Source organism: Delphinus delphis, chromosome 4 (assembly GCF_949987515.2).
Source record: "Delphinus delphis chromosome 4, mDelDel1.2, whole genome shotgun sequence".
In the NCBI taxonomy this organism is placed as follows: Eukaryota; Metazoa; Chordata; class Mammalia; order Artiodactyla; family Delphinidae; genus Delphinus; species Delphinus delphis.
In genome coordinates this window covers 4,094,160-4,216,055 of record NC_082686.1, presented here as the reverse complement: position 1 = coordinate 4,216,055, position 121,896 = coordinate 4,094,160, and the positions used below count along the sequence as shown (strand labels likewise).

The 121,896-nt window shown below is 50.0% G+C and overlaps 3 protein-coding genes and 1 pseudogene across 4 annotated transcripts in view; 3 read left to right on the top strand and 1 right to left on the bottom strand.

Annotated features, from left to right (window-relative positions):
• The first annotated feature begins 1,124 nt into the window (after nt 1-1,124).
• Nucleotides 1,125-22,164, top strand: LOC132423939 (interferon-induced GTP-binding protein Mx1-like). The gene is given in 13 exon segments (XM_060009785.1): nt 1,125-1,196; nt 4,697-4,774; nt 5,806-5,931; nt 10,277-10,478; nt 11,691-11,764; nt 11,766-11,829; nt 12,577-12,731; nt 13,380-13,516; nt 15,509-15,721; nt 18,497-18,575; nt 18,922-19,044; nt 19,454-19,595; nt 21,943-22,164. Coding segments are annotated over 11 exon segments (1,353 nt in total). The 5' UTR covers nt 1,125-1,196; nt 4,697-4,774; nt 5,806-5,826; the 3' UTR covers nt 22,002-22,164.
• Nucleotides 22,165-28,056: 5,892 nt separating this feature from the next.
• Nucleotides 28,057-60,825, bottom strand: TMPRSS2 (transmembrane serine protease 2). 2 transcript variants are annotated; one of them, XM_060009784.2, is made up of 14 exons: nt 60,802-60,825; nt 51,900-51,970; nt 48,940-49,162; nt 45,361-45,447; nt 44,569-44,682; nt 40,759-40,885; nt 39,482-39,592; nt 35,775-35,818; nt 34,587-34,758; nt 32,879-33,054; nt 32,101-32,196; nt 29,971-30,113; nt 29,398-29,550; nt 28,057-28,117 (listed from the first exon to the last, which is right to left on the bottom strand). In XM_060009784.2, the coding sequence occupies exons 2-14, from the start codon at nt 51,912-51,914 to the stop codon at nt 28,106-28,108; spliced, it is 1,473 nt and encodes a 490-aa protein (XP_059865767.1). In that variant the 5' UTR covers nt 51,915-51,970; nt 60,802-60,825; the 3' UTR covers nt 28,057-28,105. The 2 variants fall into 2 exon arrangements, with proteins under 2 accessions (XP_059865767.1, XP_059865766.1); XM_060009783.1 differs by lacking the exons at nt 28,057-28,117; nt 60,802-60,825 and having other exon boundaries at nt 29,272-29,550; nt 51,900-51,987.
• A 57,357-nt stretch (nt 60,826-118,182) lies between these two features.
• The window catches only part of LOC132424033 (keratin-associated protein 10-3-like), a 17,227-nt gene continuing 13,513 nt past the window's right edge, over nt 118,183-121,896 (top strand). Inside the window, 3 exon segments of the mRNA XM_060009852.1 lie at nt 118,183-118,216; nt 118,261-118,464; nt 118,467-118,694. Of these exon segments, the coding sequence (XP_059865835.1) occupies nt 118,183-118,216; nt 118,261-118,464; nt 118,467-118,694 (466 nt within the window).
• Nucleotides 121,538-121,896, top strand: part of LOC132423937 (non-histone chromosomal protein HMG-14 pseudogene) — a 390-nt pseudogene continuing 31 nt past the window's right edge.

The window sequence follows — 121,896 nt, the reverse complement described above, 5'->3', positions numbered from 1 at the left end:
GACTCTTGCATCTTCCCATACATAGAAAAGTGCTGAAGTCATTCACTTGAGATGTCTGGTTTTTCTTTAATTAACAGTAATCTTTTGACGTTCCAACTACCTGCTTTTTGTTACAGAAACTCCTATACATCCTGCTTCCTCCCTGACCTCTTTGGAGCTGTCCCTCAGAGCCATCTGAGAGGCCATCTTCTGGGGTAAGTCCTCAGTAAGTCCACCAATAAAACATGATTCTCAATTTTTAGGTGTGTGTGTTTTTTTTTTCTTTCAGTCGACACCTGACCACAGCACTTGGAAAGGCAGCAGGTCCTGGGTCTTTGTGTGGCGTGAGGGATGTTCTTCCTAATCATAGGGGTCCTTGTAGGGAGGAGGCTTGTTGTCCGGGCTCGTTAGCTGAGCAAAGGGGAAGGGAGGTGCGGTGCCAGCTCCTTCCAAAGGGAAAGGTTACTGCCCCCCACAGGGCCCTCACTGGAAGGGCCACTTTTTGGTCCGCTTGACCCTGCCACCCCTCCCCTCCATCTTCCACCCACTTCCATCCTGAAGAAAGCAAATGAGCTAAACTCCAGGGAGGGCTTGAAGAAGATAAGGAGAATTGAGAAAGGAGGATGACGTGGGTCTGAGGGGGGAGGAAGAATTGGGGTGGGGAGCTGCCATGAGCTTAGAATGCGTAAGAATCCGTTTTGGTGCAGGAATGTTCCCAGTGAACCTACGGCAGGGTTTTAAGACACCCAGTTATCAAGCATCTGTTCAGAAGACCAGAGGTTTAAGGCACCGGCTAAGTTCAAAGCTACGTTCAGCTTTGGATGACTCGGGACTGTCAGAGCAGCGGTTGTCAAACCGTGCCAGAACCATCAGAAGGGGCGGATAAAGCTCAGGTAGCTGGGTCCTGCGCCCGAGAGTTTCTGATGCAGCAGGTCTGGGTGGGCGCCGAGAATCTGCATTTCCCGCAAGCTCCCAGGCATGCTGCTGGTGCGGGGACACACCTGGGGGGCCTCGAGGAGGCTGGGGGCGCGGGGCGCAGGGGCCGCCGGAGGCGCTGGTGCACTACGCATTACGTTTCGTTTCTAATCCCGCAGCCCTGGGAACGTGAGGGTTTCGTTTGCCCGCGGCCAGGGGCGGGCGGGGAGCGAGGGGCGGCGCGCGCGGTGCTTAAAGCAGAAGAGCGGCGGGCGCCTGGCGCCGGTCACTGCACGCGGACGGTAAGTGTCGCGCTCCTGGGTCTGGGCACCCTCCGCCGGCCAGAGGCCTCGGGGCATTTGGGCGGCTGGCTGGGAGTTGAGCGCTCCGGGCTGCGGGTATTGCGCAAGCTAGTAGTAGTAAAAACGATCATGATTATTAGTGATATTGACATGATAATGAATATGATGATGACGATAGTAATAGTAATGGCGACGTTGGCTGGGCTGAGAGCACCGCTGATTCTACTTTCCTACCGACACGCTGCTGAGGCTCCTGCGTGATGCATCAAAAACAGTCCTCCACCCCCCAAACTGGCGGCTTTTCTGCCTGAGAAGGTGGGCACGTGGAGGGGATGGGGTCAAAGAGGGTCTCCGAGGGAGCCGGTTAAGAGGGGTGCACTGCAAAAATTTCACATCCACTGCTGCGTGACCTCCGAGCGCACCCCAAACGGCTGACCAAGTTTCATATATCAGTTTATATTTCCTGCTAAGGAGTGCAAACCAGACAAGTCAGCTGCCCGGGGGTTTCCTTGGAAGCGCATGGACCAGGGGTCTTCACCAATCCTTCTGAATAGAGGGAGGTTGAAGCGGAGGGTCGCTGGGAGGTTTTGGGTGCCGGAGCCGCCCTATAGGAAGCAAGGGCTGGCCCGAGAGATGGGGCATACGCAGAAGTGCCCTGCGTGGAGGACCCTTAACCCAGGGGATGGAGAGTTGCCCAGGGTCTGCCTTCCTCGTAGCCTGTGCAGCCGGGTGCGACGGCGTGGAGCCGGCACACTTAGTCTTCAGGATGGAGGTAGGTAGGACAGCCCTGGGGGCTGACGGGAAACCCAGGCGTTGATGAGACCTGCGCCGCAGCCCTCCTCGCCCCGACCCCACCGCGGGTGACCGCAGAGCTGCGCGTGTGGGATCCTCGGAATCATTCAGTCCAATTTTAAATCAAGTTTTTGTCGGAAGTAAGGTCAAGTGATGTCAACCCTTCCCCCCACCTCCCCCTCAGCTGTGAAGTCCCCAGAAGACTCCTAAAATGTTCATGTCATCTTTCTACTTTAGAACAGAGCTGCTGGCCAGGAAGTTCCCCACCGGCCTGTGGACGTGCCCTCCCCCCGCCCCCTCCCCAGGTTCTTCACTTCTCTTCCGCCCACCTCCCGATACTCAGCTCATCTTGATTTGATAGAGAGACTTAGGTCTAAAGTACAAGATTTTAACCAAAGATTTTAACCTTTTAACCAAATTACTGAGTCTGCGCGTTTCTGCTCGCCCTGGGAGAGGCCAGTAAATTGGGAGATGAGGTGTTGGGCGTAAGGAATAAGGACTTTATTCGGAAAGCTGGGAGTCCGAGAAGACGGACGACCGATGACCTAGAGAACCCTCTTCCCGGGGTCTGGATGCTAGTTTCTTTCGTACAACAAAGAGCGGGGAGGTGAAGAGGTAAAGCAGAAAGGCCTTAAATTGTTGCAAATATCTCTGGATTTCAGCCTGACTGGAGGAGGGGGTGTGCTAATTTCTTCTTTCCTGCAGCCATACATAGGTGGGCTGGGTCAGAGTGTTTCCTGTGAGCTGAAAAGGTATTTTCATTTTACATTCAGGCTTGGGGGCCATGACGTTTACTTTAAGCTACAGGCGACATCTCTTTAATGATTAACTTGTAGCAAAAGGAATAGAATATAAAGGTTAAAAGTAAAAGAAACAGATCTAATATGGAGTCAGATTTGTTCTTCCCTATTACAATCATAAACAATATAAATATCAGTGAGTTTCTGGAAGGCAAAACACTTTGATGAGAAAAAGCAAATCTAAGTCCTGAGAGGGTTAACTGGACTGAATTATTTGGGCAGTTTGCAGACACTGAATCCGGTGTTTTCTTGAATTTGCTTGGTAGGTGGCCCTTATTTAGGGCTTAGGGGAGCCAATCCTCCCTCACATCCCTGCTCCTCTCTGCAGACTGGGCTGAGGAAGCTTTCCCACAAGGACAGAGCTCCCCTGGGCAACCCTTTGATCCCCTCCCCGCCCTCCACTGCAGGGATTCTCCAGTGACACTGGGGAATGGCATCTGGGTCTGGGAGCCATAGGCAAACGCACTCTGGGAGATCTTAAGGGGGAGGGGGTGGTACCGCCAGCCAGCCACCCCCATGGACAGGGGGAACCTGAGTGGACAGACAGAATGGAAAGAACCCACAGCACCTGGGCAGTTTCTCCCCATCCCTCCCCTCCCCAACCTTTGGAGTGAGAGAAGAGCCTGGTGCAGTAACCCCACTACTGACCAGTGTGGGTGTGCAGGACTGGGGAGCTGGGAGCTGGAAAGGAGGGAGATTTCCAGTGCTGTGCCCGTCTCGAAGCTCCCTGCCATCTTGTCTGCAGACACAGGGTAGGGGTTAGATGTTTCATGAGCAGTTCGGGGCTGAGGGCTAAGGGTCACACGGCTTGACTCCAGCATGGCCAGAATGGGTGAATGCGTTCAGCTCAGTTTGACAAGTGCAGCTGGATGCTGAATGTGATGAATAAGTAAAACTGGTTTTTATTACTGAGATGGCTTTGCTCCTGAGATCCAAACTGATTTTCAAAGATGATCCAAGATAGGTACAAATAATTAAGATATACAGACAAAAGTCACAAGATTTTGCTTTCAGGGAATGTCTTTTTTTTTTTTTGCGGTACGCGGGCCTCTCACTGTTGTGGCCTCTCCCGTTGCGGAGCACAGGCTCCGGACGCGCAGGCTCAGCGGCCACGGCTCACGGGCCGAGCCGCTCCGCGGCATGTGGGATCTTCCCGGACCGGGGCACGAACCCGTGTCCCCTGCATCGGCAGGCGGACTCTCAACCACTGCGCCACCAGGGAAGCCCTCAGGGAATGCCATTTGATGAAACAAACAGAGGAAGGGAATTTGTTCACAAAGAACCCACGGTCGTGGGGTGGTAGCCCTGGGGACTAATGATGCCACCTGACTGGGTGCAGTAAGGTCAACTGAAGTTGTAGTCTCTAACATGGGGCCCCAGCTCCAGCCCAGGACCCCCTGGGCACACGAAGTCTTTCCAAAGGCATGGGGGTGGGTGGTGGTTAGGGAATAAATTTCCAGATTGCCAGATTCCATAAGGACTCTTTAAAATTGATCACCTTTCAAAATTGCTTTTCTCTCACTATACAATGAACAGAATGCATCCCTCTCCCCCCAGTACACTTTTTTTTTAGCAAACTTGCCCTTTCAACTGCACCAGTATGGACCCAAAATCATATAGGCCTTGGGGTAGGGTCCCTTGAGAAGAAGCAAGAGCATCACAAAAAAAAAAAAAAAGTGTTGATTCAGGCCGTACATCGACAGCAAGGCTCTGTGCCTTATCCATCTACCTTAGAGTTTAAATATTTAAGGTTTACAAAAAGGACGTAGGGAACTGTGAATCTCTTTCAAAGCACATCCCTCCCCCCTTCATTTGCACCATTCTCAGCAATGGGGAAGAAACTTGGTGAGCGCTATCATTTATTCGCCCGGGTTTTGGTCTAATTTGTATGTTTTGCCTGATTTCAAGGAGGTGTCGGAGAACAGCTCCGAATTTCTGCCGACGGGTCAACGTTACATTGTCAAGTAAAAGGAAGGTATATTGGAGGTAAGTAAGTGCTTTATATTTTTTATAACATTTATTTCAAGTCATAGGAGAAATATTTTCATTTACTTTTATCTAAGATTATTAGATGTGTAAATTTTAATATTTAGAGACTTATGGTCCCAGAAAAAGATTTTAATGAATTTCAGATATATGCATATGTATTTTCTGGGTGCAGATATGATGATAGTATGATAAGGTGGCCAATTAAATGCTTTCAAAAATAAAATGAATGACTTTAAGATCCATTTAGGTGGAGGAAATGGAACAAAAATCTGAAGTCGGGGATCAAAAGGAACAGAGTAAAAGACTTGTAGTTCATTTTTTTTTTTTTTTTTTTTTTTTGCTGCGTTGAGTCTTCGTTTCTGTGCGAGGGCTTTCTCTGGTTGCAGCGAGCAGGGGCCACTCTTCATCGCGGTGCGCGGGCCTCTCACCGTCACGGCCTCTCCTATTGCGGAGCACAGGCTCCAGATGCGCAGGCTCAGTAGTTGTGGCTCATGGGCCCAGTTGCTCCGCGGCATGTGGGATCTTCCCAGACCAGGGCTCGAACCCGTGTCTGCTGCATTGGCAGGCAGATTCTCAACCATTGCGCCACCCGGGAAACCCTGGAGTTCATATTTTATAAAACACAGGTTTGGTGTTAAATTATCATAATATTTAGAATCCCTCATCTACACTGGAAAGAATTTTATAATAATTTTACTTTTAAATGTAAACTTAAAGATACATCAGAAATTTCATCCTTTGCCACTATTTAAATGTATGGTGAAAAAAAATTTTGATGTTCAACCTACAATCATTATGGGAAATACAGAGTTTTAAAAAAATCTTTGGAGATCCGGAAGCATATCCTTGAAGACCACTAAGCTGGTTGGGAACATCTGTCCTCATTTGACACTTGGTTCCTTGGAATTGTCCTGTCATTTCTTTCTGAGCTCCCACTGTGTCCCAGTGTGTCTTATGGTGGGTTTGGTTCCATGATCGAATGTACTCAGCTTCTGAATTGTGTTAATCCTGACCTACTTGGTTTTAAGCTGACCTGATAAAGGAAGAAGATGGTTCATTCTGACTTGAAAATCAAAGAACCCGATTCACCTTCTGCATCCAGTCATCTGTTACTAAATGGAAATGATGATCTGGTGGAGAAAAATGAGGAAACGGTAAGTTGATACCTGAAAACCACTCTCCGTGTGGACCTGAGCTGTGTCCACTTGCGGGCTGCCCACTGATACAGTGATGCCGTTGCTGCCCGGAGGTGCCCGCTTCCACATCTCTCTGAGGGCAGGACGTGGATACAAAGACTCTACTCATTCTGTTTGGGCCCTTCTTGCAGCCAAATGCAGACAGTGTTTTGCCTTAGCTGATGCTGGTTGGGGTGCAATTTTGGTCTGAAAAACCAGGCAAGATGCTGATGGGCTAGTGTAGGAATTGGCCCCAGGCACTGGGCCCGAGGAGCCCTGTGTTATCACATGCACACATCATGGTTCAGTCTCGAGTTCAAACCTCTGAGGTGTCACTGTGACACCACCTCACGGTGAAGCCATGTGGTGTCTTTTCTCCTAGAATCGAGACATATTTTTGGTGGGAACCAGACTTGGCTTCTGGAATCAGCTCAACCTGAATTTGATTCCGGTGCTGACACTGGCAGCTGTGTGATCTTGGGTGGTTATTCTTCCCTCTAGAAGCCCGATTTTCCATCTGTAAAGTCGGAATAATGATAGTATTTACCTTGTGTGACTGTTGAGAAGAGGTAGAGGCCGGGCACTTAGGAAGAGCTCTGTTTATTGCTGTCACATGTTTCAGCACAATGGATCTTCCGCGTCTTCCCAGTTGGCTCCATTTTCATAATCAATGTTTAACAATGTTTTAAACAATATTACAAACTACATTGGAGGACATAGAAAAATAAGAAGGTCCACCCATCTTTCCACCACCCTAATATAACTGTCGTCTCTCTCCTGGCTGTAACTGGCAGGGTAGAGGGCAGGAGGGACTCCTAGTGCTCAGACCCATGTGTTCGGATGTAGCGTCGCCTTTTTTGGCCAGGTTGAATAGGAGGTGTCTTATGACCCAGCAATTCCACTTCTAGGTGTAGACCTTGGTTCTTAGAGTGTGGTCCCCAGAGAAGCAGCATCAACATCCCCTGGGAAGTTTGACGTGGAAGTGATCACACTCACATATCCTTCCCCCAGACCTAGTGAACTAGAAATTTCAGGGACAGTGCCTACCATCTGTGTTCTAACAGACCCTCCAAGGGATGCTTCTTTGTGCTGAAGTTTGAGAAGCATTTTTCCACGTTCATATAGCATTCTTTCTAAGCAAAACCAGAAACAGCACAAGTGCCCACGAGTAGTGGAGTGCATACATAGATTGTGGTGTGCTCGTGCAGTAGGATTCCATATAGCAGTGAAAAGGAACGAGCTAGAGTTCCAGGTATCAAGATGGCTGAGTCTAGAAAACAATGGTGCGGGAGTCCCCTGGTGGTCCAGTGGTTAGGGCTTGGCACTTACACTGCCGTGGCCCGGGTTCAACCCTGGTGTGGAACTGAGATCCTGCAAGCCGAACGGCGTGGCCAAAAAAAACAAAACTAAAAATAGATAAACAATGGTGAACCCTAGAATCAAGTCACAGAAGAAATATACTGTATGATCCCATTTATATAAACATCCACAACAGGCAACCATAAGCCACGTATTGTTTAGGGAAAGATGCACGGGCGGTAAGACTGTAATGAAGAGGCAAGGACATCGTTATCACCAACCTGAGAACGGAAGAACTTTCTGGGGCTGAAGTGGTTTTAGGAGGAAGGTGCCTGGGGAGGGGTAGATTGAGTGTCTTAAGTACAGGGACTATGTGTTTTCTTAACCCAGGTGGTTGGTACATGCATTTTGACTAATTAGTATTCATGTTTTATAAACTCTCATGAATGGGTGGTATAAAGAAACGAAAACAGAAAGAACCCATAAGGAGGGCTAAGACTGAGGTCACTGATGGGTGTAAAGGTACAGCCAGGTGTGTGCACAGCCACCACGAGTCTTTCTGTGGGGAATTGTGCTCCGAACCTTTCTGAAGTGTTGTTATAGAGAAAAATTGCTCAGGACGCTTGTTTAAAAAGGGCAAGGAAGATTTTATTCAAGACTATTGCAATAGGGGAGAGAGATTGCGCTCAATGTGGATACAAGGACAAGTGGGGATTTATAGCCAGCGGGCAGGGTGGAGGACAGGAGGAAGAATTACCTAGAGGAACTAGGTTAGGATCAAGGGAGGTGAGGAAGGAACTGACTGGCTGTCAAAGCTGAGGAGATTCTGGATGAACTGGCTTAGCACGATTCTTTGATAAGTCTGGACTCAGTAGGTGAAGGAGAGGCCGAGAGGAGAAGGGGGCTCAAAGGAGCCCCGTTAAAGTTTGGCCAAGGGCATCCCCGTCAGTGTGTGTACCCCCTTCTCTGCTGAATTTTGTCAGCATTTCCCATGTATGAAATGTTGTGCTCAGGCATTCTGTAAGGCAGTGGTTCTCATCTGGGGGCAGTTTTACCCTTTGGAACACCTGGCAATCTCTGAAGACATTTTGGTTGTCACAACTCAAAGTGACGAGTGAATAGAGGCCAGGGATGCTGCTACACCTCCTACAAGGCACAGGACAGCCCGACCACAAAGGCTCATCGGGTCCAAACTATGAACACCTTCTCACGATGCTATAAAACAACTATTCCAGTAAAATTTAATTATATTATAAAGCATGCACAAAAATAGGAATTAGAAAAAGGTAAAAGGTAAAGTGATTTTTTCTTATTTTCTTCGCCACTGGGGTTGTTGGTTTTCTTGTTGTTGAGGTTTGGGCGTTCTTTATATATATATTCTGGGTACAAGTCCTTTGTCAGATATAAGCTTTGCAAACATTGTGCCTTGTCTTTCCATTCTCTTAACAGTCTCTTTTAAAGATTAGATGTTTTAAATTTTGATGACGTCCAATCTATGTGTTGGTTCTTTTATGGATTTTGTACTCTTGGGGCCATATCTAAGAAATCCTTGCCTAATCCATAGTCACAAAGATTTTCTCCTGTGTTTTCTTCTAGAAGTTCTATAGTTTTAGAGTTTGCATTTGGGTCTGTGTTCCACTGTGAGTTAATTTTTGTACATGGTGTTAAACATAGATTCAAGGTCATTTTTTTTGCATATAGATGTTTAGTTATCCCAGTACCATTTGTTGAAGGAAAAGGCTACCTTTTTTCCACTGCATTCCCCTTGTACTTTGGTCAAAAAACAGTTGTTCACAAATGTATTGGTTTATTTCTAGACTATGCATTCTGTTCCATTCTCTTTCTCCATTTTTGCATCAGCATCCCATTGTTTTGGTTACTACAGCTTTATAGTAATTATGGAAATCAGGGAATGTTAGCCCTCCAACCCTGCTCTTCTTTTTCAAAGTCATTTGACTGTTTTAGGAGTATTTAGACTATTTAGATTTTCTGTGATTGTTAATGTAATCGGGCTTGGAAAGATCATTTTGCTATTTGTTTTCTATTTGCCTTGTTTTTCATCTCCTCTTTCCTCTTTTCCTGCCTTCTTTTGAATTAATCAAGTTTTTTTATGATTCTGTTTTATCTCCTCCGTTGGCTTATTAAATGAAACTGTTTTAGGGAATATATTATGTGTCCTTAACTTATCAAGTTTACCTTCAAGTGCTAATATACTACTTCATGTATAAGAACCTTACGATAGAATGTGTCCATTTCTCCCCTCCCAGCCTTCATGCTATTTTATCATTATTTTTAATTTTATCAATATTTTAAACCCCACAATACATTGTTATTTCTGTTCAAATAGTCAAATGTCTTTTAAAGATAATTAAGTAATAAAAAAGCATAGTGGTCACCATTTCTGGTGTAAATTCCTGGGTGTAGATTAAGAAGTCCATTCAATATAATCTTCCTTTGGCTTGAAGGACATCCTAAACATTTCCTGTAGTGCAGGTTTGCTGGTGATGAATTCATTCACTTTTGTACATCCGAAAAAGTCCTTATTCACTTTCATTATTTTAAAAGATATGTTTGCTGGGTAGAGAATTCTGGGTTGATGGTTTTTCTCAGCACTTTAAAAAGGTTGCTCCACTGTCTACTCACTTGTATAGCTTCTAGTGAGAAATGTGCTGTAAATCTCAACTTTGTTCTTCTGTACTTATCACATGTTATTTTCCGGCTGCTTTAAACATTTTGTCATTATCACTGGTTTTGAGCAATTTGACTATCATGTGCCTTGATGTAGTTTACTTTATGTTTCCTTTGCTCAGGATTCATCGAGCTTTTTGGATCTTTGGGCTAATAGTTTTCACCAAGCTTGGGAAAAATTTAGCTATTATTTCTTCAAGTATTTATTTCTGTTTTGCCCCCACTCTCTTTTGAGAACTCCAATCACCTGTATATATTAGGTTGATTGAAGTTGTCCATCTTTGATGGCATGTGACCTGCAGGCTATGATAGAGGTCTCCCACTCTACCTCTTCCAGGGGTCTGAGAACAACCTGTACAACCAGTATGAGGAGAAGGTGCGGCCCTGCATTGACCTCATCGACTCCCTGCAGGCCCTGGGCGTGGAGCAGGGCCTGGCCCTGCCCACCATCGCTGTCACTGGGGACCAGAGCTCAGGCAAGAGCTCTGTGCTGGAGGCTCTGTCGGGGTTCGCTCTTCCCAGAGGCAGCAATAAGCTCTGCCGGGCCAGCCTCCTGCAAGCCACAAGGCATCCCGGGGACCAGTGGTTTAAGGGGAGGTCTCTGGGAAGGCCCCCGGGAGGGCAGCTCCCACAGGCCCTGGACAGCTGCCTAAGCACTTGCCCTGTATGTTAATCAGCTCAGGCTGAAGTAACAGAGGACCTCAGACTAGGGGCTTAAACAATAGAAATTTACTTCTCGCAGTTCTGGAGTCTGGAAGCCCGAGATCAAGGTGTCAGCAGGGTTGGTTTCTCCTGAGGCCTGTGTCCTCGGCTAACACATGACCCTCTTCTCCTTGTGTTCTCACGTGGCCTTTTCTCTATGTGCACCCACGTCTAGGATCTCTTCCTCTTTTTAGAAGGATGCCAGACATGTTGTTTAGGGCCCCACTCTTATGACCTCATTTAATGTTCATTACCTCTTTAAAGATAGACCCTATCTCCAAGTATAGTCACGTTGGGCATTAGGGGCTTCAACATATGAGTCTGACCGGGTGGCGGGGGGAGGAGACCGAATTCATAACATCCTCTCATCACACGTTTAGTGTGGATGGTCCATAACCTGCACTTGCGGAAGGTCTGAGTAAATGCATGTGGGTCCTCAGCCCTGAACACTGGGCACGTGGGTGTCCTTCCTGAGCCCCTTCCCAAGGGGTGACCCTCTATCTGGGAGGTGAAGATTGGTGCTCTGCCAAGTGGTGCTTTTTGAGCCACCAGGCCGAGGATCAGTGAGGGCTCCAGGGAAGAAGGCACACCTGAGCTGGGTCTTGAAATACGGGTCAGATGTGAAGGCGGGTGGGATTTGGAAGAAGTTTACAGTAAGGGGACTGTGGTGAGGGGGCCTGGCGGGGGCAGTCCCCCTTCCTGATAGGAGTGGGGTGTGTGCACTTGGGGGACGATGGAAGACATTTGCAGAAGTTTGGGGCTCCCCACTGTAGTTTGCCACCTGGGCTGATGGAAAACACTGGAGTGAAGCAGGGGGTCTAAAGAAGTGGCTTTCAAGCCAAACACCTCCTGAGACACACAGTCAAGATGCACATTCGTGAGTCACCCCAGATAGAATGTGTCGGAGTGTCAGAGGGTGAGACCAGAAAGTCTGCAGTTTTAACAGTCTCCCCAGATGATTGTATAGAAATTTGAGAACCACTGGTCTAAGACCACCATATAGGACTGTTAAGAGCAGCGTATAGAACTGATGGATAATGACCTCCTAGATATTGTTACAAGATGTCCTCTGGTGCTGAAACTGAAAACACTTGTGAATGAAGACGAGTGGAAAGGCAAAGTCAAGTGTCCGGGACAAAGAGACTGAGATTTCAGATGCTTCGCAGGTGGAAAAGGAAATCAGTGAAGGTAAGTGTCCCGTGTTTGTTTGTCATTGCCTATTTGGCTGTCTGGTCAACCAGGTGAAGTGGGTGGGGTCTGCCTGTCACCATTCCCACTCTCCCCTTTCTGGGCCCGTCCTGGTCCCTTGGGAACCCTCCCTTCCCTACATCCGGCCCCCAGCTTTCTTGTATTTTCTCTTCTTTTACTCTCATTAAGACCAGTGCTTTGGACAGAATCTGACCTCAGTAGTTTATTGTTTAGTATGTAAGTACGTACCTGAGCGTAGTGTGAATTTTGAAGCTTGTCTCCAAATATGGAGTATCGGCCCCTTATTCAAGGGCTTCCCCATCCCACAGATCTGATGGAAGAGGTATACGGGTATGGGACCAGGGAACCCCTTCACCTATTAACCTGGTAAAAAGGCATTCCAAAATGCTGACTGGGGCATCACTGAACCCTATTCAGAAATGGGGGTCCTTTTTCTCCAAGAGTGGGGTGCATGTCCTTGCATAACCCTGGTTTAGGCTAATTTATGGCAGGGCTCGGTAAATGCAGACCACAGAGATTACATCATCGATGTGAGACATCTGAAAAGGGAAACTTAACGCTTGGACTTATGAACGCACTTTCAGAATGGAACTCATTCCTATGTAGGGGACTCACTGCATGCCTCATCCGTGAATCACAGTGGGTAGAAGTTGCTTTCAGAGGATTCGCTGTAATGTGATATTCCATCCTAAGCTCTATTCTGTTTTTTTCCTTCCTCTTCTCTAGCCCAGGTTGCCATTGCTGGGGAAGGCACGGGAATCAGTCATGAGCTGATTAGTCTGGAAGTCACCTCCCCTCATGTCCCGGATCTGACCCTGACAGACCTTCCCGGCATCACCAGGATCGCTGTGGGCAATCAGCCAGCCGACATTGAATATCAGGTGAAACGTCAGGTTCCATCCTGGCCCGGGCCTTGTGGGGGTGGGGCTGCATTAGAGCATCAGTGAGTCCAGGACGGAGCTTGAAGAGTGGGTGTTAGGAGGTGGGGAATTTGGAGAGTGTGATGGTCGAAATCTACTCCACCAAGTTGGGTGGAAGCTTCTGTGGAAAAAGGCAAACAGGCAAAGTTGGAAATGCATTTTATTTGTGTTTTATGTGGCGACTCATTTGGGTCATAGTTACATTTTGTGCCATATCTAAACCAGCACGTATTAGGAAGGGGTTTTATGTGGGGAGCATAAGAGAGCATTAGAAGCAAGTCTAATGATATTCCTAGATCAGTGAATCTCACTCTGTGGATTAAAGATTTAGGGAATAGTCAAGCAATTCTTTTGGCATCTTGTTTTTCATTGTGACTGTCAGATTTGAGGTCTTAGGATATAGTTAAAGAGTTAAGACCTCACAGTTTTCCCTGTTTGAACTACAGAGAACTTAGTTCCTCTGCCTTGGGAAGCGCCCCCAGGCTTGTGTTGTGGGCTCGTTTCTCCATAGTTGCTTCTTTGGAGAAATACCTCTGGGACCTGGAGGGTCTGAAGCAAGTACAAGGTCAGGACCTGTCTCATCTCTCATACCCTCTCATTTTCTTACAGATCAAGTCTCTCATCAGGAAGTACATCCTTAAGCAGGAGACCATCAACTTGGTGGTAGTCCCCGCTAATGTGGACATCGCCACCGTGGAGGCACTGCGCATGGCTCAGGAGGTGGACCTCCAAGGACGGGACCATAGGTAAGAAGATGGAAGAATCTAAAAATAGTAGGTGGCTTGATAGTGGAAAAGCATCCCTTGAATCCAATGGGTGCTTCCTGGCACACACACAAGATGAGAACCTTTTGAGAACACATTGAGGCCAGATGAAATGGGCCACATTTGACTTTTGTTGGCCATGCGTTGGCTTGTAATCCTTGTCTACCTGCTTATAAGAGGCATGGTGGGTTCAGGAGGTGAGGCAAAATCAGAAAGCAGTTATGTCAGTTGACAGTGCATTTGAGGTAGAATAACCCATGCGTCCCAGACAGATGAATGGATACGCAAAATATGTTGTATCAATACAATGGGATAGTATTCAACCTTAAAAAGGAAGGATAGGGCTTCCCTGGTGGCGCAGTGGTTGAGAGTCCGCCTGCCGATGCAGGGGACACGGGTTCGTGCCCCGGTCTGGGAGGATCCCACATGCCACGGAGCGGCTGCGCCCATGAGCCATGGCCGCTGAGCCTGCGTGTCTGGAGCCTGTGCTCCGCAACGGGAGAGGCCACAACAGTGAGAGGCCCGCGTACCGCAAAAAAAAAAAGAAAAAAAAAAAAAAGGAAGGATATTCGGACACCTGCTACAATGTGGATGAATCTTAAAGACATTATGCTTAATGACATAAGCCAGGGCAGAAGGACAAATACTGTGTGATCCCACTTATATGAGGGATCTATAGTGGTCAAGTTCATAGAGACAGGATGTCAAACGGGGGGAAAGGGGGAAAGAAGAGTGGGTGTTCAGTGGTGACAGAGTCTCAGCTTGGGAGGAGTAAAAGGTTTTGGAGCTGGTTAGTGATCAAGGTTGCCCAACAACGTGGGAGTGCAGAGTGCACCTAAAAATGGCTAAAATGGTAAATTTTATGTTTTAAAAATGCGTTTGGCTGTAAATAGCAGAGAACCCGAGTACAGTGGCTGAAACAAATGGCGATTTATTTTCACGCCTAACAAGAACTCTGGGCACAGGCTGCTTCCCTCGGGACCGCTGTTCAGTGACGCTGTCAGGACCCAGTCCCTTCCACCTTCTGCTCCGCCATCCTTAACTGCAGGTGCTCATTCTTTGCTTGTCCTGCTGCCTGTCGTGCCTGGGATGGGAATCTCTGGGCCAGGGCAGCAGCTACCAGTGGACACGGTAAACCTCAGGGTTAGTCCTGGGCTGGCTTCGCTGGACAGTCCCACAGGGCCCCGCACCTGGAAGGGTCCACACCTGGTGTGATGCTCTGATGCTGCCATCTTGCAATACTCAACGTCTGAACAAGAGGCTCTGCGTTTCCATTTTGTAATGGGCCCCGCAAGCGATGTAACTGGTCCTGGCTGGACCAGTGTTCCTCCAAGTGTGAGCCAGGCCCCACCTGCACCAGAAATAATTGCAGAAGTTTTAGAAATGCAAGTCCCTCGATCCCACCAAACCTCCTGAATCAGAATCTCTGGGATGGAGCCTGAGATTCTGCTTTTTTTTTTTTTGCGGTACGCGGGCCTCTCACTGCTGTGGCCTCTCCCATTGCGGAGCAACAGGCTCCAGATGTGCAGGCTCAGTGGCCATGGCTCACGGGCCCAGCCGCTCCACAGCACGCAGGATCCTCCCAGACTGGGGCACGAACCCGTGTCCCCTGCATCGGCAGGCAGACTCTCAACCACTGTGCCACCAGGGAAGCCCTGAGATTCTGCCTTTTAAGACCTACGTTAAGGTGGTTCAGATGCACAGGAAAGTTTGAGAGTGAACTCCTCCACTGGACAGAAAGAACACAAAAGGGCCATTACATTCTACTGACTCTTTGGTGTGAGAGCCGAGATCTGGGTGATGTGAGCTTGGGGAGAACTCAGGGGCTGAGCCTCACACCTTCGCTCTGCAAGCCCTATTGTGTGCCCTCAAGCAGGGTGGGAGGAAACCAGGGGCCAGGGGACCTGCCTTCCCAGGGGCAGGAGCTGTCCTTACTTTTCGCTCTGCGAAGCTGTGAGCATTCTCTAACCAAAGTCTCTGGGTCGCAGGAATCTTGACGAAGCCCGATCTGGTGGACAAAAGCACCGAAGACAAGGTAGTGGACGTGGTGAGAAACCTCGTCTTCCACCTGAAGAAGGGCTACATGATCGTCAAGTGCCGGGGGCAGCAGGACATCCAGCACCAGCTGAGCCTGACCAAGGCCCTGCAGAAGGAGCAGGACTTCTTTGGGAACCACGCCCATTTCAGGTGGGCGGGTGGTGTTTTCCGAGTGTGAACCAAAATTAAGGACCTCCGTCCTCACGGGGGAAAATGGATGCTGTCTGAGATCAGATTTTGAGAGTATCCATGTGTGTTTGTTCCTTGACAATGACCACGGAATTTGCCTGGAAGAAAAAAGGAGGAATTCACAAAGTACTGCAAAGAATAAATTTAAAACGTCAAAAGAAGGCAGAGGTTTTTGCAATAACTGAAATAGTATGGTTCTGGAACCGGAATATAAACGTAAGTGAAACAGGATAGAAACAAAGTAGAAAACCCAGAAATAAGACTCAGATACATATATTTGGTCTATGATGAATGTGGCAATTCAAATCCCTGGGCTATGTCTGTTGGATCATCCATCAGTGGCATTGAGATAATTGTTTAATATTTGGGAAAAAATTAAATTGTGACCTTACTTAACATGGGATACCCAAATATAATATCAGTTGAAGTTTAAAATTAAGTACAAGAAAGGCACCATAAGCGTCCCAGAAGAAAATATAGACGGAGAATTTATAATCCCAGCATAAAAGTCTTTCTAACCCTAATGCCAAAAATGACATTTTTTAAAAAGGAAAAGACTGATAAATTGGTGAGATTTGAAACAATGAGAAGATGTAGAGTTGGTGGGAAAGGAGGGGCGTGGACCTTCACCTCTGCTGCTGGGAATGTGTGCTGAGGTCACATGCGAACCGGTCTGCATAGGTGCGTGTCCGAGGTTGAGTTCCATTTCTAGGAATTCCACCCAGGAAAGTAATCAGAGATGTACCCACTAATGTTGGCTAAAGGCTATTCAGCACAGGTTTGGTTTTTGTTTACATTTTTATTAGAGTATAGTTGCTTTACAATGTTGTGTTAGTTTCAGGTGTACAACAAAGTGAATCAGGTATACATATATCCACTCTTTTTTAGATTCTTTTCCCATATAGGTCATTACAGAGTATTGAGTAGAGTTCCCTGTGCTATACAGTAGGTCTTCATTCATTATCTATTTTATACATAGTAATGTGTATATGTCAATCCCAATCTCCCAGTTCATCCCAACCCCCCCTTCCCCCTTGGTATCCATAAGTTTGTTCTCTACATCTGTGTCTCTATTTCTGCTTTGCAAATAAGTTCATCTGTACCATTTTTCTAGATTCCACATATAAGCAATATTGTACAATATTTTTTTTTACAGATTTGTTTTTTGCGGTACGCGGGCCTCTCACTGCCGTGGCCTCTCCCGTTGCAGAGCACAGGCTCCAGACGCGCAGGCTCAGCGGCCACGGCTCGTGGGCCCAGCCGCTCCGCGGCACGTGGGATCCTCCCGGACCAGGACACGAACCCACGTCCCCTGCATCGGCAGGCAGACTCTCAACCACTGCACCACCAGGGAAGCCCACAGATTTGTTTTTAATGGTGAAAATTTGGAATCTAAATGTTGAAAATCATGGGATTTATATAAATGAACCAGAATAAGAGATCACAGCGTTGGCAACCATTAGACTGCTGTGCAATGAGATGCCAATGAAAAGGAGCTTATAAGATGTGGAGAAAAAAGTGACACAGTCACTGAGATCCCTTGTGTGCACACATGTGTATGTAGGTGGAGACCCATGTCCTTCGTAAACGTTATCACATTTGATGCTCCCGGAAGCCTGCAGAGACATAAAATTCAGAGGAGACACTTGTACACCTGTGTTCATAGCAGCATTATTCACACTAGCTAAAGCATGGAAGCAACCCGAGTGTCCATTGATAGATGAATGGGATAAACAGAATGTGGTCCGTCCATACAGTGGAACAGCATTCGGCCTCAGAAAGGAGGGAAATTCTAGCACATGTTGTAACACGGATGAACCTTGAGGACGTTATGCTCAGTGAAATAAGCCAGTCAGAAAAAGACAAGCACTGTATGATTCCACTTGTACGAGGCCCCTAGAAGAGTCACATTCATAGAGACAGGGCCTGGGGGGAGGGGGAGGGGGAGACGTTTAATGCGGACAGAGTCTCATTTGGGGAAGATGGGATAGTTCTGGAGGTGGATGGTGGTGATGGACGCACAGCAACGTAATTGTACTTAATAACAATGAATGTGGGCTTACAAACGACCGAAATGGTGAATTTTATGTTGTGTATATTTTACAATTTTAAAAATTGACAGGTGTGGACACTGAAACTTAGGTACGAGTGTACTCTTGCAAAGAGGTGTGTGGACTCATGCTTCCTGGCCGCCCTTCATCCTAAAAAGTCCCTTAAAATATAGAATATCATGTAATAACTCACCCTGCAAACACATATTTGGAGAGAGTGAGAGAAGGGCTTGGCTTCCTTCCTCCAACCAGCCCATGGTTTAAGTTCTCCTCTTGGGGAAGGGTGGGTCCCCCAGTTCAGGGTTCATCCGTAAACCTGTGTCAGTATATTTTCACGAGGCTCGATACTGACGTGCATCACGTATATAGAAGGGTATGTGCACGTTATGAAAACGTATCTAGAGGTGACTGTATATTTTTATAAAGACCATTTCTATAGTCAGATGTCATGAGACACAATATATCAGCTGGTAGCGATCATTCTATACCATTTTTGAAATACCTAACGTTACTGAAATTCAGTCAATTCTATGCGATCCAATTCTGAACATTTCTTGGGGACCAGATGCAGGACATCCCAGCCAGTGGGAAGTAACTGGATTTGCCTTGGCTTTCCCTAGCAGCAGAGCCGACTTGCATTTTCTGGCTAGACCCAGATGGACACGTACGTTGTCTTCTCTCACAGGGATCTTCTGGAGGAAGGAAGGGCCACGGTCCTGTGCCTGGCTGAAAGACTGACCACTGAACTCATCACGCACATCTGTGTAAGTACTTGCAAAGCTGTCCAATCTCTGAATAGAATCCTGCAGACACAAAGCTTAACCGTGTCGGCTAACAAACGTCAGCACACGTGGATCTCCTGTGCATCTCGTGAAGATGCCGGCTCAGATTCAGGGGGTCTGGATGTGGCCCGGGATTCTCCCAGGTGGTGTGGATGTTGCCTGTCAGAGGACCACACGTTGAGTGGGATGCTCATAAACTATCCACTTGGCCTGATTACAAAGTGGCATCTTATGAGCACTGGACTAACTCTTCCTTTCCCGTCATCGCCAAACTTGACTCATTCCCTCTTCATATTTATGGCTTTCCATTGTTTTCTATTTTCCTCAGAAATCTCTGCCCCTGTTAGAAAATCAGATAAAGGAGAGTCACCAGAGAATAACAGAGGAGCTACAGAAGTATGGCTCAGATATTCCGGAAGATGCAAGTGGGAAGATGTTCTCTCTGATAGATGTGAGTGTTGCCAGGGGCACCAAGCCGGAGAGTCGCACGTCACTGTCTACAAAGGGATCGTGCGTGGGCCTTGTGCACGTCTCTCTTCACTCCCCTAAAGCTGATCCGGACTCCTTCTGGCCACTTAGCACCAGAAAGGGGCTGGGGTTGGAGGATGGTGGGCAGGGAGTGGCAGGCCATCCCATTCACAGCATCGGCTCTTCCTCAAGCGCGCTCACCCGAGACCCCCGGGCAGTGAGGGGAGTTTGGGGTTGTCTGCTGCCAAAGCCTCTTCTCTCCTGTCCTCGCACCCGGGCCTGTAAGGCAGCAGAGAAGGGCTCGCCCACCCTCTGCACGCATGCGACCGCCAAACTACTTTGCTTGTATTTGGAATATCTCCGCTGATACTCAACGTTTTTCTTCTTGGCAGAAAATTGATGCATTTAATAAAGAGATCACTAATATAATAGAAGGGGAAGAATTCGTGGGAGAGCGTGACTCTCGGCTGTTTAACAAAATGCGAACCGAGTTCTACAGATGGAGTATTGTGGTTGCAAACAGTTTCCGGAAAGGTGAGTCCAAGGCACCATGGGAAACCCTGCAAGTCAAGCTGAGTCCAGGGCCGGGGGGCTGGGTGATGCAGTTGGTGAAGGACGTCCAGAGTAAGGAGTTAGTGGCGTGAAAGCCACATGTGCTGTTTCAGATCCCTGAGCTCTGGCCAGCAGGCATCTAGTACTGATTTCAGAGGACACCTAGAGAGAAAATACAGATTCACTGGCCCATATCAGTCACGACTCTTAGAAGAATCAGCCCTCCCTCAACAGTGAGCAAGTCGACATATCATGTGTGTCACACTCTTTTTGTTCCCAATGGTGCTGCCCCTGAAATAACCCAGTTTGATCTTGGTTAACCCACCAAGGCCTTGAAGCCTGACGTGTCTCGTAATGGATCTTATAGTTGCGGTGATGAAAAGAAAATACAACAGAGAGGTCCAGGGGAGCTGATTTTCACTACTCAGAAATTTCCTCTCAGCTCCCAAGAGATGGTCTCATGCCAACGTGGCCCTTCTGTGTGGCCCACCACCTCAGCTCCCCCACACCCACTTGGTCAGGAAGAACTCTGCACCAGCCCTGCTCACTGGGCTACTGTGCTCACCAGATAGCTCCCCGGCAGGAAAGGCTTTCCCTCTCCTTCCCTGTCTGACCCGTGCTGCTCCCCTCCCGCTATGTGGCTCTGCCTGGCCGCCCCTGCTTCTGTTACACGCGGGTCACAGGCTGAACATTACCCATCTCCTACTTCACCAAAACCAGGGATGATTTGGATGATCTCCAGGACAACGGGAAAATGACTTTTGCAGCCGTGTTCATACCAGACTCTCAAAAGCTGTTTGGGTGTGTGGTTTTGCCGGTCAGACAGACCAGCCCTTCCTTTCAGCTGGTGTCCATTCTCCAACATCAGACGTCGGTTTCTTGGCCCCAGCATCCCCCTGGAATGCCTTCATCTGCCTGTCCCTTCTCTCCCGCCCTGCATTGGTAACACTGGCGGTCCCATCCCTCGCCTGCCCTCATCCTGGGGCACGGAGCATGTGTTCCAGCTCCAGCTCACTGATTCCCTCCACGCACATACCCTGAGTGCTTGCTCCACTCCTGGCACCTTTATAAACCTCTGTTTTTGGCTCATGTAATCTTTTCAGCCCTCCCATGAGGCCAGGTGCTCATACTATAAAGAAGGGAAGTGAAGCACGGAGAGGTTGCAGAACTTGCTACAGTACCAGTATATATCAGCTTGTTGAGAGATCAACTTATCTCAGGAAAGAGAAACTTTGCACTAGCAGGTGGGGTGTGGTGACATTACCCAACTCAGGTTCTGCTTCTCATGGCTCAAGAGTCCAGTACTGAGAGACAAGTATTGGGTAAAATGAGAGACAGCTTTACTCAGGAAGCCGGCAATCCTGGGGAGAAGGTGGACTCATGGCCCAAAGAACCAATTCCCCATTTTCCAGGTTTTGTTTGGAGATTCTGTAGGGAAAAGAGGAAGGGTTAACATGCTAAAGAGGTACGTGATGAGCTCGTGGACATTCCTCTGATTGGTTGGTGGTGAGGTCACCAAGGGTCAACATCCTCAACCCTCTGGTTCCAACTGATCTGGGGGCTACGTGATTGTGGGCAGCATATGATTAACTTCTTTTATGTGGTGGGGGTTTTAGTCTCTGTAAAGCAGCTCAGAGGACATGGCGCAAAATACTGTCTGTAGCCCCTGAGGAGGGACTAAAGGTCCTTGACTTTGTTTAACGGCTAAACTGTTATTATTTTGTTTGGCTTGACTATTTTCCTTTGTTGCTGCCTTTTTTCATTTCTCAGATTAAATTTATTCTTTGGATACATTTTCTTTTTTTAGAGACAAAAGGAAAGCAGAGGACATGGGTGGGGTGAGGAGGGGATATTGTCCCAGGACCCCACTGGGTCCTGCTGAGTTACAGAGAGGGAGAAAGGAAGGTCGAAACGAACTTTCAACGTGCCCAGAACTCAGAGAGCTCCCTTCTGTGGTTTTTGATAGCCCAGCTCCTTTTCTGCTAAATAATTTTAGCTTTGATTTAAAAAAAAAAAAAGGTTATAAAATCTTCGGGGCAGAGTTTTTGTACTTAGTCTGCCCATTAACCTTTTTAGAGCACATTTTACCCTCTTGCATCAGAAGTAAGCATTTAGTGATCAGGAGAGGCTGGTGGGAGCCCAGGCTTGGGGTTGGCCCCCGACGCGGTGCCTCCTGGAGCACAGAGGACGAGGGTGCCTTTGAAACCCAGGTGGGGAGCTTTTGCACCCGCCAGGTCTCGTCCGTGCCGGGGGCTCCTCGGTGACGTCAGGGTCTCCTGGGGGCCGCAGCCCCTCACCCTCCTGTGAACTGCCCCTCCCTTCTTGCCAGGAGGTCAGCACCCGCATCTCCAGCCACACCCCCTCGATCATCCAGTTCTTCATGCTTAAGACGTTCGGCCAGCTGCGGAAGGGGATGCTGCAGCTGCTGCGAACAAGGACAAGTACGACAGGCTGCTGAAGGAGCGCAGCGACACCAGCGACAGGAGGAAGCTCCCGAGGGAGCCGCTGCAGCGGCTGACCCGGGCTCGGCTCGCCAAGTTCCCCGGCTGAACCCGCCCTCCGCCCCGCCCCGGGGTCTCCAGGGAGCCGGCGACCGACATCTTTCCCTGCCAGCCTCGAGTCATTAGCTGATCATTTCACAGTTGCGCCAGTGGTTAGCAGTCAGACTGTAGCCGTCATCCCTGCTGTTAGTGGATGACGACCTAGTAAGAAGCTGTGATGGGCACGCTGGCTTCGGGCATAAAGTGATTTACACAGATGGTCCACGGCTGCCCTGTGCTCTCTGCATCACTTCATCAGTTACCGATGCCCACACAGCATCCTAAGAGGGTCATTCCGGTTTCTGTAGTGGCCTTTCACACCCGACATTTTAGGGGCATTAGTGCCACGTGTGTGAATGCACACAGAAGCCTATTTCTTTGATTTGTAATAAACTCGTTTCGACCAGACATTTCTCTGACACCTTCTTTATCTGGGGGGGAGAAGTCTGACAGTGACAGCAGCCGGGAACGCTTGGAGCAGTCGGTGGGCACTACCGCTTCCCTCGGTGCTGGATCAGGTCACAGCGAACAGTTGAACAGAGGAGTGTGGTCGGTTATTGATGAGAGGCTGAAGGGAAATGGGGAATCCAGTGAAAGAAATGGGACAGAATGTGAAGCAATCGGCATTCGTTGTGTATAACGTGTGCTGATCAAGTGTCCAGTCTGCTTAACCGCTGGCCACCTGGCATGAGGCTGACAGGTAAAAAGCCCACGTCCAGAGAAGTCACTGCCCAGCCAGTGGGGTTTTACAGGCCAATGCAGGTCTGGGGGGCAGAGAAGGTGGACCGTTAACCGTGAATTGGCCAGAAGGAGCACAGCACGGTCCTGAGTGTCCTTGGACTGGGCAGGGCTGGGGGCGCACGCAGACAGCCCGCCAGGAGGGGAGTGGCTATCTCACGAGCTGTCCACTCCAGGCCCAGTGGGACAACCGCTTGTTGTTGGGGGGAGGGGGGTGAACTAGCTACACTGTCCCCTCCCACCCAGCCCCCACCGTACCCGCACCCCCATCCCAGGGCCCTTCTGACACTCAGGACTCCGTGATCCTCATTGCTTTGGGACAATATGCGAATTCATGTACGAGAGGGGATGCTCTGGACACTTGGAGGCTGGCGCCCCCTCGTGGCTGGACTGAGTAACTGCTCCAATACCAACAAGGGACCAGAATCAGAGGTGTTCGTGTTGCCAAGGGTTCTTCTTTGCTGTCGCTACGGTTTTCCTGGCGATTCCTAGACTGAGTAGAGGAAGAAAGCTGATAGTACGTGCTCCAGAGAACGGGAATTTCCCCAGGGAGCAAGCCCGCTGGGGACTCACAAGGTACTCATAATCACTTTCCTGTTACCCCGAAAGAACAGACGTCCAGGAATCCCTCAGGCCTGTTCCGACCAGCCATCGATAGGGGAGAAGTGCACTGTCTCTCCTCTCACCTGCTCAGGACTCAGGGAGAGACAGCCCTGGAGTTCACTCTGTGTGATTCCTTCACTCAGAGGGCGGAGAGGCTCAGGCAAAGGGTTGAACTGCCCCCGCCATTCTCCTTCTCACATCTCCCATCTCCACCCATGAGGGGCGGCACCCGGATCAGAACCTGCAACTCCAGGGTCTGCTGCCTGCTGTACAGCATCGGCCTGAAGGTCCATCAACGTGTGCAGAATGTGCTAGAATAGCAGTGATGCCCACTCGTGGTCCCTCACTCCAGGCAAGCCTGGGCTTCAGCTGATCCCATAGGATGGGGCTGAGTCTGGAGCAGAGCAAGGAGAGGGGCCAGATCACATTGAACTGACCAAAGTAGGAGGCCTCATTTTTCCAGAATGCAGGGTCTGCAGGTGCTTACTAAATGCTGTGAGGGGTGGAGTGGGCATAGGAGATGCTGGGCACTTGTCCAAATGACTTGCCGGATGCCTGACTATTTTCTAAGATGCTATGGAAGACCTCCCTTTATTTCTCTCCTTCTGGAGCAGAAAGCAAAGACGAAAGCAGCCAGCCAGCCAGAAAAGGCCCCGTGGTCAGTTTTTGTTTGGGAGGAAAGGAATCCAGTCCCAGGGACAAATCATCCGCCAGGTAGCCATAAAAGCAGCAAAAGGGGCACTGACCTTGAATCCACTCACCTTCAGTGGATTCAAATGGATCAGTGGATTTTCAGGGGATTATAAGATCAGGTTCTTTAATCACAGCAACGCCCATGTTTATGGGGTTAATTCACTTAAAATGAGGTAGCTGGTACAACAGTGAATCTTTTAAGTGTCACTTTGGAAGTAGCCTAAATTGCAGCCCTTAAGACACTGGGGGCGCTGGGAGAAGAGCTCTGGCCCGTGCCACATAACCTTCTCTGCGTCCAAAGCAGCAAAGGATTTGACTTCAACCAGGGGTGTGTGTGTGTGTCTCTTTAAAAAGTCAGGTTCCAGGGTGAAGCCTTGGCCATAAGGAAAACGTCTCTGAAATCAGAGCCAGGTCAGGGAAACCACAGGAGAACCAGAGAGAAGGAGCTGAGAACAGGCCAGGGACCCGAGTTTAAGGTAGGACTGTACCCCGACCTCCATAACAGCTCAGCAAGAAGCGAATCAAAGTTCATTCATTTTCCACGCTGCGAACTCCCCCTGCCCCAGCTGCAGGAAGCCACAAGACGATCAACACCGATTCCACACTTTCCTTAATACTCGTTTCCACTTTAATTAGTATTTTGGGTTCATTTATATTGAGCAAATCGAACCTATGTCTTTTATAAAGGTTTAAGTACAAACATATCAATGTTTTCAGTGTTCTGGCTGGACTTTTTAGGTGAAATCAGCCTCATCCAGAAGTAAAACCATTCACGTGGGGACTCCAAAATGAAAAGTGTGACTGGAAAGCATGTCAGCTGCCTTGCCCACATGGACGTTTTCAGGTATACAATCTTTATTATTTGCAGATCCCTTATGGGTGGATTCACCAACTTGCTTTTAAAATGTATTGGTTCCCCGCAAAATCAACACTTGCGGACAGGGGCAGAGGGGCAAGACATTTGAGTTGCTGAATGCGTTTCAGCTCAGACTGTAAAGAAGTATCGTTTTCAGTCTATTTAATGCGGTGTTTTTTTAGCATTTTTGTACTTTTGGCTGGTGATTTCACTGTTGAAATGGCCCCAAGCAGAGTGGGAAAGAGCTGTCTAGTGTGCTAAGTGCAGGCAGGCTGGGCTGTGCCCTACGGAGAAGCGGCCTTCAGGAGTGAGTGTTTTAGGGCTGTGGGCCGTAAGTTCAATGTTAACGAACGAACAATATATACCCATAAGGTGTCTTTAAACAAACACATACCGAACAAGGTTATGCAGTGATGGGTTGACAAAGACAGGTGGCTGGCAGGCATCTGCCCCTATTTGTCCCTTAGGAGCCATGATTCAATATTCACTAATTCAAGGTTCGCGATGACTTTGTACAACATAATTGCCACGAGTAACAAGAATCAACTGTATTTTTTTTTTTTTTTTTTTTTTTTGCGGTACGCAGGCCTCTCACTGCTGTGGCCTCTCCCGTTGCGGAGCACAGGCTCCGGACGCGCAGGTTTAGCGGCCATGGCTCACGGGCCCACCCGCTCCGCGGCATGTGGGATCTTCCCGGACCGGGGCACGAACCCATGTCCCCTGCATCGGCAGGCGGACTCTCAACCACTGCGCCACCAGGGAAGCCCTCAACTGTATTTTTGAACGTTATCTATCAAAAACATGTGCTTTCTTTTCTTTTTCAATTACAAGTTTTTCCATAATTTTAACGCAAATTGACATGATGAAGACAACGGCCAGTTGTTTTCTCCAATCACCTGTTACCTGTTGGGACCTGCTGGATTTGGGGAATTTGAAGAATGAGAATGGATTTTTGTTCCAGGCAGGAAAACATTTACCCAAGCTCCGTCTCCCACCTGTGGCCACAACTCCAGGGACGGAGATGCTTGTTAGTTAAGGAAGCAGTTCTGCCACCGTGAGCTCGTGGGGATTTTAGGAAGACAGCTTTAGGGGAAGAGACGCTAGCCTCATGTTTGAGGAGGCAGGTTCTGAAAACTCTTGGGACACTGGGCAGAGAGTTCTAGAAGAGAGTTGGGTCTCGGGGTCTGAATCTGGGAGAAGTGGGAGGTACAAGTGATTCCCACCCCCCCCCCTCCGCCTCAGACCCACCCCACCACGCAGCAGCTGCTCCAACATCCCGGCCCTACAAAGTAACGCCAGATTGGCTCGCGGTGGCCACACAGATCTCCAGAGCCTCAACACGTTTGGAAAAAGAATGTATAATTTATTTGTACAATTTTTCACACTTGAATTTTACAATTTAAAAAAGATACAAAACAGAAGACAAACAGTGATCACATAAATTAAGAGAAGCACTAAAGAAGGAACGCCTTCTCACCATGACAATGCTTTTTAAAATCCGCCTCGGGGAGCAGGCGCGTCCGGATGGTCCCTGCGGTTGCTGCCGGCCAAGCATCCTGCGAGCGGATCGTACAGCCTTCCGTCCCAAGGTTAAGTCCTAGCACAGAATCACTCAATTTGTTCTTGGAAACACCAGCGTGTCTGAGAGGGTGCAGAACCTCACGGCCCTGCGTTTACGCTTCACACTTGGCAACTGAAACGCGACCTTCCCTCCAGGGAAACTTTAGGGGCTGGAAGGGGTCACAGGGAGTCCAACACACACCTCTCTCTTCTTTGTCACAAGCACAGGTGCTGTGCGTGTCACTTACAGAGCATTCAATTCGGAGCCAGCAACTCAAGTCCGCTGCCGTTCACACAGGCAAAGGCAACAGTAGTTTCAGAGTCAGGTGTAGGACTACTTAGAGGATCACGGCCCAGATTCCACGAGCACTGAGGTAGTAACATGTAGAAAGTTTACAGGAAACAGTGTATCTTTAATCAGCATCCCTGATTGCCCTGGGTCACCTCAATTTCCACGTGATTAGCAGACCTTAAGAGGGTCAGCAGACACCCCACCTGGGGTGGGACCACGGTAGGGGGTGGGGCGTAGCACAGTCTCCAAGGAGAGGGCCAGGGAGAAGACATGGAGTAAGGCTGGTCTCCCTGGACAGCGCCCCACCCAACAGGCAGGGGCCCCCTGCCCCGGCAGTGCTCAGCACTGAACACATCTGCTCCGTCTACACCCTCACCACCGCCCAAGAAGGAAAAAAGGTTTCAGTGCCCTGACAAGTGGCTATCAAGTCATCACCCACGAAGGGCTGGTCCCTTTATTTCCAGCCACCTTCCAGGGCTGCTAAGAAGGCACTAAAAAATGATCAGCAAAAATCCCTCGTGGGGAGACAGGCCCCGGGGCTGCCCCAAGTGGCCCGCACTGGTGATGGCCCCAGAGGGTGGCCCCTGCAGTTTCTACCTGGCTCCCTCCCTTCCCATCTCAAGCCGTCCAGCAGCTGAGAAGTCACCAGCCCCATGTGCGTCCAAGAGGGGCCCCTGGAACGGGGCTTGGAAGGGAGGTCCCCGTGGGACAGACCCCAGCCCTCTGCCTGCACTAGCCCTGCATGCCCACACCCAGCTGGGCCTCCCCTGTCGGACGAGGGGTGCGGCAGTGTACACCCGGGGTGGGGGAGGCCGTGTGGCCTGCAGAGAACTGTGGAGCGTGCCAAAGACAGACAGGTTCACTATTTAATAAAAACGAAAGGACCTGGGAATCATTTCTAAAAATACATCATGCACAGGGATTAAAAATCAGCCCCTTCGGGCTTCCCTGGTGGCGCAGTGGTTGAGAGTCCGCCTGCCGATGCAGGGGACACGGGTTCGTGCCCCGGTCCGGGAAGATCCCACATGCCGCAGAGCGGATGGGCCCGTGAGCCATGGCCGCTGAGCCTGCGCGTCCGGAGCCTGTGCTCCGCAACGGGAGAGGCCACAGCAGTGAGAGGCCCGCGTACCGCAAAAAAAAAAAAAAAAAAAAAAAAAATCAGCCCCTTCATTTTCTTGTGAAATGGTGTCAAGGACCCAGGCTGTATGGATTAGCTGTTTGCCTGTTCAAAAAGGAAAAAGAAACGATGTTATTTTCTTGAGACAAACAAAGGTAGAAAATTATTTTTTCCCCTAAATGAACGTGAGGCCCTTATACACCAATGAGTAAGCTTAATAAGACAAAGGGATATTGTTTTTCTACAGCATGAAGGTCAAGGGGTTAGGCTGACAGTGGAGGACAGCATGTGCAAAGGCCCTGAGGCATAAGGGGGAACGGGGTGTGTAGGGATCCAATCATTCAGCACAGCTGGGACACAGGCCTCTGTGGGCAAACCGAGTGTGACCTTAGCCACTGAAAGACGTCAAGTGTCTAATTGTCCTGCTTTCTACCACTTTCTCTGCTGCCACCCAGCCCTCTCACTCCCCGCTCTGGCCGTGCTGAGCCACCGGCGGTACCTTAACACACCTTGCCCGTTTGCTCTCTCATCCTGGACGGACAGTCTCCCCCTGGCCTGGCTCACCTCCCTCAACGTGTCCGGGCTGCCTTCTCCTCCCAGCCCCACCGCAGCCCCCCCAGCTTCCCTCTACCACATAGCCCCCGGCGGGCCAGAGGGAGTCATCTATTTCCAGCACTCGGCCCTTTCTGGGGTGGGGACTAGATGGGCCCCGTGGCCACTTGAAGGTGTTAGGTCCTACGGTTTCAATCTGGGGAGATGCAGGCCGGACCTCATTGGGCAATGCCCTCTGGTTCTGCACCTGGGTACCTTTGGAGACTTGAGAGGGGACAGAATAGAACTTTTTCTTCCACCAGGAGCCAACCCCTAGAAGAAGCCGAAATCTGTGGGCTCTGCCGGTCCCGAGGCCCGTGAGGTGGACCCAGGATCCAGGCAGAGCACAAGGACTGGGCTCCGTTATGCACCACAGGCCAGGTCGGGAGCCCCTGGGATCTTTCCCCACCTTACCACCTCTCCTTGTACCAGAGAACCCCAGCTGCTCCCCGGCCCCAGGGCGTACTCGATAGCCCGGAAAAGGACAGGGCAGAGGCACGGCTGGCTGACCTGCCTCTCCCTGCTCTCTGCCCATCCACCAGAAGTTTGACCCAACGACGTCTGGGTGGGTAAACAGAACCACCTGAGCCAGAACCGAGCGTGGTCAGAGCACAAGGAAGCCCATCACAGTCAGCTCTGGACCCTACAAAGCTGAGCCCCAGACGTTTTCACCCAAACACCAGTGGTGGGCCCTGGACAGTGGGGGAGGGGATGCCACCTGGCACGGGGACCACACCTCCTAGGCTTTGACACAGCAAAGCCAGAGAACCCAACGAGGAGGACGGGAAAGTTACCCTCATTTGTCGATAAATCCAGTCTGTAAACACGGTCACGTTTCCGTACACTCCCGGTCGGTAAGCCTTAGCGCAGCCAGACCCCCAGCTCGTGTCCCCAATCAGCCACCAGACGCTGCTCTTCAGAGTGACCAGAGGGCCTCCGCTGTCACCCTGGGGGACACAGCAGGTTACAGAGCAGAAGTGAAACCCCAGGCCGTACATCACAGAGGGCAAGGAGGTGGGGGTAATGGGAGGGGCTGCAGGTCTCCTCCAACGAGGTGACAGTAATATAGTGCCCCAAAGAGACTGCACCAGCGACGAATTGGCGTCTGCATCAGTTAATAGTTGCCAAATCAATGGCTGTCCATATTTTTAAATAGTCAAAAGACTTATTTCTGTGACACTTCGACCACATAGCGCCTTCCGGAGGAAGCAGCGGCGTGCATCGTTGGGGGTACCAGGGCTTTCGCACCGTCCATGGCCGTCACTTCCCACGGCCGCCCCCGGGCCCCAGGTGGGGGAGGAGGTGCTCCTCACGGGCCCCCTGGGAGCCGGCCAAGGCCCAGAGGCCGAACGCAAGCTGGTCATCACCTGGCAGGAGTCGACGGTTCCCTGCAGGTACCCCGCGCAGATCATGGCCGGCGTGATGAGGTCACTGTACACCTGCTTGCTGTCGCACCGCCAGGGCTCGATGAGCTGCACCATCGCCGCGTTCAGCCTATCCGAGGTTTTCCCTGCAACAGAGGATGGCCTGGCTTTCCCAGGAAGCCTGGACTCCCTCCCGGGGGGTGTGGAGAGACAGCCACGCCCTTCCTCCCATACTGGCTCCTGGGACACCGGGGTATCTTCCAGCTGCTGGGGTCTGTGTGTAAAGCGGCTCCAGATTGGGTTTGGTAGCAGACTGCCTGCCTCTGGGGCTGGGGAGCTCCGCCTGTGTCCTAGACTCATCCTCTCCCATCACCTGTGTCCTAGAATCATCCTCTCCCATCACCTGTGTCCTAGAATCATCCTCTCCCATCACCCAGCCACTTGGTTCCCTGGGGTCAGCTTTCCTCCTTCCTTGCTCCCTCTTCTCTGGACCATTCCCAGGGCCACCGGAGGAGCCCTGTGTTTCCACCTCAAACACCTGACTGTCCTCAACCCCACACGACCCTTCACTCTCTGACCATCTGCCCTCGGCTGCCAGCAGGTGGAAACTTCCTAGACGCTCGCTGGGACTTGCACTCTATGTCTCCCAGTTGCTACCTGGATGTCTTCTGGGCCCTCTCCTAGAGGGTTCCTCCACCCAAAGCCATACCGCACCCCGCCCCCCGTCCTCCGGACTCGGGAAATGGTCCCACCACCCACCGGGGGGCTCGCGTCACAGCTGGAAGCCGCCTTCCTGTGACTCTCTGCTCTTTCTCTGCTGACACTCCATCCATCAGCAGCTCTGAAGGCTCTGTCCCAAACGTGCTCCCACCCCCACCCCACCCCCACCCCCCGTCTGAGCCGCCTTCTTGTCTCGGAGGACACAGCACTGGTCCCCTCACCGTGCTGTTCCGTCTGCCCTCACCCCCAACCCTGCCGTGACTCCCTACACAGCTCTCAGATCAAGTCACTCCAATATCCTCATTATAGCCTACAAGGCCCTATGCGACCTGGCCCCAGGCTGCTCCCTCACCCCGGCTCATTGTGCCCTGGCCACACTGGCCCTTCTGTTCGTAAGACACTCTAGTCATGCAGATCTTAGCTCAAATGTCGCCTTCCCTGACCACCGCTCGCTGTCGCAAACCTCCGCTGTTTGAAAGCACCTAGTTCAGTTATTCCTTTCCTGTCTGAGCACATCCTGCCCCGAGACATCCATAGGAGAATGTGAAGCTCCTGCGGGTAGAGATTTCTGTCCCATTTTGTTCACTGCTGCATTCCCAGCTCTTGGCCGGTGCTCCACAAACTGTGGCTGACTTTCCCTTTTGTCTTGGATGCTGGGAAACCTTGCTCACACCTGGAAGGCTCAATCCAGGAGCTTTCTTTAGACCAGATGCCAGGACACCCAGGGCCACCGACATCTCCCCTACCCCTCCCAACCACCCCGCCCTTGAGCTATTCACCGTGCTTTAAAAGATCCTTGGAGGTGTGCCCTAAACACTTTTGGAAGGATGTAAACAATATATAAATGTACGACTAAGCCCATCCAATGCTCCCTAAGAATGCAACAGCAAGGATCCCTTCATTTGAAAAACGTTATCTGAGATGAAAGCAAATTATAACTGAAGGCAGCTGGGCCAGCCTGCGTCAGGAGGGTCTAGTGCCTCTTCCCACTCTGTGGTGTCAGGGCAGGAGGACAAAGCCTCTGGCGCCTGCAGCTGGCATTGCCGGTCACACAAGCCCATCCTCACCGAGTCCGTTATCACTCAGCCATCAAAGGCAGGCAGACTTCCGGGCGGCCTGTTAGCGACCATGGGGTACAAACATGGGGGCCGTGTGCCCCTCACACGGTGGCCTCCACCCTTCAAAAACCAGTTTCCACACATTGTTCCATTTGGTCTTAATAAGGGCATGGGGTAGGTAGGGCAGCTAGGATTTTCCCATCTAGCACGTGGGGAAACAGGCAAAAAGACTGGGCGAACTGCCCAAAGTCGTCAAATCACTTAGTGGTAGAACCAGGATCAAAACCTAGACCTCCCGCTTCAGAACCCAGTGATCTGCTCCTGAGACCCGCAGATCCCCTGCTGGGAGCCTCACCTTTCTCGTAGGTGGACCCCCACCCGGAAATCCAGCAGGCCTGTGTCGGTTCCAGCATCATGCCCGGGTTGGGCAGACACACTGGTTTCACTCTGTCTGTTCCAAGAAGGGAAAACAGCGTGAGCGGGTCTGGTCTAACTGAAGGCCTCCGGCGACGGTGTCCACCTGGATCTTCCCTGGGCCTGGGACCACCAGCCTCCTGCCCAGGGAGACTTCTGGGTTCCAGTGTGTCCTGGCATGCCCTTTCCTGCCCCTGCCAGGACGCTCCTTCTAACAGGCAAGACGCCCCCCTCTGAAAGTTAGGGTTTCGGAGGATTGAAGATCGACAGTCCTGTGACGCAAAGAGTTGACACTGGACGTGGTAGGGCTGCATCGGACTCAATTGATAAGGATGGAGGTAAGTGATTAGCAATTTATAATTAAACTCACAACAGGTGCAATTGCAAACCAGCACCGAGTGAAGTCTGACCCACCAGATGCTGACTAGGAAACAACTTTTCTAGACGTTCACGTGTGCTGATTAAGTCGTCACCGTGCCGAGGAGGAAAAGTGCCGCAGTGAACGCATCCCTCAGTGGCCAAAGGCACATTTTGGGGTGACTCGGCCTCTGCTGAGCCCTCTTCTAGCAGCCAACCCCTCCCCTGGCTCCACACGCTACAACTCAGTGCAACTTCCTTCCTTCTGGACATCACAGCACATTTTATTTCCAGTCAACCTCTCCTTAAGATGCGGTCAAAACCGTTCACGTACCCCGGGCTGCAGGAACGCCGCTACGCACCGTTAAAAGTCAGAGGCGTCTGCAGCTTCATAAGAGCGATGTCGTTGTTCTTGGTCTTGGAATCGTAATTTGGGTGGGAAATCACTTTTGCTACTCGGTATCCGTTTCCATAGAACATGAAAGATTGTCTCAAAATTCCTGCAAAGGCCGTCCAAATCTTGGGATTGTTAAGAGGTCTGGAAGACAGACGTGAACACCGCTCAGCGTGTCAGAACCACAAACACGAAACGCTCATTCGACGGCCTTCAAAAGCCATCCGCCCGAGCCAAGGTCTCCAAGGTGACGTGATTTGTCAAAAGCCGCGGGACAAGGCTGGCCAGGTGGTCTCAGGCCCCTCCCCCTCCGCACCCCACACAGCCCCCACTCCCCTCCTTTACCTCGTCAGTGAATCCTATTCCTTCCGTGCTTCCCCGCCAGCCGGCAAACCCTCGCGATTCCAAGAACGCTTATTCTTGAGCCTAAGTGCCTTCCTGAGGTTTGAAACCCCATTTCCGGCGTGGCTGGGTCTAACTGACTTTTACATGCTAGAGCATTTCCTGGCACACAGTAGGTGCTTAATAGGTGTGTACTGATGAACAGACTCTGAGTCTAATAGCCGTCCCGGCATTACCTTGATCTGGGTATTTCCCTTCTAAGAAAATCCTACAGCCCATGGAATACGGTGGATGGAAGGAAGGGAACGCTCTTGGATAATAAACACTGCTTTCTTCAACCATACAACAGCCCGTGGAGCAGCACACCTGTCTTACAGGTGCAGATGCTACAGGCAGCCACCTCGAGGGGGCTGTCTGAAGCCACTGAGCCAGAGAACGGGCAAGCCAGGCCCGGCCTCACTCTAAAGAAAAATAACTCTGATGAGCGAGGCTTTTTCAAAATAGCCATGTGACCAAAACAAACACCAAAAAAAACACAAAAAAGCCCTCCACGTTTAAGAAAAAAGGAGGGGGAATAGTATCTTCTACAAAAGCTAACACTGTAAATGATGGCTACCCTTGCCCCTCTCCACCCCCCTGTATGGGCAATGCTGTGGCCCAGGGTGTTTAATGGACCACAGAGGACCTTCCTGCATGGCAGTGTGAGGTCTGAGTGTCTTTGAGTGCATCCTCTCTGGGGATGAGCACCCAGGGGACACCAGGCCTCCCAAGAGGGCAGGGGCCTCAGGAAAAGTGGGACAGAGCTGAGAAGACTATGGGCTAGAAGGAGTTCTTTTTTTTTTTTTTTTATAAATTTATTTATTTTTGGCTGAGTTGGGTCTTTGTTGCTGTGCACGGGCTTTCTCTAGTTGTGGCGCACGGGCTCTAGAGCGCAGGCTCAGTAGTTGTGGCGCACGGGCTTAGCTGCTCCGCGGCATGTGGGATCTTCCCAGACCAGGGCTCGAACCTGTGCCCCCTGCATTGGCAGCCGGATTCTTAGCCACTGCGCCACCAGGGAAGCCCCTAGAAGGAGTTCTGATCACAGCATCACCCCAGCCCCACACTGCATCCCTGCGCCAGACGCCACGAGTAATGGACGCACGCTTAAGGGATGGGCTTGGCCACGCGCTGCACGAGTCATTTGACCCTCCCAGCGAGGCAACGACCTGGGCGCCCTTAGAATCCCCGCGTGTCCACAAGGAAACCGGAACTCGAAGGACTCGGAGACTTCACTCCAGGCCGCAGGGCCCAGAGCCTCCGCCTCCCAACCCGGGACCCGCCCCCACGGGACTTACTCCTCCACGCAGTGGGCGGCGGTCACGATCCACTCGGGGGTGATGATGGAGCCTCCGCAGACGTGGGTGCCCTGCACGTGCAGGCTGACCTGCCAGGGCCAGTCCCCCGGGGCAGCGCTCGATCCGCCCACGATCCGGCTCTGGCGTCTCGTCTTCCCGGAGACCCCGCACTCTGAGGGCGACAAGCACAGCGCGGCCGGCCGGTGAGCGAAGCAGGGCCGCCCGCTCCCAGCCACCTGACGCCTGTCACACCCGGTGCCCAGACGGCCCCCAGCCCGAGGGTCCTGTCTGGCCGGAGGGTGACTGTTGTCTGTTCTTGTTCCTGTTTGTTTGGGGTCCGACTTTCCGAGAATGTGTCCTGGTCTCTTTGCGTTGGGGGGTGGGGTGAGAGGAGGTGCTTCCTCCCCCTCCCCCCAGGAAGCACCACTTCTGCTGGCACTGGGTGCCCCTGTTCCTTGGCACTCGTGCGATTCCATCGGCGTCTCCCGTACACCAGGTGGGGGGCCTGGATAACAAAGGCCCTGGCACCCCCTCGAATGCTCAGAGGCCCCAAGATTCCCGAACAGAGCTAAAGAGGCTTTTCTCACGTGTGCTGCCCTCAAGCTGCCAGGAGGTGGATGGCGGCGCGTGCGCGGGAAGGCAGGGCAGGCACCTGCTTTCTCCGGACCTAAAGAAGCTTGAGCCAGCCTGGGTGGGAAGGTACCAGCGGGACCACTGGGGCATGCGTCCACCTAGGGGCATCTGCTAGCTTCAGCTGTTCAGACTGAAAAGCCAAGCTTCAGGCCTGAGACCCAAATGGGAACAGGATGGGGCTGTCCCAGAGAAGGGGGCGCAGGGACAGTGTCCTCCATACCAGGAGAAGGTTTGGAAACTATAATCCAAACACAGGGGCGGGGACACGCACAGGCGTCCAGCTCCAGCGCGCGGATGCCCTAGAGTGTGGCCCCGGCAGTTTCTTGAGCTCTCCCGTCCCCATGGGACAGCTGCTTCTTGGACTTGAGGCTGAAGGCGTCTCAAGTGCATCAGAATTCAAGAAAGGAGCCCCTTGGGCAGAGTGCTGGGCATGTCCTGACCTGTTACCCCACCTCATCTCTCCACATCCCACAGAGACACAGGGAGATACATTTCTATAAGTATCAAATGTTTCTTATTTTAGAAACACAAAAAGGAAAACCAAGAATCACTTACCTATACAGCGTAAAGAAACCACTGTTTTTGAAGAACAGACATCACTACAAAAGAAGAGGGGAAAATTCTGGTCACTCTAACAAACGAGACACTTGATTCTCAAAATGCTTAGAAATAAATATTTTCTTCTACTGTTCTCACTCTCTGCCTCCCCAGACATAGAAGAGTCCACAGTTGAAGACTTGAATAAGGAAAGTAAATCTATATACATAGGGGACGGTAGTAAAGAGCAGACACTGAATCAAAGTGCAGGGTTCAAATCCAAGCTGTGTGACCTTGGACAAGCTTCCTAACCTCTCTGTGCCTCAATTTCCCCATCTGCAGAATGGGCTAATATAGTACCAACTCATAGGGTGGTTGTGAAGATAAGCACACATCATATCAGCTGTTATTACTTTTCCTTGGGATTTAAAACGATCCTGTAATTTTGTCAGGAAGACGTTCGTAAACTTCCAGATTCCTATAACTGCTTTACGTTTACCGCACAGGAAACTATACAGTCAATCATTTGCCTGGAACAGAAGAAAAGTTACTCCTTTGGGGGGCAGACATTCCAGGTTACCTGTGAAAAAGAAACAACCAATGCGTTCCACCGTGTACGGAATTTTCCCCCAAGAGGCTGAGGAGAAGAGAAACAGCCCTGACACCCTCATGTTCGAACCTAGCCACATTCTGTTGAACGTAAACAGCTCCCAGGGCATCCACATGGGGCCAGACCACTGTTACATGATGGATCAGGACGCGGGCGCGCCCACTGCACGATCCCATGAGCCTGGTCCAAGCCACACAGTGACCAACAGGCCCCTATGCTGGCTGACACGAGTAGCCGCACTTCCCAGCCAATCCCAGCCATAGCCTGGCTTCATGCCTGCCACCCACCTTCTAAAAAAAAACAACCATTAAGGTACCAACTACAGAATCACCCTCACTTCCGGACAGCATCCAATGCAGGGCAAAGCCCTGCTTCCTGGAACCTTCCCCAAAAGGACTCAACACAAGCCCACACCCTGTAATAAGTCCCTTCTCACCCGCTTCCGTGGAGACACCCAGTTCCAGGACAAGGCATGTCCCGGCGGTCTCTGGCTGGGGGGCATTGGATGCCAAGAGAAGACATGTTCCCATTAAGAGAAGATGCTGTCTAAGGATCATAAGGGCATTCTCCTCTGCACACTGTGCAGCCACCGGCATCAGGGCGCAAAGCGGCCACTCAGACAAACCCTGCGAGGACTCGGGTAGCAAAGAGCAACTTCTGAAAGCAAAGAGGAAAGCAGTTCTCCCACCTCACGCCATGCATGCCGGGGACACCACATCCCAGGCAATGACCTTCTCTTCTTTCCTCCAAACCCAGCAGCCACCTTGTGAGTTACCAAGAGGTGGCAGCCTTTCCTCCCCTGCTCAGCCCTGATTCCATGTAACCAAAGACGATGACGAGACAGTCGGGGGCGTTTACAAAGAGCCCAGGCAGCTGTGTTCAGTTCCTCGGGAGGGCAAACCACGGCCTGCTGTTTTGATGGGCACACCTGGCCGTGTGCACCCCTTCTCCTGGGCTCACCCTCTCACATTCCTGGGGACAGCCAGACCAGGTGCCCCAGGCAGAAGTCAGCCCCCCGGGCCACCAGGAATGCAAACCTGCTCCCAGCCTCCCACTCACACGGAAGGAGGGGAAGTGTGACCCGTCCATCCTCCCATCAAGGCAGCATCTGGCACCTGGCCAGCAGGGAGGTGACGGCCTGCCTGGCCACCTGGGGATGGGAGATAGGGACCTGGGAGCTGAGGAGGACTTACGCAAGAAGGACACTGTGTATCTTTCACGTTAAGGAACATTTGGATAGTAATGATCCTAGGAAGACCGCAACCATTTTCAACATATGCAACACAAAATGAGTTGCTCAAGTCCAGCCCTCTCCCCCACCCTCCGAAACAGCTAAACCATCAACCATGGGACCAGCTCAGGCTCATTTCCACCCACCAGACGCACTGCGACCCGCCCAGTGCTGCGAGTATCCCTCCAGGTACAGGAAACATTGGTGCCCTGGACCAGTCGCTCGCTCCCAGGCCCACCCCTTGCACAGCATCCTCTGACACGATTGCTTGGGCTGGGGGACCAACCACCCCCGCTGCCTGGGGCTGAGGGGCTTCTTGGGAAGCAGGATTTCCAGTGTGAAACCGGCAGAGTCCTGGGCAAACCAGGATGAGTCGATCACCCCAGTGGGAACCCTGAGACATTCTTTTGGACTCCTAGACACACACCCTGACACACAGTAAGGTACATGTCTAATGTCCGGAGAGAGAAAAAAATCAGGAAAGAGGAATTTCAATTGTGCAATGTTACCCAATACCATGGAGGGCAGAGGGCAGAGGGCAGAGGGCAGAGGGCACAAACAAGATGACAAATAGACCTTAGCCGCTTCCCTGGAATAAACCCAGAGCTGCTCAGAGGGACGGGTTCTACGTAAAGTCCAATCTCCTCCCCATGAGAAACTCAGACAAACCCGCAGGTGCAGCAGAGAAATCAAACTCTGGACAGTGATTCTCCCTGACGCCTCCTACTCATTCCCATTACACAATTCTTGAAAGGAAAGAGGAAATCACCGTGGCCAACAGGCACATGGAAAGATGCTCAGCATCGCTAATTATTAGAGAAATGCAAATCAAAACTACAATGAGGTGTCACCTCACACCAGTCAGAATGGCCATCATCAAAAAGTCTACAAATAAGGGCTTCCCTGGTGGCGCAGTGGTTGAGAGTCCGCCTGTCGATGCAGGGGACACGAGTGCGTGCCCCGGTCCCGGAAGATCCCACATGCCGCAGAGCGGCTGGGCCCGTGAGCCATGGCCGCTGAGCCTGCGTGTCCGGAGCCTGTGCTCCGCAACGGGAGAGGCCACAGCAGTGACAGGCCTGCGTACCGCAAAAAAAAAGTCTATAAATAACAAATGCTGGAGAGGGTGTGGAGATAAGGGACCCTCCTACACTGTTGGTGGGAATGTAAATTGGTGCAGCCACTATGGAGAACGGTATGGAGGTTCCTTAAGAAACTAAAAATAGAGCTACCATATGATCCAGCAATCTCACTCCTGGACATGTTTCTGGACAAAACTACAATTCAATAACATACATGCACCCCAATGTTCATAGCAGCACTATTTACAATAGTCAAGACATGGAAACAACTTAAATGTCCATTGACAGAGGAATGGATGAAGAAGATGTGGTCCATACATACAAGGGAATATTACTCAGCCCTAATAAAGAATGAAATAATGCCACTTACAGTAACACGGATGGACCTAGAGATTATCGTACTAAGCAAAGTAAATCAGAAAGAGAAAGACAAATACCACATATCACTTATATGTGGAATCTAAAATATGACACAAATGACCTTATCTAAGAAACAAACTCACAGACATAGAGAATAGACCTGTGGTTGCCAAGCGGCAAGGGAGGTGGGGGAAGGATGGATTGGGAGTTTGGGATTAGCAGATGCAAACTAGTGTATATAGGATGGATAGGCAATAAGGACCTCCTGTATAGCACAGGGAACTATATTCAATATCCTGTAATAAACCATAATGGGAAAAGAATATGAAAAAGAATGTATATATAACTGAATCACTTTGCCATACAGTAGAAATTAACATAACATTGTAAATCAACTATACTTCAATGAAATACATTTTTAAAAAGAAATCGCCAAATTAAATACCTGTGGTAGAGTTTTTTATAGAGATCGATATTGTTGGCACTGACATTCAGCTTCATGAAGCTTGTGGCCCCGCTGTCATCCACTATTCCTTGGCTAGAAAAAAAACTATTCCTGAAAAAGACAGAAAATCTTATGTAAAATAATGGGTTTTGTTGTGAGCATTCGTAAATCCTATGTTATAGCTACATCAGAATATGACATTCTGGTTACGAGGAACAGCATAGCATTTGGGAAAACAAAAACACAACTTCCAGTCAAGTGACGCTGCGTTATAACTATCTTTCCACCCGATAAGCCTGAAGTGTCAGGGAAATGTCCTCCATCAGTCGTGTTTCTAATCTAAGCTGGATTAGGATAAAGAAGCAGTAAGAATAAGGGTGTGTGAGAACCTATAATGTAACAAAATTACACCTGTTCAAATGCTCCCAGTGATAAAATACAGACCCTGAACCGTGATGGGGCCTCACCTACGTCATTCCCAGTGACGTACGCTGCAATTGGGGGCTGGCATTTTGAAGTATTTCACTAGCTAAGATGCCAGCTTTCTTATCAAGTGGTAATTCACTTTGAAAACTGGCATAAAGGCAACACACTAGAATTGCACAGAATTTACACGGTGACACCCCCAAGGAAGAGACGGTGGCAATGAAATCGCACAGCCTTTCCCTGAGAGGCCAGACGGCTGCCACGCGTTGACAAGGATGGTCTGGCGTGTCCCTGGCTGGAATCCTGAGGAGGGGGCACTCCCACCCCCTCTCCCACCTCCTCTGGTGGCTGCATGAGGAATGAATTCTCTAACGGATAAATCTGTTGATCAGCTCTCTTCTGTTCAAAGGCCTCCAGCGCCTTCCGCGCTCACGCAGTGAAGGTTATGCAGATCTGTTCTCTCCAGACTTTCCCTGCAGCCCTCCCCTCTCGCTACCACCCAGGAGGTGAGTGGAGTCAAGGCTTCGACCCTGCCTGGGGGCTCCTTAGGAAATGAGTCACCCAAGGCCCTCGGCCAGCACCCTGGACCCTGGTGACCGCAGAACTGGACAGCCTCGAGGAACCAGGAGCTGATGGAGGCCCCAGAGGCAGGGCTGGGGATGCCGTGGAGGGGGATGGGGCAGTGTGTTGCCCACGGTCCCCTGCCGGCTTCCTGGAGCGGCTTTAGAAAGGAGACAAAGGCTCGCGGTGCCCCTGTGTTGGCGCTTCCAGGGAGGGACAGAGAGAAGCACTGATCTTATGTCTCTGCGCCTGTCACCATCATCACGGAGGCCACGGGGCTCGGAACTCACGGGTAGCCCATGTCCTGGCACGCTGCTCTCCCGTAGTTGTCACTCCAGTCATCCTGGCACACGGGGTGCCAGGACTTCCTCTGAGCTGAGTACACCTGAAGGATGAAGTTGGGTCCGTAGAGGCGAACTGCAGGAAGGGAGATTCTGGTGAGTCTCAAACCATCGTCCTGTCCGCCACATAAGCCCCACCTTCCCTGGGACACAGAGGCCCTGGGACCCAGAGGCAGGGCTGGGCTCCCTCTTCCCAAGGCACCAGCTACACATGAGAGGTGCCGAGAATCCAGCCTTTCCCCGCAAAATATGCCCTTCACCCACAAGAACTGAAAACAGGTATTCAGACAAAAGAGAACACTGTACACAAATGTTCGTGAAAGCATTATCCACAAGAGCCGAAAGGTGGAAACAACCCAAATGTCCATCTACCGATGAATGCTCAAAATGTGGTCCATCCGCATAATGCAGTATTATTTGTTCATGAAAGGGGATGAAACACTGACACAATACAGCACCCACGACATTCTGCTGAGTGAAAGAGGCCAGACACAAAGGCTCACACACTGTATGATCCCATTTCTGTGAAACGTCTAGAGAAGGACATCTATAGAGACTGAAAGTAGATTAGTGGTTGCTCAGGGCCTGGCATCTGGGGCTCATTCTGCTGTGGAATGACCAGCCTTGGTCTGATCACTTCCTACTGCTTCTGTGATGAGTGATTCCACACACCATGTGAGTGGATAAGCCAACTGGAGGACATCTAGACAATGCATTACGATTCAACACTAGAAAGAACTGAGCTCTCAGGCCACGAAGAGACGTGGAGGAACCTTAAAGGCACATCATTCAGTGAAAGAAGCATCTGAAAGGGTTCCAATTCTAAGATACTTGGGGAAAGGCGAAACCATGGAGACAGTAGGCAGATCAGTGGTTACTCGGGGCTGGGGAGTAAGGGATGAACAAGTAGGGCACAGAGGATTTTTAGGGCAGTGAAACTACTCTGTATGACACTGTCATGGTGGACACATGTTAGACATCTGTCCAAACCTACTGTCCAGATGTATACATTGTACATTTATCTGCAATACCGAGTAAACCTTAATGTAAACTAAGGACTTTAGTCAATAACAATGTATCAATATCGACTTATCACTTACAGTGCAGGTACCACCCCAATGCAAGATGTTACAAGCAGGGGCGACTGTATGTGAGGGCGGGGGGGGATGGGAACTCTGTTCGTTCTGTACACGTGAAACTGCTCAGGATTCCATGCAAAGGAACGCTGCGAGTGCAGCGGAGGGAAAGGGGAGGCTCACGTCCCAGCAGAAAAGTGACTTCCAGGATGTGTCATCAAGTCCTGTGGAGTCAGCTGGATGGCAGCCATAGGGAAACGGGCACATTAACGATGCAAACACACATGTACATTTTCGTGCAAAAACTCTGTGCAAGGAGAAACAAGATACTCTTATTCGTTGCCCCTAAGGAAAAAACATGATTGGCTGATGAACAGGCTTGTGTGTGTGTGTGTGTGTGTGTCTGTGTGTGAGTGTGTGTGTGTGAGTGTGTGTGTGTCTGTGTGTGAGCGTGTCTATGTGTGTGTGTGTCTGTGTGTGTGTGTTAGAAAAACTACCCTGTTCTTTCCTCTTCCTCACATCCTTGTTTCACGTGTGTCTTCTTTACTGCTCGCACAGAACATATCACTCCTGACACTTCTGATCACCAAATGCGTGTGGGTTTTACCCCATAACAAGCAGTTGTCTGGGACACCAGCTGGGTGTCCAACAGTTTAACTCAGTTCTGATACTCTTTTACCTGGAGATGGCATCAGATCCCACAGGTTGAGGGCTCAGTCCCACAAGACTGCCCTCCTCCCCCTTCCCCCGCCCCCCCACTTCAGATGCCAGCCCCAAGTCCAGGTTGTCACCTGTGCTTCTGAACGACCAGCTAGAACTCAGAGGTTCCCACGACCCCCTCCTCAGCTTCGATTAATTTGCTAGAGCAGCTCACAGAACTCAGGAAAACCATTTACTTGCTGTTTACCAGTTCATGATAAAGGATGGGATAAAGGACACAGAGGCACATCCAGAGGAAGAGAAGCACAGGGCAAGGTGTGTGGGGAGGGGCGGGAGATCCCGTGCCCTCTGGGCACACCGGTCTCCCCAGATCTTCATGGGGTCACCAACCCGGAAGCTCCCCAACCCTGTACTTTTGGGATTTTATGGACGCTGCATCACGTAGGCATGTTCGATCATTAACTCCATTTTCAGCCTCTCCCCCTCTCTAGACAGTGGGGTGCGGAGCTACCGTCTAAGCTTCTAACCAAGACCAGCCCCATCCAGGAGCCATTCAGGAGCCCGCCAAGAGTCGCGTTCTTAGGACAAAAGACACTCCTATCACCCAGGAAATGACAAGGGTTTTAGGAGCTCCGTGTCAGGAACTGGGGTCAAGGATGAAATACTAGAACCAAAGATGCACCTGGTGGTCTCATCACTCAGTTACCAGGTTTCAGGAGCCCTGTGCCGGGAACGGGGGGCAGAGACCAATACATACACTCTGTTATCTCACAGTGTGTGAGTATATACTCTGTGTGAGTATGTGAGTGTGTGTGTGTGTGTGTGTGAGTGTGCATGAGCGTAAGTGAAATGGGGGAGATGAGATTTTTCACTGCATACCCTTAGGGACTTCCCGAATTATGATCTATTTGAGTACACTAACTCTTAAAGTATTTAAGTAAATACAACTTCAGTATTAAGAAGAGAGAGAGAAAGTCTCTCCAGGTAACATGAGTTTGTCTTGCTAGAGTTTATCAACACATGCACATGCACAGGTAGGGAAACATCAAATGTCATCCCGCCTGAGAGCTTAACCACATCTTCTCAACCTCAAAAACTCCCTGCTTTACTTAAGAAAATGGTGACAAATATATTATCACCAAAATAAAGGCAAGTCACTATGTCAACAGTTTACAGAGTGAGTCACTGCCCAGTGCAAACCCCCTCCGGGAAGGAACTGCAGGAGGTCGGAACTTAGAGGCCAAGGCACCAGCGTGGACGCAGGTCCATGCAGATGGTGCAGAGACTGAGCTCTGGCCTAACCCCCAACCCTGAGGATTCCACGGCCAAGTCCGCACTGCATCTCACACAGGTGCCCTGACCTGGAAATGGGATGTACGGGAAATCCATCCTCCCCCAGGATGGCTGCAGAAGGAAGACAGCGGTGGCGTAGAGCCCGGCCTTTGACTGGCATCACCTGCGTTCAGAGTTAACACAGCTCCCAGAGGACGCAGCAGGCTTTAGGCTCTGGGTATGGCCCTCAGTGGGTATTAGCACAAGCCTCGTCCTCAACGCCAGGGTCATCATTTTCCCTGGCATGACCACTTTACCACCCATGAAATAATTCATTGAAAATAATAAAAGCAGAAAAGGTGCCCACCCCGTGACAACATAGATCACTTGAAAGGCAGCTTGTTTAGAAAACGCAGAGCCCACTCCCAACTTTATGTCTTAAACAGTTTGCCTGTTTTAGTGACGTCGTGGCAGCTGGGGCAGGCACGTTGGCCTGGCCCTGGGCTGTGGTCTCCCTTCCCCCATGCTGCGCGATGCTGGTGGAGGGCTGGCGCTCGCCCACTCTGAGCCTGTCCCGTCATCTGAAAACCGGGCTTAGACGCGAGGCTCAGCCTTCAGGAAGGGATTCAGTTGTGGAACGCTCGGCGTTCGGGTCACGGGCCTGACACCGTCACGCTTGCCCTGCTGTGGCCTCTGTGGTGGGGCAGAGCGGTCCCCCCTCCGAGGCAGCCGGCACGGCCCCGCCACTCACCGCACCGGCTCTCGTCCTCGCCGCTGGGGCAGTGCAGGATGCCGTCGCACCAGTGAGAGGGGCTGACGCAGGTCCCCGAGGAGCTGCATTCCATCCCCAAGCACTCGTCCTCCACTGGCAGAGAAATGGAAGGGAGATGTCCATCGGGCTGAGAAACCGAGAAAACCTCCCAGCACCCAGGTGACAAGAGGGAGTGAGCTTTTCCTCCTTTACTGTTAAAGGAGGGGATGAGTCCTTGCTGACAACGTACATCACAGGGAGCGGCCGCAGGGATCCTGACCCCCTCGGGTCTGTCCCTTTGCTCAGGGGAGGACCCCTAGCCTCGGATCTGGACAGCACCCGCCCTCTCTGCCACACAGGTGAGTCCTGTGATCCACAAACCCTGCCCCGGGCTGATGGAGGAGACGTGGCTGTGGGTACAGGAGGGGCCTGTGGCAGCCACCGCTGTACACTGAGACACAGGGACCAGGTGTGGCCCCGAGGTGCTGCACCCACTGTGCTCACGAGTGCCAGGTGCCACCTAGTGCCTGAAGCACGGGGTAAACTCAACGTGCTTCTCCCATGTGTATGAATATCACACACAAAGGGCACGGGACCTTGACAGCCCACGGATTAGGAGGAAGCATGCAAACGAGATTGGCCGCTTCCGAGAAAGGGTATTCGTGCATCACGTAACCAAACAGGAGGAAAGAGATGAGAAATTTCCCGAGGGGCTGTGGGTGAGCCCCCAGCCCAGAGAGTAGGGCCACTAAAGGGCCGGCGCACCACGACTTGGCCCCGTCCTGCACTTACTGAGCTTCCACAGCAGCATGGCGGCCAGGACTGCTCCAGCCAGAAGGGCCCCCAGGGAGAAGGTGACACACAGGACTTTCTTAGTCCCTGGAAGAAAAGAGTCAAGTGAACAACTTAGTCGCCAAGTTTCTTAGAAGTTAGACTCTCAAATATATATGGTGTATCCTATCAAGGAATAATAGTTTCTTATACATTTAAAAATGTGAGTTTTCTCTTTACGAACGTATCCTGGGAGGTCTTACTTCTTCCATAGCACTGAACTTTAGGCTTTTTTTGAGAACCGAAGCAGGAAGCCGTGATATGAAGCAACATACATTAAAATTAAGCTCTTTCACAAGTATGGCCTGAAGGTAGTCAAATAAATGATGAATAAAAAAATGGCTGAAAAAAGGAAACATACCTTGTTCCGGTGATTATAAGGCATAAGCAAAATAATAATAATGCTCCTCAGACTATCATCTCCGTGTCAGTGGTACCCAAGGCAGTGGGAAAAAAGCCTCTTCCTCAAGGTGGTTTAGGGGGGGATGGGACAGAGCCACACTGACTCCTTTAAACAGTCACTGGCCACATGTGGCTATCTGCGCTTCAGTTAATTACCGTTAAATGATACTAAATCATTCGGTAAATTCAACTACTCAGTAATCCCATGTGACCAGTGGCTACTGCGCTGGACTGTGAAGAGGCAGGACATTCCGTCGCTGCAGGAAGTTCTACTGGGCAGCGCTGGCATCGCTCCCGGGTCTGGGGGCAGGAACTCTGGGCTTACGTTTCAGCTAAGAATACAAGTCTTTGGAGAAGGTCACCAGCGCTCTCTAGTCAAAACAAACCAACACGCCATTGTCGGTCAGACTGTAAGCCGAACGTCATGCCAACGTTCAGAGGAAGGCCCCCCCCACCGCCGCCCTCAGCAGGTCCTGTGCAGAGAGCAGCTCCTGGCCCAGTGATCCCTTGGGATAGGCGGAGAGGCAGAGGGCAGTGTCCGGGCGAAGGCGCTCACACAGACACTCCAACCGCTTAGTTCATACAGGAGGACACCCAGGCTGCAGAGGTGCAGTGTGGGGGGGCCTTGCACCCCACCTGTGCACATTCTTGCTTCGAGAAGTCCACCAGACCAAGACGTTCAGCTTCTGGGGTTGAGAGACCAGAGCTGACCCATCTGATCGGGGCTCAAAGCCTCGCCTCTCATTTCGTTACCATGTCCTGCCAATCCCACAGTCTGTGCTCAAACCGGCTTAGAAATCACTGGGGAGCCTGTTACCCAGAGATTCTGACTCAGCTCGGGGAGAGGAGGCGCGAGTCTGCAGTGCCACAGGCTCACGGGTGAGGTCACAGCCGCCGGCCTGAGGAGCTCCATGTACCGCCAGCCACATTATCAGGACTTGGCACTGTGCCTGCATCTTACCGCTAGCAGGGCAGGGTCCCCAAGGAAGCTCAGGGGAAATTCCAAGTGGCCAATTTGACCCATTCGTCAATGATGATGTCTTCCTTTAGGAGAATTCCCTATGTGTTATCTTATCCAAGATAAAATAGCGTGCCTGGTGAGTTGAGGGCTATTAAACTAGGCATCTTGAACCTCTCGTTGAGAAGGTGGCAACCTGCCCAGCCCTCACTAGGAACTCGGGCAGCGGGAGTCCCGGATCTCACCTCTGGGGGACAGGCATTTCGGAATCATTGTCTGGTCGATCAGACATGACTGGGTGCTGGTTTGCAACTGTACAGATTGTGAGTGTAATTATAACTGACTATTATTTACCTTCATTGTTGTCAATTGTTGGTGCAAAAGCCCTATCGTGTCCAGTGTCAACTATTAGTAGCACAGGATTGTTGACCTTCAGTCCTCCAAAACCCAAACATTCACATGTGTATGCCTTGTGGTTCAATGTGAAACACCTACAACTCTTGATAAAACAAATAGAGCCATTAAGATAAAAATGTCCCTTGCATTCCTGCTGGGGTTCTCTTGAGTTTGTGCTGTTTAAGTAACTTGCAAAATACTGTCAAGGCTCTGCCAGGCTACATGCTGCATGATTCCAACTCTACATTCTGAAAAGGCAAAACTGTGGAGACAGTTAGATCAGTGTTTGCCAAGTGTCGGGGAAGAGAGGGAAGGATGAGCTAAGAGCATGACAGGCTAAGACTAGGGGTCCTCAGCCTGGGTACCACGGACATCTGGGCTGGGTCATTCTTGGTGGGGGAGTGGTCACCCTACGCACTGAAGGATGTTTAGCAGCGTCACTGGCACCTACCCAGGAGATGCCAGTGGCACCCCCAGCCCAGTTATAACAACCAAAACTGTCTCCAGACATTGCCAGATGTCCCTGGGGGTCGAAATCACCCCGAGTAGCAGCCACTGGCCTCATTCTACCAACCACCACCAGAAAGACATCAGTGCAGAGGCAAGTGTTTCCTTGATCCAAGACAAATGAATGGAGGGAAAGAGAACCACACAGGAAAGGGGCAGGGGCAGAAAACACAGGAATGGAAGAGAGTAGCGGTGCGGAGAAGGAAGGATGGACGAGCCACCTATGAAGCGCGAAGGAGGCAGAGGCAAGGACCGAGGCAGAAATCCAAGGGTGACGGCACTTGTGAAGAGCTGGAGTGGTCTGCGGAGGGGCGTCTTCAAAGGGTACGGGTCTTATTCACTATTCCTTACTGTCATTATTTATGGCATGGTGGCGGCACGTGGAAATTCACTCTGTCACTAATCTTTAACTGTGCAAGTGGTGTACGTAGGTAGGCATATCTCACGAATTAAAATTAAAACATTATCAGTGAAAATGTTCCTTGGTCCAGCCACTGTACTGGCTCTGTGCTCATACTAGCAATGGCAGTACTTGTCCTGCCTGGGCAGTTCTCACCACATCAACTAGCCTGCATCAAAAGCCTGGGGAGGGGTGCGACGGGAAGGGGTCTGGAGGGAGAAGAGACAAAATGCAATGCAAAGAAAGGAGATGAATGAGAGGATAAGAAAGGTATGGGATTAAGGGGATGGGCAGAGGACACACCACCTTCAGCCCCTCAACCCTCCTCCGTGGCCCAGTCAGGTCTGGCTACAAGACCCTTCAAGGCAAGAGAAATGTCGCAGATGCTTCTGTACAACAGTTCCACCGGCCACTTCATTCACCAAACACAAAATACACAAGCTGCTCTTCGAGCACCTTGAACGTGACTTGCAGTGCCCAGGGAATGGCACACAGAGAAAGGTTAAATCGTTTCTCCCTTCATTGGGGGTTTACCATCGACTCAAGATGATTCAGCAACAAAACACGCAGACAAGAAGCAGTTCAGAGAAGCCCAGCTAGAAAGACCACCCTGGGTGGTACAGGCCAAGCCATTACCAGAGCATTAGTGGGAGATGAAGGTCTTAGCAGCCGGGAGGCCCCCAGAGGCCCACAGGAGGCGAGACCCAGGCCCACAGCTTTGACACAGAGTGGGGGAGGGGAGAGGTATGCAGAGCCAGACCAGCCCGGCAGACAGAGGAGAGCTGGCACCAGAGCCGGTGGGGCAGACGGGCCACCGGAGAAGGCAGACCCAAAACTCAGGCTCCATTAGAGGAAATAAATGCAAAAAGGGTCCTACTTGAGGTGCATGCTGGCCCCGACGGGGGTTTGGGCTGCATGAGGATGACGGGTGTCGAGGTGTGCGTCTGAACCCTCGGGGCGTACTGGGGCACCGCGGGCGGGTAGTACTGAGCCGGGTACCCCGCGTAGGCACGGTGCGCCATGGGCGGCTGCGGCGGGTAGAGGCTTTCGGGTTGGAATCCATGGTTCTCATAGTAAGGCCCGACACCTGGTGGTGACCCCTGAATGATTAAAAAGAAGATGAATGACACAGTATTGTAAAGCAGCTATACCCCACTAAACATTTTTTTTAAAAATTAAAAAAGAAGATGAATGATACAAAACCCTAATTATCCTAAAGGTTAAACATACACCCCATCACACTCAGACAAGACACTGGGACAGCGCTGCAGATTCTTCTTTTTTTAACATCTTTATTGGAGTATAATTGCTTTACAATGGTGTTAGTTTCTGCTTTATAACAAAGTGAATCAGCTATACGTATATATATGTCCCCATATCCCCTCCCTCTTGCATCTCCCTCCCACCCTCCCTATCCCACCCCTCTAGGTGGTCACAAAGCACCGAGATGGTCTCCCCGTGCCATGCGGCTGCTTCCCACTAGCTATCTTACGCTTGGTAGTGTAGATATGTCCATGCCACTCTCACTTCATCCCAGCTTACCCTTCCCCCTCCCCATGGCCTCAAGTCCACTCTCTATGTCTGCGTCTTTATTCCTGTCCTGCCCCTAGGTTCTTCAGAACCTTTTTTTTTCTTAGATTCCATATATATGTGTTAGCATACGGTATTTATTTTTCTCTTTCTAACTTACTTCACTCTGTATGACAGACTCTAGGTCCATCCACCTGACTACAGATAGCTCAATTTCGTTTCCTTTTATGGCTGAGTAATATTCCACTGTATATATGTGCCACATCTTCTTTGTCCATTCATCTGTCGATGGACACTTAGGTGGCTTCCATGACCTGCTTATTGTAAATAGAGCTGCAATGAACATTGTGGTACATGACTCTTGGAATTATGGTTTTCTCAGGGTATATGCCCAGTAGTGGGATTGCTGGGTCAGTGCTGCAGATTCCTTTAGGGCATCTTTAATTATGCCAATAACTGAACTCACACAGAATGAAAGCTCACCAGCGTTTCCAATTAATTGGCAATAGTTTTTGGGTTTGTTTGTCTGTTTACTATTCATCTTTTGAAATAAAGAAAAAAAACCAAATGGCTGACATTGAGTAAAAAAACGTGTAGAAGTCTGGGAACGAGACAATACCCCATCCCCTGAGAGTGGGCTACAAAGTTATGGACTAGCAATGCCAGAATTAGAATGAGAATAATAAGAGCTGACATTCGAGAACTCGCCTGCTTCGGGCATCTGTATTCGTGCCCTCCTTGAAGCGTGACCGTAACCCCCTAAGATGGTACAGCTGAGATGGATAGACCCATTTTGCAGACAGGAACGTGAGTGACAGAGGTTAAGAAATCTACCTAAAAGGTTTACAACTGGGGGGGTGGCCAGCAGATCTGCTCCCACAAGCATCTTTCTAGGACGCATGCGTTTATGTTGAGAGTGTGCGGAGTTCCGCGGCTCCGTCCCTGTCAGTGGAATTTCTGGGACACAGTGTGTACACACACAAACGTGGAAGGGGGGGCCCAGCTACTCCATTTCCCTCTCAGTTCCATCCTTTGGCTGGTTTCCATCTTCTTAGAATGCCCTCCCCTCCCCCTCTGCCTACTTAAAAATGGCCCTCTCCAGGCGCTGCCCCCCCACTGGACACTCCGGACCCCAGCAGCCTGCCGCCTTGTCCTGCGTCAGCCCCCCTGAACCACCCACTGGCTGGGCCACTCTGGGAGCCACACTTGCCCTCTTATCTGAGTGTCCACATGCAACACTCCTGCCCACTCAGTAATTTGTCCCCTTGCTCCTTGTTGACCGAGAGTTCAGAGAGGACCAGTATTCTGAGCAGAGGCGACTAGATGCTGAGAATTTTAAACAGGGCCTCCAGGGCAGCGTGATTAGAAAGCAATGGGCCGAATGCGAGTTTAATGACTCACCAACGGGCTCCTTCCAAAGTCCAAAGATTACACTCGAAACCAGAGCAGTAACAGAAAGGGATACGAAATGTAATCTCTCATCTAAATGGGGGAACCAGAGGCCAAAAAGCGGCACAGGCGTTTGGCCTTTATCTGAAGCATGTAAGAACGTGCGGTCCTTCCCAGGAAAGGTGGGAGCGGTTCGGCCCAGTGAATTCCTGTGCTGTGGATTTAAAATTTAAAAAGGCTCTAGTATAAATAAATACATAATACTAAATAAAGGGGCAGGGGAAGCAAACGTCTGTTTTCCAGATAGAAGAGAGAGAAGAATTTTGTCATTAACCAGTAGAATAACTACTAAATGCACTTATTCCCAGGTATAAGACCATGAGTGAGATGCGATGGGGAATAAAGATAGTGCATTTGTCTCCAAAGTGTGTGTGTTGTGGGGGGAGAGGGTCTCAGGGAGAGGGGCAGCCAGCCCAGTGTCCCACACAGCCATAGCCTGTCCCAGGCTACCAGGAAGCAAGGCGACTCTGTGCTCTGCTGGCTGGCGGTATCCCAAGCGCGCTTTTCTCCCCAGGACTCACTCCCTCTCACCACTGTCCTGCCTCTATCTGTCCCCACACCCTCACCCCTGTCCCCTTGCCCCACCCCAACCTGAGCAGGAAGAGAAGAGGCCCAGGGGAGAATCACACATCCACACCCCCTCCGAGAGCTCTGAGACTTCCCGCTGTGCAGCTGTCACATGGCTCCCCCCGCCCAGCCCCTGCTCACCCCTCACCCCAAGAACGCCTTCACAGCATCCGGGGAGCAAAGGCAGTGCTGCAAGCAGCTTTTAAAATGCCGACTCACACACATAGCTGGAAATAACAGAAGGAACCGGGAACAGAGGAAAGGCCAGGAAGGTAATGATTAACCACTTACTGAGTTTAAAGCCATCCTGATTTTATCAGCTGCATCAGGTAAAGGGAGGTATTTGGAACGTCCAAGCTGACCTAGAAGAAACAACGACAAGACTGTGCTATTTCCGTACCGGTGAGTTTGCACACGATGACTCGAGAATGCAGTAGAAGGGTCACCTCTCGCCAGAGCCATGGCGGTTCTGCCCGCTCACCTTTGCCTTCAGCTCACCACCTCCTCCTGCAGCTGCTTATCCTGAAGAAGACGGGGACCCACTTGCTTGTTAAGTTCAGGGCCTGCGGCACTCACCCAGCTCCCACCCGGAAGCCCAGACTTCCCCGACGTCGCCTCCACCAAAAGGAGAATCCAGGAAGAGAGAAACGTGCACAGGGACTTATAGACCGTTGAGTCGGGTGGCGGTGAAGGAAGGCAAAAATCTGGGTCAACTCCTGGCAGTGCCACACCGTGGGGTGTCCTTGGGCGACTGACCTCTCTGAGTCTCGGACAGAAGCGGACGCAGCCATCGTGCTGGATTGCTCACGTGAGGATTTAACGCGAGGGCACAGGCAGACACCTCACGTGCCCAGGCCACGGCAGGGGTGATAAGACTCTGCAGAGCACCCACTGGGACAGTGGAGCAACCACCGACCCCAGCGTGGAGCAGGCGGTCTAGAGCTTAGACCCACATGGAGGCCACACCGGACTTCAAATAATCCATACGGAACCGCCCCAACCTTAATAAACAAATACATTTAGAAATTCCATAAAGCACATCCGTACTGGGCTTCCCTGGTGGCGCAGCGGTTGGGAGTCCTCCTGCCGATGCAGGGGACACGGGTTCGTGCCCCGGTGCGGGAGAATCCCACATGCCGCGGAGCGGCTGGGCCCGTGAGCCATGGCCGCTGAGCCTGCGCGTCCGGAGCCTGTGCTCCGCAACGGGAGAGGCCACAGCAGTGAGAGGCCCACGTACCGCAAAAACAAACAAACAAACAAAAAACACATCCATCCCTGCCTGCTACTCCACTCACTATCCCAAATCCAGAAAAGAAAGAAGTTTAGAACTAACCACTTGGGTGGTTTCTAAGGACATCGGTCATGAAAAGAAAGCCCTGGGTCACCTTGTTTTCTGACATTTGTGAACAGTAGTTATCTAGAAAGACCATCAACATAAGAAATTTTGTAGTAAAGGCTTATCTGACGTCACTCTTCCCATCATAAGCAAATAATGGCCTTTGTCCACCACCCCTGGCTGCCCTGAATTGACCAAACAATACTCCAAGAAACGGCCTTCACAGTCACGCCTCCACAGGACCCCATCCACAGTGAGAAAGCTCTGGGTTTCAGAGCTGGCCAGATCAGGTCTGATCATTTCTCATCTGTAAAGTGCCCGGCACACAGCAGATGCAGACAGCACAATGACTAGACTCTGGATCCAAACCCCAGCTCAGTCACTCACTACCTGTGACCTGGGGCCACTCAGTTAAGGTTTCTGGGCCTTGGTTTCCTTGTCTGCAAAAGGGGTTAACAGTAGCACCCACTACAGGGTTGTTAGGGGAGTAAAGTGAGTTGATAAAGAAGCTCTTAGTGCCTGGAACACAGGAAGTGCTACATACGCTTCCCTGGGGGCGCAGGGGTTAAGAATCCGCCTGCCAATGCAGGGGACACGGGTTCAAGCCTTGGTCCAGGAAGATCCCACATGCCACAGAGCAACTAAGCGCGCGAGCCACAACTCCTGAGCCCGTACTCTAGAGCCCGTGAACCACAACTACTGAGCCCGTGCTCCGCAACAAGAAAAGCCACCGCAGTGAGCAGCCCGCGCACCGCAATGAAGTAGCCCCCGTTCGCCGCAACTAGAGAAAGCTGCTGATAAACGTTGAACAGGCCACAGAGGCAGGATGGGCCTGATAGGTCGCAGTTGCAGATTTACATCTGGAAAGGGTGCTCAAGATACCAACTCCACCGGCTCTGAAAATCCAATGGGGCCAAAGGCAACAGAGCCAGCTCCTGCCCGGCACTGCGTGACTCCAGAGCGAAATTATTGTCTGACTCATTACATTAGAAAAAGAAAACCCTGGGGACACATGTAAATGTATAGCTGATTCACTATGTTATGAAGCAGAAGCTAACACACCATTGTAAAGCAATTACGCTCCAATAAAGATGTTAAAAAAACCCAACATTAACTTGCTATAAATAAAAATATAAGTATGGCTGCTTAATCTCAGGAAAGCTCGTTGAACAAGTCACAAGAAAGATGCCGCAGCTCATTTATTTACTCTTCATGCAAAGATAAAATAAAAGAACCAGTTTGTACTGATAGCTTTAAGATTTTTTTGAGATTTAAAAAAAGAGTCAACACTTTTCCGAGCATGAGGAAATGAATCTGAGCGATATACAGGAGGCAGAGATCACCATTCAGAATATATATGACGTTTAAGCCTTTAAGTGGGTGTGATTATCACATATTAATAACCTTTCCTACATCGTCTGCTCTGTAAAGAGAGAGGGTTCTGAGACTTGACAGCAACACAATATCCTCTAGTCTAAGCGGGAAAAGCTCGCACCTTCCTCGGATTAGTTTCAGGTGAGTCCTGCCCCAGAGAACATTCGCACCCCTGGTTTCTCTGCCCTCGGTGGCTGTCACTCCCTGTGCCTCTGAGCTATCTCGCCAGTTATAGGGTTGGTTGAAGTTTCAGGAAATGAAAATTCGATCCCACTGGCGGCTTTCCCAGTTTAAGAGCCCTCTGAAAGGAGTGATGAATCAATGCCCGAAATCCACGCTCCCTATTCATTCAATATCCCTAACGGCGAGAGACTAGGAAGCCAGGAGCTCCAGGGGCACCGGGAGCCGCGGCCGGGAATTGTCCCATAAAAGCCCAGGACCCAGAAGTAACCGCAGCACAATCCTATCTCACCCAGCGATCCCACGGCCCACAAACCCTTAGGACCCAGAACACCAAGTGTGCCCAGATTGGCTGCATGGACTTTGGAAGGAAAGACGAGAGTCGCGCCACCTCTAACTCTCTGTGGCCAGAAACAAAGGAAGGGGGAAATGTCTCCCTCGGGAACTGGACCTGACGGGAGACGCACTGCTGTCTAAAAGGACCGGGAGATCACGTTCCGCGTGGTTCATCTTCGAAACAGGCAATTCCACACCCACACGAGATAGTAAATCTCTTTAACTGGTTTCTGAAAGGAGCAAGACAGCCCAGACGGTGAGAGGCAACACCGCTGCTCCAGTGTTCTTTCCTGTCAGCTAAAGGACACAGCTGATTGCCCTGGATTCCAGAAAGCCAGCCTCAATGAAGCACTTTTCCTTGAAGCGCCAAAGGGCACGTGTGTCAAAGCTTGGTCCCCTTCTTTGTTCCCGGTGAGGTCCTGCTCCAACTTCCCCCACTTGAGTCACACAACAGCGCACGGCTGTCCCGGGCCACCCCGGGCTCTCCTTTCAGAGGGCTGACTCAAGCCTCGAGTCACCTGCCCGGCCACCACTCAACAGGATGGTGCCGTGGAATTCCACCAGCTTCCCATGAAGTAATGAAGCTATTTCCAAACAAGAAGAGCCTCTACTTATACTGTAGTGTCTTTCCTCTGGACCTCAGAACGCACTTGCTGGAGGTTTATTTTGAAAACTACCAAACCAACGCAAATGAGGTCAGCCTCATAGATACTGACCCCCATCTGGGGGTCAGGGGTTTTCCCTATAATGAAGGCTCCACTGACTTTCCCCCGACACACCGTTCACATAGGGCCTCCTGCATGGGCCCCGCCAGGTACCTTCGAGATGCTGGTGGTGTGATGAGGTGTGATGGGTGAAAGACGCTCCACCTCCCTTGACCTCAGATTCAGTATCCCTTCTGCAAACTCCAAAGCAAGCAACACCAACAGACACTCCCTATCTGCTGATCCGTGACCAGTGGAACCCCTTATGCCTCAACCACTGCACAAAATCACCTTACGTGTAAAGATGTTTGCGTGTCCTGTTGGAGACAAGATGCACTGTTAGAGGGAAGGTAACAGACTGTGGTGGATTTAACGAACAGTTCAGCACACACAAGTATAAAACCATCAGTAGAATGGCAGAAAGAGGGAGAGGGAGAGAGACAGCAGTTCGGAAGTACTGCCTGCATCACCAAGTTTCTTTTTCTATGAATGCCTCATGGTCCAAACGAGATTACAAACTTTTCAGGGCAGGAATTGGGTCTGGTCCCTTTTTTTTTTTTTTTTTTTTTCAAATCTAGCTTTGTACCATACAAAGAAAACATTCCAAAGGCCAAATGAGTAAGATGAAATTTAAGAGAGAGAGTGCCGGAAAGTCGGCACCTGGACAGAAACAGCCTCCAAATTGAGGATGTGGGTGACCTCACACGTCCAGGTGTACAGAGCTGACTGCATGCCGAGTACGACAGACAGGCCAGAGAGGTGTCCCAATCCCTCTAGGAGGGAGGAGGCCTTGACAAAGTGCAAAAGCCACTGTCTAAGGTTTGAAGAACTTGCCCGAGTCAATCTGTGAAATGGGCATAACACGTCAATGGGGGTTTTGCCAGGATTAAGTGTGCACGTGTCCTAGCACCGTGCCCTTCATATGATGAGCCCTCAGGAATAACACAATGATAGCAGCTAAGGGACTGCTGTGCGGAAAGGGGACTCAATATTCTTCTGTGAAAATCCAAAGGGAGAATCCGGGATCGAAATGGTCAGAAACATCAGGAAGGCAGATCTAACGCAATCCAGGGAAACCAAGTTTCCCACAGCGAGAAAGTTTCAATATCGACTGGATTGCCTTGGAAGAAAAGAGTTCCTCAAACCAAAAAATAAAGTTTGATCCAACACTGGAAGGTCGTTTCCCCAGCACGTTCTAGAACCAAATCAGGCTTCAGTTGCGAGGCCAGACATGACGATCTTTTATTCTTTTTGATGGGAAATGCAAAGGATAAACTCCAAACGCATCCCTAGAAAACACAGGCTCATGTGCCTCATGTACAGATCAAGTCTCCAGGGAGCCCTGCCAGGAGGGCCCCTCGGGAATCATGGACCTTAAAGGGATTCTGACATGGGGTCACATACAAACAAGTCATCACAAAGCCTGGGCTTAGTCTCGTCTTCCAGATCAGAGCTCACTAGAAAATATTTGTCTAACCAACGTCCACTGGAAGGCCACGGTTTCTCTTCCCAGGCCTACTTGGTTGAGCTCCCAATGATTCTGTCCACTCTGCCCTTGCATGAATTTCTAGACTTCAGCTGGTGCCTTTCAAACATTTCCTTCTTTCATATCACACTTCTGTACGCTCACCCCTCCCGCACCCTACCCCGCCCCACTGATGCCATATCGCACTTCTGTACCCTCGCCCCTCCCGCACCCTACCCCGCCCTGCTGATGCCTGATGGTTCACACGAACTAAAGGTCAGCAGTTTCCCCCCACGGCAAGTCCTTCCCTCCTTCTCCTTGACTTGCCTCTAACAGGAGCAAAAAGCCTGTCCTTGGGTCACCTTCCCTCTTCAAAATCCAGTTTACAGTCCAAGGAACTGCCCGCACCCTCACCAGAATTTCAGCACCTGCCGTTCTCCCTGGATGACTCTAAGGCTGCCCGTGACATTTTGCACGCTCCCAGTTCCTCTTCTCCCGACGGCTGTCCAGTGGCCAGGGCAAACCAAGTCCTAGGTCACCTGCCCTTCCTCCTGACCTCAAGCTCTGTCTCTGGCTTGTTCCCTGGAACTGCCTGTGCGATTGGCCGAGCCCTTTGCTACTCCATGTGCTGTTGGGACCAGGATGGTCAATGGCACAGGGGGCGCCCGGAGTCCCCTCCCACACACCCAGGCCTACAGCCCCTGGGGGCTTGCAAGCCAGGGTTCCCCAAGATGGCCTACATATAGGGCTCCCCATCCCCGAGCTAGGAAGGGACTCACCAAGCCTGGCCCAATTCACATCTCAGCACTCAGGTGTGTGACACCCTTGCTCCCTATACCCAGAGGCCACTTAGCTTGTCCTGGGGCTGGCCCAGTGGCAGGGGTCCCCTGGCAGGTGCCCTGGAAACTAAAGAGGGACCAGGAAGGGCAGCAGAGGCTCAGCAATCTTGGGAAAAGCAGTGGCACCCCAGGAGACCCAGAGCTGTGAGAGCGGCAGAGGGCAGATGAGTACGTGGGACTTGAGTGCCCCTTCTCCGTCCCCCACTCAAGCAGGGCCAGCTTCCCCTCCTTAGGTAAGCGAGGCTGACCAGACACTATGTTGAGCCAGTCGCCTTTCCTTTCTACTTCCCTGCCTGAGGCTCAGGCATGACCCCTGGTTCCCAAGCCTGGAACTTTCTGGGGGGCTTAGAGAAAATAGATTTCCTGCTCCTTCCGAGTCTGATGCAGCAGTTGAAACCAAGGCGATGACCCCAAATGGTTACAAAGCCCCCAGGACTCCTGCCCCAGGCTTAGGTGGAAAAGAGTGACAGACACCAGCCCGGAGCCCTGGCTTGCACATCCTGATAGACCCCCGTGCCCCCAGGCCAGGCCCAGAGTCGCGGTCAGTATGCTTACAGGAGGATGACGATGACAATCGTGTGTCTAGGCTTCATTGCCTGCAAGACATTTTCACCCTTGGCCCCATCACTCGGGGAGGTCAACCCGCTGCACTGCCCCAGGCTCTCCTGCCCAGGTCACCCCGGAAGCGGGCAGCACGGAGCCCAGGTGGGGCTCTGCTCCTGGATTATGGTGAAGCCAGTCTGGCTGGCGAGCAAGCCCCTCTCCCACGAGGGGTCCGGGCATCGCTCAGCTCCCCTGGAGCCAGGTGGCCTGCCTGCATCCCCAGTTCTCCCTACAGGACCTGGGGCCTGGAGCAAGTTATGCCACCCCTCTGCCTCAGTTTCCTCTCACCTGAGTTAAATACATCATAAGGAGCTTGGAATGATGCCTGGCTGGAAGAAAACGCCACATCCACATTTGCTGTTATCATGACAACACCATTGCGGCCCAACTTTCTCCTACAATTAAGGCAACTGAGCCCAGGGTGCGAGGGGGCCAAGCTCCACGCCATCTCCTGGGCTCTGTAGGCTCCCGGCAGCTACACAAACTTGCTAGAAGACCGACCTTGGAGGCGTCAATAAGAAAGATGTTGCTGGGGACCAAACAGACTGGGAGTCATGAGAAAGCCCCCTGCTGCTCACCAGGTCATATTTTTCAAAGCAGAGAGGGAGGTGTGTCCGCGGCCAATCTCCAGGCAGAGGCCGCCACCGCAACTCCCGGACTCCTGTGTTGAGTGCTTGCTGGTGCCCCCTGGCCTTTCAACCTTGACCCAGGGGTCCAGTAAGCTTGGCCGGGGTGGGGAGACGCAGGCCTGCCCCGCCTCTGGTGAAGCTGAGAAAGGGGAGCATCCCTTCAGTGATCCCCCGGGCCCCCCCCAACCCCTCCACCTCACCCAGCAGCAGCAGCGCCTGGCCCCCAGGTCCCCTGGTTGTGCAAGCCCTGTGCACACTCCCAGCCCCCATTCTCCTCCGGGTGCGGTGGGATGTTAGCTCCATCCTCACTTCCTGGAGAGCCTTCTCCGACCTCCCACGCTAAGTCAACAGCCCTCCCCTCACGGCAGGTTTTCTAAACACCTTGAAACTCTCCTTAGCAGCTTTTGTAATTTTCCGTCATTTGTTTGGCTCTCTGCAGCCGTGAGCGCCAGCAGTGCCTGGACGCACTGGCGCCCTGGGTGGGCCCCCTACCGTACTTGGCCCGGGGACTACCGCGCGGGCTTCAATCCGGGTGGGCTTCGCAGGCTGGAGGCAGAGCCCTGGGACACCCCAGCCCTATAGGCAGACCTCGGGTCGCAATCTTTTCCCTCCCAAACGATCCACTGGGATTCCACCTGACAGGCCCTCCTCCTCCTGGGCGTCCGAAACGGAATTGAAACGGATTCGGGATTCGGGATCACGGCACTGTGCCCTTCAGCGGGGCGGGCCCTTCGCAAAAGCCCGGGCTCAAGCCACTGGCGGCGGCCACCTACAACCAGGCCCTCTGGGGCCTGGAAGCACGCAATTTGGGGCCATAAGGCAATTCTTCCGCAGGGCCCACGAAGCCTCGATAAGGGCGCCCACTATCTGGCTGGCGCTCTCGGCCTCCTGGCCCCGGTCCGGGGTCCTGCCGTGGACCGAAGCGCCCGGGTGCCTGGCCTTGTTCCTGGCAGGGAGCGTGCGCCTAGAGACCAGGACCACTCCTCGCGGGGCAGGGGTGCCCGGTGTCCGGGCCGCCCAGCCCTGATCGTCGCCTCCGGGTCGCCGCCGTGGGGCTCGGGCTGTGGACAGTGCCTTCCCGGGGCTACCGAGCCGTTAGCACCTCGCCCGGGGGCCCTGCGGGCCTGTCCCCGCCGCGCCGGCCGTATCGCTCCCGGCATCTCAGAGAGTTTCCAGTTTCTCCCTACTCCGGGAGGCAACCAAGAAGCAGGAGTTCAGGTAACACTACGGGGCTGCAGAGATTTTCCCAAAACAAAGAAGAGGAGGGACAAGTCTCCCTCTTCCTCGTCCCCAAAGGGAAAAGGCGCACCGCTCGTCCCCAGCTCGGGGCCCAGAGGACAGGGCAGCGGGAGCCGACTTCAGCCGATGGGACGCACCCCGAGGGACTCCGCGGTACGCCTGTCTCCTACCAATTGGCTAAGGACCCGCAGGGCGACCTGTCCCGGGCGACTGATGCCAACAGGGCAGCCGGGGGCCTCTGACCCGCGCGCCAAGGCGTCCCAGGCGCGCGCAGCCCTCCTGACCTCACGCAGGTCACTTTGCTCGGCTCAGCCCCGTGCGTCCCGCGGGCGGGAGGACGCACCTGCCGGGCAGGAGCTGCTCACACCTGGCTTCACCTCCCGCTGCTCCCACCCAGCGCGGGGGGCGCCCAGGGCCTCCCTCGCGCCCTGGACCCCCAGCCCCCGCCCCCGCCCCCGCCCAGAGAGCCCACCGCGCGCGCCGCTCACCTGCGGTGCTCGGGGCCCGGCGCTCCCCGCCCCTCTGCCTTCCTCCCCTCTTCCGCCTCCTCCGGAGTCCCCGATCCTCCCCGGCTCTCGCTTTAATCCGGGAGGCGGTGTCCGAGTGGCCAGGGTGACACCCCCAAGCGCCGGTCCCGGGTCACCTCGGGCAGGGGGAGGGGACGGACCGGAACGGCAGTCCCGGGCGAGGCTGGTCCGGGCGGGGCGGCAGGAGGAGGGGTTTCTTCCTGGGAAAGCCCGGGACGCGCTCTCTGCGGGACCCAGAGGGAGCCCGGGGATGCTTCCGTCCCCAGCCGGCCTTTTAGGGTTGGGGAGGAGCGCATCTCCCTCCCCACTTCCCCTGGACCGAGCCGGTGGCCGGCGCTTCGCGCCCGAACACTCAAGTCGGGATTCAGGAGGGAGATTCTGGGCAGTGCTGACCGAGTCTCGCACGACCCGGCCAAGCCCTGGCGCTGGGGACCCGCTTGACCTCTGTGCCCTCGGAGAGGACCCAGGAGTCTGCTCCCAAGGGCCGCTGGCCCGGACACTAGAGCCCAAGACGCAGCCCTCTGCGCCGAGCACCCTCCCCAGTCTTCTTGGGCGGCTCTTCTCTGCCTTCAGGTCCCAAGTCCCTCCCCCTCCCTCAGTACGTCCCCAAGAGTGGCTTGAGGTCTTCCCGCCCACCTAAGGCAAGAGACAGGGGGTGAGGAAAGAGGGTAAGATAAATCTTGCCTCTTTTTAAGAGGCTCTTTTCAATGCTGTTTGCAATACACAGATTAACGTGGATTGCTTTAGAATCAGGTAGAAGCAGAAGAAAGCCCAATTCATTCCAAGTCACATGCTGTGTTGGCTCAACACTCCTTCCTGAGCAGGTGACCTGGGACTGGACTTTCCTAGTAAGTTCTTTCCACCCTCTCCTTTGGCTCCCATCCTTATATCCACAACAGGAGACCATCCTGCATATGCCCCAGCCCTTCCCATCTCTCTCCCATCACTGGTGTCCGGGTTGTCCAAGTAGAAGACCCTTGCGTACCGTCTCCAGCAGATAGGTCAGGTCAGGTGGTCTTCTGGTGGCGACGCACATATTTCTGTTTTAAATAGCATAATTGGAGCCCTCTGGGAATGGCACCATTGTTCCTGCAAAACCCAATGTCCACCTACACACCAGGCGGTATGTGTGTCTGTACCTTCATCCCTCTTGTGATTGTTTTCTCACTATTCATTTTCCCTTCTTTGGGCAACTTTCCCGAACTTTTGTTGGAGTTTACACATCTCCCAGGAGCAGATCACCGGCTTGGGGAGCCAACTCCACCCCACTGCTAGAGAGGAGCACGTGGCCAGTGTCTGGCTCAGCAGCTGAATCCCATCCCTGCCCGAATTCGTGCTTCAGGGAGAACACACAACCCACTTTTGGCCAGTGAGACCTGGAAGAGAGGGTTTCGGAGGTTTGGGGTCAGGGTGGGGAAGCTGGTATTTTTTTACTCTTCTGCTGGAGCTTCCAGAGACCCTCTTCCTTGTGCTTGGAGGAAGAAGAAGAAGTAGTCACAGGAAATGTTGATAGCCATCTTTCCATCACCAGGGAGCTAGTACCAGGATGAAGATAGCTTCTCCCCCAAAAAGCACAGCATACACCTCACACCAGTCAGAATGGCCATCATTAAAAAGTCTACAAATAACAAACGCTGGAGAGGGTGTAGAGAAAAAGGGAACCCTCCTACACTGTTGGTGGGAATGTAAATTGATACAGCCACTATGGAGAAAAGTACGGAGGTTCCTTAAAAAACTAAAAATAGAGTTACTATATGATCCTGCAATCCTACTCCTGGGCATATCTCTGGAGAAAACTCTAATTTGAAAAGATATATGCTCCCCAATGTTCATTGCAGCACTATTTACAGTAGCCAAGACATGGAAACAACCAAAATGTCCATTGACAGATGACTAGCTAAAGAAGATGTGGTACATATGTACAATGGAATATTACTCAGCCATAAAAAAGAATGAAATAATGCCATTTGCAGCAACATGGATGGACCTACAGATTATCATATTAAGTGAAGTAAGTCAGAGAGAGAAAGACAGATATCACATGATATCACTTATATGCAGAATCTAAAAAAATGGTACAAATGAACTTATTTTACAAAACAGAAATAGATTCACAGACATAGAAAACAAACTAAAGGGGGTAGTGGGGTGAGGGAGATATAAATTAAGAGTTTGGGATTAACATATATAGACTACTATATATAAAATAGATAAACAGCAAGGACCTACTGTATAGCACAATACTCAATATCCTATAATGGAAAACTATATATATATATATTTGCTGTACACTTGGAACTAACAGAACTTTGTAAATTAGCTATACTTCAATTTTAAAAAAACCCACAGGGCTTCCCTGGTGGCGCAGTGGTTGAGAATCTGCCTGCCAATGCAGGGGACACAGGTTCAAGCCCTGGTCTGGGAAGATCCCACATGCCGCGGATCAACTAGGCCCGTGAGCCACAACTACTGAGCCTGCGCGTCTGGAGCCTGTGCTCCGCAACGCAAGGCCGCGATAGTGAGAGGCCCGCGCACCGTGATGAAGTGTGGCCCCCGCTTGCCACAACTAGAGAAAGTCCTCGCACAGAAACGAAGACCCAGCACAGCCAGAAGTAAATGAATAAATTTTAAAAAAAAAGAAAGAAAAGAACAACCCACAGCGTAGAGATGAAAAGAAACCCAATTCTTGATGACAGCATTGAACAACTGAATCCAACCAGCTCTGAAGCTAAGCACCCTTTACCACATCTTCCATGAACACAAGTGGAAATCAGAATTCTCAACCAAGGGGAGTAGCCATAATACAATGAAAGCAAAACAATATTATTATAGGTTAAAAATAAGTAGCAGAATTCTGCTCATGGCAATGTGCGAGCTAGATATCCTGAAATAATGCTCATACTACAAAATAACCAAAAGGGCTTGATAGAATATATATTGTTACTATTCTTTAAAATTACAGCTGATTTTGCAAGAAAACTTGGAAAATACTCAGACACAAAAGTGAAATGGGAGCAGATATGCAGGGAAGTCAGGGTCGTGGCAGGCATCCTGAAATCACCTAAATACCTCTAGTCCTGCAGAGTTTTGTGGGCAGGGGGTGGGGTGAATGACAAACAAAGTCACAGGCCTCAGCAAGGTGGGAGGTTGCTAGGATACCACAACGTCAGCACCCCAAAGCCCCATACCCTCAGAAAAAGTATGATTAAAAAATAATTGTATCTACCCCACCGAAGGGTGATGACTAATAAACTTGTCTATACCTTAGTCCTGGCTCTCAGTGGAGGGGGACTAATGCCCTCCTGAGAATTGATAACTACCAGCAAGCCCTCTTAACGAGAATTTAAGTTTTGAACCCTAATTCCCACTATCTTTGTAGTCAGAAAAACATCAAGTCAAGAATTTAATCAAAAGTGGTCCCAGATTGGCCATGTCCCAGGCACATGGCAGAAGCAAACCCATAGCCTCTCTAGTGGAATGCCACTCGTGATGGATAATTTTATGTGTTGACTTGACTAGGCTAAAGGATGCCCAGGTAGTTGGTAAAATATTATTTCTGGGTGTGTTAGTGAGGGTGTTTCTGGAAGAAATTAGCATTTGAATCCATAGACTGAGTAAAGATCTATCCTCAACAATGAGGGTGGACCTCATCCATTTCTTTGAGGGCTTAAATAAAACTAAAACGCAGAGGAAGGGCCAGTTTGCTCTCTCTCTCCAACGTGGGACATCCATCTTCTGCTTTCCAACATCAGTGCTCCCGGTTCTTAGACCTTTGGACCCAAACTAAATTATGCCACTGGCTTTCCTGTTTCTCCAGCCTGCAAACAGCATGTTCTGAGACTTGTCTTCCATAATCAGGTGAGCTAATTTCTATAATAATAAACTCACACACATATACACACACACAGACATAACATATATCTCTTACTGGTTCTTTTTCCTCTGGAGAACCCTGACTAATACACTCCTCAACCCAGGAGAAATTCCCACACAGTCAATTAAAATGAGCTTAATTGAATTAAAAACAATTAAAATAAGACACCATGAAAAAAATCAAGAAGCATAACAAAATGTGGAATCAGACCAGAGATATTGGCATTATTAGATACAAATGACAAAATAAATATGTTTGCTAGGTGAAAAAATAAAGCAGAGACTCTAAAAATGAATGAGAAGCAAGGATTGTTTAAAATTAACAGAATTAGGGGTAAAATACTAAATAGAACTTCTAGAAACAAACAAACAACAATGTAAATTTTCAATAGCTGAAGAGGGAATTGGTGACTTGGAATATAGACCTGAAGAAATTATCCAAAATTCACATAGAAGGACAAAATTATTTTTAAAAACATATGACAAAGAAGCTAAGTGGTATGGAGAACAGAGTAAGAAGATCTAAAATATGTCTTGTTCGACCTCGAAAATGTGAAAATGGAGAGAACAAATGTAAAAGCAATAATGATTAAATTTTTTTTCCAAAATTGATAAGTCATGAATCCTTCAATTATTGAAGCACAGCAAATTCTGAGAAGAAAAGAGAGGAATCCAGAGTTAAATGTAATATAGTGAAACTGCAGAACTCTTAAAATAAAGAAAAGATCTAAAAACACATCCTGAAGTGAAAGACCTAGCCCCCAGATGGAAGACGGAATATGGTGGAAAAAAATATTCAAAGTGTTAGGAAAAAAATGACTGTCAACCTAAAATGTTATATCCTGTAAAAATGTCCTTCAGGAAAGAGGGAAAAGACATTTACAGACAAACCAAGACAGTGTTGACCACAACAAGGAAACTTGAAAAGGATGAAGTCCAGGAAGAAGAAAAATAATTCCAGAAGGCAAGTCTCACATGCAAAAGGAAATGGTGAGGCAAGAATAAGGTAACAATGTAAATAAATCTAAACAAATATTGACACCATAAAAAAGCACCACTGATGGGCTTCCCTGGTGGCACAGTGGTTGAGAGTCCGCCTGCCGATGCAGGGGACACGGGTTCGTGCCCCGGTCCGGGAAGATCCCACATGCCACGGAGCGGATAGGCCCGTGAGCCATGGCCGCTGAGCCTGTGCGTCCGGAGCCTGTGCTCCGCAACGGGAGAGGCCACAACAGTGAGAGGCCCGCATACTGCAAAAAAAAAAAAAAAAAAAAAGCATCACTGATAATGATTAATCTATAAAGGTAAAGCAGTGACAGCAACAACAAAAAGTAGAACTAAAATATTGGAAAATGCTTTAATTCTGTTCCTCTAAGTGGGGGGATCAGAATTACAGCATTGTAATGATGGTAATCTTCTGGAGGAGAATAAACACATAGATTAACCTGAGGCTTCTTTGAGTATGCTTGTTAAAAGGAAAATTGTAAAAGAATAGAAATAGAATGTATGTTGACCTAGTCCAAACCCAAAGAAGAAAAAAATGAGATAAGGAAGAAAACACTCAGTGAAATTTAACAAAATAAAGCAAAGAAAGATGAGGGGAGGAAGAGAAGTAAAATCAAACCCAGAAAAAATAAGACAAATGGAAAGCATAAAATATAAACCTAAAAATATATACAAATACATCAGTAATCACAATACATGTAAGTACTCCCAACTGTCCAGTTAATATGAATAGATTTTTTGAAAGATATAGATTATCAGATTGTCTAATTTTTAAAGACAGAAACATGCCATGTATGAGACCTATGTAGAATGAACATATGTAAAAGAAAACTGGCTTGACAAATTTAATAATGGACAAAACAGACTTTTGAATAAAAGGCTTTATTGAGAATAAGGAGAGTCACTTAGTAATGGTAAAAGACACAAATCACTGGAGAAATATAACAGTTGGGAACTTGCCTATACCTAACAACATAGTCTCCAAAAAATGTACAAAGAAAAATTGATAGAACTGAAAAATCTTTTCGAATCCACCATCATCTCTCTTAGTCATGATAGGTCAACCAACCAAACAAACAAATAAAAATTCAGTAAAGATATAGAAGATTTGAACAATGCAATGAGCAAACTTTACTAATGGACATATATAGATGCCTACACCAAATAATTGGCCAGAGGATTTTCCAGGTTAATTCTTAGAAAAAGTTAAGAAACACAATATTCCAGGCTTTCAAATATCTTTTCCAAGGAATAGGAATTTAGAAAATATGCTCCAGCTCATCAGGGCCTAAGTCAGCAAAGAAAGTTCAAGAAAAATTATGAGCCAATCTAATTCATGAATATAGAAGTGAAAATCCTTTAAAAAATTGGGAAAATGAATCCAACAATGTATAAAAAAAGATTACGACTAAATTGGGTTTGTCCTAGGAATGTAATACTGATTTCACGTTAGAAAAGCTATTAGTATAATTCAACACAATAACACATTAAAACAGAAAAATCATACAACTATCTTAATATATATAGAAAGAGCATTTGATAAAATTTAAAATGCATTCATGACAAAAGTCCTTTGCAAAGATAAAATAAAAGGAAGCTTTCTTACCTGATAAAGGAGATTTGGGGAGAAATGAAGAAGGAATGAAAGGTTTTGCTCCCACACTTGTTGTTGGCCAGCTGGCTCACTTCCTGCATGAAGCAATGACCAGGCCCCCGACCTTCCCACTTCTGGGACTCCTGGCCATGTGTGTTTACCTCTGTGACGATGAGCCCTACCTCAGCTTCTGCAGGACACCCCTGTCAAGGTCAGGGGCAACAGTCTAACCTTGTGGGCTACAGCTTGTCCTTGCCCTCCCCCATTTTACACCTGTTGTGGACAGAATCATGAACCCCAAATTCATATGCTGAAGCCCCAACCCAATATGACTGTATTTGGAGATAGAACTTTCAGGTAATCAAGGTTTAATGAGGTCATAGGTAGATTGGTGATTTTGAGAGGATTGATGGCCTTATAGAAAGAAGATCTCTTTCTCTCTCTCTCACTCTGTACACACCGAGGAAAGGCCATGTGAAGACACAGCTAGAAGGCAGCTGTCTGCAAGCCAGCAAGAGGGGCCTCACCAGGAACCAAACAGGCCAGCACCCTGACCTTGGACTTCCAGCCTCCAGAACTGTGAGGAACAAATGTCTGCTGTTTAAGCCACCCAATCTGTGATATTTTTTTATGGTGGCCTGAGCAGAGTGATACGAAATCGCTCAATGCCCTGTGGTCTGCAAGATGAGACGAGAACCCAAGAACCAGACAGAGACTGGTTAGACGACTTCCTCAAGCACAAGGTCAAATTCTCTAACCAACCCCTTTTGGGGGTTGTTATCATTGTAGAACAGACATATCTTTGCAGATATATCATTGTAGAATGTGGAACACAAATTAAAACTTAGTGAGGGCTCCAACGTGGAGGAAGCTTGAGGACCTTATGCTGAGTGAAATAAACCAGACACAAAAACACAAATACTGTGGGATTCTGCTTATATGAGGTCCCTAGAGGAGTCAAATGCATAGAAACAGAAAGTAGATGGTGGGTGGCAGGAGCTGGGGGCGGGGAATGGGGAGTTAGTGTTTAATGGGGACTGAGTTTCAGTTGAGGACGATGGAAAATTCTGGAGATGGATGGTGGTGATGGTTGCACAGCACTGTGAATGGGCTTAATGCCATTGAACTGCGTCCCTAAAATGGTTAAAATGGTAAATTTCATGTAATGTATATTTTACCACAAAAGCAAACACGTACCAGATTGGCAAAAATTAAAATTACTCACTACCATTTATGGCCCAAACTGAGTCAGCTGGAGGGGAGGGGAGGATCAAGGAGGAGGGTGTAACCGGTGGAAAGACTTTGAAAAACTTCAGAGTTCTGCAGTAACGTTGAAGTTGTTTAAAACTTTCACCCGGCAATTTCACCCCCAAGTTTGTGCCCTGAAGAATTCTTGCCAAGTGCCCAGAACCTTCTACAGGAATGTTTACAGAAGCACTATTTCTATTGCAAAAGCCTGGAAACAACCTAAATACTGACAGGAAACTCCTGTCAGTCCCTTCTAATGGGAAAAGAAATAAGTATGTATTGATCTATTCAGACGATGCAATTAGAATGGGCAAACTACAACTGTACCCATTACCATGGATAATTCTCCCAACATGTGGAGCAAAACAGCAAGTTGCAGGAGGGCAATATACAGAGGATTCCGTTTATATAAAGTTCTAAACATTCAATATTAAATAACATTTTTAGAGGTATATACATATATGACAAAACTGTGGAAAAGAGAAAGAAATGGATAAACACCCAATTCAGTATTGGGGTTTTCCCCCAGTGGAAATGGATAGGGTTCAATGGGTGGGGGAGATGAAAACTGGGGGGACTGGACGTAATGCCTAATGTATCAGTGATAATATGTTTCTTAACCTGGATGGTGACTACCTAGTAGGTGTTCCCTTTATGTTTTCTTTATAGTTTTTCGCGTTATGCTGTTGTATGCGTGGAATATTTCATAATTTTACAAATGATGTGATATCATTAAACAAATTGGTTTTAAAATGTGTGTAACTGAACATGACTCCCCTGATGGAAATGATGGAGCTAGTCATGATCTGTCAGTGATGACACCATCTCTGGGCCCACACTGTTTAAGATGGAGATGATAATTCTGTGCTGTGGTGTTTGTTTGTTTGTTTGTTTTTAGCTGTGCCGCATGGCACGTGGGATCTTAGTTCCCCCACCAGGGATTGAACCCGTTTCCCCTGCAGTAGAAGTGCAGAGTCTTAACCACTGGACCACCAGGGAAGTCCTGTGCTGTGGTTTTTTTGTTTTTTGAGGTTTTTTTTTGCTGTACGCGGGCCTCTCACTGTTGTGGCCTCTCCCGTTGTGGAGCACAGGCTCCGGACACGCAGGCTCAGAGGCCATGGCTCACGGGCCCAGCCGCTCCACGGCATGTGGGATCTTCCCGGACCGGGGCACGAACCCGTGTCCCCTGAATCGGCAGGCGGACTCTCAACCACTGCGCCACCAGGGAAGCCCCTGTGCTGTGGTTTTGATGCCCACCTGCTCCAAGAGTCCCATGGGTACCCAGACTCAGAAGGAGCAAAAAAGAATCGAGTCTATTGAAATACAGGGATGCAGGACACAGAGAATTTATTCCAAGCCAAAATGATGGGGAAGACTGTTCAGAAGACACATGAAGCCACACCCCTGGGTGAGCTCAGGACCTTTGGCCCGTCCTTCTGAAGTGGATGAGGCCCCTTCCCCAAACGCCACTGCTGGAAAAGCATCTCCCGTGGTTGCTTGGTACCGTCTCCGTGCTTTCAGCGAGTTCTTTGGGTGAATTCAGGTCTCACTTGTTCAAACAAGGAAAAAGTTTTCAATGTTTGTTGTTTTTTGTGGCTGGAGCCAGTTGTAAGGCATTGCTCCAAGGCTCAGCGTGTCCTGGGTCTCTGGCCCTGTAAAAATAGCAATTATCTTTCGTTAAACATTTACTGTGCCAGTCACCACCATGGAGTTTACACTCCCTCATTGAGAGACAGGTACATTGATTTCCCCATTTTACAGCTGAGGACCCTGGGGCTCAGGGCAGGGCGGCGGGGGGTGAGATCTGACCTGCCTTCGACACACAGATGGGGCTGAGGCTAGAACTGGGCCTACCGGCTCAGCCATCGCTTGGGTGGCTGCATCAGACAGGGGCCAGGGCTCCTGGTATGAGGATGTGGGAGGGGCCAGTGTTCCCAGTCTGTCCCAAGTCCTACTGGCCCCCTTTGCCCCAGAACCCACGGAGAGACAACTGCAAGGGCATAGGGTGTGCCAGGGGCCTGGGGAACACCCACAGCAGCTGGCAGTGAACGAGGAACAGCCCACCCTGCCTCCTGCTTCCCTCTGTCGGCCTCCTCCAGTGCCCTGGGTCCCATGCATCCGAACTTGGCCCTCCGCACCCAGCTGCTCTCACCTCCACGGGGAGACACCCCGCACCCAGGGACCTAGGACCGGGCAGCAGTGGATGTGCACTCACTCAGGTCAGCAGGCCTCCTTGAGCCTGGCTCTGCGGGCTAAGTTCCAACTTTGTCCCCAACACACAAGATTCATCATGATGGACAGAAAACAGGACAATGGCAATAAAAAATGCCACTTGGAAAAGGGGAGGAGGAGAGAAGCATTTGGTGGCCACCTGGCCATCCCTTACCCCCGTCCAGTAGGGAGGACCTGGACTCCCTGCCCTGCTGGCATCCCGAGAGGCGCTGGTGGCCCCCAGCTCGGCCCTGGAGCGACTTCCTTTTGCAGTTCCGGGCGGAGGCTTTATGGCTTTTCCACGCTGCATGGGGCGTCTCTGGAGATGCTTGTTCCAGGTCTGCGGCCAGCTTGCTGGCCACAACCAACCAGTTCTGGTTCCACCAACCAGTTCTGGTCAGACGGGATCCTCACAGCTAGACCCAGGCCCGGTCCTTGGCCCTGACCGGCCGGTGGCCTGGTGCAGACGACGAAGGGTGCTGGGGAGGGACCCCACTCCCTCCCGGGGCCTCCCCTGTGCCGGCCAGGCCAGGGGCATGCGCCACACTCTGGCTTTTCCCATGATTCTGTGACTTTTTTTCTTGCTTAATATTCTCTCTCTTCTCAAGAATATGAACTCTTGAGCTGATAGGTTTTTCAGCCGTGACTGTCCCCTCTCACAGCGATGAAGGGACAGCCCTGTAACCCTCTAACTGCAGTGCTTCTCAGGGCACCGGCTCTTCCATGACATCCTGGGGGGCTCCCGCTGCATTCCACCCAAACGCCCACCTCTGGCCCTGACGCACCAGATTCCCAGACCCAGGACCCCCCTCTCCCAGGAGGTCGTCTGCACAATGACCGCTGAGTAGGAGGTCTCTGCTCCCCAAGGGGTGGCCCAGGCCTCTGTGGTGACGGTACCACAGCTCAGCCCATCCCCTGTCCAGCTCTGCTTCCTTCACTCCCAAAACATTGACTCCAGTAACACTCCTCAAGAAACTTCCCGCCTCAGGGAACCTGGCACAGGACAGAAGTCATTTAACCTCTCAGTGCCTCAGTGGAAAAGCCACAGAGAGGAAGTTTGGTTAAGCTGAGTAACGGCGTGTAAAAGGTTTAGCAAAAGTATGACTCTCACCCAGTTGTTACTACTGGTAATACTACTAGTACTTCTCAGGACACCGCCTCCCCCTAAAACATGACCTGCTACCCCTCCAGCAAAACCTCTCCCCTGACTCGGACCCACATCTTCATGGCGACGTGTTCCTGACTCTCAAGATGGTACCCATGCGCCTAAGAACCATGAGTTAAGGGTATTCACTTCCTGCGTATGTGAATTCATCCATTTCTAATTAATCCACTCTGGAATTAACCCCGTGATGGAGGAACCATCGACCTCAGCCTGGTGAGTTTCAAGCTCTGTCTCTTGTCAAACCACATTTCTACCTCGGAGCACCAAAGACTGTTACCGTCAGACCCCCCAATACCTAACCTCTGTCAAGAGCCCAGCGGATCGCATGTCTATGCCTTAGTGAGTGAAAGACTTTTTTTATTAGGTCCAGACTCATGTTTTCATCCTAGTGTCGAATGCCAACATTTTCAGACAAGAAATGGCAACAGAACTGCAGGTAAAGTGCAAATGCAAAGCTTATATACAGGTGCCTGCCATGCCCTTTAAAGCACTTTAGTAGATGCCCCACGACTCTCACAATAACAATTTATTGTTAAATAAACTTCCCTAAAGATCAGGCAGCAGAGTTACTTTTCCAGCCCACATCCTGAGCTTTTTGAAAACCGCAGAGTTGAATGAAAGGTTATATACGGCCAGGTGTTGAGGCATGAAGGGCCGCTTTTCGGGGGAGGTCGTGGTCACAGATCCTTTCAAGCTTCGTGCTTCCCAGAAGACCGAGGCCAGCACGTCTGCTGGCCAGCTCGTCCCTCGGGGACTGTCCAGAGGCCGGGAGTTCCCAACCAGGACCAGAACTAAGGCCAGGCTGGCAGTCTTGGCAAGATGGGGGAGGAGCGGGCCAGTGAGTGGGGAACAGAGACAGCACAGAGGAGCTGCTTCTCCCCAGCCCTGGCAGGGGGGCCTGTCACCACTGCACGTGCTTGGAGAGGACCAAGTCCTGTGGGCGCATGGAGGCCAAGGTGGGACAATCCCGGCAGGTCTGAACTCTCTCCTTTGTCCACGTCTGCTTGGGTCCATTTTGCAGCGTGGACAATATTTCATTTGAAATGTGCTGCTTTGAAAACATTGGGCTGGGTCAGACCTCGGAGACCTCACAGACCCATTCGAAGAGCTTGGTTGGACCTCAGTGCGGGGGCATCCTTGAAGGGCTTAAGAGGGGAGATGAGGTGGATTTGTGGCCCTGGTTTCTTCTCCCCTCCCTTCCCCCACCAGGTACACAGCAGGAAGGGGGAGGTGCTTGTGGGGGAGGGGTGCTCAGTGATGTCAGACACCCAGGGGACTCTCGTGATAAGCTTCATTTACATAGCAAATAATATTCCACCCCTCCTACGTTTCTTAGCATTTTGTTAAAATTGTTTTCTAAATGAGCGATACAGTTTTCGTTATTCTTTGCAGAACGCACATTACAGTCAAGAGAAATTAAAATGTGCTCATTACCAAATGCAATATATTTGCAGAAAGGTTGCTCTGATGAAATGGGCCCCACTGAACCCCTGTGTGAGCCCTGAATCTTCACCCTGCTGACAAAGAGTGGTGTCGATGGTCCGGATAATTTTTTTCCTTGCAAAAGAGAAAACTTAGAAATGTTATTCCATTCATAGTAAGTTCTTAAGGATCTAAAACTCAGAGGTTTTGTTTTTCACAAGTACTTCTCATTATAAAACATGCTTGATTTTTTCATGCTTATATGTGATTTCTCTTTTCTGGCTCATATGCATTCAAATAACCTTTTGGAAAAAGATGAAGTCTGGCTGGGATGCTATAGATGCTCTTTTTGGTACTCTTGCTTAAATGCCCCTTCAGACGTTGAGGACACATTCAGGATCCCCGAGCTTCAATGGCCAGACCTTGGCACTAGCTGAATTTACCACCCGTAGTGCATTCTCTCCTCTAAAACCCCCTACTGCTCTGCGTCAGGAAGGCAATTTCAGGGGCTGCATCTGTTTTCTGGGTTTTTTCTCCCTGTTAATGGCGGCCCAAAGTTTCAGAATGGGAGAAAATATTTGCAAATGAAGCAACTGACAAAGGATTAATCTCCAAGATTTACAAGCAGCTCATGCAGCTCAATAACAAAAAAACAAACAACCCAATCCAAAAATGGGCAGAAGACCTAAATAGACATTTCTCCAAAGAAGATATACAGATTGCCAACAAACACATGAAAGAATGCTCAACATCATTAATCATTAGAGAAATGCAAGTCAAAACTACAATGAGGTATCACCTCACACCGGTCAGAATGGCCATCATCAAAAAATCTAGAAACAATAAATGCTGGAGAGGGTGTGGAGAAAGTATGGAGGTTCCTTAAAAATACTAAAAATAGAACTACCATACGACCCAGCAATCCCACAACTGGGCATATACCCTGAGAAAACCATAATTCAAAAAGAGTCATGTACCAAAATGTTCATTGCAGCTCTATTTACAATAGCCAGGACATGGAAGCAACCTAAGTGTCCATCATCGGATGAATGGAGAAAGAAGATGTGGCACATATATACAATGGAATATTACTCAGCCATAAAAAGAAATGAAATTGAGGTATTTGTAGTGAGGTGGATGGACCTAGAGTCTGTCATACAGAGTGAAGTAAGTCAGAAAGAGAAAAACAAATACCGTATGCTAACACATATATATGGAATCTAAGAAGAAAAAAAAAGGTCATGAAGAGCCTAGGGAATAAAGACACAGACCTACTAGAGAATGGACTTGAGGACACGGGGAGGGGGGAGAGTAAGCTGTGACAAAGTGAGAGAGTGGCATGGACATATATACACTACCAAACGTAAAATAGATAGCTAGTGGGAAGCAGCCGCATAGCACAGGGAGATCAGCTCGGTGCTTTGTGACCACCTAGAGGGGTGGGATAGGGAGGGTGGGAGGGAGACGCAAGAGGGAAGAGATATGGGGACATATGTATATGTATAGCTGATTCACTTTGTTATACAGCAGAAACTAACACACTATTGTAAAGCAATTATATTCCAATAAAGATGTTAAAAAAACAAACAAAAAACCTTCAATCTCTTTCTCCCCAGAGAGACACAGTGTCCAGCCGTGTGAGAGTGGCAGCTGCTCTGTTGGGATGGGGGCCACGTGCTGCAAAGTGAAACAGGAGCATCCCAGGGGTGGCCCGCAGCCTGCAGCGACTGCCTGGTCCTCCTTCCACTTCTCCAGGCAGGAGGATGCTCTCCGTGTGGCCACCCCCACTCAGGAAACCAACTGTAGCTGATCAGTACACCGCCTAGTTCATCGGGACTCACATGCCTGTAGTTCAATTCATTTGAGATGTGTGACCCACTGAGCACAATTTCAATATCTATGCACATATGTGTACACATATGTATGTATGCATAAACCCGTACATGTCCATACACGTATAAATACACGGTATGTATATGTAATGTGTGTATATATATTTTTAAAGATCCAAATACACAGATATTCCTTTTCTCACTGGTTTTTAGAAATTGTAGCTGCTTCAGTGACTGTGTCCTTTAAAATACAAAAACTGAAAACACCCAGACCTCCCTGTCTCTGCATCAACAAGATTTTACTTCCACTGGCTTCACAGCATGACTGTTTTCCAGGAGGCCCAGGCACATGGCTTGCTCATTCATTCCAGAAACCTCCAAAAGACCCACCGACTCTTGGTTGTTGGTTTTTTTTTCTGTTTATTTTATTTTATTTATTTATTTTTTAATTTTTTAATTTTATTTTTTTATACAACAGGTTCTTATTAGTCATCAATTTTATACACATCAGTGTATACATGTCAATCCCAATCTCCCAATTCATCCCACCACCACTCCCCCCCACCCCCGCTTTCCCCCCTTGGTGTCCATACGTCTGTTCTCTACATCTGTGTCCCTATTCCTGCCCTGCAAACCAGTTCATCTGTACCATTTTTCTAGGTTCCACATATATGCGTTAATATACGATATATGTTTTTCTCCTTCTGACTTACTTCACTCTGTATGACAGTCTCTAGATCCATCCACGTCTCTACAAATGACCCAATTTCATTCCTTTTATGGCTGAGTAATATTCCATCATATGTATGTACCACATCTTCTTTATCCATTCATCTGTCGATGGGCATTTAGGTTGTTTCCATGACCTGGCTATTGTAAATAGTGGCGCAATGAACATTGGGGTGCATGTGTCTTTTTGAATTATGGTTTTCTCAGGGTATATGCCCAGTAGTGGGATTGCTGGGTCATATGGTAATTCTATTTTTAGTTTTTTAAGGAACTTCCATACTGTTCTCCATAGTGGTTGTATCAATTTACATTCCCACCAGCAGTGCAGGAGGGTTCCCTTTTCTCCACACCCTCTCTAGCATTTACTGTTTGTAGATTTTTTGATGATGGCCATTCTGCCCGGTGTGAGATGATACCTCATTGTAGTTTTGATTTGCATTTCTCTAATGATTAGTGATGTTGAGCATCCTTTCATGTGTTTGTTGGCAATCTGTATATCTTCTTTGGAGAAATGTCTATTTAGCTCTTCTGCCCATTGTTGGATAGGGTTGTTTGTTTTTTTGATATTGAGCTGCATGAGCTGCTTGTATATTTTGGAGATTAATCCTTTGTCAGTTGCTCCGTTTGCAAATATTTTCTCCCATTCAGAGGGTTGTCTTTTCGTCTTGTTTATGGTTTCCTTTGCTGTGCAAAAGCTTTTAAGTTTCATTAGGTCCCATTTGTTTATTATTTTTTTTAATTTCCATTTCTCTAGGAGATGGTTCAAAAAGAATCTTGCTGTGATTTATGACATAGAGTGTTCTGCCTATGTTTTTCCCTAAGCGTTTTATAGTGTCTGGCCTTACATTTAGGTCTTTAATCCATTTTGAGTTTATTTTTGTGTATGGTGTTAGGGAGTGTTCTAATTTCATTCTTTTACATGTAGCTGTCCTGTTTTCCCAGCACCACTTATTGAAGAGACTGTCTTTTCTCCATTGTATATTTTGCCTCTTTTATCAAAGATAATGTGACCATATATGCATGGGTTTATCTCTGGGCTTTCTATCCTGTTCCATTGATCTATATTTCTGTTTTTGTGCCAGTACCATACTGTCTTGATTACTGTAGCTTTGTAGTATAGTCTGAAGCCAGGGAGTCTGATTCCTCCAGCTCCGTTTCTTTCCCTCAAGACTGCTTTGGCTATTTGGGGTCTTTGTTTACGTGGGCATCTGCTTGGCTGGCCTTGACACAGAACACACTTGGAACCACTGTCTGATCTGTTCCAGAAACTCTGGAGTCCAGTCAGTGCTGGATGCCCAGCAACGTGTTCTGGGTCCCTGTCTCCCTGGAAGGTTGAGACCAGAAGCTGCATACAAGCAACCCAAACATCTCCGCCTTCCTCTGTGCTCCTTCTCTACTCCTCACATCCTTACGTAGAGGCCATGGGGAAACCAGCGGAGGGTCCCCCCACCCACGCCTGCTTCTGCTCTTGGGGGCCCCCAAGTTTATTGAACCCCTGCCGTGAGCCAGGCCTGTGCTGGGGGTTCTGGGAGAGTGAGTCCTTATGCAGCTTCTGTTCCACCAGAAAAGGCAGAACCTCATAAACAATAAATACGGAGTGTCAGATGGGGCTAAGAGCGAAAAAGAAAAATTCAACCAGGACAAGTGGGCAGAGAGGGGGATGCTTCTCATTCGGGAGGCCCCGAAATGAGGCTAGAGGGAAACAGGTGCCCCTGTGTAGGGTAAGAGCTTTCCAGGCAGATGCCCAGGGGTGCGGCCCTAGGCTGTGTGGGAGAAGAAAGAGGAACAGTAAAAAACATGTAAGAGAGGAGAGCTGGGGGCACTGGGAACGGGGCAGGTTATGGGAGCCCTCGGGACCTCGCGAAGGATGTGAGGTTGTATTCTGAGTTGGATGGGAGCTGAGAAATCCCAGGGCCTGGTTGACCTTTGGAAGGAGCAGTCTGCTCTCTGCTGTGTTCAGAACGAATTACCAGGGAGCCACGCGGATAAGGGAGGTCCACGGAGAAGGCGCGTTCAGCGAGGCCAAGAGTGTCCTGGCAGCTGGGATGGTGATGGAGCTGCTGAGAGCGGCCTTAGCGACTGCGTGTGGGCTGAGAGGCAAGCGGGGGCTCAGAGAGCACCCCCGAGGGCTTTCATCTGAACAGCTGGGGGACTGGAGGGGCCATTTACTGAGATGGAGAAGCAGATTTGGGGATGATTAAGAACGTGGTCTTGGGCAGATTGAGTTTGAGATGCTGTTATGGGCTGAATTGTGTCAGACCCCAATTCATATGGTGAAGCCCTAACCCCTGGCACCTCAGAACACCCTGCATTTGGAGGTAGAGCCTTTAAGAGGTGATTCAGTTAAGATGAGTCATGTAGTGTGGGCCCTAATCCTATCTGACTGGTGTCCTCACAAGAAGGAAAATTTGGACACACAGGTAACAGGGATGTGTAACAGGTAACAGGAGGACACAGCCACCCACAAGCCAAGGAGGGAGACTCAGGAGAAACCAAACCTGCCGACACCTTGACCTTGGGCTTCTGGCCTCCAGAACCGTGAGGATAAAACTGTGTTGTTTCAGCCCCCCGGGGTGTGGTGTTTAGTTACAGTGACCCTAGGAAACTAGCACGGTTGCCAGATGAGCCTCTAAGTAGAGATGTTGACTTTGCGTTGGACTTGAGGGAAAGGAGACCCCAAAATTAGAGTCATCTGCAGAGGATGCTACTGAGAGCCGGGGGTCTAGACAGGCCCCCAGGAAGGGAGTGTCCCCCACAGATGGAGCTGGTCGGGGGGAACCCAGGGAGGGAAGATGAGAGGACACAGCCCATGATCAGGGTCGGGAGGGACCAAGGTGGGAGAGGACCTGGGGGGCTGAAAGAAGAAGGGGCTCCGAGCAGAAGGGAAAAGCTGGCCTGTGATGTAAGCGGGGACCGGACTGGACCCTGGCTTGATCCCAGGACCACCGTGAGGGCGATTCCAGCGGTGATACATCTGGTTACTGGGAGTCGAGAGAGAGTGGAAGGGGAGGAGAAGACACTTCATGCCCTCTGGAGGCACAGTCTTAAGGTCCTTCCAAGAATGGAGGATTTTCTTCTATATTATTTATAGGAGGAAAACCCAGCCTAGGAGTGGGCATTGCTATCAGCTCTCCCTGTGGGCGTGGACCCCACATCACACACGGTCCTGTCTGTGCCTGGTGAAAAGATATCAGTGTCAGATCTGGTCCTACTGGAAAGGACTGTCTGCTCCCAAGGAGAACTGCCGTGCTGCCCCCCATCCCCCCATGCCCTCGGATTCCAGGCAGCTCGGAAACACATTTGCTGTGTTCACCTCTGTCGTCGGTACGCTTTGCTTCCTGTTTGTCCTTTTATCCTGCTTGTTGACTTTAGTCACCTTATTGCTTTGGTCTTCTTATTCTCTTTTGCAATCTTGCATCAAACTTTTGTGACAGGTGGCATATAAATCAATTCTAGTAAATAAAACACCTGCCCAGTCCTTTCAGACCCCCTTGTAGGGATTCCCAGTCCTGGATCTTTTTTTCAAGATATATTTCATGATCACAACGGCTACATGAAATTCTCAAATTTGCAAACCACATGAATCCACTCATTTCAATATAAAAATTTAAAAGTAGATACCATGCAGCCCCGTAAAAAAAAAAGCACAAATGTAAAAAATAACAACTGCTGGTAGCTGTCTCCTTGCGCCCTGCGGTGCCCAGAAAAGGCCCCAGGTGGGGAAAAGGCAAAACTGGCAAAACCACAGCACTTGCTGACACTCAGGAGTGTCAGATGGGGCTGTGTCACCGTCTTACCTGGAAACCCACATCCCCTGGGGAGAAGGTGACCAGCCGTCTATACAAGAGGAAGTTGAAACAATTGATCTCCACCTAGAAGAGAGCACGGCATAGAGACCAAACACAAAACCCCAGCCCTCTCCTCTCCTTCTTAGCAAAGTCTCTCCTCCCTTCATTTTACAGCCTTTTAAAAGGAGGCTCTCTAAATAATTCTCCTAAGGATTTAGGCTTTGGGACTAAAAAGAACCAGAAAGACCCACTTCTCTCCATCTGTCACCTCCATCTCCAGGAAATAATGTCCACAGCCAGATCTAGCCGAATGAGGGGGAAAAGGGGAGGTGTAAGAAAAATATATGAGTTAGAATCTCAACATATGTAATCTTGAAAAGCTACTGAACTCCTCTAAGCCTCAGTTATCTTATCAATGATATGAGACCAGTAGCGCCTGCCTTCATGGGGTTATTGGAAAGATTAAAGGACACAAGCTGTGCAGCAGCCTTGGCACTATGTTTGCAGGATTCTGCACAAGTGCAGCCTGTTATTACTGTACGTGGACAGCATCTGACAATTCTTTCACTGTGTTCTCCAGGGTCCAGTTCACCCAAGAAAATGCAGAGGCAAGGAAAGGGTCTTACTGTCTTTAGGGAATAACGGTTTGATGGAGACCCGAAGGACTGCTGCAGTGGCTGATAGCGTGTTGGCCACAACGTTCTTTTTTCACTGACATGGCAGGTGACATTCTTCATCCGCAGATCCTAACCCCCAATGTGATGGTATTAGGAGGTGGGGCCTTTGGGGTGATTAGGTCCTAAGGATGGAGCCCTCATGAATGGGATCAGTGTCTTTATGAAAGAGATCCCAGGGAGCTGCCTCGCCCTTTGGCCATGTGAGGATGCAGTGAGAAGCCGGCCACCTGTGGACCAGGAAGGAGGCCCTGACCACACACTGAACATGCATGCAACTTGGTGTCCTCAGCTCCAGCCTCCAGAACTGTGAGAGATGTTTGCTGTTTGAGCCACCTGGTCTACGGTATCTATGTTATAGGAGCCTGAATAGACTAATAGGTTTAATTTTTTTTAAGTTTGGAGGGTCCACCATGTGCTCTATACATCAGTGGTGCTTCCTGAGTGTGAAGAGGCGGTAGGTGTCTCTAGCCCTGCTTGAGAGATGAGGCCCAGAGTTGAGACATCTCGTTCACAGCCGCAAGGTGGCCGAGGCTGGGGAAGGGGCTGTGTGTCCTTAAACGTAGCTGTGTCATCAGGCTTAACACACACGTGCCGGGGGGCTGTGGTCAAGGTGGCTGCCAGGCCTGCGCCATACCTGCAGATGGCGGCAGCAAAGTCAGGCCCAGGCCTGAGCCCTAGAGGCCGTACACCCAGCCCCAGGAGGCCTAGCACGCGGGCAGGCAGGTTCTGACATTTCCAAGTTTACTTCTAGGCCACAGAGCAAGTGCTAGCCAGGTTGTTAGATGAAGTGCGGTCCCCTGTCCTATCAGGGACCTGGGTTGACAGCTGGGAGATGAGATGGGGAGCTGGGGGGCTGGTAGAAATGGGGACTCGGCAAGAGACTGAAGTGAGTCCTGACCCTTCCTCTGCCGGGCCTGCGTGGCCTGGTCCATAGCTGGGGTGCTTGCATGGGGGGCCTAGACCTCCCCCAGGACTGGTTCTGTCCCTCCCCCAGCAGATCTGGTGGTTGTGCTCTTTGCTGAGTGGTTCACCTTCTCTGCTTCTCCCCTTTCTCACTAGGTGCACCAGAGGGGAAACATTTCCCCTCTTCCCACTGGCCCATCACCCAGAGCCCAGCCTACCTGGTTTTTCCAGTTGGACCAGAAACACCCGCAGAGGCAATTAAGCCCTGGGGCCGTGGGCTTCTTTCTCTGGGCCCCGAGGAGAGAACAGTTCCTTGAGCACATCTCTGCTGTTGCTGGAAATTTCAGACGACTTCCCTCACTGGACATACATGCATCCAGGCCAGGGCTGGAGTTTCCAGGAAATCTGGGTTCGGGTTCCAGGCCCCCAGGGTCCAGTGGGAAGGCTGCCAGCCAGCGACCGTGTCCAACTCTGTAATGCAGGGACGTGGGGGTGTGCCTGTCCTTACTGTGTCAACGGTCCAGGAAATGATGATCTGAAGGTGGTTTGAAAAGAGAAGAAAGAGCAAAACTATTGCAGAGAACCAAACAAAACCTCAATTCAAACCGACCGGGACGGGCAACTGGGCAGGTGCGAAGCCCGGTTTTCTGTGGCACCGGTTTGTTCCAGCTCTCCTTTGTCAACAAATGGCCTGTTTGCACAGACCTGGGAACCCAGCACTGCTGGAGGATGGGGGAGGCATATTTGCAAGCGGCCCTGCTAGGACCAGACCCTCAGCTGGAGCTTATCTGATTTGGAAAGACCTGCTTGAAGGAGTAAAATACAAAATTATAAATCCAAAAGCAGGTTAAGATCAGATATCTATTTAAAATGAGAATCCACATTGCAGAGATATCTATTAAAGGAACTGAAATCAGTGATACAACAATCCAAATACATGGGTAGAAGGGGGAGTAACTGAGGTGTTTGAATAGACAAAATTCTTGTCGATTGGAACAGGAAAATATGAACATCAGTAAATTGTGATATTTTTGTAATTTGAAGATAATCACAAAATACTGCTAACAAAAATATTTAAAAGCAATTGCATTTCCTGTAAGAATCTGTTCTGTAATTAAGGGACTGGGAGACGTAGTTACTCTTTTCTCATTCCTTTTGTGCTGCTCCATTTTTATACTACACGTCATGAATTCATTTTTTTTTAAGTGTAATAAAACATGACTAGAGCAGACGTGTTTATGAATAGGATTAAAATGTTCAATTTCAAAAAATAAAATAAAATGAGAAACCACCATAAATTGCAAATGCTAACAAGCTAACAGTACCACGATAGTACAAATTCAGAAAAATAACCTAAGGGTTTTATTAATTCTAGAATGACATTTAAACTACATTTTGGCGGGGAGCATACTCTTTGCTTACTTCTTATGACAACAATTTAAAAATAGCATTTCTGGGGCTTCCCTGGTGGCGCAGTGGTTGAGAGTCCATCTGCCGATGCAGGGGACACGGGTTCGTGCCCCAGTCCGGGAAGATCCCACATGCCGCGGAGCGACTGGGCCCGTGAGCCATGGCCGCTGAGCCTGCGCGTCCAGATCCTGTGCTCCACAGCGGGAGAGGCCGCAACTGGAGAAGCCACAACAGTGAGAGGCCCGCGTACCGCAAAAAAAAAAAAAAAAAAATAGCATTTCTGTGCAGAGGATGGAAGAACCCCATGCCTTTCCTTAGCAGGGCAGCTTCTGGCTCCACAGGTCTAGAACCTTTGCTCTACTCCACTTCCCACAAAGGTAGGGTGCTGGGCACCACAGGACGTACTGTGCTCATATGATGGGGAGGCACCTGTCCAGCATCCTTACGCCCCAGCTCGCCCTGTGGGCGGTAGGAGCATTCCTGGAAGCCATTCCCACACCTCGCAGTTAACAGCAAATTACCTACACACGATGGCAGACAACTTAAAAATTACTCATCTCAACTGCAGTGTGTCCCCAACTCAGCTTCCATCCCAATATGTCCATGGCAGCTGCAGCATCACCAAGAGAACTGGCTTGGAGGCAAGTGTGAGCAGAGACAGTGGTCCTCACGACGGCAGTTATGACATCTTACTTGTGCGATGTTTGCAAAAATGCTATGCTCACGTGAGCACCACCCTCCCAGGGCCCCAAGGCTTTCGCCTCCTTAGCCTACAGGTAAACCCCACTGTGTGCTCCAAGGTGAAGCTCTGGTACCAAGCCCTGCCTCTCTGCAGAGCTGTGAAGTGCCCAGCTTTTGCTGCCCCGCCAGCACAGGTCTGCTGGGAAGGCCTTCTTCACCTGGACGCTCCAAGCCCTTCCAGCCTCTGTTTCTGCAGGTGATGGGGATCCAGCACGAAGCCCAGACCCGCCATCAGCTGGCAGCAAGTCTCTGGGCCTCGATTTGCCTGAAGCCTCATGTGGTTAGAAAGGCACTCAAGCACATTGCTCTCCTCATTAGCGGGAAGGACCAGTCTTATGCCTCCAGGGTTCTTGGCCTGACCTGTGGGAAGGATGGGGTTGTCAGCTACTGCGCTGAGAAGGGGCAAGTCTGTGGGGAGGTGATGGTTCAGGTCTGGACAAGTTAAATCTGCGATGCTCACTTGACACCTAAATGGAGATATCACAGAGGGAACTGAGAACTCGAGGCTGGAGCTGGGGTGAGAGAGCGGGGCGGAAGGAGAGATGTGGGAATCGTTTGTACAGAAGTGGAGACAGCAGTGTCTAAAGCCTGTGGCTGTGTACGGTCACCAAGGGGAGGGAGCCGGAGAAAGGAGCTCTGGATGGAGGCCTGGGGGCAGCGAGATCCTGGAAAGGGGCGGGAGAAGGACCAGTCAAGGTGGGGCTATGGGCTGGGCTGTGGCCTCCCCCAGATTCCCATGTCGAAGCCCTACCCCCTCATTGCCGCCCTCACTCCACCATGCCACTGAGTGTGACTATATTTGGAGATAGGGTCTTTAAAGAAATGACTCAGGTAAAATGAGGCCCTCAGGGTGGGCCCTAATCCAGTCTGACTGGTGTCCTTCCAAGAAGATGAGAAGAAGACCCAGAAAGACCTCCGGGGTGCGTGTGCGCAAGGCAAAGGCCACGTGGTGGAAAATTTCCCCTTCTTCCCTTCTAAATTCTTTGGTCTGATAATTAAATTGATGTAAGACAGATGAACAGGAGAAAAACACATTTAACTTGTACGTACGGGATCCGCATAAAAATACGAGACCCAGAGGCCTTCCTGCAGCTGAGGCTGATACACCACCCTGAGTTAAGGAACGGGACGGGGGTCTAGGCTCCGAAGGGGAGGAGGGTCTCTCACAGGACGCTAAGAAGAGCAGAGGTTTGGTCATTAGATGCTTGCCCTGCCGTGCAGGTAAGTCTGTCAGATAAACAGTTATCTCTGATAAGAGCCCTCTTTCTGGGCCTCTATCGAAATTCTTTCAGGCGGTTAAGGGAGAGGTGAAAGTTTTTCCTAAGTCAGCTGGGTCTGGATTGCCTTCAGCTCAAAATAATCCACAGGCTAAAGAGGCACATTTTGGGGTGGCACGTTCCGCTCCCCTTCAACCATGTGAAAACACAGTGAGAAGACGGCCCTCTACAAGCCAAGGAGAGAGGCTGCAGGAGAAACCAACCCTGCCCACACCTTGATCACTGACTTCCAGCCCCCAGAACAATGAGAAAGTAAATTTCTGTTGTTTAAGCTGCACAGTTTGCAGTACTATGATACACTACTCCGGGTGGGGTCACGGAAACCCAGGAGAAATTGTGCACCAGAGGGCGTGATCCGTCATGATCACTGGATCCAGTGCCACTGACGATCAAGTCCGATGAGGGCCCACAGTGTCCCTCCTTCCCAATTTGTGTTTTGAAATTTCTTTCTGATAGTAAATGAGCAGATAAATGTTTGCAAAGAGTTTAAATGTTGCAGAAATATATATAAAGAGGAAAATAGAACCTCCCCCAGAGTCTGGTACCTTGAGACTTTTTTGTTGCCTCAAAACGTATAGCAGGGCTTCCTTGGTGGCGCAGTGGTTTAGAGTCCGCCTGCCGATGCAGGGGACACGGGTTCGTGCCCCGGTCCGGGAAGATCCCACATGCCGTGGAGCGGCTGGGCCCGTGAGCCATGGCCGCTGAGTCTGCGTGTCCAGACGCCTGTGCTCCGCAACGGGAGAGGCCACAACAGTGAGAGGCCCCCGCATACCGCAAAAAAAAACAAACAAACAGAAAAAAAAAGTATAGCAATAAAGGATGACATAAGTAAAGAGGAAACAAAAAGGAATACACAGAGAAACCCCTTTTGCGGGGGCGGGCAAGGGAAATACAAAATACCCAGTGGCCAGTGGGTGTTTTGCCCACAGGTTGAATGACAAGAATGCTTGCCCTGAGGCCACCAGGGGCCTGGGAGACGGCTGGGGGGTGGGGGGCATCCGGAGGGATGAAGATCCAGACTCGGACTCAGGGCTTGAAGCACAGGCTGGAATAACTCTGCACCCCTCCGCGCTGGGGGGCTGTCAGGAAAGTGATCCCGGGAGGCCTGGGCCCCCGGTGAGGACAGGACAGGGCCCTTGAGTGCCAGGGTTGGACCTGGCTCTGGATGGAGAGCAGGGGGCCAGGAGGGAGCCGAAGGAATCCACGGCACCGGGACAGGTGAGCTCGCCTCAAAGGGGCTGGACACCCAAACTCCTTTATAAATGCCAATGCTGGGAGACATGCAAGAAATTGATCTTTGGAACATGAATTCTCTCCTGGCAAATTAATTTTACAGAAGACTCAGAGCTGTACCTGGAGGAGGAACTTGTGTGTTTCTGTTTGGATTTCATGGTGTCCTGGAGGACCTCTTTTGTGCATGGGAAAAACTACCCACAGCTGCCTTTTAAAAAAATGTAATATTTGATTTATCAATAGTGACAAGTTTTAAAACTTGTTTTTTTTCCTCTTAGGCTTTGAAGTTCACTTTATCTTATTCTACTTACAGATCTGGAGAATTCTGATAAGGCTTAGTGGGGGAGGCGTGCTTCAAACACTGTTTATTCAATGTCCTTAAACATTTTGAACTGCATTTCTTATTTTTAAATATTTATATTTTTGTTTCAAATACTTTAGTTATCTCACAAACAAAACTTGTAGAAGCACCTAAGTGATTTTAACAATCTAAGGTTATAAACACAGCAACTTGCCAGCCATCTTCCAATATTTAATAATGTTTTTAAAAACTTAGTAAGATTCTATCTTTCAAGTTAATATCAAAATCTGCATCAATTACTCAAAAACACATTAGATTGGAACCACCACAAGTCCAGTGTGTTATATTCTCAAAGAGTCCAAATTCTCTTAACTGTTACAAATATTTTAAACCCCAGGATTGTCCTGGCTATCCCTTCACTTGATACACATAGGCTGGACTTTCACTGTCTCTAGTGCCCAGGGCCTCGGTCAGGCCTCTTGCACTTGAAAAGCCTGAAGCTTAAGCTGGATTCATTTGTTTTTTTTGTTTGTTTGTTTTTTTGCGGTACGCGGGCCTCTCACTGTTGTGGCCTCTCCCGTTGCGGAGCACAGGCTCCGGACGCACAGGCTCAGCGGCCATGACTCACGGGCCCAGCCACTCCGCGGCACATGGGATCCTCCCGGACTGGGGCACGAACCCGTGTCCCCTGCGTCGGCAGGCAGACTCTCAACCACTGCGCCACCAGGGAAGCCCATAAGCTGGATTCATTTCATAGTAAATTCAGCTCTGACCTCTGCTTCTCTTTCATGCCTTTCTCAGGGTTAAAAAGACCTACCTAGAATCTTATTCTGCCACAAAAGGGAAGAATGCAGCAGTGACACCTGCTACAATGTGGGTGAACCCGACAACGTTATGTCAGGTAAAAGAAGCCACTTACAAAAGTCACATATCGTATGATTCCATTTGTACAAAATGTTCAGAACAGGCGAGACAGAGACAGCAGGCTTATTAGGAGCTGCCCAGGGTCACAGTGGGGGATGGGATGGGGATATATGACAGGGGACAGGGTTCTTTCGGAGGTGATGAAAGTGCTCAAAACTTGATTGACATGACAGCTGCTCAACCCTGTGAATATACCGAATATCTATTGAATATATACTCTTCATTATACACCATTGAATCGTACATTTTAAATGGATGACTTGTATGGTACGTGAATTCTATTTCAAAAAAGCTACTAAAAAAGTCAATTACCTACCAATTAAAAAATTTGATATGCAAAGCAAGTTGGGATGACCCACCCAGGCACCGAGGTCCCTGACTGACCAGAGCCCGCTGGTGGGGACTCTCACCCCGGCTGTGACACCCGAGTGGCCTCCAAGCCCTGAGCCCTCGAATGAAGGTAAAGGCTGGTGCAGGATGTGGCAGGGACGCTTCAGAATTTTAAGGATAATGGGAAATCCTGAAGGCTGCCAGAGAGAACAAGCCGATTACCAATAAAAGGACAAAAATTAGCGGACAGCAAAATCTTCATCACCAGTAATAGACACCAGAGGAAGGACCATCTTCAAAGCACTGAGCAAGGATCACTGTCATGCTAGCATCTTGTATTCAGCAATGGTATAATCAAGAGTGAGAGTGAAAATACAGATATTTTTAGACAAGGAAAGGTTAATGGAGTTTCCCACTCACCATTTCTCATTAAAAAAAAAAACACATTAGCATAAGAACTTGAGTGAGAAGTAAATCGAAACTCAGGGAAGACAGGTGATTCAAGAAATAATGAAGAAGGCAGAAATTGACAAAAGAGCAGGAAATTAAATATTCTATTGACAGGAAGTGCAGCAGGCGGAAGGATGGCGCTCCCGAAGACGTCCATGCCTCAATCTGCAGAACCTGGGACTCTTCAACGTTGTGTGGCAGAAGGGGCGTTGCAGATGTGATTAAAATAAGGACCTTGAGGTGGGGAGTTATCCAGGTGGACCCAACCTAATCGTGAACGAACCTTTCCAGTCCAGGTAAGAGATAGCTGTGACTACTGAAGGAGGATCAGAGAGATAGAAGGTAGCTGGCATTGAGGATGGAGAACAGGGCCACACATGCCTCAAAGCTGGAAAAGGCAAGAAAACAGATTCCCACCTAGAAACTCCAGAGCGGAGCACAGCCCTGCCGACACCTTGGTTTTAGCTCAGATCCACGTCTGACTTCTGATCTCCAGAACTCTAAGGTAATAAATCTGTATTATTTAACCAACCAAGTCTGTGGTCATTTGTTAGAGCCGCAATAGAGAAGAAAACTAGTACAGAGAGAAGTATGCGTGGGCGCACACACACACACACACACACACACACACACACACACCCCTTTGTTGTGTGTTTAAAATAGGTTAACCTGTAGGTGACAATAGTGATCATTAGAGGTTGGGTGTCAGAGTGGCCACGTCTCCTGGAAATAGAAATGTTGGTTTTCTTTATGTTTTAAAGAAAATGGGTAGTCAATTGTGCATGTTAAAAAAAAAGACCATCACTAAAGGACTAGTGGTTACATCAGTTTGGACCCACTCAGGGAACCACAGACAGATCAACGCAACAGAACAGAACTCGAAGGAAGGAACCGTCCCACACGTTGGTGGGGAACCGATACAGGCTGGAGGCATCCTGACGACAGCGCGGGTGGAGGGACTGTTCCTTTGTCAGCCCCGGGAATGGCCTGGGGAGGCAGTGGGTTTTGAGAGTTGGAACCTCCTGACCCGAGGCAGAGGAAAGCTGATGTGCCGACTGCCTGCCCACCCTCAAGACTCCCCACCCTTAAGAATGAGTTCATTCTGGAGTGACAGGTATGGCTCTGTCAACTGAAAACAATGCACAACCTGAAAGTTGAGAATTATGTTTTATTTCGTGGACATTCTGAGGACTTAAGCCTGGGACACAGCATCTCAGATGCTCTGAGGGATGGCTCCAAAGAGGTCAGAGAGAAGCCAGGATATTCGGGGTTTTTGCAACAAAGACCAGGCAGTCGGAACATCAAAAGATTGCTATTAATAAAAGAAAACCAGACATCTCAAGTTAAGGAATTTACTTGTATGGGAAGACACAAGAGTCCGGGCTCAGGGGCCAGTACCCTGTGCTTTTTCATCCTGCGTCTCCTCAGGGGGTACCGTCAGGGGTGACTGCTGGATGGGGGGCATCCCGTTTCCATCCTGAGTCCCCTCAGGGCTCACCGTCAGGGCAACTGTGTGTGATGGCTTGATGTCTGCAACATCCTTTGTTTACTGACATGACAGGCAATATTTTTACACTCACAGCTCTACAGGAATAGCTGCAGTTGGAACTGGGTCCGCTGCTGACACCTGGCCTGAAAGGTTGTTGGTTGGAGGCCATCAGGGGCCCAGGGCTGGCAGAGTGTGGCGGCGTGGTGGGGGACACCTGTCTCCATATCTGGGGTGCCTGAAGGCCCGGGCAGCAGTGAGCAGGGGTGGTGCTCATCTGGACACCTTTACTGAGCGGCCTCCCCTTCCAGCGGCCAGGCCCCAATCTGAGACCCAGTTAAGTGTCTGCTCCAGCCTAGGTCCTGCCTTTAGGAGGTTGATGGAATCTCAGTTTTACCAAGGAAAGATGCTCGAAGATGTTAAGTAGCTTGAGTTGCCTCACACTTTATAAGTGATTGGGCTGGGATTTGAACCGAGGGCTCTGTAGGTCAGAAAACACATCCCCCAATGCACCCCCCTTTAAGTTGCTGCTGACTCTTGTGTTGGAAACAGAAGTTGTAGCCAGCAGAGAGAGGATCCTTCAGATGCATCTCCCAGGTCACTGTCAAGAAGACAAAGCAGCTAAGAGGCCGTCTCAGAAGTGGGGAGGATTTAAGGGAGGGGAGGGCTCTGGGGAAAGGAACTGTATTTGAATGCAGACATCCTTTGTTGCTTTCAAAGAAGAAAGGCAGCTAGCTCAGAGCAGGCTGTCCCCGTGGGGCTGGAAGAAGTCCAGGAAAAGACTCAGGAGATGAGCTCCCGAGTCAGGGGCAATGGAGAGTCCCTGACGGCTGCTAGGCAAGGATGGTGTCAAGGTTATGGCTGTCTAGATCCTCACCCTCCAAGCTTGCCTCCGTACTCAAATTGCTCTGCTGAGAGGCAGCTGAAAACAAGCCCCCTCCCACCTCCTGACCTGGCCGTTCCCCTAAGTCGGAGGAAGTGAGGGGTGCAGTTTCCAGGTTGGCTTTAAACCCGGGCAGATGAGGGCCTTGGGTGGGTCGTCACTGAGAGATCATTAAAAGCGCGCTGAAAATTATTTCACACCCGGAGGGGGTCCCTCGCGTGTGCCGGGCACTGTTGGAGGCCCCACTGACATAGCCCACGAACACCCCCAGGGCTGCACAGCCCTGGGCCCACCTGGCAGGTGGGGAGACCGGGAGAGAGGTGTTAGGTCTAATGAGCCTGGCTGCCTCGCTTACATCATGTGATTCTGACCAGGCGCTCGGAAGGACTTCAAAGATGGGCAGTGTGGCTGGACCAGGGCTTTGTTCCCAGCTTCTTACTGAGATCAGGAAGCTTCTCAGTGTAAGGCCAACTGGCCCGGGGCCGGGGAACACAATCAGATTCACAGTTTGCATCACACAGAAGCTCTCCAGACCACCCAGTTCCAGGAACTGACCTGGGGACTTTGCACCCGGCCCAACCTTCCCGCCTTTCGAGGGGCGGGACTAACGTTCCCCCAGGATACCCGAAAAGACCACCAAATAAGGAATACCCTGCGCCCTCCCAGATTCACCACACCCCTCTCCCTTCTTCCCCTATAAAATCTTGCCCAACCCTCGCCCGGGCGCGACTTCTCTGGCCTCTTTCTCTCGGACCGTGAACCCCGCCCGGGAGCGCTCCCTAATAAAGCTCGCTTGAAACTTTCCTCTGTTCCGCGGTGCCGTTTGTTAAGATCCGACCTTACACTCAGCCCTGACATTTATACATCAAAGAGCGGAAATCCAGCTGCTGCCCGGCTTCTCACGCATCTGGAAACATAACCAAGGTGGGAAAACTGGGGCAGCCTGTTGCCTGTACTCCCATGACGAGCCGGGTTCGTTGGTCACCAGGCTGGGCAGCGTCCAGCTCCACGGAGCTGGGGATTGTCTCGTAGGGGAAGTAAGGTCGGGATTTTTTTGTGAGTTGGCAGTCTGGCTGGCTGGCGGGAGAGAGGTTTGGTTAGAATTGGGCCAGATGGTAGGATAGGTGGAAACAGACAGGAGAGGATTTTGAGGTGAGGGGTTTGAAAGAACCTTGTGCTGTCTCTGGATACCTGCCATCGAAGTGTTGATGGGCCTCTGGGGAATTTCCTGTAACGAAAGATGGAACCATCTGCCTGGGAGCAGCCGCCAGGAGCGGTACAATCATGCTAGGAAGACAGTGGGCTGGTAACGTTTCCTTAGAAGGAGCTGTGTGTTTCCATTCTCAGATCACACCGTCTCATTAATAGTTCCAACAAACGGTTTATTAAACATAGAAGTTACAGTCGCATCAAAAGTTATACTATATACTCACCTTGCCGTCATCAGCCATGCATTAAGCATCGTGACAAAAGCTCACAATTCCAGAGCTTTCTTGACACTCAGTGCCCTATGCCTCAGGTAACTTAAAAATTACATTTTCTTCCAAGGAAGCCGACCGGTTAATCCAAAAAGCCATAAACACGTATTGTCAAATCAAAAACAAATTGAATCCAGGCTTAGTAAGGAGAGGCAGTATCTGAAAGGCTATTGCAAGAGAGGAAAAGGGCCTCTTGCAAAACGAGAACCACTCTGAGGAGAGCCTTGCAAGCGTCTCATGATGCGAAAGGGGGTTTCTTCCCTAGAGTAAAGCGACAGAACTAGAAAAGAACGGGGCCCAAGGAAGTGAGACGAAAGGAAGACAGGGGTTTGGCGGACGAGAGGCTGCCTGGGGCACAGGCCAAAATTCAGGAGGCTGGAAGGAGAGAAGCTTCGCTCTGGGTAACCAGCGTTTGGTTCCGTGATCGGTGGGAACGATCACTTGAGCTAATCATTTATGAGGCAAAGAGTGTGAACACGGAGGGTCTGCACACAGCCTCGTCACAGGTAAACAAGGGGGCCTCTGGGAGCCTTCTTAAGTCTTATGAAGAAGGGGGGGTGGCCCTTGCTGTGAGCCATTTACCAGAACACAGAAGGGTCAGGGGATGTCTAAACCTTCAGGTAAAATTCAACATTATCAATATTGAACCGATTATTTTGGGATTAAATCAGGAGGGCGTGAGGGTGGAAATGCAAGTTCAGCGAGGGAAAAATCCACGTGAAATTCCTGATTGTAAAAGAAGGACTGGTTCCTGTACTCTCTAAGTGGCCAGTGGTGGGGGTCAGATCTGTAAGTTATTTAGATTCTATTGGATACCTTTTAAAGATGATAAAACATTGTATTTAAAATGTCAATATTCTGAATTCCATACTTCACTAATTAGATGTGTGATAGAAGTGGTTAGATAGCAGCTTAGGAAGTGCAAGGAGGCACCTGGTCTTTCAAAAATATTCTAGAAGTCAGAGAAGTAAAAATTTGAAGACCACCCCCAAGAATGGGTGGGAGTTGGGTCTTAAAGGTGACTCTCAAAGGCCGCCTGTTGGCGGGGGCGGGGTTGGCTCCCCACCGTCAAGGGGGGCCCCTCAGTCTAGGACAGGAGCTGGAGGAGGACCGGAGGGGTCTGTCGGTCAGCCCTCTGGCCTGCAGGCTGCTGGCGACTCTTCTGAAAATACTGGCCTAGCATCCACCTTCCTTCCCCATCTCTGAAGGGAAGCACGTCCCTAACTCTTTGGAGGTGGTACTCAGCTCTGGCCGCCCCTTGCACTCACCTGTGAGGCTCCAGGAAAACCAGGGGTGCTCAGGCCACATTCAGGCCACTCAGATCCAAATCGATGGGGGCAAGACCTGGGGCTCTGGAGGATTTTCTGCTGCCAGGAGATTCCCAGGTGAGCCCAGGTAGAATGCCTCTGCTTAAAGGGATCCGCTGTACCAAGAGCAAAGTGTTTGAGAAAAAAGCAATGTGAGTTTTTGTTATTAAAGGGACCCCAGGCCTGAAGCCCTGGGTCTCCTCTCTCCTTTCAGATGCAGCCCCTTTGCTCGTCCTACGGGGATTCCTATACCTCGCTCTGCCCTCTCTCTGCTTCCTACCTGTTGGCCCATCTGTCCTCCACATTCTCAAAGTTTGTCCTTCCTTGGGGACTGAAGTGGGCAGAAAGAAATAGCCTTTTTTTGGTTCTTACTTGGAAAAGAGGTCTAATTGTGTTGACTTTGTTTTTGTGTAAAATAACGGGCTATTTACTTGCAGCCTATGAAATGAATTATTAAAGATGACTGTCTTAAAGCCCCTGGATAAAATTAGCATTTGTGAGACTTCCCTGGTGATCCAGTGGTTAGGACTCCACTCTTTCACTGCCGAGGTCATGGGTTCAATCCCTGGTCGGGGAACTAAGATCCCGCAAACCGCGCGGCCAAAAAATTTTTTAAAAAAATGAACATGTTGCTAATTAACTAAAATTGCAAAACCAGTATTGATGCTATAGCCCTGAGTGTCTCCTGCTTCAGCCTAAACTCAGGAAGCTCCTTCATGTCCTCAAAGATAGGAGACCCTGACCATTAAAGACATTTTCTTATGAGAAAATCCATAAAAGATATAATGACCCAGATTAAACAGTCAAATCTTTCCCTAAAATATAAAATGTATTCATTTCATTACATACATCAAAATATCAAGTATTATCTATATCAATTCCAAACGACCGTCTCGCTGATTTTCCACGCTCCCATTCGATGAAGCCATACTTACTTGCCCCTTTGTCATCCAGTTCCTTTGCCACTTTTGAGCTAATAGTTTTCCAGGGTACATTATATGGTTTTCAGTTTTGTCTCATTTCTTTGAGCTAGAGCGAGCTGACTCAAGCAGGGTGCTGTCACTAGAAACTGTATCCCAAGCTGTAACTTTTTACATAACATGAGAACATTGTTGCTTCTGTTTCATCCTTTGTAGGCGAATTTACATAACATATTGCTTTTAATGCGGTCCTCAAAAGGCTTACTTTATACCCTAGGTGCCTGAGCGTGAGGTCATCCCTTCTGGAATAATTCAATCCCTGTTAAATGTCTTTTTTTCTTTATCTTTTGTGAGTGATTCAGCAAGGTGGCTGCTCTAAACATCCCAACCAAACCCTGATCGAGGTCATTTCAGGCTATTGTGCTTTCAGGGAAAAGAAGCTTGCTTTTCGTATTAAAAAAAAAAAAAGCTGGTGTTCTATTTCACAATAAAAACATTAATTTAAAAAACAAGTATGAGTGCCTTATAATAGGATAAACTTCATTAGAACTTAAATAGAAGGCAACCTAAGTCTTACTGGGGGATGAGTTTTTTAGGGAAAACGCTTTATTTAGGGATCTGTGCAGTGATTGTGATTTCTGAAGACTTTTCTTTCTCGGCATCGTTAGTGGTGTTTTGAGTTGACTGTGGTTTTCAGTTGCTGCTATCATGCTGCCTGCTTATAAATGACTGTTTTGTTAGTTTGTTTTATTATCAATTTAACTTGATTTGGGTTGTTTGGTTATTTAAAGAGAAATGAATCGATAGGATTTTTGGTCTAGAATTTTCTAATAACTAAACCCTGTGCCTTGGAGTTCACACATGTTACCCAAACCCTTCCTGATGAGCAGGTGTGGGTTGAGACCTTGTGCCCAAGGAGCTTGTTGGAGCCGTAACGATGCGCTGTCTGTGAGTCTGCACAGAAGAAAGTGTCTGTAAAATTCTCCCTAGTCCAGTGTACTAGCACTATTGGATTAGCGGAAACTTTACAGAGCATTGGTTATAGTATCAAGCAACGTATAGAAATTGACATTCTTTTCTAATTGAGGTGTAAATAGGGGGTTCCTATACAGTTCTAGGGCAAGTTGAATATTTATCTCTCTCCATTTTTGTTGTCGTTTCCAACAAGTTTTTTCTACTGCGGAATGAAAATGGGCAGATGTTGGTAGACCTCTGGGTCTTTTGCTCTAATTAAGTTCAGATTGGGATCAAAAGAGATTGTGAGTTAGTTGATCTTTAAATTCTATTCTACTTTTGATTTCTAGGAGCCCAGGAGATCCATGCATGGTAGAGAGTACAGTTGTGTGTACATACACCCATGCACATGTGTTCACACACATACACACATGCCCACGTGCACATGCACGTACATGCTCATGACCTCACGTGGTCACACCCACATGTATATACCTATGCATGGACTTGGCTTCACACATGTACATATGCTCAAACATGATCTCACACACACACACACACACACACACACACACACCTGTCATCCTTTGTTTTCTTTTCAACAGTTTTATTCTCTAGGTCAGGTTTTCCCAAGGGAGAGTGGGTAAGCTTCAATTGTTTAAATTAAGCTTAGACTTTATTAAGCTTCACATGCCCCATATATAAGCCCCCTTTTATCCTTGTATGGAATGATCTGAAATGATTCACGTCATTTCTCATCTCTCTTCTCATGAAGAAAAGTCCTTCGCTGATCCATCTTGAAATAAAAACGGTCTCAAGATCAAGTTCCACAGAAAGGGACAGAGGGTGTGGTACCTGACACTTGGCACTCAGTCTGCCTTTGGCCCATCAAGCAATCCCTCAAGCCTCTGGCAATGGTCCTCGGATTGTTGCCATGTTCACGCTGAGTTGTGGACATTGCAGGTTCAGAGGAGCCAGGCCCAGAGCAGTGCCTACTCCAGGCCACCACCTCCCCACCCAGCATGGATGTCCTCACGGGACACCAGATCTCATTCAAGCTTCAAGGCAACACTGTGATATTCATTCTGCTTCAGGTAAGGAGACTGAGGGCATTTTGCATCTTGGCTGTAATCTTGGATTTGGGGACTTATGAAGGGTTTAGGAACCACTGCTTTCAAATAGCAAGTATCTTCTGAACTGCGAAATTCTATAGACTGCCAGGCAACGTGGCATAGGGAGTTGTCATGGAAACACACCCTGAGATTCACCATGTCTCTGTCCTCTCCCAACTTAGCAGAGGTGATGGTTGTCTCCTTGTCACTCATTCCATCCCTGTCCCAACATATAGCAGCAGCCCTACGACTGGAGGATGGATCTCAGAGCTAGAAAATCTAAGCCAGTCACAGAAATTCCAACTTCCTCAGGAGCCATTGGTCAGAACACCCCTGTCTAAGCCAATCAACACATGGCATTTCCCCAGTGGAAAGGAATTGGCTCAAGAATGGACATGTGACTGATTATGGCCAATGAAATATCAAGGGAAGTTGGCTGGTGGCTTCTCGGAAAAAGTCTTTGTTTTCTAAAGGGATGGCCTCTTTCTCTCTCCCTGGATGCTAACACGTATCAACAATTACTGCCCGTAGCCATCTAATAACAAACCACCGTTAGGAGGAATCTCATACTCTGGATGGCAGATTGGGGACACAAAAATACACTGATCTCTGGTGACTTTTTTTTTTTTTTTAATTTTTATTTGTATTTTTGGGTGTGTTGGGTCTTCGTTTCTGTGCCAGGGCTTTCTCTAGTTGTGGCAAGCGGGGGCCACTCTTCATCGCGGTGCGCGGGCCTCTCACCATCGCGGCCTCTCTTGTTGCGGAGCACAGGCTCCAGACGCGCAGGCTCAGCAGTTGTGGCTCACGGGCCCAGTTGCTCCGCGGCATGTGGGATCTTCCCAGACCAGGGCTTGAACCCGTGTCCCCTGCATCGGCAGGCAGATTCTCAACCACTGCGCCACCAGGGAAGCCCTCTCTGGTGACTTTTTATCAAGCAAATTCCCAGTAGATGGCACATTCAAATAGGAATAATTTGAAGAGTTTTTTTTTTTTTGGCCACGCAGTGCAGCTTTGTGGGATCTTAGTTCCCTGACCAGGGATTGAACCCAGGCCCTCGGCAGTGAAAGCATAGAGTCCTTACCATTGGACCGCCAGGGAATTCCCTTGAAGAGATTTCAATAAATTAACTGCTTTAAAAAGTGCAGAAGAAATAAGTGCAGTGCCCCCCTTGTAGTTAGTAATGTGGGGGAGCTGCTCCATCCTGCCCTCCGCCCCCAAGTCCTGAAAGAAGAGAGGAGACTTCTGAAACCTGGAGACAGAGTTGTTGTGTGGAGATGCCCTTCTGAGAGGACTTGGGCTGGTGCATGGAGGATGCAGCTGGCCTGAGGGTCCCTGCAGGGAGAGAGCAGGGAGAATAAATACCCCCTCACTCCCCTTTCCCTCTAGGATCTCCTGTTGGTGCTGCGAGTAGCCACATTTGACTGGACATCTATTCAGGCAGGCAGCTGAGTAGACAGCACAGGGAGGGCTGGGACAGTCTAGAAAGACAAGTGGAAGTTTCCAGCACATTTTAGAACAACTGGACAAGAATTGCCAGATGTGCAGCTGCACGACATGGGAACGTTCCTTGTTTTAAAGTCACTTTGAGTTGGGTTTTCTGTTTCTTGTACCCTAAAGCATCCTAATACGTATACAGAAAATATTTTATGTACATCGTTATTTTTTAAAAATATTATGGGCTTGAAACCGAATGAGTAAACTCAGAGAAGAAGAAAAAGCTACCAGCCTATAGGTGTCCAGGCCCAGACACGGGCAGTGCCACCAGGATTTCACATCCTAAATGGGAAAGGACACCAGAGGCACCCAGTGTGTGGGAGAAGCCCAGAGCCAGCTCACTCTAGGAAAGAAAGAGGAGGGACATGGCTTCCCACCCATGAACAAAAAGCTGGACTGCTTTTGACAAGGGTTGTTTGTCTGACCTTGGAGTGGGGTAGAGTTGCAGGTGAGTTAACCAGGAGTCTGTCAACCATAATAGGATGAGAGAAGGAAGAGGAGAGCTAACAAACAAAGAAACAGGAGCTGCAAAGTGACATTTCAAAGCATAGGGAAAACAAATGCCTTGAAAACATTTCCAAAAAGTGCAACAAATGGAAGAATGCTCCCAAGGAAATCTAAATAATAGAGCAATCATCAGAGGACTTTAACTTGCTGTGTGTGTTCTTCAAAGCGACGGAGGAAAGGGTAACAACAGAAATGAACAAAAAATAGGATTCCATGAAACAAGCAGCTGTGAATCAAGAAGAAGTAGATTTAAAAACTGGCTGATTGGAGATCCTGGAAATTAAGAAAATATATATTGAGATAAACCACTTAATAAACAAGATGAGTTAAACACAGTTAAAGAGACAACTAGTGAAATAGAAGATTGTACCAAGGAATTAATGCTAACAGGCAGAGAGATAAAGAAATGAAAAACATAAAAGAGACTTAAATGATATGGAAAATGAAACGAGATCCTACAACATGCATTTAATAGGTGTTCCAGGAGTAGAGAATATAGGAAATAATGGAGGAAAGATCCAACGTATAGCAGAAGGTAACTTTCCAAAATTGAAGAAAGACATGAGTTTTCAAATAGAAAGATAACACAGAGGAGCAAGCAGGATAAAAATAAACCCACTGTCAGATGCATTGCAGTAAAAATGCAGAACAACAAGGACAAAGAGAAAAGCTAAAGGGTAGCAGAGAGAAAAATGGTAGGTGAGCTACACAAAGGAATGACAATTAGACTAAAAGCTGACATCTCAACATTAAGGATAGAAGGTGGTGAGTGGAAACTTTCAAAAGGCAGAGGAAAATGACTTTCGACCTAGAATTCTATGAACAACAAAATGATTATCAAGACCAAATGCAGAAGAAAGACTTCAGACCTAAAAAGACTGAAGCATTGTTTTTTTTTAAAATAAACTTATTTATTTATTTATTTATTTATTTCTGGCTGCGTTGGGTCTTCGTTGCTGTGCGTGGGCTTTCTCTAGTTGCGGCAAGTGGGGGCTACTCTTCGTTGCGGTGCGCGGGCTTCTCATTGCGGTGGCTTCTCTTGTTACATAGCACGGGCTCTAGGCACACAGGCTTCAGTAGTTGTGGCATGTGGGCTTCAGTAGTTGTGGCGGATGGGTTTAGTTGCTCTGCGGCATGTGGGATCTTCCCAGACCAGGGCTCGAACCCGTGTCCCCTGCACTGGCAGGCGGATTCTTAACCACCGCACCACCAGCGAAGCCCTTGCACCACCAGGGAATCCCTGAAGCATTTAACACAGACTTTTTGATGAAAGAACTACAAAATCAGTGGCTCTCAGCCTTGCATACCCATTGAAGTATCCGGGGAAAATTTTTAAATTCCAGTGCCCAGGCCACACCTCAGAACAAGGCATCAGTTATTTTTGGTCTCTCTAGGTCCTTCCAATGTTCAGCCAGGATTGACATCCCTGTGCTACCTAATAACTTCAGGAAGAAGAAAAGCAAATACAGGAGAGGTTAGCAAGAGAACAGAAATCAGTAAATTACATCAGCTAATATAACTATTGTTGGGGGAGAAATAAAATCCCCAGCAACAATCTCATTGGTTGTGGTGAGGCAGTTATTGGACAATCTGAATTTCACTTGGTTTGTTCTATTCCAAGTGAATTTTTCTCATTCATTTGTCAAGTGATTAAGATTCGTTTTGAGGAGAGAGTCCAGTTTGGTTCTGTGAAGGGAGTGGATCACAATCTTTCTGCCCCTCGGAAACACCTGGGGAATGTTTTAAACCTGTTAATGCTTGGGGTCCACTCCCTGGGGCTCTGTTTTAATTGATAAGGAGTGAGGCCTCTCTGACAGGAGCTTTCAGATCTCCACAGGGACAGTCAAGTCTGAGAACCACCGAATTACGGATTCTCTGGGCCAAGGACACCAAAGGAAACAAAGAGAAGGCAGAAAGCAGCATTGCGTCCAATGAACCATTCTGAAGCCTCTTAGAAATAATGGGTAATGGGACTGCTGAATCCCTTAGAAGGTACAAATATGGCTTACTTTCACAGTTATCTTAGACAGAGATTGTGCATTAACCACATGAATGTTTTCTGAACTTTGGAACTGTCTAGAGAATTCATGGGTCATTTAAAGAATTGCTTACTCAGTTTTTTCTGAGCCTACTTCAGCTTCTCACCACTGGAACCACTGTGGGCTCATTGGAAGATGACAGTGGTTCAGAACTCTTACCTCAACTGTGTTTTTACTTGGGAGACTTTACACAAATCAGTTCATTGTTCATTGTTCATCGAGGTTACTTCCGGGAGAAGCCTGACCAATCCCACGTATTTGCGGTTATAAAATAATTTGATAGCGAGAGAAAGGCACTAGGAGCCTATGGAAGATAAAGCAGATTATGTGGGCCTTCCAGGAAAGCCTCGTGACCTTTGTCCAGGCATTTCATGTTAATTCATTTCCACAAGCATTTACATGGAGTATCCATTGCATCCAGCCTCTTGCCCTGACATACATGAGCCCAGGAAGGGTAAGACAGCATCCCTGCCCTGAAACTTGAAATCTGTCTCAAATAACCACTCTTGCAACAGGAGTTGCAAACATAAATGCCCAAGGAACCAGACGATAAGACTGTGGGAATCCAGAAGGTGAGCTTGTAGGAGGGTGTTGTTTACCTGGGGACTTACAACCAAGACGTTCATGGACACAGCTGTCTACACCAAGGGCCTTTCTGGGCTGAATTAGGTGAGACTTTTTCAGTAACATAAAATAAAAGCTGGCCAACTTTTTAAAAATAAATTTTACTTTATTTATTTTTTTAATTTTGATTGAAGTATAGTTGATTTACCATGTTGTGTTCATTTCTGCTGTACCGCAAAAGGACTCAGTTATACACATATATACATTCTTTTTCATATCCTTTTCCACGATGGTTTATCCCAGGATATTGAATCTAGTTCTCTGTGCTGTACAGTAGGACCTTGTTGGTCCATTCTATATATACCAGTTTGCACCTGCTAATGCCAAACTCCCAATCCTTCCCTCTCCCCTCCCCCTCCCCCTTGGCAACCACAAGTCTGTTCCCTTTGTCTGTGAGTCTATTCGTCTTTCGTAGATATGTTCATTTGTAAAAGCTGGCCAACTTTTGAAGGATTCACGTTTTATAAACCAAACTTTGTTACCCGGCTTCTCAAGGTTTCCAAACTTTAATATGCATGGAAACCCCTTGAGCACATGACCCAGAGTCCCTGGGCCTACCCTTCAAGGCTCCGAGTCAGGGGGTTTGGGACAGGGCCCAGGCATCTGCATTTTATAGCAGCCTCCCAGGAACGCTGAGGGACCTCCAGCACCAGGTGTGTCTGCTGTGCCCCGCCTGGTGCGGCCATCCTCGGAGCAGGGGTCACTTCTGCAGTGTCCTGAAATCCGCCGCACGGCTATGAGAGTAGAGAACTAGAATTTACTGTTTCTTTCCTGGAGCACTTTCCAAGTATCGATGCTGCATTGCTGGAGACTCAGTTGCCATGGGTGACCGTTGTCATCATGAAAGGCCATCCAGTGCCAGGGCGGGGTCAGGGGGCCCACGGCTGTAGGCATTGTTCAGGGACCCAGCTAACGGCCTGCTGCTGTGAGAGCTGGGTTATTAGCGTGTCTCCGAGATTACTGAACTGGTTTTGATTCCCTCATTTTACATATGGGGAAACTGAAGCTTTCAAAGGCAAGGGACTCCCCAGGTCCCAGCACCGAGGCAAAGCCCGGCCTTGCGCTCAGGCTAACTGCCCCATCTCCTCTGCTCCATCCCGCTCCACTTCTTTTTTTTCTGGCTTCATCAGATTCTTCCAGGAGTCTTCATGGTCCGAATTCTCCCATGTTTGGGTGCCCCGGAAGGGCCGGCTTCCCACATTCTGGGTGTTTCTCCATCAGCACAGAGCGTCTACAGTACGCAGGCTCTGGACCAGCAAGCCCACACCCTAGGAGAGATTGTCCAAAGCCCAGGTCTGTGGCCACAGCGAAGTGGGGAAAGGCCCCCAATCCCCCGCTGCTTGTAGAATGGCTCTCTCTCCCTGGGGCAGAATAAGCCACCTTCCCCCGGGGGGGGGGGGGTTTCTTAAATAGAATTTGGCAGGGCTGCAAAGACCTCTCTTATCTAAAGCTAAATGGACTTACAGCATTCTCTGTCTCTCTCTTTCACACAGACACAGACACACACACACTCACACACACACACACACTCACACACATAGGGGTTTTTGTGGTCAACTCTGGCCAAACTCACAGTAGTTCCGGAGAGAAAGGACTGTGACCCAGGGCGACACCCGCCTCACCCCATTGTACCCTCACTGCCTCCCAAACCACGTGGACAGGAAAAGCGGGGGACTCGAACTGGGTGTGGCGGCCGGAAGGAGCCTTGTCCCCTGGGTGCCCAGGGCCCCGGGCCAAAGGGTACAGGCACACAAACACCCGGTAGGACCGATGATCGCCGTGGACAGGTGACTGGATGCCTGGCACCCAGCCTTTTGCATTTTAGCCCAGATCGGATGTTGGCCGACTGTGGTCTTACCGATAAGAAAGGAAACTTTAAAAAAACAACAATCACTCGATAGAGCAAGAGAGCTATGAACAGTTGTCTTCCCTGGAGCCCCTCCCCGACCCAAAACACCTAAAGGGTTGCGCTTGTTAATCCAAAGAAATACTGCCTCTGTGGGTCACCGACACTGGGCCGCGGCACCTGCGGGTGGGAGACGCTGCCCACTGAGTCTGCTGTGTCCACCTAACCCTGCTATGATCTGTGTCCCCCAGATTCCCATGTTAAATCCTGCCCCCAAGGTGATGGTGGGAGGAGGTAGGTCCTTTGGGAGGTGCTTAGACCATGAGAGTGGAACCCTCATGAATGGAATCAGGGTCTTTATAAAAAAGACCCCGGAGAGCTCCCTGACACCTTCCTCCAGACAAGGACAGAGCGAGAAGACGCTGTCCCTGAACCAGGGAGGTGGACCACACCGGACGCTGACTGCTAGCACCTCGATCTTGGACTCCCAGCGTCTAGACCCGTGAGAGATAACTGTCAGCTGTTTATAAGCATCCCCGTCCCTGGTGTTTTGTCATAGCAGCTGAGCTAAGGCAGACCCTGTCTCACACCATCCCTTTCCTACCTTCCTGGGCAGACTTCTCAGAATAGCACCCACCACCCGCAGAGTCTCACCAGTCTCCTGCTGTCACGTCTTGCAGCCCGGCGCCCACCCAGAACTCTGGAAGTTGCTCTAAGTTGGCCCTGGGACCCCCGTTCCAGTCTGCCAGCAGTTACGCTGTCCTCACTCTCCCAGACCTGTAGCTCCTCAATTCTGTCTTCACACTTGACCCTTGAAACGCTTGCCTTCCTTCCACTGAGTCTCTTGTTCCCCCTCCAGGCCCCCAGGAGACACACCCAGGAAGTTTCTAGTTCCGTGCCCCTCATTTCTCCCCCCTGGATTCTCTGCCGGTTGGCGTCTTGCCTGTTCTGGCTCTGCACCACCAACCGTCCACCCACCCCTCTGCCTAAGCTCTGTCTCTCAGGCAGCCTTGGGACCAGGAAGTTTATCTGCTCCATCCCCTGGGGGAGCCACTCAGGCACATCAGAGAGGGACAAGACAGCCGAGGGGGAGCATCTAGGGGTCTCAGCACCTTCCAGGGGTCTCAGGAGAGATGGTAGAGAAGACAGTTCTTTGGGCCCCTCAGCACAGCTTTAGGCCTGATGATGCCACCAGAAGCCACGGTCTGCCTTCCACCTGTCTATTCTCTCTTCTCTGTTCTCCCTTTGCCCCCATGGGCTCCAGGGTTAGGCCTCCTTGCTCCCCCAAAAGGGGGTCCTGGGAGCCCAAGCTGGTAGATATTCAGCCCCCAGGTTCCAAGGACCCTGGGTAGGTTGTGGGGATTCCAACCAGTGGAGAGGAAGTGGCTCTGGAAAGAAGGTGTCTTCTTAGCTTTTCACTCTCCAACAAGTTCCAGGCAGACGCCAGGTGGCAAGACATAGGGAGCAGGGGGCGCTGAGAAGCTACAGTTTGGGAAGTTTGATGGGAAGGTAGGAAAGAGATCCTCTGAGACCTGGAGGGAACTAGGTCAGAGAACAGCCTCAAAGATGGAGAATCCTGTAGGTAACGGCGGGTTCCACCAAGGTAGAAAGAGGAAGGAAGGGAACAGAGAAGCACCACTGAGAAAGTCAAAAGAAAACTGGCTGGCAACAGAGGAAAGGAGGTGCGTGGGGGGGTGGGGGCTTTACACGCGGGAATATTTACAGCACGCACCTCTCCCTCTCTCCCTCCCTCCCTCCCTCTCTCTGTCCTGAAATGAAAGATTAGGAAAACGTGACGATGCCAAATATTCTTTTTCCACTATGCTTCATTTTAGGTACTTTCCAGAAAGAAGTAGGTACTAATATTCTGTTTGATTGCAGACTTGATATATATTTTCAGCTCTAGGATCCTGCGTTTCTGTTCAGCAAACGTTTACGAATCCAGGTTGAGGTGCATCCTGGCATGGGCTCATGACCTGCTTTCCGAGAGCGGCCCGCCAGGTGCATGGGGTTTGCAGTCAGACCTGAACTCGCTGTGAACTCTACGTTTGGCTTTTCCAGCAGGTGACCCTGGTCACCTTCACCTCTCCCTGGTCTCAGTTTCTTGCTGAACCACACTAGAATAATTATTGTCCCATCACCGGAGATGCCTAGAATGCACTTGCCCCATCCCTGATACTTTTTTGTATTGTTCCATTGAGTGTAGCAAAATGCTTAGTTTCCAGGGATGACTGGTGTAGTTTATGAGTCACTAGGCCCTGGAAACCAGAGCAAAGTGTAGCTCTCCAAACTCCTGGCGGTTTCCTTGTTGCTAAATCTATTGCTTTTTTTTTTTTTTTTTTTACAGCTTTCTCTTCAAATGGCTTTCGCCGGGTATTTAGTGTCGCATGAACTTCTCTGGCGTGTCCCCTTTTCTTCCCCAAGCTTTCCTCCTCTCTCATGATGTATCATCCCCAGCAGCTCGAAGCCGCCAACTTGCCTACTTTTCCTGGTGCCGCAAAATCGCCCTTAACGCACAGCAGCTTTCCTTCTAGAACTGTCCCCTACTGTTCATTTCCCCATTGTCCCTTTTCTTTCCCCAAAATTCTACCCTAGGGTGGATCCCCTGAGAAGATTATTCACATGTGTTGTGATCTGTGGTGTATCAGTCTGAAAAAAATAGGCAAACAGATTTTTGCAGTAGAATATCTCGTGTCATCTTTCAAACCATCGTCACTGCTTCTTTTAAACCACGTCTCCCGAAGGCTGTGTCTAAAAGGAGCTGGAGAATTCAATGCTTGTCGTTGGGAGTCCTCTCAAAGGCCACAGAATCCAGTGTGGGACGCACTTGTCCTAAGGGAACTTTAGATAAGATGTTATTTATTCATGGCTCTGTGTAATAAAAGTGATCACCGTCATCCAATCAAGAAGAATCAAGAAAACACCAATTTTAGATTGACTTTTCGATTTAATGCAATGGAGACGTACGGGGAGAAGAGAGAAAATGATTAAACTCTGATGTCTGAGCACATCCCCTTCCTGATAAAACCCATCAGTGTTTAGAATAAGGACAAAAGCCCTAATGAAGCTTCTCCCTCCAGCCTGAAACCTAAACTCCCTGGCTCCCCCCCACCCCCCACTCCCTGTGCGCTCCCTCCAGCCTAGGGAATCCTGCACGCGCCACCTGGACACTCTTCCCTACTCTTTGCCTCGTTGACACCCACTGAATCAACCTCAGCTCTGGCCTCAAAGCCCTCGTTCCTTGGTGAAGCTCTCCCTGATTTCCCGATGGGTTCAGATCCCCAGAGTTCACGCTTTCATAGCACCCACCACCCCCCGGCCCCCAGGTGGTCTGTGGGGAGAGGTGATGTGTGTCTGCGGTGTTCTCTCTACACCTGCTCCTGCTCAGGTGAGCCTCACGGGTCATGCAGAGGCCGAGCCTCCTGAACAAAGGACTCACCGTCCTAAGTACTGTGTTAAGTTTATCACAGCGAATTTGCCCAATAAACTGATGGGGGTGGGATGGGCCCCGCCACCATCCCATTTTATGGATGAGAAGGTTGAGGCTTAGAGACAGTAAATATGCTGTCCAAAGGCCAATGGCTGGTGAGTGATAGAGTCCAAATCCTGGTGACTTTTTATCATTGAGCTAAAGATTCCCCAATTTCTTCTTAAATTAGTTCTGGCTTTGGCTGAGTTATCCACACAATTGTCTTATAATCGACTTCCCTCAGACTCCTTGGACCTTGATTTGTAATCCAAAGGGCAGATTGCAGACCTCCAGGAGAAGATGCAGGAGGTGATCAATAAGACTCTTTCCCAAGGATGTTGGCTAACGACCTGCCCTTTGCTTGGCTTCTGGAATCCATGGCATGGTGAGCTGTGAGGAAAGGCTTAGAAAAACGCCAGAGCTGCTCGCATTGGGAGCAGGGCTGTGGCTGGGCGAGGGTGAGGGGAGTCAGGCAAGAGCCTTTGCCCAGCTACCGAGAGAGGAGAGGGGATTTTCAGCAGCTTTCCCTATGAGCTATATAATTCATCCTGCGTACAGAGAACTCATAAAGGATTAAGCCGCTTTTTCCTTTTTACTTTTCATCAGTCATCCGGCTGGTGTTTTCTGAACACCACATCTTACGAAGATGAGCTTTGCAAAAGGAGCAGAAAGGTTCCAATCTGGAATCTTCACATTATCCCAAAGCACCTGGATGCCGCACAAGGATTAAGCTGCAGCGTGTTTTATGAGACCTCGGTCACTGCAGCCGAGAAACTGGATGGGAAGAGTCAGGGTCGGGTTAGGGAAGAGACAGATAGTTTATCGGAGAGAGAACAGACTTGGGGTTGCCAAGGGGGTGAGTGGGGAGGGGAGGGAAGGAATGGAAGTTTGGGATTAGCAGAGGCAACCTACTGTGTATAGGATGGATAAACAACAAGGTCCTACCGTAGAGCAGTGGAAACGATATTCAGTATTCTGTGGCAAACCTTAATGGAAAGAATGTGACAAAGAATATATATGTGTGTATACCTGAGTCACCTTGCCGTACAGAAGAAATTCACACAACGCTGTAAATCAACTTACTTCAATACATTTTTTTTTTAATTCATCAAGAAGAAGAGCTGGGGACTTGGATCAGGGCTGGGGCGGGAGGAAGGGAGAAGAGAAGAAGGATTTGGGGGTCTGGAAGGAGAAGCAGGAGGGTTTGAAGGTTGATTCGTCGCAGGCGTGAGAGACAGAGGAGTCGAGGATGGCACTGAGGTTTCGCCTGGAGCAGGTGGTGCTCCATTCACTACAATGACAGGAAAGGGGACGTGGAACCCCAATCTGGATACGGGGTATCCGCCGTGATACCTGGGAACAGACTGGGGCCTCAGGAGAGATGCTGGCCCGGGCAGCAGATTTGGACTTTTCAGCAGACACAGAAACCCCCAATCACCAGGCAGAACTCCACTGCCCTGGTGGGTTTCCTGGTGACCACCTAGGATGGGGGTGGCGGGGCATCTCCTCTGCATTCAACTCACACAAAGCGAACCAAGGTTGCCTGTAAAAGAGGGAGAGAAAATGAGACCAGAACCGTCTAAGCAGCACAGGTGCGTGTGCCACCCTAGTTCCCCTTGCAGGAGACGAGCACGCAGCCTAGAACCCTGCCATCCCCCCAAGTCGTCTAACTTTATGATGAAAATGATAAAAGTACTCTTTGCAATTTCCTTTCCTTTAGAGAAAATGTCTACCGTATATACATTTTAATAGCTTATGTTCCTGTAGTACTCAAAACTTTAAAAATCTGTTCACGCCTTACTGTAAAGAGTCACTAATTCTTTTTTCTAAAAAACGTGTTGAGACACGTCTGCTGTCCTGAGGTCCCCTGGAGTGGTGGCTGGAGCTGGCAGGGACTCCGTGCCCCAAATTCACTGCCGCTGTCTCGTCCAGGAACAAGGCCTGGCACATGGTTTGCAGAATCAATGGACAGAGGCCAACGTCACGTCCATTGCATCTGTTCACAGACGGTCCCTCCAGGGACAGCTGCAGCGGAAGTGAAAGCAATCAGGGTTGGGGGTTACAGGGATGGGTCTGGAGTGACAGCCAGCCCACTCTGCTTTTTCCTGAGGAAACGATTGCAGATACAATGCTGGGTCACGACTTCCCCCGTCAGGACGATTCACCCTCACAAAACCCAACAAACTCGGTGTTGAATTCCGGGGGGGCCAGGTCAATGGCTTTTGACTTTCCTTCCTTGTGCCAGAGGTGGCGCTGTCCTGTCTCTGACCACCTGGGAAATCCATTCCAACAACTCAGGACCCCATGGGTTTGCCTCCAAAGGTGCTGGGGTCTCTGGATTCCCCTTCAGTAGACCTGCAAGCTGTCTGGGCTTTGGGAACAGATGCCAGCCTTCGAGGAGGGTAATCGATTGAGGCCAGGAGCCCAGCCACCTGAGAGGGGTGTGGAAGGGGATAAGTAGTCAGGGGCATCCTCCTTCGGGGCCAGGTGGAGGGCAGCAGCCGTGAGAAGGATGGAGTGGAGGGGCCCCTGGACTGGTCGGAGAAAAGGCAGGAGAGGAGGCTGGCCTCGGTTTCTTTACCTGTGCAGTGGGCTCCCAACAGCTCTGTCTCCCTGCTGCGCTGACGACGACCCAGTTCCCTCCCTTCCCGAATGGCTTCTTGCCCAGTGAGTCACCCAGGTGCAGCCAGACACAACACACCTGGGAAGGACAGAACGATGGTGCAAGCGCGCTCTGCCTCTTGGATGAATCAGGGGAGCTGCGGGCCGAACGGCACCACTGAGACGGCTTCCTCCACAGCCTGTGAGCAGGGTTTACCCCAGGCCCTTCTGAGAAGGTGGTCATCGAGTTATTCTGCACACGTGTTTTAGATCAAAGCCAGACCTCACGTGTCACTCTAAGAGGAGTCACCCAGGCCTCCTGACGTCGAAGGGCAGAGCTTTTCCCACTCCCAGCACAGCTGTGCACCTGCTCAGGAGTCAAGGAGCATCCTATGTCCCACCCGCGGAGTCACTGTCCTTGGGAAGCTAGAATCCCACGTCTGGAATCATCAGGGAACAATGCCGCCCAGCCTACAGTGGGTTCTGGGCAGGATGGACAGGATGAGGGGGTGGCCCCAAAAGAGGGTGACCAACGAGGCTGGAGCAGTGCCTGGTCCACAGGAAGAATACTCTCCCTTTCTCTCTTTCTTTCTTTCTCTCTGTATGTCTCTCCCTGTCTCTCTCTCTCTCTCTCCTGTCTCTCTCCCATCTCTCTGTCTCTGTCTCTCCCTCTGCATTTATGATGGTGAACAGAGGACGCTCCATTGGAGAACCAGCACACGTCACCAAACCGCCCAAAGAGCTGCGCTGGGCAGGTTACTGGAGGGCCAGCGGCCTGTGTGTACTTTCTGGGCAAGGGAGAGGCTGCCGTGACCTACTCGGCCTGGCACTGTGGGCGCGTGCCTGGCTTCGCCTCGGCAGGCCACACAGCTCTGCCTCTATTACTGACCCATCTTGTTCCAGGGGTTACAGACATCCATAGCATTCGAACATAAAATCAGAGCCATAGAAGGGAGTGAAGACAGCAGGACAGGGAGGAAAGCAGGGCTGCGGTCGGACCCCAGGGCGCACACCCCGAGAGGGTCACCCATCTGCCTGTGAGAGACTCAGACACCCAGTGTCCACCCTGTGACAACCGATTCTGCAGCCGAAAGCAGCATTTCCACGTGACCTCAAGTGCCTCTGTATCAGAGGCCCCAGCACCCGCCACAGCCTCATACCTTGGGGGAAGGGGGTCCCTTATTTCCAGGGAATGGGCCAGGCTTGGATTTTGAACACAGGCCCTCAGAGAGGGTGGAGGACCCAGAAGCTAGAGCCTGGGGAGATAGAGGCAGGGCTGTGAGGCTCTGGGCCGGCACCTTAGAAGCAGGGCAGGCGGGTTGAGGTCCCAGAGGCAGGAGGGGACTGGCGCCTGGGCCCAGGGGTGCTCACCGCAGGCGGACCTGGGCCGGAGATGGCGGGGTCCTGGACCACCGCCGGGAGACACTGCCCAGTCACCAGCAGCCTTTCCGAGCCCCCGCCCCGCAGGGGACCAAAAGCTGAGCCCGGGCTGATCGGATTCAGACACAGAAGAATGGCGCCGTCCTTCTCTCCAGAGTGCTTTTCACGTTCTGGGTTCTGTTTGCTCGACTTAGCGACATCCTGGGTCGCCTGCTGCCCCCAGAGCCTGAGTTCAGGGCCTAGCCTCCCTCCCTCCGGTCAATAACCCTGGGACAAAGACCCTGTGTCCCAGGTCTGTCCGAGCGGCGATCTCCTTACAGGCGTGCCAGGCAGATAATCCCCATCTCCGGGTCCCGCGGGGCTGAAACGTGGAAGCTGGTGGACTGTGTCCTGCGTGCGCCATGTGCTGGGTGACTGAGGGGCCACACTCCCCACAGGAGCAGGAATTAAAGGGGTGTCCAGCAGGAGAACCCACAAAATTACACAGGGGCAGCTGCCGGACACCGGCAGACGTAGACCACCGTCCTGGGCGGGAGCCTGGCTGCGTGCAGGGCCTGTCTGGGGGCACGTGTGCAGGTGTGGCCCGGGGAGTCGGGTGGCTGCCAGGATGAGCGAGAGCCCCAGTTTCCTCCAGGGTGCAGGGAGGTTGTGACCCAGCCCCCTGTGGCCGGTGTGAGCTCCCAGCACGGTGCCGGCACATCCTCAGGGCTGTGTCAATATTTGCCATTATGGGTTGTACGTTTTCAACAACCTGGGATTCAGGTTTACGCTTCAGGGGTAAAAGTGAGTCAGGGAAGTTGGATCCAGAATGATGTCACTGTGAGAGGTGTGGTTTCCCCCGTGACCGTGGTCAAAGCCAGAGTGCCTGGCCTGAAAACAGTGCAGAGCAGGGTTAAGCAGTGTGGGACCTGGGACTGTGGGATGGGGATCCTGGGGGGCCGCGACCAGCCCTGGGACCCTCTTCCTCATCCGGGCAAGCTCCCACGCTGAAGACGCCCCATCTCTTCCTTTGGCCTCAAGGAGCTCCATGCTCTCCTGTATCTCTTGGTTCCCTGGAATTCTCCAGTTGGCCCAGACAGAATCTCATTTTGCCAAAATACATCAGCATCTGACAGCGTCAGTTCTTTAAGGCTAAAATTCTCTGAACACTCCCTGAAGAGTGCGGGAGTTTAGCAGTAAGATCCTATAATTTTTGCAAAACCCAAAGAAAACAGAGTCCAGTGGTGCATGCCAGCCCTTCCCCACACAGAATTTACTTCTTCTTAAAGCACAGACCTCACCACCGGGCAGAGATTCCAGTTTCCTCACTTACCCACTGGGGCAGGCACCATTCGCTGCCAACCCAATATCCATTTCCCCACATCCTAACCAACAGGGCCCCCATTATGCCCAGGCAGGTAACATGCCCAGCTAAGAGTACTCGCCTTTTCAGGCTCACTTGAAGCTAAGGATGGCCACATGACAGTTCTGGTGAATAGACATAGACAGAAATCTGCTGGGGCCTCTGAGGAAATTTTCCTTCTCTGAAACAGGGACCACCCTTCCTTCTCCCATTCCTTCCTCCTCCTTGAACCATAGATGCAATGCCTGGAGCTGCAGCAGCCATCTTGCAATCGTGAGGCAATGATCTGGGAATGAAAGCCAACATAAAGGGTGGTAGAGCAGAGACAGAAAGAGCCAGTGTCCCTGATGGCATTGTTGGGCCACTGCAGAAATGCGGGGCCTAGCATGTGACTTCTTCTAATGTGAGACAAAAGCATTATTAAAGCTGGGTTATTTGTGGGGAGCGTGTTATTTCCAGGTGAATGCTCTTAGAATGTACCTGAGTTTATATGGGAGGCTAATGTGATCAGCATTGACCTGCGTTGAAGTCAGGAGGGCATTCTGGCCAGTCACAGGTGTATTGCTGCCGATAAGGACACAGCAGGCAACCACGGACAGGCTTCCTGGATGAAGGTCCACTACTGAGGCCACGTGGCCACGTTCTGCCTGTCCCCAGAGCCCTACACGGTGACTGTGTGCCCTGGGGTGGTCTTGGAGTCCTGTGGGATCTGCTATTGAGTCGAGCAACACAGAGGCAGAAACTCTGCTTCTCTGGGCCTCAGTTTTCGTTGGTTGATTGATTTTCTCTTGTTTTTACTATACATTAGGGCTCCTTCCTGATCCATCCTTCTCTGCGCCTGGCTGAGGCTGGCAAGATGCCCAGTAGATGGAGGCGGAAAGGGCAGAGAGAGATTTCATTGGAAAACCTTCTCTGACTCTGGTAAGATAACCACGTACTGTCAGAGGTGTGGGTGGGGAGGTGTTTCCACATAAAACAGAACTGTTTTTATCAGAGAAGTGTTTTGGTTTTCTTCCTGTTTGACAAGAATGCACAGCAAGTATCATGGGTGTTGGTACGAACTCAGCACCCTGACCCCAAATATTTACATTCCAGGTGAATTACTCTCGCTCCCGTGTCTGCTGGGTCTGTTCGGGTACCAGCCTGCACACAGGAAAGAATGCCCTGCCTGGGATCCCAGAAGGCTCGGGGCCCCTGAGGGAGGTCGCGTGAAGCCTCTGACCCTACTTGCTCAGCGAGAGTCCTGAGAAATCAGAGCGATCCCGTGGCCCTTGCTCTGCAAATACGCAGCTGCAGCCACGGACAGACCCACCCAGCTGCATTCTGAGAACTGACCGCACAGCAGGACGCAGGTCTCAGGTCACATGGTGAAGCCCCAACCCCCCCTCACCCCACCCCCGCCCACTGCATCCTTCAGGAAGGGCTGCTCCCAGCGTCCTAGAGGGCCAGATGCCCAGAGAAATCCAAGCCGCGTCAGTTCTGTAAGGCAGGGCTCTGGGGCTTCAGGGGGAACCGCAGACACCTTTGCTGGATCCCCTGCTCTGTCCTTCCCGCCCCCCCACACTGGCATCTCAAATTCAGCAATGAGAGCCCTGCCCATCCACCCCTCATAGGTGTCACCAATAGGATTCGTGTTTCTATTACTCCTGCAGAAAAACCTGACGGCTCTCAGGACACCTGGGGGCCAGAGATGGAGGAGAGAGGAGAGAGGGACTTACACCTCTCCAACAACAGAAATGACACTGACTCTCCCACCCTGATCCAGGTGAGCCCAGGGAAGCCAGGGCCAGGCTGTTAGTTTTGTATCTCTGGCTCCAGACATGGGGATTGCATACAGCAGGTGCTCAACGCTTGTTCCATTGAGCTATTCCTTTTTTATTTGAAATAAGGGCATGCATTTGGCTTTGAAGAAAAGGCTCTTTTTTTTTGCTTTTGAAACTCAAAAAGAGATCTATAAGGCTATAATAATTTAGGCATGTTCATTTAGCTTGGGGCTTTCAGATAATTTCATAGCACAAAGTGTTTGATGTTCACAGTGGGCCCATTTGAGGCAAAGTACTAAAGAACACACACACACACACACACACACACACACACACATCCTAGACAGGCCATATTTTCTCAAGATGTCATCCACGTAAGATGCTCCATTATTTTATGTACATCTAAGCAAAAATAACGGCTACCAAATAAACTATGATATGCCATCATTTGGAAGATGTCTCCCCATTTCAGAGATGTTAAAATGTGGCCTTGAGTCAAGGAAGTATAGTTATTTATCTTGACTTAATGTGTACCATCATATATATACCTGAAGTAAATTTAAAAACTGACACAGTAAGTACGAACTATGCAGTTTGGTATAGGTGACACACACCATGGGAGTTCAGAGGGGAGAAGTTCCAGCGGGTGCTGAGTCAGATCGAGGAAGGATTTGAAAAGAAGGTGACGTTATTTGGGCCCTGAAGAGTGACGCTCTAGCTGCAAGGAGAGGCCAGGAAGTGACATCATGGAAAATCCTCGGAGCAAAGGCATAGGGAGAAGGTCAGGGTGGGGTCAGGGTGGGGCGGGCATAGGCAGGGGCAGCGGGTGCCGGGGAGCCAGTCAGACTGACTGCAGCTCAGGTGTGATGGTGAGGATGACCACTCACCTGTGCCTGGGGTCTTCACACACTATCACATCTCGCCCATCACGCCCCACAGGTGACGCAGTTTCCCCAGGAGCACACGTCGTGTACTCCGGAAGTACTCCCAGGAGAGCCTGGTAAAGGGCTGGGACAACCAGCTCAGGGGCCAGAAGAAGGTCAAGCCCCAGCCTGATCTCACAGGGGCACTGAGCGTACGACACATCTCAGAGAAAGAAGCTGGGTGCGCCCCTGTCAGCCTGACCTGGGAGCCTGGGTGGGTACAAATCCCCAGGCACTGCGGACTCACTAAGATGTGTGGCAAAGTGGCTCCTTAGGCAATCCTCCAAGGAGACCTGCGGATGACGACTGTTCCAAGCAAACCCACAAGGAAGCCAGGAGGTTCGCAGGTGTGGGGAATGGGGCTGGAGAGCACCTGGGCACGGCTCCAGTGGGGTCGGCCCAAAGGCATCATTCCCCTTGTACAGGTGAAGATGACGGAGGTCTCTAAGGCGACACTACTGGGGGCTAGAAACAGGCTCTCTGACTCTGAATAAATCACTTATCCTTTCAATGAGCAATTTTTTTCACTTTTTTTTGCTACAGCCAACTGTTGAGCAAAGGATTTGATTACACAGTAAAGAAATTTGAATTAAAATGGGAAAAACAGGACCATCAGTGAGCTGTGGAATTTTCCAACTATCTTTTTTTCCCTTTGTTCTACATTAAAATAGAAAAATATAGATAGATGATAGATAGATACATAGAAGATAAATAGATAGATGGTAGAGTGATAAAATAATACCATAAGGAAAGTATAAGACAAAAAACAAGTCAGAAAAAATATTTACAACTTGTACCACAGAACACGTGCTATATCACTAATATCAGAGCTGCCAAAAATCAGGGAAGAAAAACACCAAGACATCAATATTTTAAACGGGCTGGAGATATGAACAGCAGCTCACAGAAAATGAAATGCAAATGACCTTGAAAAAGATGCTCAAACTCATATTAAGAGAAAGGTAATATTTTCAAAACCACAAAAGATACTATTTCCTAGCTATCGGAATGACAAAAAGTCGAAAGCTTGATGACACATGCGGTTGGCAAAATTGTACAAAATAGGCATTCTCACACACTACTCGTGGGAGTGCACAACGGAACTACCCAATACAGAGGGCAGTTTGACAGGGTCTAGCGAAATATCATGTTGATCCAGTGATAAACAATAAAATGCTAGAAAGGTATCCCAAAGATACACTGGCAAAATTAGTAATGATATCTATTCATTGCGGCGTTACTCAGAATAGCAAAATACAGGAGGAAAAGCAATTCTCCAGCAATAAACGGTGTTACTTTCATATATGGAGTGCTATGCAGCTGTAAAGGGGAGTAAGGAAGGTCTTGAAACCTGCTACAGTGTGCTCTCCAGGAGGTATCAGTAAGGGAAAAATCAAAGTGCAGACCAGGGTGTATAACATGCTACCTTTTTGTAAGAAAGGAGAATAAACAAACAGATTTTTAGCTACATTTTTTTTAAATGGAAAAATAAATCAAAACTCAATAAACCATTACCCATAGGGGGAATTAAAAAAACAGGTGGAAGGGACTGGAATGAAAGCCAGACCTCTGTGAAGGCACCTTGCGGGGAGTTATTGAAGGTGGTTCTTAGAACACAGATTCCCATGGGGAATGTGATGGGCAGCCAATTAGCTTAGTGGCGGCAATCACGCTGGAGCCGCCTGGAGCTGACTTGTACCACATTGCAAGAGGCAAGTAGTAAATATTCAGGAATGTCGCAAGCTGGTTGTTAAACCACTGGTAACTTTGTACCGGACATGATCAAGGTGTGCCTGTCTGAGGACTGGCTCAGATCCAGGAGCTGGGAGAGGGACCAAACTTGCTACTGGGGTCGTTGTCCTCCCCTTCCTGACCAACCAGCTTAGATTTCTGTTATTTGGGGGGCGGGGGGTATTTTGGTTTGTTTTTACAGGTTTTTGAAGAGTAGGCGAGTGATATGTTGGGAAACTAGCCTTCCAAAAAAAGGTCGTGATTTGCAGTGTTTCCCAATTTCCTTGATGTCAATGCTCCCACCCCAGAAAGAAGAATCTTTCGATCAAGACAAGTGCACGTAGTAATAATTATCCCAGTCCTTCCCCCGCACCAGCATTTGCTCATGCAGCAATACTGGGGAAGGGGAAGGATGGTTGAGCGCAGAGTTCACTCCTGAAACATCATTATGGGCCGTCGACATGAGAGAGAGGGAAGGGAGGTCCTTAGTGGAGTCCTGGCAACATCCAGCTCAGAGCGGGTCCACTGGGCCCACAAACCAACCCATTGGCCACTCCTGTGTCCCTGGAGGTATAATTGGAATGGATGTCCTCAGTGTTTAAAACAACTCCAACATTCATTTCCAGGCTTTGGAAGGAATTATCATATTAAGAAAGGTGAGCTTCTGAAACTGCTTTCCTCCCCCACCCCAAGTCAGGATAGGGATTCAAAATCAGCATTGCAACCTGGGAGCAGTGGCAGAAATTAGTGCTGCTTTAAAGACTAAAGGATGTGGGGGCGGTTCTTGGAATATCTCCATTCGCCGGTTGAGAGCCTGCAAAAACCAGTTGGGTCCTGGGAAATGACAGTGGACAGCTGCAGGCTCAACCAGGGAGTAGCCCCAGTTGCAGCTGCTGTGACAGATGTGCTGTGTTTGCTGGGGCAGCTTAACCGAGCATTCAACTTATGGATTTCATAAAACTTAAAAAGTCTATGAGACTTCCCTGGCGGTCCAGTGGTTAGGACTCCATGCTTCCAATGCAGGGGGTGTGGGTTCGAGCCCTGTTCAGGAAACTAACACCTCACCTGCCGCGGGGCACAGCCAAAAAATATCGGGCTGGCCAAAAAGTTCATACGGGCTGTGCTATACCATCTTACAGAAAAACCTGAACAAACTTTTTGGTCAACCCCATAAATAAATAAATTTTCAAAATACTAATAATAAAAAGTCTATGTATCAAACGACACTACCAAGAGAGTGAAAAGACAGCCCATAGACTGAGGGGAAATATTTGCAAATCATAATTCTGATAAGGGCCTAGTAACAAGAATACATTAAAAACTCCTATAACTCAACAACAGAAAGACAAACAATCCAATTTAAAATGGGCAAAGCACTTTCACGGACATTTGTCGAAAGAGGATATACCAACAGGCACAAGAAAGGAAGCCCAGTGTCCCTGGTCATTAGGGAGATGCCACTTCATGCCCACTAGGGTGGCTATAATTTAAAACAAACGAATAACAAACAAACAAACAGAAAAGAAATATCAAGGAGCATGTGAAGAAATTGGAATCCTTGTACATTACCAGTAGAAAATGTAAACTGGTACAGCTGCTACGGAAAATAGCAGTTCCTCAAAAGTTTCACACAGCATTATCATATAACCATCAAATCTACTTCTGTTTTATTTGTAAAGACTTTAAAATTTTATATTGCAAGTGTTTTCTGGTGGTTCAATATCTTCACTTTGTACCAAAAAGGTTCTTTTTGGGTTCTGATTGAAATCACATCAGCGACGGATCCATCCAGGGAGAGTGGGGATTCCACAGTCTCCAGTTTCCTGCCCACAACTCTCTCGGGTCCCAGGGGACACAGGATGTGTGTGTTCTTCGGTAAAGTTTACTATTTCGTTCACAACTTAATTTCCTAACATTCCTCTTAGGTGCTTTACAGTTTGGGCTGCAGTAGTGCTGGGCATCTTTCCCTGTTGTGTTCTCACACGGGCACAGCTGGTGTGAGGGAGGGGCTGCCAGTGGCTGGGAGTTTATCTCACGCCCAGCCCATACCTGGATGTGACTGAAGAACGGAGACAGCCACTCAGCAGAAACTTGCGTCGTATACTCCCTACAAGCTTTCTGGAGCCAAAGAACAGATGAGAAAACAGATTCTTGCAACATACTCACAAGTTTACTGAGTAGAAGCTGATTGTAGAGAACGCAGCAGCCCAGATGAAGGGCTCGTGCAACAGCTCCAAACATCAACAAGGAAGGGCAGGCGTGGGAGCCTTCTGCTGGGGCCACGCGCACACCCTGGGGTGGGGGGTTAAAAGCAGATATCCCCAGCACCTCACACACACTCACACCCTCCTTCAGCCCCCCTGCCCCACCATGGCCGCGTCCACCCTGTCCGTGTGCTCCAGCGCCCTGAGCTACGGCAGCGGCTCTGCCTCCCTGGTCCCTGTGACTCCTGCACCGGCTCCTGCTGGCAGGTGGACGACTGCCCAGAGAGCTGCTGCAATCCCCCCTGCTGCGCCCCCAGCGGCTGCGCCCCGGCCCCCTGCCTGACCCTCGTCTGCGCCCCAGTGAGCTGCGTGTCCAGCCCCTGCTGCCAACCAGTCTGCACCGGCCCCTGCACGGCCTCATGCCGCCAGCAGTCTAGCTGCCAGCCCCCCGCTGCACCTGCTCCCCCTGCCAGCAGGCCTGCCGTGTGCTCGTCTGCTGCACACCTGTCTGCTGCACACCTGCGTGCTGCGAGCTCGTGTGCTGTGAGGCCGCCCCCTGCTCAGCCCCCTCGTGCTGCCAGCCCACCCCCTGCCCCTCGTCCTGCCGCAGACCCTCCTCCTCCGTGTCCCTGCTCTGCCGCCCCACCTGCTGCCCTGCCTGCTGCGTCCCCGCCTCGGGCACGTCCTTCTGCTGACCGGCTGGATCGTCTGCGCCCCACAAGCTGCTGTCTCTCGGGAGCCCCTGCCCCTCTGCTGGCACCAGGACCTCCCCTCTCCCCATCGCTTGACACTCAGTGGTTGCCCAGAGGGATTTGAACCTGCCGTCCATCCCACAGACCCCTCGACCAGGGTGCACTGCGGGCCCTGGGCGCCTCCTCTGCGGGTTGGCAGCTTGAATCCCATGTGACAAAGGTTAGCTGCTATCATCAATAAAACACTGTGTCCTCCTCAAAGACAGAGTCTCAAATCCGAGTTCAAGCAGCTGAAAGACCACAGGATCTGAAAGCGGGTGTCATCTGCACGCTCTGTGTCCCTTCCTACCCCAGGGCCCACCCTCCCCAAAGCCGGCAAGGGAGACGGGCATGGGGGCAGAAGGTTCGGACCCTGAGCGGGCCCTGGGCTCCTCCCATGCCCACCCCCCTGCCTGTGCAGGTTAAATGTACGTGGGGAGCTGCAGAAACCCTGTTGGGTCGGGATCTGAGAGTCCAGGACTAGCACCGTTGGAGGGAGGTGCCCACCCAGAGGAGGCCTGCCTGCATGCTGGTCTGCGTACGAGTTCCTGTGGGCCCCGAGGGCGGTGCAGGGTCGGTTCAGACATCACTCATTCTACTCAAGATTTCAAGGCCTGAGTGAGAAGGCACAGAGCAAAAAAGACACCTTGTGAACAAACCCTCAAGACAGCGGGGAGGATGAGCCTGCAGTCTCAGTGAACCACTAGCTCTAGAGTCAAACGGGCAGCAGTCAGACTGATGATGTCAGCATCCAGCACCCTACTTATCCCCCAGTCACGAGCAGGCTGATGGGGTCCGTAGGAGCAGAACAGTGGAGGCCAGGCAGGCGGGACCAGGAATTGAAGGCACCTCCCAGGGGGCTCCGCCCCCACCCCAGCTCAGCTCCATCCAGGGAAGAGGGGACAGAGCAAAACCCGAAGAGGATCTTTAAACAGGAAATGGCCAGATTGCAAACCTGCCTCAGCTCTTAAATCTCTTGCCCCAGTTTATTCAAGACCTGTACCCTTTACCTGTTCATTCAAGTTTTAAGAAAATATAACCATCTCCTTATGGACAAAGGCCCTGATGGACTCTGCATAGCACAAAGCGTTAAAAGACATAGAGAAGGTTCCACTTCACCCCAACCCAAGAAAAGTGAAGTACAGGGATGTCGACACACGTGGAAACCAGAACCCACAACCCACAGGGACACTAAATCATCCATCAGAAGGATGAGCAGGGCGTCTTCGGGGTTCCTGACAGGACAGCAGTGTCGCCATGGACAACACGAGCAGGACACGCGGCCGCACGTGCACCAAGTGACACCAAGCAGAAAACAGGCTGACTGCTGGCGCTGCGGGTGTCCACGCCGGTCAGGCCACAGCGCAGGCCCGCAAGGAGAGAATCGGTTAGAGACATCCAGGTCTCTTCTTTGGAGAGCTTGTTTAGAACATGTTTGTAACAAAACGACAATTCTAAATCCTCTGAGAGCGTCCAGATCTCAGGAGAGCTCCTCCGTCACCGTGACACATCTATCACCCACGTGACTAAGACACGGACAGTCACCACCCTCAAAGGCATCCCATGAAACAGGAGCAACCCGCGAAGCCTTTCTCCCCTGCCTGGTGGACAGCCTGGGGGTGTCCGGGAGGGTGTCAGAAAGGCCAGGAGGTGACATAAAATGGCCTGGCTTGGATACAGGTGAAAATAAACAGGCCTGGCAGGGAGGTTTGGTTTGAAAGCAAGCCTGGTGAGAAAGTGCTGGAGAAGTGGGTGCTCTAAGAATTCCTTCTGCACTTCACACCCTCATGATCATGTGACATCACAGTGATGGAAGTTTCTAGATATGGGCCTTCCAACAGGAAGGATGCCCTGAAGGCACTCCTTGGACTATTTCTTCGTTCCCAAAGAGCTCCCCGCCGGCACCCTACTGTGGCAAGAGCTTCTTGGGGATGATGCCTTCTCTGGGCATCCCCTCAACGCCCTCCCCAGGATGGCCCCAGTGTCCTTGCTCCTGAGGGGCCCGCGTTCACACCACGGAGGCTGAGCCGGCACTTTCTGGGCCATCCCACATGCAGGCCTGCACCTTCCTCCCATAATCGCCGTGATTCCGGACACGAGTGGGGCCTCTGTGCACAGTGAGCTCGTCAGGTGTCAAGTGAGGCGGGATTCTCAAATTGGACTCTCCTGGTTCCTCAGGAACAAGAGGTCAGATGTCACAGGACAAGGGGAACGGCGGCGCGGCCACGCGGGTTCACGAAGGAGGGGCTGGACTCGTCTTGCAGCTTTGAGCTGCCCCTCTGGTGGGTTGAATTGTGTCCCCCCACAAAGATATGTTGAAGTCCTAACCCCCAATACCTCTGAATGTGACCTTAGTTGGAAATGATGTCCTTACAGATGTGATCATGTTAAAATGAGGCCAGTGGGGTGTGCCCTAATCCAAAGACATATGGCGGTGTCTTTATCAAAAAAAAAAAAGGAAACTCTGGACACAGAGGCGAGAGCAGAGGGAAGATGTTGTGAGGGTGAAGGCAGAGATCGGGGTGATGCCTGTACGAGCTGAGGAACCCCAGAGACGCCAGCAAACAAACGCCAGGAGCCGGAAGAGGGGATGGATTCTCCCTCGCTGCCCTGGGAAGGGACCAGCCCTGCCCACACCCTGATCTCCAATTCTGGCCTCCACACCGGGAGACCATACATGGGTGCTGTTTAAGACAGTACCCTGGCAGCGGCCAGGCAGCCCAGCTTTGCAGAGGCTCCCCCTGCACCATAGCCCGCAGGCACCCGGCACGCGCTGGCCCTGCAGCCATGATGCCCACGAGGAAGGTCAGCTCCCCTGAGGCAGTGGTGAAGCAGGAGCCCGAGAGGAGATCGGCGGGGCTGTCAGCTAAAACGCCTCCTGCAAAAGTGGAAACGAAGTCAAAAAAGTGGCTGGAAAGAACATATCTTCAGCCAAAAAAAGTGCAAACAAAAGGGAAAAGGGGAGTAAAGGGAAAACAGGCTGAAGTGGCTAACCAAGAGACTAAAGGAGACTTACCTGCAGAAAACGGAGAAACTAAAAACGAGGACAGCCTGCCCTCTGATGAAGGAGGAGAGAAAGAAGCCGAGTCTAGTTAATAGCACACACACCCCGTCCTATCAGTGGTCCCTGTCTCCCTTCTTGTACAATC

What these genes read in the sequence shown, in the direction of transcription:
- TMPRSS2 (XM_060009783.1), bottom strand. An exon ending in CATGCTGCTGTGGAAGCTCA is followed by an intron (nt 44,683 to 45,360) that starts GTAAGTGCAGGA and finishes TTTCTCTGCCAG; the next exon opens with TGGAGGACGAGTGCTTGGGG. An exon ending in TGCCAGGACATGGGCTACCC is followed by an intron (nt 39,593 to 40,758) that starts GTGAGTTCCGAG and finishes TGTCTTTTTCAG; the next exon opens with GAATAGTTTTTTTTCTAGCC.